The 144,179-nt window shown below is 37.4% G+C and overlaps 1 long non-coding RNA gene across 1 annotated transcript; it reads right to left on the reverse strand.

Annotated features, from left to right (window-relative positions):
• Positions 1-50,694: 50,694 nt before the first annotated feature.
• LOC122428284 lies at positions 50,695-91,801 on the reverse strand. The gene is made up of 3 exons (XR_006265682.1): positions 91,642-91,801; positions 57,012-57,051; positions 50,695-50,756 (listed from the first exon to the last, which is right to left on the reverse strand). It is a non-coding gene; the product is annotated as an uncharacterized LOC122428284 (long non-coding RNA).
• Positions 91,802-144,179: the final 52,378 nt, after the last annotated feature.

Here is a 144,179-nt window from a genome sequence, read left to right on the forward strand (position 1 = left end):
TGACTGATATGGCTACATTCAGCCATCTATGTGTCCTAATTGATACACATCAACTCTCTGATAAGTAGAAGTTATTCAAGCGGTTTTAGGTGTTAAGAATCTCTTGATTGCTAGACAGTTATGAAATGACAGTGATTTTTTTGAGAATTGTGATATCTTAAATTTTAGATTAATCCTGAAATATAAAGGAATCATTTTCAGTTCAAAGATAAGCTGAAAAGAGATTAAATCCTCTGCTCTCAACTGTAAAGTTTAGTATTAGCCTGAAAGCATGAAGATAGGCTAACAGCCTTGAAAATCCTTGTAATCAGTCTTCTTCTAAGATAAAATGCACTGATATTTTGCTAGTTATTGATATTCAGGCCATTTCTTTATTTTACTTCAGCTCTGCCCAGTTTTTTGAAGTGACAGATTTTGAGAAGGGGAGAAAAAAATGAGATGTAAACTTAGAACTTATAACTGAAGGAACTAAAATTGCTCTAAGATTCCAACCAACAAAATCCATACAAAACAAATGCCAGTAACTCTGGTGGAAATCTAGAAATTATATGTTTGTATATGACTAATATGTATAGGAACACACACACAAAAAAAAAGAAACAAAGTCAGTTTCACCTTGGAATATCTCAGGGAAGTTGGACTGTAACATCCAAGTTCAAAAAGTAGAAATCAAATAAAATATTTAGAAAATATATATATAATTAAGAGAAAGGTAATAGCAGAAGACAGGAAAATAATGACAAAGCCTCAAGTTTAAAAGTACTATGCAGGTAAATCACAAAATTGTATAAGTATCACTCATCAGGGTTTACCATAGCCCAGAAAAATATACTTCAAAATTGTGCACTCTATTAGAACGGAGTCCATGATATAACAAACCATCTTTGGATTACCACAACGACTTCTCACATTAAATGAGAGGTGGAGTAATTTGAATAGAAGATAAAAAGCAATCTAGTGATTGGTAATCCCTGTTTCCTATAGCAGTGTAGTGTATTTCCCAGGCCACTGTAGTCCAGGGTGTAAAATGTCGCATATTACTAGTAAATTTCACTTATTCTTATTCTGACCTACAGTGTATCCAATTCTTGACAGAATCTTTTCCTTTTATATGGAGAATGCCTCAACAAGTTTCTTTATGTGCCCGTGAGCAATTCCACTCATACCATGTGAGACCATCATTTGTATGTTATTTGCTTGGATTTGCATATGCCTGGAGTCATGACTAGGGTCACTAACTCCCTCTCTGCTGAAAGGTAAAAAACACTTCACCACTCTCTTAGTTTGTGCTTCATAGAAACAGAGACTGAGTTGAGAATTCTTCTTTGAGTGATATCTTAAGAGAGTGCTTGATAAGAAGCAAGATGTGTGAAGCAGGAAGGAGCAGGAGGAAAAGCTAAGCAAGGCTGTGTCTCAGCTAGGGACTAGGTTTTCTCCAATTCCATGCTGAAGTTCTAAAGTTTAAATGGCACCATTGATGTAGCCCAAACTTAAGGCAAGAAGGGGTCCTTTTAAACACCCACAGTCATTGGATAAGGTCTACTTACAAGAGATTGGAGTCAAGGAGGAGAAAGGCAGAGCAATGGGTTGTTACTAGCCAACATTTAGAACAACAGGAAGAAGGGTGTATGAGATAGAAAAGAAAATCAAGTGAGGCACCAATAACACCCTTCCCTTACATAGCATTGTTGCCATTTTGAGCGCTTGCTCCCACTTCTGCTGTATCACCACTCCCACAAGGTATTGTCTAATCTGTAAAACCTCCATCTCTTCCTCAGGATCCACTCACTCAAACACTGCTGACTTCTCACTAGATACCATAACTTTTTAAGGAATAACTGATTCTTCTGACAAGTACTTCAGTTCCCCACTGCCAGTAGTATTGACATATGGGAGACCTAGAGAACCCAAAGCTCTATCATCTTTAGCTACACAGGAGAAAATGTCTCTTCCCTTTTATGTCATATTTTCATAGAGAAGAAATTAACATAGCCATGATCATCAATGTTTTGCATTATTTACTCAGAGCTCTCTTGACTTAGGACTTTAGACATGAGTTCACAGGCAGGATGGAGGTTAATTTATAGACACTGTTCTCAATCATTCCTCCTATTTGAGAACTAAGGTTGATTTTTCTTCTCTCTTAGGAGTCGTTCTTTCCTAGAAGGCTTCTCTGTTGCTTATACAAATATATTTCTGGAAGCCCCACCTATCTGTCTGATATTTCCAGATATTTCTGAATCCAAAAAGGAAATAGACTTAAACCAAAAGAGAATACACAATAATTTAGTAGATAATTATATATATTTCAATACTTCTAAGTCTAATAGTTTTGCCTGCCTCGCCAAGTCTAATCAGAGAGCCAGTGAAGGCTGAGTTTACACTCTGAACCTTCATGAATCCTCCAAGGTGTGTCCATTCCATGAGATCTTCCTGCAGACTACAATCAAGGTTTCTCCTCAAGGTACTGCAAGTATTTCTCTTTCAATATTTCTTTTTTTTTTTTTTCTCCTAAAACAAATTTGTTTCTTACTCTCCTTTTTTTTCTCTTTCCATTCTGTTCATATGAACTACATTTTTTTCATTTTTATTTGACTTTATAACAGATGCAGATTATAAACAGCAGCAATGATTCAGAAACTCCTGAAAACAAAATATAAAAGGTTGTAAAACACATGCTGCATATGCTGTAAACATTTGTTTCATAATTTTGTCTGTAAGATCTGAAGTGTCTGATCATGCTTAAGTTTGATAGAATTCAATAGTTTCAAAATTGGTTTTTTGCTCTGCTGTCAAATGTTAGATCCCATTGCCTTAACTTTTACATATTTAATTTAATAAAGATTAAAGCAATAATATAAATCAAGTAATAAATACAAATACTCCCAGGAAAACAGGAATAATGTATTTTTAGATGGTCCTAGGGTATAAGACTTCCTGTAATTTGTTTTCAAACGCACAAAGAGTATACTTTGGTAGGCAACAAAAGAAACATATTTTTTCCTATTAAATCTCTGGTTTTTAACCTCATGACATACAGTATTCTTGTGACTGAAAAACTATTAAGTCTATTAAAAAAAAAAAAAGAAAACAAGCTTAAATAATTTGGACTCACATTTCATCTCTCAATAATTCATTTAAAAAATGAGAATGTATTTTTCTATAGAAATTTGTCATGAGTACTCCTGTCTGCAAATAGATGGGAGGATTCAAGCTATTTTAGCATTTGTTTGTAGTCTAGAAACCTGAGTTCTATTTATAACTCTGATTGACATTATCAGCTAAAACCATACATTCCACTGATTCTTCCTGGAGTTTCTATACCAGTACTATCAAATAATAATTAGTGAGCTTAATTAAAAGGATAACAGAATGTTCTTGAAGTACTCTAGCAATGAAGAATGTACCAGCATTTTCAGAGACTGTTTAGCAGCATTGTGGTACCAAGCATATACTGCATAGTCAGACTGCCAACTTTAAATAACAGCAACACCTATACAACTTTGAGTGAGTGAATCATCATTTTTTGGCCACAGTTTCTTCACTTGTAAAATAGGGATAATAATAGCAGTCATCATATAGGTTGGTTCTGAGAATGCAAGCTATCAATATCTATAAAGTTCTCAGAAAAGTAGCTGGCACATAGTAAATGGAATGTTGGTTTAACAAATATTATTCAGGTAACTATCACAAAATTTAGTATTGCTTAATTTGTATACATGTAAGGGAAGGAGTCTAAGATAATAAAGAAACAAATCATGATCACTTAAAATAATACATAAAATGACATTCAGCAAAAGCAGAAAAAAACAAAAAAATGATTTTTGTCTTCTGTTAAGCCATGAAGTATAGTTTTCCTATCTTTACAGTGGAAACAAATGGTGAACGCAAAGATTGTGACATGCCTTAGATTTTTTAAACAGATTAGCTAAAATGATGAAAACCAAATCAATATACCTGCTTCTCAGATTAGCATCTATTTAACTTTAAAAACACCAAAGAAGTCTCAGAACTTCTTAAATAATTTCAAAACAGATAACAGAAAAATTCAGAATTTTAGAGATGGAAAAGTTTGAAATTTCTTTGGCAGCATTGTGTAGAGTGTAAGATTAACTTTCCTGTCCCGCTAGTACCTATGTATGTCAATATGACTTAATTATGACAATTAAAATCTAAGCATCAGTGTTGTATGAGACCTCTAAGATGCCTGCTTAAGGACTCTTTTTTTTTTTTTTTTTTTTTTTTGGCATTTTCTATTTCTAGGAAATAGGGAGCTCCAACAGCCAACTTTGTCAATGAAGCAATCTTAGGAATGGAGGCCATGTGCTGAGGCTGGTAGAAATGAACATTACACTGAAATTGGGGCCCTGATGGCTGTAGAAACACTAAGTCAGTCTTGAAAATCACCTACTTTCTGTCTTTAGATTTGAGAGAGAAATAAAACTTGGCATTAATTAAGTCAGTGTTATTTTTATACTTTCTTTTATATGGAGCTAAAGATGAACTCCCCAGGTCAGTAGGTGCCCAATATGCTACTGGAGACCGGCGGAGAAATAACTTCAGAAAGAATGAAGGGATGGAGCTAAAGCAAAAACAATGCCCAGTTGTGGTAGGAACTGGTGATAGAAGCAAGTTCCGATGCTGTAAAGAGCAATATTGCATAGGAACCTGGAATGTTAGGTCCATTAATCAAAGCAAATTGGAAGTGGTCAAACAGAAGATGGCAAGGGTGAACAGCGACATTCTAGGAATCAGCAAACTAAGATGGACGGGAATGGGGGAATTTAACTCAGATGGCCATTATATCTACTACTGTGGGCAGGAATCCCTAAGAAGAAATGGAGTACCCATCGTAGTCAACAAAAGAGTCTGAAATGCAGTGCTTGGATGCAATCTCAAAAACAACAGAATGATCTCTGCTCGTTTCCAAGGCAAACCATTCAATATCACAGTAATCCAAGTCTATGCCCCAACCAGTAACACTGAAGAAGCTGAAGTTGGATAGTTCTATGAAGACCTACAAGACCTTTTAGAACTAACACCCCCAAAAGATGTCCTTTTCATTATAGGGGACTGGAATGCAAAAGTAGGAAGTCAAGAAACACCGGGAGTAACAGGCAAACTTGGTCTTAGAGTACAGAATGAAGCAGGCAAAGGCTAATAGAGTTTTGCCAAGAGAACGCACTGGTCATAGCAAACACCCTTTTCCAACAACACAAGAGAAGACTCTACACATGGACATCACCAGGTGGTCAACACCAAAATCTAATTGATAATATTCTTTGCAGCCAAAGATGGAGAAGCTCTATTCAGTCAGCAAAAACAAGACCAGGATCTGACTGTGGCTCAGATCATGTACTCCTTATTGCTGAATTCAGACTTGAAGAAAGTGGGGAAAACCACTAGACTATTCAGGTATGACCTAAATCGAATCCCATATATATATATATATATATATATATATATATATATATATATATATATATATAATCATACAGTGCATACAGTGGAAGTGAGAAATAGATTTAAGGGACTAGATCTGATAGAGTGCCTGATGAACTATGGATGGAGGTTCATGACATTTTACAAGAGACAGGGATCAAGACCATCCCCAAGAAAATGTAATGCAAAAAAAGCAAAATGGCTGTCTGAGGAGGTCTTACAAATAGCTGTGAAAAGAAGAGAAGTGAAAAGCAAAGAAGAAAAAGAAAGATACACCCATTTGAATGCAAAGTTCCCAAGAATAGCAAGGAGAGAAAAGAAAGCCTTCCTCAGTGATCAATGCAAAGAAATAGAGGGAAGCAATAGAATGGGAAAGACTAGAGATCTCTTCAAGAAAATTAGAGATAGGAAGGGGACATTTCATGCAAAGATGGGCTCAATAAAAGACAGAAATAGTATGTATCTAACAGAAGCAGAAGATATTAAGAAGAGGTGGCAAGAATACACAGAAGAACTGTACAAAAAAGATCTTCATGACCCAAATAATCACAATGGTGTGATCACTCACCTAGAGCCAGACATCCTGGAATGTGAAGTCAAATGGGCCTTAGGAAGCATCACTACAAACAAAGCTAGTGGAGGTGATGGAATTCCAGTTGAGTTATTTCAAATCCTAAAAGATGATGCTGTGAAAGTGCTGCACTCAATGTCAGGAAATTCAGAAAACTCAGTGGTGGCCACAGGACTGGAAAATGTCAGTTTTCATTCCAATCCCAAAGAAAGGCAATGCCAAAGAATGCTGAGACTACCGCACAATTGCGCTCATGTCACACGGTAGTAAAGTAATGTTCAAAATTCTCCAAGCCAGGCTTCAGCAATACATGAACCATGAACTTCCAGATGTTCAAGCTGGTTTTAGAAAATGCAGAGGAACAAGAGATCAAATTGTCAACATTTGCTGTCAACATTTGTCATTGAAAAAGCAAGATAGTTTCAGAAAAGAAAAAAACATCTAGTTCTGCTTTATTGATTATGCCAAAGCCTTTGACTGTGTGGATCACAACAAACTGTGGAAAATTCTGAAACAGATGGGAATACCAGACCACCCAACCTGTCTCTTGAGAAACCTGTGTGCACGTCAGGAAGCAACAGTTAGAACTGGACATGGAAAAACAGACTGGTTTCAAATAGGAAAAGGAGTATGTCAAGGCTGTATATTGTCACCCTGCTGATTTAACTTATATGCAGAGTACATCATGAGAAACGCTGGGCTCAATGATGCCCAGGCTGGAGTCAAGATTGTTGGGAGAAATATCAATAACCTCAGATATGCAGATGACACCACTCCTATGGCAGAAAGTGAAGAAGAACTAAAAAGCCTCTTGATGAAAGTGAAAGAGAAGAGTGAAAAAGTTGGCTTAAAGCTCAACATTCAGAAAACTAAGATCATGGCATCCTGTCCCATCACTTCATGGCAAATAGATGGGGAAACAGTGGAAACAGTGGGTGACTTTATTTTGGGGGACTCCTAAATCACTGCAGATGGTGATTGTGGCCATGAAATTAAAAGACCCTTGCTCTTTGGAAGGAAAGTTATGACCAACCTAGACAGCACATTAAAAAGCAGAGACATTACTTTGTCAACAAGGGTCCGTCTAGTCAAGGCTATGGTTTTTCCAGTAGTCATGTATGGATGTGAGGGTTGGACTATAAAGAAAGCCGAGCACAGAAGTATTGATGCTTTTGAACTGTGGTGTTGGAGAAGACTCTTGAGAGTCCCTTGGACTGCAAGGAGATCCAACCAGTGCATCCTAAAGGAAATCAGTCCTGGGTGTTCATTGGAAGGACTGATGTTGAAGCTGAAACTCCAGTATTTTGGCCACCTGATGAGAAGAGCTGATTCGTTTGAAAAGATCCTGATGTTGGGAAAGATTTAAGACAGGAGGATAAGGGGATGGCAGAGGATGAGATGGTTGGATGGCATCACCGACTCAATGGACATGAGTTTGGGTAAACTCCAGGACTTGGTGATGGACAGGGAAACGTGGTGTCTGGCAGTTCATGGGGTCCCAAAGAGTCAGACGTGACTGAGTGACTGAACTGAACTGAAATCAAATGTTAAATGAAGTCTGTGTTTTAATTGCTCAGTCATGTCCAAGTCTTTGTGACCCCATGAACTGTAGCTCCCCAGGCTCCTCTTTCCCTAGAATTCTCCAGACAAGAATACTGGATTGGGTAGCCATTCACATCTCCAGGGGATATTCTCAACCCAGGAATTGAACCTGGGTCTCTTGCATTGCAGGCAGATTCTTTACCATCTGAGCCCCAAGAGAAGCCCTAAATGAAGCTTACTCCCACAGAAAGGACAACAACTGCTTTGCCTCTTTATTCAGTGACTTGTGGAAAGATCTGAGACTCATGTTGCTTGGAAGGTATAGACAAAGGAAAATGAAATAAAGCAGGCGTTATCCCATTACTTTGGTATGAATAAAGTGTACCTTGGTAAAAAGAAGTACTCTAGTGATTAGTTGAATTTCCCAAATTCTCCACATTGGAATTACGATAATATCATATTAGAAAACTTTTGGTTTTAATCCGTTTCTTTCTGGGAATGGGTGGCAGGATTTGATAGATCTGGCTTCTAATCCATAAGGTCATTTAATATCCTTGATGCCTCTTTTGCTCTTAGTAACTCACCAGGACTCCTTACCTGAAGCTGATTAGAGCTCTGGCACCTGATGATCAGGGAGTATCTCTAAAGGTGCTCACCAACTAAAGATACTGCAGCCCCTTTATTCATGATGATTGATCAAAAATACTCCTTGAAGATGCCAATCTGTTTTGTGTCATTTGAGAAAACTATTTTTAAGTATATATTTAGAGTGAAGCTTTAAATAATTCAGTTGATCAAAATGTTTGAGGGTACTTGTCTGACTAAACTGTCTTATCTAATTATTATCATGCAAAATAATTTCCACCAAGTGTACTAGTTGAGTTACCAGGGAAGCCCAAGACATGTGGAATATATATGACTTCAACCCCATGGACTATACAGTCCATGGAATTCTCCAGGCCAGAATACTGGAGAAGGTAGCTTTTTCCTTCTCCAGGGGATCTTCCCAACCTAGGGATTGAACCCAGGTCTCCCATATTGCAGGCAGATTCTTTATCGGCTGAGCTACCAGGGAAGCACAGTGCAATTGGTTAGCATTTTTGACTGTTAACTGAAAGGTTGGTGGTTCGTGCCACCCAGGAATGTGCATCACTCATTTTCTTAGGCTTCCCTTGTGTTTCAGCTGGTAAAGAATCCACCTGCAATGTGGGACACCTGGGTTAGATCCTTGGGTTGGGAAGATCCCCTAGAGAAGAAAAAGGGTACCCACTCCAGTATTCTGACCTGGAGAATTCCATGGACTGTATGGGGTCACAAAGAGTCAGACATAGTTAAGTGGCTTTCACTTCACTTCAACTGTATTAGTAATGGACAGAATCTCAAAGAGACAGTGATTATAACAAGGAGTATTTGCTTGTTCAATAACCAGAACTTTACTTATTTTCTCCACTAAACAAGATTCACCTAGAATATGTGTTCCATATAGTTAATCTCCAAAACTTGCATGGGAATGATAGGTCTGTTAGGTAGTTAAAATAGGAAAAAGGAATCAAAATGGTGGTGGCTAAAAGATAAGGAAGGGGAAAGCCTAGGAATATAGAACAAAGGAAGGTCTGAGGACTGGAGTGAGGACTTCAGGTAAAACAAACAACACTCCTGACTAGCCCAGTGTAGATAGGGCAGGCCCAGGAGGAGGAGAAAAAACATAAAAAGAGGAGCCAACAGACTGTTGCAGGAAGAGGGACCCCTTCCAGGGCCCAAAACTGGGCTCTTGTCTAACACTCAGAAATGAATTGTCTGAGGAGACACTTGTGCTGACAAAGCAAGAGATTTTATTGGGAAAGGGCACCCGGGTGGAGAGCAGGAGGGTAAGGGAACCCAGGAGAACCCGCTCTGCCACGTGGCTCACATTCTCTGGTTTTATGGTGATGGGATTAGTTTCTGGGTTGTCCTTAGCCAATCATTCTGACTCAGAGTCCTTCCTGGTGGTGGAAGCCTTGTTCAGCCAAGATGGATGCTAGAGAGAAGGATTCTGGGAGGTGGTCAGACCTGTAGTGTCTACTTTTGACCTTTCCCGAAATCTTCCGGTTGGTGGAGGCTTATTAGTTCCGTTTTCCTTACCAGGACCTCCTGTCGTAAAACAACTTATGCAAATGGTTACTATGGTGCCTAGCAAGGATGGAAGGTTTCAATCAGTGTGCTTCCCTTAACAGGACTGGGGGATCTCTCTTTTTGCGTCTTTTGGGTCAGCATGCCCTAATGCCTTGAGGATGTATTTTCCTTTATTTTCTAAATAAAAATGAACTGTAACATGGAGCTATAACACTGGTCCATAGCTTCAAATTTTTGTTGTGATGAGACAGATCTGAGGAAATTACACACTCCCCCGACAGGTCTAATAAAAATGAACAACAGTATTAGGTAAGAAAATCTGGAACGGATATAGCTTGCCCATTCTCTAAAAACATTGATTTGAAATGTTGCCAATACTGATGCATTTGCTGTACGGTTGGTCAATTCCTTATCAGAAATAGTATTTCTTATAACTTTTGTGGTGACCCAAAGATGAAAGAACACATAAAACCAAGGAGGGTCTTGGAATGCAGGAATGGAAAAACCAGAACCTATCATCCTTCCCTCCCCGATGTTGTAACTATTAATGGATTTCAGGTCCTCCTGAGCAGTATAACCTCCTACCCTACAGGAAGAAGATATTTGCTTTACTCTTCCCCCACCCAGTATATATGCCTCATCTGACCAGCAAATGACCCACAAGACCCCTATCCTACTCCTTGTTCCCTGGATATAAAACTAGACTAAGGACCCCTGCTCAACATCAGTTCTCCCTTGAGCTGACCCACTGTTCTAACAGTGTCTCTCACTTTAATAAACTTTATTTCCTTTTCATTCTGTCTCATATCTGGAAATTCTTTTCTAACCCATGCCTGGACCATGACAGTTTTATTTAGCAATAATTAACACTATGAGATTCAGAAAATCTATCAATGTATGGATCGTCTGTCAGACAAAAGGCTTTCTTTTCCTAAGTGGTGGAAGCTGGAGAAATAATGTTACTTCAAAGGAATGAAAACCTGATAGAGACTGCTATATTCATAGACAGGATAAGACTGAATTAACCACTCAATGTTCATAACCCCGTTGGTTATATAAGAACTCAGTAGGCTTAAAGGGATATAGAAATAACCCAGCCTAAGAAATACTCTGTAAAATGGTGGGTCAAACTTTGGAAGAAACTCAAATTCTAATACAAATGACCAGGAAATAGTCTCAAGGGAGGATAACTTAACTCATTTGCACGTCTAAAGCTGAAAGAAGGTGTTAACTCTAGGGAGGTACCTCATAGGGAGATGGTTTGCAAAGCAAACCTTTCTGAAAAAGGCCAGCCTAAAGAAACAAAAGTTAGTATATTTATGCAAAATTTCACAAGAAAAATGGAAACTAAATCTGATTAGAGAAAAGAATTTATTCTAGTCAATAAAGTCCATGCTCAAAAAAAATTAAAAAGTTTTCATTTTATTTAAAATTCAAAGTCCAAAAAAAATAGCAAGTTAATATTACTAAAAGAAAAAGGTGGGTGGGAGAAAGGCAGCCTTTAATTTAATCTAAAGAACACACTACTACTTAGAATCATCAAGGCTGAGATAACCATCCACATTAAAAGAAACTAAGGGCAAAATAATGACTAAATATATTTTAAAAAAGAGAAGTTTTATAGGCTGAGAGTAAGAAGTATCCAACCAGTAAAAGCAGTGGCTGAAGGTAGAATGTACTATATTTTCCAAACAATTTTATCAGAATCTGTCTTTACCAAATCCCATTTCTCTATCTGGCCTGGATGGGGAGAGGGGGAGAGATGTAATTGAAAGGATTATGAATGGAGTGTTTTATATATAAGAACAGCTTCTCACCCTCAAGCATATTGGGTCTGTTAGGTAGTTAGAAGAGGAAAAAGGAATCAAGAATGGCAGTGGCTAAAAGACAAAAAGGGAGAAGTCCACAAAAATGGAACAAAGGAAGGTCCGAGGACTGGAGTGAGGACCTTAGGTGAAACAAACAGCCCTCCTAGCTAGCCCAGTTTACATAGTGCAGGCACAGGGGGAGGAGGAAAAAGAAAATGTATAAAATGAGGAGCCAAAATTGAGCCTCTGTTCTTTCTTCTCTTCAGGTCTTTTGGGTCAGCCCGTCCTCATGCCTGGAGGATTTTTTTTTTTTTTTTTTTTGCTTGCCAAATAAAATTGAGCTGTAACGCTGGTCCATCCATTGCTTTGAACTTTTGCTGTGGCAAAACAGAACTGAGGAAATTACAAACTCCCCTGACAGGTCCAAATTCATGTATTAGAGTGTTAGAATCTGAGAAACAGAGAATCCATTCCAAATAAATTCTGGGGAATTATTGAGGATAACAGCTCATAGCAAGGGTGGAATTTCCCTCATGCTTATTATGGAAATATATCACTGCTACTTCTGCAGCTTCTCAAGCATTCTGGTAGTGAGATGATGTGTAAGTATTATAATCTTCAGATCTCATTATAAATATCTTAAGTATCATATTAATTGATTGATTAATGTTTAATTATGAGTTTAGGTAGCATGGGATCCACACTAACTGAAAGTCATTGGTGGGCGGAATCTCACTGTATCTTCTGTCGCTAGCTGTGGTAAGAAGAATAGTAGCTGGAACATGTGAACATGTTATCTTACACAGCAAAAGGGACTTCACAGATATGAATATCCTGACTTAAGCAGGTGGACCCAATCAAATTGCATATGGTGTTGGTTTAGTCACTAAGTCATGTCCGACTCTTGTGACCCATATCAGCCTTCTCTATCCATGGGATTCTCCAGGCAAGAACACTGGAGAAGGTTGCCATTTCCTTCTCCAGGGGATGTTCCCAACCCAGGGATTGAACCCAGGTCTCCTGTATTGCAGGCAGGTTCTTTGCCAGCTGAGCTATGAGGGAATTTCACTCATGCAACTAGTTGCATGAGTCCTTAAAAATGGAGAACATTTCCTGACTCTGCAAGATGAGATAGAAGAAAGAAGAGATATTCAAAGAGAGGGATTCAGTCTATCATAGGTGCTTTGAAGATGGAGGAGCCAAAGAATGTGGGAGGACTCTAGAAGCTGAGAATGTCCCTCAGGTGACAACCAGCAATAAAAATGGGAATCTCAGTCCTACAATCACAAGGAGTTACATTCTGTCAACAACTGGAATGAGAAGGGAATATTTTCCCCAAGAGCTGCCAGTAAGGAAGCCACGCCTGCCAACACATTGATTTTAGCCTAGAGAGACCCCTCTCAGGTTTCTGAGCTACAAAAGTGTATGGAAATAAATTTGTGATGCTTTAAATCTCTAAGAGTGTTTTAATTTGCTATGATAGCAACAGAAAAATAATACACCAGCATTTAACTTTTTGTCTGACATATCAGAAGCACACAGCATTTAAATAAATATGAATCATTCTTTCATTAAAAATATAAGAAAATCTACTCAAATCCCTATATCTTCTAAACTTAACCAATATTTACTAAATATTGGTGTTATTCAGAACACTAGAGGCAACAAATATGTCACAGTGATGAGGAGGGTTATAAAATATATCAACAGAGGGACTATATCCCATTTGATGATTCACAGTTTACAATACCATAGTAAAGACTCAAAAAAATCCTAGAAAAATAAAATATTCAATTTTGTGTTTCTCAAACTTATTTGACCTTACAAATTTTTTCCCCAATTTTACTTTTCCTTTTTAATATCCTCTAGAATAAAATAAGGAACTATCATCTTAAGCAAATTGTTGTCATTTGCCTAGTTTGGGTATCATTTACACTACAGGAGAATCAATAAAACTTCTTAGTAGAAAGAATAACAAAATGATCAACATATTTAGCAATTAGGACCAAAAAGGACAATATGGCTACTAATAATGCCACAAGGATAAGGTTCTAAAAGAGTAGACTGTAACATGATGGGGGTCCATTTGTTCTTTTAAGAATTGCAACCCACAAACTTGTTTATCTTTAACCTTTTTTGGGAGACAATTTTCTGTTTTTTTATATATGTGCAGAAATATAATACGAGTAACTTAAACATTGACAAGAATCTAAGTCTTTGATTTCATGATAATCTTTTGTTATCACAGTGTCTAATTTTAAAAGGTGGACAAATTTATACCACTTCAAAAATGACAGTACTTAAACAAAAGCAAAAGAAAATATTTTTATCTTTTTCCATCTCTTCTCATTTCCATCTCTTCCAAGATGCCTAAGGATTTCTGTAAGAAAAGAAGAGTTAAATGAAGCAGATTCAAAAATTTAAACTATTCTTAGCTCATTTCAACTCTAACATTCATTTAATAATGGGGTTTAACTTAAACTAAATGAAACAGTAAACCAATCTGCCCCATCCATTACACTATTACATGCTATTTTTATTTACCAAATAATTTGAAGCCTAATGACTCAACTGGAAATCATAAAAATAAAATTTAGTTTGTCACATGATTTGTTTTTATAGTAGCCTAGCTTTCCTCTAAAGATTAATATAATGAAAAAACAAAACTTCCAACTATGATTTCTTTCTGCCATTGAGCTCACTGGGATTCCTTCTACAATTTTAGATAACAAAGCAGAAAAAACTTTTACTGTTCTTAAACTCAAAATTCAAATAGTATATTATAAATGCTCTATCAAATATTAAATATATAATTTTATTGAAATCACTGTTACCAAAATTCCAGAATTCTAGCATTTTAATGTTATAATAAAAGCATTTAAAAAGAGTATCAAAATGCAATTTCAAATCAAAGACAGTGTATATATTTTACATTCCAACTGAAATGTGATGATATAAAAAGTTTTGCTTTGTAGGTTGAAATTTTTCATCTATGATTGCTTCAGTTTTACCTTAGCCTACAATTTCAGTCCCTCTTCCAATCACATCATTTAAAACCTTGTCTTTACATATGAAATATATGAATTGTGACACAACCAATCCAATGCTTTAGTCAGCCTTATAGCTGATATTCAGCCACTGTTAGTCTGATGTAACCTGCATCAATCACGAAACTGGCTAAAATGGAGGTCTTCCCAGGGCCTGGTGTCATAATCAGCAGCCACTGGAAAACATGGCTCACTGTGGAGACTTGAATGTTCTAAGTACCTACACCTCCAGTCATGTGTTAGCTAAACTTAATTAAATTGTGACTAGTAGTAGATTTGGGTGATCTTGGAGGAATAGTTACTTTAAACACTTCAAAATATAATCCATTTCCTAAAAGATGAGAATGAACTCATGGAAATAATCCTTTTTATAGATAAGAGAATTATTAGTCTAACAATCACCTTTACTTCTTGTCTCTTAGACTTGATAAATTTAAGACTATAGAAAGGTCATCAGGATCAACTTTTAAAAATAAATTACAAGCACACAAATATATTGAGTTACATATTTGACTCAGTCATTAGAAACACTAGAGTTGAGTATGACCGTTACACTTATCTTTTTTTCTTCATACTATCAGCTCTACCTAAACAAGGTATTCAATGAAACCTAGATTAGTAACTTCAGACACTTTTTTGTTTATCTTACTTGCATGTGAAGTAAGGACTAAACTGCCTATCCATCTTTAAGCAGACTCCCAGAGCCCCATAAAAGCTCGCTACAGCTGAGTGCTTAAACCACTCAATCTTAAAATGTGGAGTTGGGCCACCAGGCCACTGGTCCATTCATTAATCCAGAAAACCTGAAATAGGAATCTTGGAACACATCCTTCCTGATCACATCACGGAAGGGTCTAGTGCTCTCCCCCCATGTTAGTGGAATAGGGCTGGAAACAAGGATTTGCCGGTTGTTGATGCTGCCATTGCATCCCAGGTCTTGACCATGAATGCCATGAGAGGAACTAATGATTTCCTAATCATGATATTTAACAGTCCCATGCCCTCAAGTCAGTCTTCTGGCATTGATAGATTCTTTAGCTGTTCTTGAAGGTCAACAGCAGATCATATGGCACTAGTCTCTGTGAGTTTTCCCCCAATAAATTGATTCCAAACTCCTACTCCATGTTTGCTATCTTGTCATTCATCTTGTTCACCTGATTTGCCCTTGCATTCTAAGTATGATGGGCCTGTGTCTATTTCTTGCAAGCCCAAATTGCAGTTCTTAGATACTATTTTACATAGTTCAAAGAGAATAAAAATTCCAGGCATTTTTGATGAAAACACAGCTCTTGCCAAGAAAACAAATACTGGCAACAGAGAAAGAGCTTAATATTTTACTGGCAAAGTTTAATTTTAAGAACCTGAAATTTCTCTGGAGAAATGTTTAATATTTAGGGTCTTTCACAAGAGAATAGTATTTATCCTTTTACAAACTAAGAGGCCAAGAGATATAGTCAAAAGAACCCCAGATTAAAAGTCAATAGACATAGATTGCATGGCTCTGAAAACAAATCAACTGTGTAACCTGAAGCAAGTCAGTTTAATCTTTCTGAAACTGTTGGAAAGAGACTGTAAGAGAAAGAGCAAGAATTGATTCAGCAAATGAGGAATATCTAAGTCAAATGCATTCTGTGGTTTGAAACTTTGAGCAAGTAGAGAGTATGTATTAAAACAGGTCTATATGGTCAAGGCGGGCACCCAGTATTTGTACTTTAAAAGACTTGCCAATTTATGAATATAATGAAAACTGTATACCCAGTGCTGGATGAGATAGTGGATGAGGACTGTAATAACCTTCCCCTGACATATAGAGTATACTCAGAAACTTCACAAAGCACAATTATTTTAAGGGTAAATATAACTAGTACATTTTGCAAAGCATAAAGCCAAAGACAGCAAATAGTCATTACCTCTTCATTTATTACCTAACAAGATTTCAGAAAACATTTAGATGCAAAGAACTTTTAAAATGTGTTCATTCAAAATGTAGTAACACATTGAGCTTGCATGCCATTTTGTTTTTCTAAAGAACTTAAAAGTGCTTTTCAATATCCCATTCATCCATTACAAAGCTTTTATTTTCAATAAAGGAAGAAAGATGTCCAGATATAAAATAGCTGTGATAATAAAAGATGCTAAGCACTGCACAAAGTCAGAATTTTAAGAAGAAAATTCCCTGGCATACCAGTCTTAGTTTGATGATTTTGTTACTGATTTGTATGCTTTTTCACCTGCTCTTTGGTGGATATTTTTATTTTTTTCTTCTCTTTTGAGGAGAAAACTTTTCATCTTATTTATTTTCCAAATCTATTACTTGGAGTTCTCACAAGTTAATGTTTTTTTTTAAGTTTCATAATTAATAATAGCAAATGCTATGTTGTTTTTAAATTAGGAGAGTTTTATTTTTTTATTATTTTCTGATGAATATTGTCATAAACCACTGTCTTCAGAGAAGTATATTAGGACACCCTGTTTTAGTGACACTCTGATTTCCTTATTAACTCTTTTGCTTTTTTTAAACCAAGAATGTAGGAGGTAGAATGCAGATGATGGAAGTGGTGACACCTCTGTGGAATGAGAAGGAATGATGTCAGGTGTATGTGACATATACGTGTGTGCTTGCAAATCTTTGCAGCTGCTAGCTGCCATCTCCTTTCTTCCTCGGTTTTGCTTTATCCAAATGCCACCTCCCCACCCATCCTGGCAAGGTCACAGTTGCTTCACAAACTGAAAAACATTGGGAAATGCTGGTATACAGAAACACTAGTGTGGAAGAAAACAACACACACCAAGGACACCTTGTCTTGTCTTGACAAGATGGCAGCAGCATAAATTGGTTCTGTGTATGTTAAAAGATCAGTTCTATCAGTGTTCCAGAGTAGTGCTTTCTCTCTGCATGGTGTTAGCATATTATTTTGTGACAATACTAATGGTGGTTCTCCTTTGCTGTAGTTAAATGTTAGAAGTTCTAGATCTTTTTACCAAATTACACAATATTCCACAAAATCACAAAACAGTGCAAAATGTATTTTCATATGGATTAAACTGAAATTTCTGATTTCAGAGTTTAAATTGATCTGTCTAGTCTCTTGTATTAGTTAACATTTTGTCTCAATTCAAGACCGATGGTTTTGCATTGTTTTATCTTTAATAGAAAGGATATTTTATCCTAGGAAGACAGCTAAGAGATGAATCATACAGTCTTTTATTTTGGAATATATGACAATCATCCTAAATTCTTAATTCTGTACAAATAAATAGCAGAGTTCTCAGAAACGTATTGGTATCTTTAGAAAGGGATAGATAAACAAACACAATTTTTAAAAAATGTAGAGTGGGTTCAGAACACAATTATTTGTTAAACTGAGAGCCTCTTTTCCCTATTTCTTTTTTTGGCCAATTCATAGTTTCATTATAAGAAATACTAAGAACACTTGTCTATATGAATAACTGTATTAGATGCTAAAAGTAAGAAGCAGACTTTATTTTCGAAAGCTTACTGTCTCCTACACAGAAAGACAACAATACAGAAAACTATTACATAAGATAGAATATGGAAGTAGATACTAAAAATATTTTTAAGTGGTAGAAATGGAGAAGTGATTCCACTTGAATAGAATCATTAGAAACTAACTGAAATGGTTTTGGAAATGTTTCATAGCTATGGTATCTGCGGATAAGTGAGAGACATCATTCCAAACAGAGAACTGAATGAGCAAAATCTCTGAAGCAATAAGGGTTGGATACACACAGTTACTCTTTTGTGGGACAGATATTGGGTTTAGCACTGGCAATACAACAATGAATATTAAGGAGATTGATATAATGGAGTGCACAGTCTGGTAACAATCTAGAAAGAACAAGAAAAGAAACTTTGCCACTAATACCAGTACCACCCAATGGAGTGACAAAGTAAGGATAGTGAAACCTGGAAAAAGGATGTGATTCGGTGAAATGCTGGTATGTGTGTGTTGTGTGCATGTGCGCACACATACACGAAAGCATATGAGTGTGTGGGTACACAGTTTAAGCATGTGAGAAGCATAATCATAACTGTGATTTAGGAAGATTAATTTGGTAGAAATAAATAATACGGAGCTAGGAGAATAGAAGTCATGTGGCCAGGGAAGAGTTTACTTTTGCATAGCAAATGCACTTTTTTTTTTTTAAATAAAATCTTACATTTTATCTCTCTGTCCCCTTCAATCTTCATTTTTGTTTAGGTTTTTGTTTTTTTAAATGGGAGATGGATGAAGGTAGGCAGGGTCTCTTGCCCTTTCCACATTCACCACCTGCTTAGGTTTCTCTTATCATATACCTTACATGCTCTGGCTGCTGCTTCTCACTGTTTATTCCTGCATGCATTGTTGTTGTTTTTGTTTTTTTTTTCCTGTAATCTCCTTTGTCCCTGATGCCAATCCTAAGTACTCAAAAGCTAGTTGAATATATTACTACCTACTTTCAAACTCTGATCTTTAAGTTCTTATACAGATATATGTTCCATTCAGGTTGGCAGTTTGATTTATTATAAGCAGAGCTTATACTGATAGAATCATATATTCAGGTCTTTTCATTTTAAGAAATATAAAAGAAAATAAGCTCTGGAGCCCTGGATAAAAAGGGTGCTCAGTTACTGGGTGGGATAGGACCAGATGTCTGAGTATGGAAGCAAGGGTCAGGAATCATAGTAGATAAGATGACAATGGTTCACTGGTTGGGACTACAGTTAAGAAAGGGAACATGATAGTGTGATACTTGAGTAGGATCATAAAATGTACAAACCATAAGGTACTCAGCATTAATCAGTCCCTACAGATCTGGGCTTAGGAGTGTGATGACAGGGCTTGCCTAAGGCACAATAGCGAGGTAAGTGAATTCTGCTTCAGCAGCTGCTGACCAGCCTCTTCCCCACCCTGCTTATCTCCACTGACATGACCGCTGCCAGGCAGTCAGCACGCAGGGCTTCCACGTGTGGCCCACCACCCTGGCCCTGGCCCACATTCTAGTACCATCCGGCTCTCTGGCTCTCTTTCTACTGTACTTACATTTTGAGATCAGGATCCCAGAGCTCTGATAAACTATTTTGGAGAAAGAAAGTAGTTGTGTTTCAAAGAACAACCCGAAACAATAAGACTTAAACCAGTGTGATGACTTCGTAATTGTGCAACATCAGACTGCATGGCAGGTAGTAAACAGATATGTTAGGATGGAGAGATATGGTAAGGAAGGTTTTATATGCTGTTGTTGTATAAAAAATATCTAAACCAAAGCCACATTATGCATGCAGCTATCTACCATAATACATATATCTGGCATAAAATATTTTAGAATGACTGTAGGTAATTAAAAGGACAAAATAATCAAAATTCATTTAACTCCAAAACATATTGCTCTGCACGTTTTGTCAAATTTAAATTTATTTCTGACAAATTTTTCAAGTTAATAAAAATCATTTTAACTCAGATTGTCCTCTGGAGGTACTGTGTGTGTGAGTGCTAAGTCGCTTCAGTTATGTCCTACTCTATGTGACACTATGGACTATAGCTCCCACACGCCTCTGTCCATGGGAATTCTCCAGGCAAAAATACTGGAGTGGGTTGCCATGCCCTCCTCCATGGGATTTTCCTGACCCAGGAATCCAACCCACTTCTCATGTCTCTTGCATTGGCAGGCGGGTTCTTTACCACTAATGCTACCTGGGAAGCTCCTAGAGGTACTGTACTAGCTAATAATTCTAAATTAAGTTGTCAAGAGCAAACTATATGTATTATAAACACACACACACATATATATATATACATAATCATAAACATATACCTGGTCTTATATGTATATGTATTTATATATTCTCCAGTTTTAAATTCAGGACATTTATTAAATATTTTAAAACATTAAACCTAATTAGAAAGTGCTTGGTCTTACTCACATTTTCTACATTGAAAACTAGTATTATATATATTGAAACTCAAAGCTAAACCTCCTGAATCATTTCTCTACATCTCAGAATACATAAAGTCTTCAGAACTATATTTTGGAAGTTTTGATCAATAGGATGATTCCCAACACATCAAAAGAAAACAACTGAGGAATAAGTTCTTCTAAATCTGTAATTGTTAACATGGGTTTCTGCTTGAAGAAAATCATCATAAACAGTATGCTTTCATTATGTTTTCTTACTAGAGTCAAAATCTGCCCTGTAAACATGCATGGTTATTCATTCAACATTATTTTTCTACATGCCAGTATAAACAAGACAAATAAAGTCTTTGCTTTCATGGAATTTAAATTCTGTTGAAGGAAAACAATGGATAAACAAAATAGCAACTATCAGATGAGCATGTGTGCTTAAAGAAAATAAAATACAGTGACAGGACAGTAAGTGGATGGCACAATGACACTTGAGAGAGAAGGGCAGTGAAGGACATTTGAAAGGCTGATCTTTGAATTGAGACCTGATTGTCAAGGATCTGTCCACTCAAAGATATCAAGGAAGGAAGCATTCCAGGCACAAGGAAAAGCAAACTCCAAGGTCCTGAAGTAGGAAGAACAAACACAGGTCATCGGGAAAATAGAACAACGACTGATGAAGCAGCAGAATAGTGACCCAGGTCATAGAAACGAGGAAGGGCCAAATGATGTGGTGATTTTTATGCCTTGGTAAGAACTCAAGTATTATTCTGAGTCAAAGCAGAAGTTAGCGGAGAATGTTAAAGTGGAAAGTAAAATTTTCTTTTTTTTCTTTTTTCTTTTTAAACATGCTTCCATTTGCAGTGTCAAGAGATAGCAGGAGGACAGGAATGTAGAACAAGGGCCGGTGGGGAGGCCTGCCGTTCTCAGGGTAGTAGTAAATGAGATAGAGAAACATGAAAAATTCATACTATAGTTTAATGGTAGAGCAAGTTGAATTTGTTTTATATTGGGATTGTGATGGGGCACTAATAAAGAAGAATCAAATCCCAGTCAAGCAGTAGACCTTATATATTTCTTTAAAAAAGTTTAAAAAAATAAAAACTAGATGCACATTAAAGTCACTTGTTAAATTAACCCTACTGGACACAAAAACTCCTTTCACTTATAATACAATAAAATTCAACTCAAAAATATGTGTTAAGAAACTGCTATGCATAAAGCACTTTGATAAGTCTTACAGATAACACAAAAGACACCATTCCTGCTCTCAGTAACTACTAAAAATAGAAGACATATAATTAACTAGAGAACCAGTTTTTAGATAATGCTTTCAAATCAAGTAAAACATTTACCGAATGCCTACAATGAGCACAGAGCTGCTAAGAATGAAAAGAGGTTATACACTGATGAACAAACCGTGCCATTGGCAGCAAGTAATTTAAATCTAAACGAAAAACATAATTTCTCCTGGAATTAGCTACCAGAGATTATAAAATATACATCTATCCATTCCATCTTCAATAAGTTGGGAATCATCATTATATCACTTTTAAAATCTATCTCCATACTTAGCAGTGACATCTAGTAGTCATTTTCCTTTCCCTTTTACATCATGGCTCAGCAAAGTGTGCTGAAGGGACTATAGCAATCAGCATGTTGTGTTTTTCTTGTAGGCTTACTTTGCTTGGCTCTTGTTGTTTTAGGTAAAGAAGCTGCACTGCTAAATTAAAAGGCTATAAACTCACAGTGAGTGAGTGCCAATGACCTATATGATTAGAAAGAGAGTGATTTGCTCTGCCATCTGAACTCGGAGAGCACAGAGTAAAGTGATGCACTAGGCATGGGCCTTTTCTGTGCCTTCATGTGCTAGGATTTCCCAGTCTGCATAATTAGTCACTTCATAATAAAACTATTATATAAGAAAGGATGTTAGTGTCTTGCATGTTGCTAACGATGTGTTGCCACTTGCATAAGAGTACTTGAAATGTATCTTTGGAATACACAAGTGTTTCAAGCCAGCAGCCAACATTTTCCAGGCAGGGTGGGAGAATAGTAAAAGAGGATCCGGGTTTTTCAGAATGACTGATTACCTCATCTGGTACTTATAATTCTAGGTGTTAAATAGCAATAGTCTATTTTCATTTTGAAGGGCAGTTTGGTATTATGTCAAAGCCAATGGTATGTTTATATTCATGATATCTGTGGCAAAGTTTGGTAGAAATGCTTAAGGGGTGGAAATTTTACATAAGGAAGCAATTGGAGGGCAACATACAGACACACAGACATGAGATCTCCTCTCGGGGATTCTGAGCACAGCTGACTTCTCCGAGTTCAGATGAGTACCTAGAGGCTGGATCTGGCCCTCAGAGTGACAAAAATAACATGTTCTCACACTGATGATGATAGACACCTGCTATTTAGACAATTTCTACCCACAGCAAAAAAGTAAAAAGCAAAAATCCTCATTGCTAGCACTTCCCTCCTCACAGCTGCTTCCTTTCCATACTAATCACAGCAAAGCAGACACTCATCTCAAAATTGACCAGAGAATGTAAATGGAAATAAAAGTCTTCACTAACACATCTGAATATGATAACTGTCTGGTGAGAGTATTGAAGTAAAGGGGATATTTAAAAAGAAACTGAACTGAAATAGAACCAGAAAGAGATAAAGAAAAACTAACATTTTCCAGTTGGTAAGTCTGGCTTCAGATTAAGGTGTCCTATATGTGTATGAATATAAAGATATCTGAGCAAATATGTATGTCTATCTTTTTCAAGATGATACTACTTTATCCACTTATTTAGAAATGTTGGCTCAGCAGTAAAGCTTCCGCCTGCAATACAGGAAACACAGGAGACACAGGTTCAACCCCTGGGTCAGGAAGATCCCCTGGAGAAGGAAATGAAAACCCACTTCAGTATTCTTGCCTGGGAAATCCCATGGGTATCAGAGCCTGGTGGGCTACAGTCCACGATAGGTCACAAAGAGTCAGCTGCAACTGAGCACACACATGCATCTTGAGAAGAAATTACTTGTTTGTGTTAAATTAGATTGGGCTTTACAAAAATGATGACATTTTTCCTGAGTGTTAAAGAACCAAAATGTTTGTGTAGGAGAAAGATGAAAGATGATAATGTTGATCTAACAGCTCTTTCCATTCTGTGGAAAATTAAAATTGATCCTATTTTGGTGAATGTCTCCACCATACCTGGGAAAGCTGCCTTCTAGATTCAAATTTGGTCCTTTCTGTCAATAAAGCTGATCCAAATCTGACAGCCCTCGGCTGATTCTTCCAGCTGCACGTGCTTCTGAGTTATAGAGGTATGACTTGTGGTTTCGGATTTTGCAACTCAGAATTCCATCTGTATTTTTTTCCTCCCCCTTCCTGAAATTATCCCAACTGAACTTAAAACTAAACAGGTACTCAGATATTCTGCCATATTTCACTTTTTTACATACATCTCATCCAGCATATGGGAATCTCAAACATTAAAAATTATCTGTGTTCTAGGACCAAATTGTTGTGTTCATTGATCTTGTCCTGTCACTTGATGTCCTCCAAAGTGTAAAGAATTTGATGTTACAGAAACACAGGAGGCGAGAGAAAATGACTATCTTTTGTGTACTATGGGTTTACAGGATATTTTTCAAAATAACTTGCAAACTAGATAATGTTATACAAATATTAGAAGAGTTTTTGGAGTATCAGTATCATGTGCTCAGCCTACCAAGGATACACTGACCTTGAGTCAATTCTGTCTCTCATTTTTAGTGATGGTATCGTTAGACGTGCACATATCTTTACATGACGTTCACATGACTCACACCTAAACCCTGCCAGCCATGGTTGCTGCAACTTCTAAGAACAACTGACTCACTGAAAACTAACTAAGGTTATATTTGATATGAACATATATGCTATCTTAACCAGACTACTCTCTAACATCAGTGAAGAGAAAAAGAGCTTTCCATCAGCTCTGATCACAAGCTCACAGAATGTCAAAGGGACCATCTGGCTGACAGGTCCTAACATGCAGCTGCACAAATTTTCTAAAAATTATGAGAGAAATTGGACATTTTCTATAAGATAATACCACACATAGATACAAAAATAAGTTTCTTTTATTTTAATTGAAAGAAAGTGAAAGAGTGTTAGTCACTTAGTGGTGTCCGACTCTTTGCAACCCCATGGACTGTAGCTCACCAGGCTCCTCTGTCCATGGAATTCTCCAGGCAAGAATACTGGAGTGGGTAGCCATTCCCTTCTCCAAGGGATCTTTCCAACCCAGTGATCAAACCCAGGTCTCCTGAATTGCAGGTAGATTTTTTACCATCATCTGAGTCACTAGGGAAGCGCTTGATTTTAATTAGTATTATATAAATGTAACTAAGGAAACAATACTAAATTAACTGTACATTTCATAATCAATTATTAATATAATTTTTAATACAATTTAAGTTACTGATTTTTTTTTAATCTCTGACTTATCTCCTGTCTTGCCCTCCATCTAATCTATTCTCCATGCTACTAACATTATACCACTTCTAACAAGTCAAATCTAATCAAGAGCTTCCTTATTTATCTCTTAAAGATTCTGATTTGCCTAAGGGACAAAGCCCAAAATCCTTATCAGAACATAGAAGACATTCAGTAGCCAAGCCCCAGTCTAGCTCTTCAGCTACAGTTCTCATCCAACTTCTCATTTCCTTCTACCCACTCATCTACCCACAATTCTCAACCTCAAGCCATGCAAAGCTGCATGACTTGCAGGTCCTCAAAAATGCCAGGATATTTCATGCTGCCTGGCCTTTGCATTCACTGCTTCTTCTGCCAGGAGCACTCTTTCCATCTTTGTTTGCCTAGCAGACAAACACCTACTCGTCTTTCAAAATTCAGCTCAAGCATTACCTTTTCTGTAAAGAGTTTTTCCCTCCTGGACGTCTGCCCAAGTAGAATGACCACTCTCCTATTTATGGTGTATACATCATAGTATATTTGGCATAAAGCACCCACACTCATGTACAGTTTTGCTCCTGTGTGCTCACTCCCTTCCCTACCTCCTTTTGTCCACTGCCTGGGTTGTTCTGAGGTCAGGACATGTACCATAATTATCTTTGGCTCCTTAGTACTAGCACTTTGCCATTGACCAGTTGCAGAAAGAAAGAAAACAGCAGAGAGAGGAGGGAAGGAAGCAAAGCCAGAAAGTTCTCTCAACTCAAAAGTATATTTCACATCTACTAATATCTGAGCATCTCTGTTGCTACTACACTCATCCAAATCTCCCTCCTCTGGACTTCTGCAACAGCCTGTTTCTCTGATCTTTTTGCTTTTAATTTTGCCTTGTTTGGGCCATCCTCCGTACAGCTGCCTGAGTAATCTTTCTGAAAAGCACATCTGAGCATATGACTTTTCTGATAAAATCTTCCAAGACTTCACATTGACGAGAGCAACAAGAAAAAAGATCTTCATATGCTGCCTTACATCCTCAATTTCATCTTTTTGAAATATATTTTTTAAGGTTTATTTATTTTAATTTTATTTTTGGCCATGCTGGGTCTTTGCTGCTGTGAAGCCTTTTCTCTAGTTGATGTGTACAAGCTTCTCACTGCGGCGGCTTCTGGTTGCCAAGCACAAGCTCTAGGGACTCAGGCTTCAGTAGTTGTGACATGCGGTCTCCGCAGTTGCAGCTCAGTAGTTGCGGTACGTGGGCTTAGTTGCCCCATGGCATGTGGGATCTTCCCAGATCAGGGGTCCAATTTGTGATTCTTGCATTGGCAGGCGGGCTCTTTATCATTGAGGCACCAGGGAGGCCCCTTCAATCTCATCTTGCACTGAGATTGAATGCAATCTCCTAATTTAGTATCTCCAGCCACACAATTCTTATACCTTTTTCACTATGATAACAGTTTTCCTGTCTCGGGACTTTTGCACTTGATGTGTCAAGAATATTCTTCCTCAGATCTTCGCATGACCGCTGCCTCCACATCATTCAGAGACAAGCTTCAAATATAACTAAAAGAAGTCCTTCCTGACCTCCCTGGGGTAGCCTCAGTGTAGCCTCAATCCCATTCCAAATAATACAATTGTCTAGGTGGAATTTATCACCATCTAAGATATTTTATTTGTTCACTTGTTCATTCTCCACATCCCTCAGTAGTAGAATGAAAAAGAGATCTGTCTTCTTCAACACTATATTCCCAGGACTCAGAACAAATCAAGGTACATACTGCATGCATTAGGCACCTAATACATATTTGCTGAAAGGTGAGGAGAAAAGTCCCATTTCATTTACTCTACTTTTCCTAGATGACTTTTCCACAAATTCTCTGTCCTCAAACTTAGACTTTCCCCCACAAAGTGTTAGTGTCTCCATTTGCTCCCGCCTTTTTGATCTACCCTTCTCTGCTCCTCTGCCCTCTGGAAATTGACCCCTATAAATGCATCACCTAGGGCCCTGCTGATGGCTTCTCAGAATTTAAAGTGGGAATCTTTGAAAGGATATCAAAGGGCAGAAGAAAGAGGCCCATGCTTCCTGCCAGCTGTGGATCAGTCTCTGTACCCTTCGAAATGTTCAGCTTTGGAAGGCAGCTCCTCCTCTTACCACCTTTTCCTTCCCTTTCTCACTTTGGCCTAGAACCGAAAAGGCTTTCTTCTGGTGTTAGTCTCCATGTGATTAATGTTTCCAACTCATTAGTAAGACTCTTGAAACAATTCAGTTTGACTCTGTTTCCTGAGGAGGTCTCATTAATACATTTATCCTAAGCTAGTGCTTTGTACTTTACAGAGAAAATTGGGACATTCAACTGAGAATTCCCAATGGCTGGTCCACCACATATGCCTACCTTTGCATCATGTTTCAATATCCTCTGCCATTCTGCCTGAGAGTCCAGGGTTGCCTAATATTATAGTCACAAGCAACACGTGGCCTTTGAGCATGTGAATGTGGCCAATATCACTGAGAAACAAAATGTTAAATTTTATTTAAATTTGTGCATGCATGCTAAATCCTTTCAGTCGTATCTGACTCTTTCAGACCAATGTACTGTAGTCCACCAGGCTGCTCTGTTCATGGGATTCTCCAGACAAGAATACTGAGGTGGGTTGCCATGCCCTCCTCCAAGGGATCTTCCCCACCCAGGGATTGAACCCATGTCTCTTATGTCTCTTGCATTGGCAGGCAGGTTCTTTACCACTAGCACCACCTTAAACTTTGAATGTACAATTCATTTGTAGGCAAATATTAAATATGTTTGGAATGTTTGTGTTCAGTTCAGTTCAGTTCAGTTGCTCAGTCGAGTCCGCCTCTTTGCGACCCCATGAATTGCAGCACACCAGGCTTCCCTGTCTATCACCAACTCCTAGAGTTTACCCAAACTCATGTCCATTGAGTCAGTGATGCCATCCAACCATCTCCTCCTCTGTTGAACCCTTCTCTTCCTGCCTTCAATCTTTCCCAGCATCAGGGTCTTTTCAATTTGAGAGTCAGCTCTTCACATCAGGTGGCCAAAGTACTGGAGTTTCAGCTTCAGCATCAGTCCTTCCAATGAACACCCAGGACTGATCTCCTGTAGGATGGACTGGTTGGATCTCCTTGCAGATCAAGGGACTCTCAAGAGTCTTCTCCAACACCACAGTACAAAAGCATCAATTCTTCGGCGCTCAGTTTTCTTTATAGTCCAACCCTCACATCCATACATGACTACTGGAAAAACTATAGCTTTGACTAGATGGACTTTGGTTGGCAAAGTAATGTCTCTGCTTTTTAATACGCTGTCTAGGTTGGTCATAACTTTTCTCCCAAGGAGCAAGCATCTTTTAATTTCATGGCTACAGTCACCATCTGCAGTGATTTTGGAGTCCAGAAAAATAAAGTCTGTCACTGTTTCCCCATCTGTTTGCCATGAAATGATGGGACCAGACAGATCCCATGATCTTAGTTTTCTAAGTATTAAGTTTTAAGCCAACTTTTTTACTCTCCTCTTTCACTTTCATTAAGAGACTTTTTAGTTCTTCTTCACTTTCTGCCAAAAGGGTAGTGTCATCTGCATATGTGTATGTAAACCCATATTTTGATCAGTTCATTTTTTAAAGTCTAAATACCAGTTAATTATTTCTCTAGTTATAATTATATCTATATAGTGCTCTATAGATATAAAATACATTATTTTATAGGAATCTGAAGATCTAGTGTAAAATAAAAATTATAAGTGTAAAATTGCTTATTAACAATTGATATTATTGATACATGTTGAAGTGATAATATTTTGAATATACTGGACAAACAAATATAACATAAAGGTAATTCATCTGTTAATTTTACTTTTTAAATGAATTTACTGGAAAAAAGTAAATTACATCTATGGCTCATATCCTCTATTGCACAGCATAGCTCCAAATCCATTCTCTGGGCCCCTAATTTAAGTCAACCTTTCATTTGTATACTAGCTCACATTCCTCTCACCTGCCTGAACATACCACTTGAGCAGTTCTCATCTTGTTCTCCAAAATAATCAATTTCTTCTTTCAATTGTATCCTTTCTATACACACAAACATGCTATTATTTTTCCCCTTCAGAAAAAACATCATCTTCACTCACTTTCAACCACTGTTCTATTACTCCCTTTGGCATCAAAATTCCCTGAAAGTGTTGTTAATATTGATGTTCTCAAATTCTGGTCTTTCCATTCTCTCTTAAACTGCTGAAACTGCTCTTACAAAGACCACGCTGCTAAGACAGTATTACATGGGCCATTTGTCTTCTACATTGTTCACCAGCTAAGTACTGACATTAGTTGATGTAACAAATAGATTAGAAAAAGTTCATTAGCCTCCTCTTTCTTGAAATTTCTTGAGCTTCCCTGGTGGTTCACCTGGTAAAGAATACTCCTGCAATGTGGGAGACCTGGGTGCAATCCCTTCATTGGGAAGATCCCCTGGAGAAGGAAACAGCTACCCACTCCAGTATTCTGGCCTGGAGAATTCCATGGACTATATAGTCCATGGGGTTGCAAACAGTCAGATACCACTAAGCAACTTTCACTTCTTTATATACTTTTTTTTTCCTAGTTTCCAGGACATCATACTCTAAGTTTTCCTCTGGTAATACCAGTTTCTCCTTCTTGGTCTTTTTTATTATTCTTTCTTCTTTTCTCAACCTCTTAATATTGTCATGCTCCAAGATTCAGTCTTTGGTCTTCTTTTTCTCTCTATCTTCATTCCTTCTGTGATTTACATCAAGTCTTGTGGTTTTATCAATCCACTTTGCCAATGATTCTGAAATTTACATCTCCAGACCAGAGATAAGCCTGAATTCCAACTCATATTTCTTACTACCTACTTGACATCTTAAACTTAACTTGTCCAAAACTGAGCTCCAGTCTTTCTGATCTGTATCTTTGGGTTACCTGGGCCAAAAATTTCAGAATCATCCTTGATTTCTTTCTCTATTACACAATAGGACATCAATCAATAAATCCTGCTTGCTCTAGCTCCAAAATATAGAGATTGTGACTAGTTCTCACCACCTCCACTGTCGCATGCTGGTCCAAGTCCCTATCATCTCCTACCTGGATTATTGCAAAAGCTTCCTAATTGTTCTCCCTGCTTCTCCTTTGCCTCCAACAGTCTATTTTACACACAACAGCCAAGAGTAAGCATGGCAACCAAGAAATCAGATCTTGTCTTTGCTCAGGAAAATTCAGTGAGTCACCATTTCATCTGGAGTAAATTCAAACTCTTAACAAGGGCCAACAAACCCTACACAAAATGGCCAAGACAATGCTATGATGACATCTATTATTCTTCAGTTTTCTCACTCCACTTCAGATGCACCAAGCTCCAAGTTCTTTCTAGAGAAATCAGAAAAAGCCTTTACAATGGCTTTTCCCTCTGCCTGGAACAATATCCCTGTAGATTTCTATGTGCTTCTTCCTTCATGCCTTCCAAGTCTTTGCTCAGAATTCACCTTTCCTATGAAGCCTGAGTTGACTTCCTATTTTAAACTGTGATGTTCACCCCAAATATACTATCTCCCTTATCCTAACTTTTGTTATCTCCTGACACTCATTGTCTCCTTACATACTATAAGTTTTACTTATTTTTGTGTCTGTTTGTTTGGTTTTTATTTCCTACTCCACTACTAAGTACACTCTACAAGACAGAGGTTGTTGTCTACTTCTGCCTAAAATAGTGTCTAGCACACAGGAGATGTTCACAAGATATTTGTAGAATGATATGATAGTTCAGCTACTTTATTCAGTCTTAATTATTCCAATGCAATCAAGAGCCTAAGTTCCAGTTTAAGAAAAAATATGATCCAGACTCATCATACTTAGCCTCAGATGTGCTTGAAATCCCTGATACTCAGAGATCATGGTATGGAGATCATGCTTTCTAAATGTATGAGAAAACAGATGATTTGCTGAGGAGCTACAGCCTATCATGAAGCCTGACCAGTCTGCAACAGCAGCTCTTCTTGAAGCTTAATGCTTTCACTCTGCTGCTGGTAACTGCAACTATGAAATCAAAAGATGCTTGCTCCCTGGAAGAAAATCTATGACAACCCTAGACAGCATATTAAAAAGCAGAGACATCACTTTAACCACAAAGGTCTATCTAGTCAAACCTATGGTTTTGCCAGTATTCATGTACGAATGTAAGAGTTATACTATAAAGAAAGCTGAGCGCTAAAGAATTGATTCTTTTGAGTTGTGGTGCTGGAGAAGACTCTGGACAGTCTCTTGGACAGTAGGATCAAACCAGTCAATCCTAAAGGAAATCAGTCCTGAATATTCATTGGAAGGACTGATGCTGAAGCTGAAGCTCCAATACTTTGACCACCTGATGTGAAGAACTGACTCATTGGAAAAGGTCCTGATGCTGGGAAAGATTGAAGGCAGGAAGGGAAGTAGAAAGCAGAGAATGAGATGGTTGCGTGGCCTCATTGGCTGAATGGACATGAATTTGAGCAAATTCCAGGAGATAGTGAAGGACAGGGAAGCCTGGCATACTGCAGTCCATGGGGTTGCAAAGAGTCAGATATGATTTAGCAACTGAACAACAACCACCTGATCAACATTCATAGAAGTACCAAGATGGGAAACAGTGCACAAAGTTTTAATTTATTGTACAAAATATACCAGTGTGCCAGCTTCATCAACAAGAATATCCCCCCAAAAATTTCTGCTGTTTCTCCACAGTAGAGGTGTATTTCATACAATACAGTTGCTAGAGTGGAAAGTACATTATTTCCTTATGGTTGGGAAAGCAGATTTTAATAAGTTTTCTGTAAAGTTATTATTATTGACTGCATAATGGTTATTTGTTTTTATAATTAAGGTTTTAAGGTATTATTTAAATAAATGCTAAAGTTCTGCTTAAACTACTCAATAATATTGAGTATATAAGATACTTATTCTCTACTATTTCCAACTTCATATATGTGATAGGCAAAACATTGCCCACCCCCGGCAAAATACCTCCCCATTCTCATCCCCAGAACATGTGAAATGTTATCTAACTTGGCAAAAGAGACTTTGAGAAGGTGAGTAAAATTAAGGACCTTCAGATGGGAGTTCATCCAAGATATCCAGATGAGCCCAATAAAATCACATGCATCCTTAAATGCTGAGAACTTTTCCCAGCTCCAGTCAGAGAGGGAGATGAGACTAGGGTAAAAGGCTCAGAGAGCTGAGATTAGAATTCAGAGGTTTGACATGGGTCTCCTTGGATTATGCAGTTGACAGGTCTATTATCTTTTCTGGAGGTTCTAGGAGAGAATCGTTTTTTGTTGCCTTTTCCAGCTTCTGGAGGCCACACACATTTCTTGACTGGTGATTCCCTTTCACCATCTTCAAAGCCAGCATTAATGGGTAAAGTCCTTTCTACAGCTCAGCCATCTGACTCTCTTGCCATAGTCTCATCTCTCTCTCTGATTGGAGCTGGGAAAAATTCTCAGCATTTAAGGATGCATGTGATTTTATTGGGCTCACCTGGATATCTTGGATGATCTCCCATCTGAAAGCCCTTAATTTTATTCACCTATGCAAAGTCCCTTGCCAAGTTAGATAACATTTCATATTTCAGGGATGAGAATGGGGACAAATTTTGGTGGGTTTGGGCAATGTCTTGCCTATCAAATATATGAAATTGAAAATAGTGGAAGGACTTTACCCATTAATGCTGTCTTTGAAGATGGTGAAAGGGAACCACCAGTCAAGAAATGTGACCTCTAGAAGCTGGAAAAGGCAACAAAAAAATTCTCCCTTACAGCCTCCAGAAAAGACATTAGCCCTGCCAGCCCCAGAATACAGGGAGACCCATGTCAGACCTCTGAACTATAGGACTATAGGATAATATATCTGTACTGTTTTAAGACACAAAATATGTAGTCAGTTATGGCAGTGATTAAATAAAACAATATTATATTCATTTAGAAATATTTTCTCACTAACTAAAACCGAGATATCAACTAGGATCTCCCTGTCTCTTAATATCAAGATCACAAATGCAAGTTCCCAGTCCATTGACTATAGGAACAATTTTCCCTCAAATTCGAATGGATATGCAAGACTAAGAGTGATTCCAACCATCATCGCCCACTGTATGTTTGTCAAAGTAATTCAGTGTAAAAACCATTCCATCATTTCCCTTATATATTTCCTTTTTATATAGCATAGATAAATCCAGGAGAAGGCCATGGCAACCCACTCCAGTACTCTTGCCTGGAAAATCCCATTGACAGAGGAGCCTGATAGGCTTCAGTCCATGGGGTCACTAAGAGTCGAACATGACTGAGCGCCTTCCCTTTCACGTTTCATTTTCATGCATTGGAGAAGGAAATGGCAACCCACTCCAGTGTTCTTGCCTGGAGAATCCCAGGGACGGAGGAGCCTGGTAGGCTGCCATCTATGGGGTCGCACAGAGTCAGACACGACTGAAGTGACTTAGCAGCAGCAGCAGCAGATAAATCCAAGTGAAATTTAATCCTTGTCCACTACTTCCACCAAATTATTTGTGTGCATAAGATCATAATGAAGACAGGAAATTTATGCAACAGAAAAACAAACCACACAAGCAAATGTTTTTCAAATATTTTCTTTATCTTTTCTTCAATTGAAATTTCAGAATCTAGTCCTGTTTTTCTTCTATTAAATCCTACTGTGAGTAGTCTGAGGCATTTTCTCCTACTGAATTTTACAAGCTTTGAGTTTTGGCTCTCTTCTCCCTACCAAGTGACTTATCAAGGGTTTCCTCCAAGCCAAACATTTCTTCCCTTAAGGGCTGTAACTAAGATAGTTCATTTGTCATGCTCCCACATAAACTTTGACTACTTAACACACCACCTTCTATAATCTGTATAAGAAAATTTTCTCCCTTCCCAACTCTTACACACACATAATAAGACCAAAATTTTATGGCCATAGCACAATCTAGATAACTATTAAAATCTAATGACACCATGACCACATTTCTCAGGAAACAGTGAAAAAGAAATGTCTAACTCTAAACATTTTATTAAATTGATTTCCTACTGAAATGTTATCTATACTAATTCCCAATATAAAAGGATACAGCACTTGATTTCTAAAGCAACTCATTACTGATTTACAGGAAACAAGAAGGAATTTTATTGACTATTAACTATGTATATCACAAGCCAGCACAACACAACTGTTTTCTCATTTATTTTTCAATAAATCCATAAGGTGAGTACTAGTAGTCCCATAATACAGATGAATGTAAGTCATAAAAAGGTTAAGTAATTTTCCCAGTGGCCAAAAACTTGATGAAGCCAAGCTTCATGTTCTGGGATGCTTGGCTCACAGATAATCCTCCTACCCTATGGCTAAAATATTATACAATCAAATTACAGAATAGCAAACCAAAGTTCCAAGAATTCAAACAATTTCCCTAGAGTCCCACAGCTAATGGGCCATGGGCTAGCTTCCCAAGCTCAGTCACATAGCACACCAAAGTTTATGTACTATCCAATGTTCCTATGGTCAGCAAGGGCTAAGCAACTTGCAAGGCTAAGAAGACAAAACTTTGACTGAAAAATAACCACATTAACCCATTTTTTTCCTCTTCAGTTTTGATGCTAAGATATCCATTATATATGATTTAATATATATATTATATATATAATATACATAATTAAATATTACATGTAAGAATATTTTAGAGAGGCATAATTTTATGGAAAGAATAAAAACCTTTTAGTGAAAAAGACTTGATTTCATATTTAACATTTACATACACTCTTTCCAAAAGAGTGCATAAGAAAATAAAAAAAAAAGCTTTGACTCTAAAAAATGCAAGAGTAGCTGAGACATTGAGATAAAATAAGACATTTTTCACTAAATGCATTTTATGGTTGAAGAATTTTCTGTCATACATTAGTACATCATTTACTGAAAAAAATTAAATTTTAAAGATACATTTTAATGTAAAGTACCTAGCATTGTGAATAGCATAGAGTAAGCACTTAATAAGTGGACTTTTTTTTTTTTTTTTTTTAAGAAAAAAATTTTTTTCTGTCAAATTTCTTTCTACTTTCTGTTTAAGAGTCTGTGGAAGAGCAGCTTAAGACCACTCGGTGGTTGTTGCTGCCATTCAGTGGCCCAAGCAGCAGAGATGGGGGCCAATCCTCAAAGGTGGGCTGAGGCTCGTCTGCAGAAGGGAACTGCTAGGTGGGCACATGGGGCACTCAGTAACCAACAGAAGACCCAGATCCAGGAATCTGAGTCAGTGGCAGTGAGGTGAATGAACCTAGAGCCTGTTATACAAAGTGAAGTAAGTCAGAAAGAGAAAAACAAATAGCATATCTTAATGCATACGTATGGAATCTAGAAAAATGGTACTGATGAACCTCTCTGCAGGGAGGGAGTGGAGACACAGACATAGAGGACACACTGGTGGACACAGCAGGGGAAGGAGAGCGTGGGACAAAACTGAGAAGGTAGCATTAACACATAAACACTACCATGTGTAAAACTGATAGCTAGTGGGAACCTGCTGCGTAACAGAGGGAGCCCAGCCGGGTGCTCTGTGATGAACTGGAGGGTTGGAATGGGGGGGGGGGCGTGGGAGTGGGGTACGAGGGAGGCTCTAGAGGGAAGGGATATATATATTGTTATGATTGATTCTGATTTGAGCTATTGTACAGCAGAAACCAACACAGCATTGTAAAGAATTTATCCTCCAATTAAAAAAAATTGTTTAATATTTATAAAGGCTCTCTGGATCTGATCAGTGAAGTTTCCAGAATGAAGTGGCAGCACTAGGAGTGCGCCAGTGGCAGCAGAAAAACCTTAAGCGCAGCTCTCTGGCCAGTATTCCTAAAGGACAGGACACTGACATCAGCCAGGTTTCCAACCATGGCACAAGCTTCTCCCGGTTTCTCTTCAGATTGATGATGTATTGACAGATGTCATTACTGTTCCTTTCTGAGGATATACTGTTCCATTTGGAAGTCAAGGTAGGTGCCACCTAAGTAGGTTTCTGATGCCAGGGCATCCTTCTCCTTCATTTGCAGAACACCAAAGGTTCTGGTGACTCAACGGATATGAGTTGGACCAAGCTTCGGGAGTTGGTGATGGACAGGGAAGCCTGGCATGCTGCAGTCCCTGGGGTCACAAAGAGTCGGACACGACTGAACAACTGAACAACAATAACTGCCTTCTTTATGGTCCAGCTGTCACAACCATACGTGACCACTGGAAAGACCATAGCCTTGACTGAACTGAACTGAAGTGTTCTGGACGTTATAAAAGTTTTCCCTTTAATATGTAATGAAAAGCCCCTCTTTTTATTTAAAAATGAGAAATCTGTACATATCAACAGGATAAAGATTCCTGAGAAAGAATTGCTTTTGAGCCAAATAGTGCCCTCACTCCAAAGATGCTGCTGCTTAATCGAAGTGTGGTCTTCAATAGCTGTCCTCCCATATTTTAAAAAAAAAGCAATTTCTCAGAAATAGAATTTAAAATGTAAAAAATGCACTGAATCTTTAAATCAGAAGCCAGACTAGCTTGACATGTCTTACAAGTACTAGCTTACAAAACTCATGAAACAAGAAATGTTTTAATTGAACACTGATTTAGAACTTCAAGTTTTAAGATATATTAATATATTTAGTCTATAAAATTTTGCAGCTCTTATAAAAAAACACCAACCAAAATAAAACTCAACAAATAAAAATGCAGGTTTAGTATATTCAATTATCACTAGATTTTTCACATGCACAAAATGAAAAATTGAAGTGATTGTCAGGATATTCATGTGAGGCATTTGCTGAGTTGTTTAGTTCTTAGAACAGATTTTCTACAACCTGGTAGGAAAAAATGATGAAGGTTATAAAGCTGGTCAATAGGGTATCATTTGGCTCATTAAAAAGAAAAAACAAAAACAAAACAAACAACAACAAAAAAACACTGTTTGCACTTACCTAAGTTGAGTTGGAGGTACTTTCAAAGAGAAAAGAGCAAAGAGAAAGAGTATGCTTCTTTGAAAAAAAATCAAAGACACTACATGTCGATAAACTCTTTGAAAAAAATAGAATATTGAACACTTTAATATCATTTATTGGTCATATACCATGTGGCCAATCACTCTAATTATGAAAATAACCAGTCCATGTTGATTCATAAAGCAACAGCCTTTTCAAAGACTAAGCATCACCTAGTGCTTTTCCTTATTCAGCAAATGTTTATTGAATGAGTTCTAAGTGTCAGGTATCATGCTAAGTGCTATAAGTAATAGAAAATACTTGCAACTAGTGTGGCAGAGAAGATATGTAAAGTAATTATAATAAAAGTCAGTATTTGGCTGGCAAGAGGGCCTTGTGGGTTGCTGTTTGTGATCAGATCTTTTCTAGACCAAGTTCTTCTTCCCATATACAGAAGATCCTAAAAAGTGCTGAGAAGCAAGAGTCAGAGAAGAGAATAAAAATGCAACAAGAGGTGGTAGAGGTAAGAAAAAAAAAAAGGGAAAAAGGCAGTATTTTAAAAGTGCCTAATAAGTATAACAGATATTCTTCAACAGATACTCAAAAGAAGGATATAGCTAGATGAAAAGAGAAAGCTTATGAAGGACAAGTTATGAATGCATAGCATCAGTCCCACACTTACCTTTATCAGCTATTCCTTCTTGTGATATAATGAAGAAATTAAGCTTCAGAGTATGATCTGATAAGGTCTGAATGCTGGTTCTGTTACCACTACCTAGTAAACTGTGGGTAAATTTCTTATCTTCATTGTTCAGTTCAGTTCAGTCACTCAGTCATGTCCCACTCTTTGTGACCCTATGGAATGCAGCATGCCAGGCTTCCCTGTCCATCACCAACTCCTGGAGCCTACTCAAACTCATGTCCATCAAATCAGTGATGCCATCCAACCATCTCATCCTCTGTCATCCCCTTCTCCTCCTGCCTTCAATCTTTCCCAGTGTCAGGGTCTTCTCCAATGAGTCAGTTCTTCACACCACGTGGCCAAAGTATTGAAGTTTCAGCTTTAGCATCAGTCCTTCATTATAGGGGACTGGAATGCAAAAGTAGGAAGTCAAGGAACACCTGGAATAACAGGCAAATTTGGCCTTGGAATACAAAACAAAGCAGGTCGACGGCTAACAGAGTCTTGCCAAGAGAGCACACTGATCATAGCAAACACCCTCTTCCAACAACACAAGAGAAGACTCTACACATGCACATCACCAGATGGTCAATGCCAAAATCAGATCAATTATATTCTTTGCAGCCAAAGATGGAGACACTCTATACAGTCAGCAAAAGCAAGACCAGGAGCTGACTGTGGCTCAGATCATGAACTCCGTATTGCCAAATTCAGACTTAAATTGAAGAAAGTAGAGGAAACCACTAGATCATTCAGGTATGACCTAAATCAAATCCCTTATGATTATACAGTAGAAGTGACAAATAGATTCAAGGGATTAGATCTGATGGAGCACCTGAAGAACTATGGATGGAAGTTAGTGACACTGTACAGGAGGCAGTGATCAAGACCATCTCCAAGAAAAAGAAATGCCAAAAAGCAAATGGTTGTCTGAGGAGGCCTTACAAATAGCTGAGAAAAGAAGAGAAGCTAAAGGCAAAGGAGAAAAGGAAAGATATACCCATTTGAATTCAGAGTTCCAAAGAATAGCAAGGAGAGATAAGAAAGCTTTCCTCAGGGATCAATGCAAAGAAATAGAGGAAAACAACAGAATGGGAAAGACTAGAGATCTCTTCAAGAAAAGTAGAGATACTAAGGGAATATTTCATGCAAAGATGAGCACAATAAAGGAAAGAAATTATATGGACCTAACAGAAGCAGAAGATATTAAGAGGAGGTGGCAAGAATACATGGAACTATATCCTCATTGTACCTACTTCCATATTTGTAAAGTGTGTATATGCTCAGTTGCTAAGCATATCCGACTCTTTGCGACCCTGTAGACTGTAGCCCACCAGGTTCCTCTGTCCATGGGATTTTCCAGGCAAGAATACTGGAGTGGGTTGCTGTTTCCTCCTCCAGGAGATCTTCCCGACCCAGGGACTGAATCAGACTCTCCTGCATCTCCTGTGTTGGCAGGTAGATTCTTTACCTCTGGAGTAAACAATATCCACATGCCTTTTACATTTTTCTTTTAGAGATTTAACCATTCTTAATTGATCATTCTTAGCCCTTAGCAGTCTAATTTCATCCTACTCCTGATCATTGGAAGCAGCACTGCATCAAGCACCCGTTAACTACCACTTTACTATTATTAAATCCAACTGAAGTCTTTTGACTATTATCTTAATCTTTCTGCTGTCTTGGACTCCCTTTATTAATCACTCCTTGAAACTCTTTCCTCTCAGTCTTAACAACATACACTTGAAGCTACTTTCCTCTGTAGATGTATTTTTCAAGCTGCAGGTCAAAACTCACTAGAGGATACCATTAATGAATCACCACCACAAATTAGATATTTTTTTCATAAAATAGAATTGACTTGAAAATATCACACGCATAATATTAATTATAATAAGCACTGCTTGGTGGCATATTTGTTTCAGGGGTGTGTGTGTGCACATGCATGCACAAATGTGTATGTAAAAATGGGCTACTGAAAATTTATCCATATAACTGGTCAAAATATAAAACGCATATCTCTATTGCAAGTCATGGTGAAAATTATGCAAACCATGGTTCTAGAGTCATTCCTTCCCAGTTTAATTTGTTAGCTCCTAGTCTTAAACCAGGGCTTCCCAGGTGGCCTAGTGGTAAAGAATCTGCCTGCCAATGCAGGAGATGAGATTTTCATCCTTGGGTCAGGAAGATCCCCTGGAGTAGGAAAAGGCAACCCACTCCAGTATTTTTGCCTGGAAAATCTCTTGAGCAGTGAACCCTGGCAGGCTACAGTCCATAGGGTTGCAAAGAGTCAGACTGAGTGACTGAGCATGCACACATGCATTTTTATATCAACCTCTTTGATACTGATTTTCTTCTACTATTTATCAGCTCAGTTCAGTCACTCAGTCGTGTCCAACTCCTTGCCACCGCGTGGACTGCAGCACGCCAGGCCTCCCTGTCCATCACCAACTCCCGGAGTTTACTCAAATTTGTGTCCATTGAGTCCATGATGCCATCCAACCATCTCATCGTCTGTCATCCCCTTCTCCTCCTGCCTTCAATCTTTCCCAGGATCAAGGTGTTTTTCAAATGAGTCAGTTCTTCACATCAGGTGGCCAGAGGATTGGAGCTTCAGCTTCAGCATCAGTCCTTCCAATGAACATCCAGGACTGATCTCCTTTAGGGTGGACTGGTTGGATTTCCTTGCAGTCCAAGGAACTCTCAAGAGTCTTCTCCAACACCACACTACAAAAGCATCAATTCTTCGGCACTCAGCTTTCTTTAGAGTCCAACTCTCACATCCATACATGACTACTGGAAAAACCATAGCCTTGACTAGACAGACCTTTGCTGGCAAAGTAATGTCTCTGCTTTTTAATATGCTGTCTAGGTTGCTCATAACTTTTCTTCCAAGGAGCAAGTGTCTTTTAAGTTCATGGTTGCAGTCACTATCTGCATTGATTTTGGATGGAGCTCCAAAAAATAAAGTCTGTCACTGTTTTCACTGTTTCCCCATCTATTTGCCATGGAGTGATGGGACCGCATGCCATGATCTTAGCTTTCTGAATGTTGAGTTTTAAGCCAACATTTTCACTCTCCTCTTTCACTTTCATCAAGAGGCTCTTTAGTTCTTCACTTTCGGCCATGAGGGTGGTGTCATCTGCATGTCTGAGGTTACTGATATTTCTCCCAGCAATCCTGATTCCAGCTTGTGCTTCTTCCAACCCAGCGTTTCTCATGATGTATTCTTCATATAAGTTAAATAAGGGTGGCAATATACAGCCTTGATGTACTCCTTTTCTATTTGGAACCAATCTGTTGTCCCCTGTTCAGTTCTAACTGTTGCTTACTGACCTGCACACAAATGTCTCAAGAGGCAGGTTAGGTGGTTTGGTATTCCCATCTCTTTTAGAATTTTCCACAGTTTGTTGTGATCCATACAGTCAAAGGCTTTAGTGTAATCAATAAAGCAGAAGTAGATGCTTTTCTGGAACTCTCTTACTTTTTCGATTTTCTATTTACAACCCTTAATTATCTCTTTTCCTGTCCTTCTGAACGTCACAGCTATCTTTTCCATATTACCAGTTGGTTTTCTAATAAATACCTAAGCTCATTATAAATTATTGATCCTTTTAATCAAGTGACATTAAGAAACTTATATGCTCTCACACTTAAGTGACAACAGTGTGATAGGTTTGAAGAAGAGAGACGGGTAGTGGGAAATCAGTCGGAAATATATTGCTGTGATCTGGGTTAGAGTGATTAGAGGAAAAATGTAAGTTAGAAGTCACTATGAGGAAATAATGTTCAATAGCAATTCAGAAATTAAGAAAGCAATTTCTTAATATAGACTGATATTAAAGTGACACATGACCAATTGGATACCAAGTGTAAAATAATAGGAAGTTACAATTACTTCTCCAAAATTGTCAGTCTGAAAATGAAAGCAATATGAATACTAATAATCACCAGTGATAGTAATATTATCTTTATTGCCTTTTAGCTTGTCACTAACACATACTATACCTAAGCAGTTAAAAGGCTAAAGTCTGTCTAGAACTAAGCTCAGCCCATAACTCAGTCCCATAGAAATTTTGGTTTAATAAACAGTATGCATCTATATCTAGGTTCAACCTCACACTGAAAAAATAAATATATATTCAGCAAAACTAACTTCTCTAGCGCTGACTGAACCTTTATACCTTTATTTGTGTCATAAATATACAAACAAATAGTTCATAATTTTTAAATCTCTCCAACAGGTCTTAACTATTCAAGAGAAATTTAAACTATTATTTGGATTTTTCGAGGTCTAGGTTTATGTGTAAAGATTTTTTCCCCCCTGTCTGGATCCCCTTTACTTCACACAAAAGTGTTTCTTGCTCTTTTCCAGAAATGATTTAACTTTCAAATTATGTGTCAACAAAGAAATCTGTGATACTGTTATGTCAGATAATTAATTCCTAATTTTCTCCTCCTCTTCAACTACATTTTATTAAATGCCCTCTAACTCTACTTTAACAGGGTGATCAAGATCTCAGCAAAGAAGAATCATAATGGACTGAAGACAGTTATGGGTTACCGTTTGTTTTGCATCCACCATCCAATGAGTCCATATATATAAAAAGACTATCTAAAAAGTCAATGGGGCTTATAAATTCGTGTTTCTACAATCTTACCAATAAAAGACTCAACGAGATAAAACTGATAAATGCACAGTAACATTCAAACAGAATGGACTTGAAATCAGAAGACCCTTTTTCAGGGGATTCCCTGGCAGTTCAGTGGTTAGTCCTTGGTGCTTTCACTACTGGGATGCGGGTTTGATCCCTGGTCAGGGAATCAGGATCCCATACACTGTGTAGTCCAGGCAAAACATTTTTAAAAGGCCCTTCTCTAGGACTGATTTATTTACTAGTGATCTGGCCTTGGAGAAGTAACATAAATTCCCTGAGGCTCAATATTTTTCATTTATAAATAAAATTAGTGTGTTTTACAATCTAGAAGGCCCTGACACATAAAGCACATAAATAATATTCCTCTAGAATTTATGCTGAATACTCTGTGAAACAAACCTAAAGAAAAGAAGATAAACCAGAAGCTGAACCACCAGTTACACAAAAGAAAGGAAGAGAAAGAAGGTCTAGTTCAGAGAAGTTTATCTGAGGCTGGCTCCTTGCAATAATTTCGAGGGGAATGAAGTCCACACACAGCTGGAAGTATCTGTGTGCCTAGTCCCTCAGTCGTGTCTGACTCTTTGCGACCCCATGAACTGTGGCCCTCCAGGCTCCTCTGTCCATGGGATTCTCCAGGCAAGAGTACTGGAGTGGGTTGCAATGCCCTTTCCAGGGGATCTTCCCAACCCAGGGATCGAACCCAGGTCTCCCACATTGCGGGTAGATTCTTTACCGTCTGAGTCACCAGGGAAGCCCCAGAATACTGGAGTGGGAAGCCTACACCTTCTGAAGGGAATCTTCGTGACCCAGGAATCACACCAGGGTCTCCTGTGTTGTAGGCGGATTCTTTCCCGGCTAAGCTATGACATATACAAGGTCAACAAACAAAACAAGGTTTTTAAAAAAGGAAGGAAAAAGAAGAATGGAGTCCACACAAATCCTTACATTGTAATAATGGCAACCTGCATGCAAAAGTGCATTGCAAGCACATAAGGATATAGCTGGGTTCACAAATAAGGGGTCTTACCAGTGACATTGTTTCAATATGAATATTGACTCTGTGAGCTTAATGGGAATTATTTAATAAAGACATGAGACTGTCAGCCAAAGAGTAGGTAAACAAAAAATAGGAATGCTGTTGCTATGGTTATATACAGAAAAAATGGCATTCAGTTCAGTTCAGTTCAGTCACTCAGTCGTGTCCAACTCTTTGCAACCCCATGAATCGCAGCACGCCAGGCCTCCCTGTCCATCACCAATTCCCAGAGTTTACTCAAACTCATACCCATCGAGTCGGTGATGTCATCCAGCCATCTCATCCTCTGTCGTCCCCTTCTCCTCCTGCCCCCAATCCCTCCCAGCATCAGGGTCTTTTCAAATGAGTCAACTCTTCACATCAGGTGGCCAAAGTATTGGGGTGTCTGCTTCAACATCAGTCTTTCCAATGAACACCCGGGACTGATCTCCTTTAGGATAGACTGGTTGGACCTCCTTGCAGTTCAAGGAACTCTCAAGAGTCTTCTCCAACACCATAGTTCAAAAGCATCAATTATTCAGCACTCAGCTTTCTTCACAGTCCAACTCTCACATCCATACATGACCACTGGAAAAACCATAGCCTTGACCAGACAGACCTTTATTGGCAACAGTAATGCTAATAGAACATTATTTTTAAAAGCCATACAAATTGTCTTCATTGCTTGCTTTCTTATACTCCACGTATATATGAAACTAAAGCCTGTTATACAGGGTGAAATCAGAAAGAGAAAATCAAGCACCCTATGAAAGTAAAAGTGTTAGTCGCTCAGTCATGTCTGACTCTTTGCTATCCTTTGAACTTTAGCCTACCAAGCTCCTCTCTCCATGGAATTCTCCAGGCAAGAATAATGGAGTGGGCAGCCATTCCCTTCTGCAGGGGATCTCCCCAATCCATGGTTCAAACCCTGCTCTCATGCATTTCAGGCAGATTCTTTACCATCTGAGCCACCAAGGAAGGCTGAAATATTATATATTAATGCATATATATAGAATCTAGAAAAACTGTATTAATGAACCTATTAACAGGGAAGGAATGGAGATGCAGCTATAGAGAATGGAGTTGTGGACACAGTGGGGAAAAGAGAGAGTGGGACAAATGGAGAAAGTAGAATCAACATGTATACAGTACCTTGTATAAAATAGATAGCTGGCGAGAAGTTGCTATATAGCACAGGGAGCCCAGTCAGGTGCTCTGTGATGCTCTTGAAGGGTGGGATGGGAGGAGTGAAGGGAGTCTCAAGAGGGAGTTGATATCTGTTTAATTATGATTTTCCTTGGTGGCTCGGATGGTTAAGAATCCATCTGCAATGCAGGAGACCCAGGTTTGATTCCTGGACTGGGAAGATCTCCTGGAGAAGGGAAGGGCTACTGAGTCCAGTATTCTTGCCTAGGAAGTCTCATGAACAGGAACGCTTGGCAGGCTGCAGTCCATGGGGTCACAGAGTCAGCCATGACTGAGTGACTCACAAGGCTGATTGGCATTATTGTACAGCAGAGACCAACACAACCTGGTAAAACAAGTGTCCTTAAATTGAAAACTATACAAATACTATAAATAATTAAAATTAAGTATTAATTGGATTTTGTAAGTTAGAAAGTTAAATAATGAAAAAAATTAACAAATCGGGACCATTTCTGACTTATGAGCCCATAACACTGAAACTTTAAGTTAGCTGGATCCCCTTGCACTATCAAATTGTTGGTCTCTAAAGGAGTGTATCATTGTGATTGTGGTCATCTCTCTGGATCCTTCTTACTTTAATGTTCTTTCCCCCAATTCTTATTCCTGCTTTGTTTTACTTATCTTATTTCTACTGGCTGAAACTTTGGAATTTGGTCTCTACATCTTGAACCTTGGCTTATCTTCAAGGATTTCAACAAAGATTCTCACTCCATTCCTTCCCACCTCTCAAGGATCACTCAGATACATTAAATCATCCTTGTTATGAATATCTGTGTCTCCCCATAATTCATATTTTGAAACCGTAATATCCAGTATGGTTGTATTTGGAATAAGGAAGTAGTTATATTTAAATGAGGTTATAAGAGTGGAGTCTTGATCCAATAGGGTTAGTGTCCTTTTAAGAAGAGTCAGAAGAGAGCTCACACATGCTCTGCCTCTCTACCCACACTGAGGAAAGGACAAAGTAGACATCAGCAAGTCAGGAAGAGAGCCCTCACCAGAACTGACCCTGCCAGACCTTGATCTGGGACCCCTATCCTCCAGAATCATGAGAAAACTGGTGATTAAACCATCCAGTCTGTGGTATTTTGTTATGGCAGCCTGACCTACTAGGTCCTAGATTTGAAACCATAGACATAGACTCTTTATTCCTATCACACCACAATTTCCCCAATATGCCTCTCTTAAGCAGAAGTTGGGGGGAGTGTATCCACAAACCAATTGAAACTCATAAATCAGAAGCCATCAAATTACATCTATTTTCTCTATTATTGTAGCATGCCAGATTCAGTGGGGAAAGCAATGCAAGGATTGACAGTTAAAAAGTGAGAGTTTGCCTTCTTTTAACATTGCAGTAACATTCTAAAGGAAATCAATCCTGACTATTCATCGGAAGGACTGATGCTGAAACTGAAGCTCCAATACTTTGGCCACCTAATGTGAAGAGCGGACTCTGAGAAAAGACCCTGATGCTCAAAAAGATTGAAAGCAGGAGGAGAAGGAGGACAGAGGACGAGATGATTGGATGGCATCAGCGACTCAATGGACATGAATTTGAGCAAACTCCAGAAGTTGGTGAAGGACAGGGAAACCTGGAGTTCTGGCAGTTCATGGGTCACAAAGAGTTGGACACGACTGAGCAACTGAACAATCAACAACATTGCAGTAAGTGATCGTTACCTTTCTAGACATATTTTCAAAATCAAAAATTAAGTTGACTTTAATAGTTTTCTAATTCTTGCATTTATAAGCATTGTCAGAGGTGCTATTTTACAATGTAGATAGTTGTCATTCACCTTCAGAAATTTTGATTCAGTATACCTGGGGTGTGATGTAGGAATTTACATTTTAAGCATCCAAGTAATTCTGACAACATAGTCCAAGACCATATTTGGTTAAGAATTAGTTTGAATATTCTAGCTATTTAATCTGTGTTTTTATCAATATTACCACATATCATAATATTCAGTTACATGATTTTTTTACCATTTCTCAAAAATGTATTTAGTTTTATGACTCTTTCATACTATATTATTTGTGTAGGTCTCTAAACATTTATGTTTTCCCTCAGAGAAACAGAAAATGATATTTTAATTGAGTTGTGAACTTGGATGAAGCCCTACTAGAGCTCATAGAAAAAAGTATTCCTCTTTTATTTTCCTCTTTATTAGTTTATAGTCACTGATTACTCATTAATTCCTACATTTTATGATTGAACTAATTTGATTCTATCATCTCAAGGCATTCATAAAGACAGAGAGATTAGGCAGAAAAAAAGGTGAAAAGATGACCAAATGTGATTTTTTTCTCATCTGATGAAATTTAAACTAGAGCTACTGAAGTTAACTGTAAACTGCAAATGATAAAGAAATAACCCACTAGAAATTAATTTTACTGATGAGGAATAGACAAATAAGAAACACTGTGCTCCCTTAACATTTTTAAAGCAATTAAAATGTAGTCCATTAAAGACTACAGGTGATTTGTAATGTGAGTTGGACAGTGTTGTCATTGAGGTTAGTCAAGATAGATTTTCATTCAATTATCTACGCATCTTACCTCCCCAAGGATACTTGAAGGAGTCATCTAGACCAAAATCCTCAGTGATTTTTTTTTAACTTGAAGTTCATTAGCTCAATGGCAGATTGATGTATTGCACTTAAAATACACTGAAATGTCATCGTTTTAAATATCTACTAACACAGTCTTACACTATAGAGTTAAATTCATTCAATTTAGCTTTCGTTCTTTGGAGAGATTACTTTCTTTTATCAAATTCAAGCGGCAAGCCTGCCAGAAAAAGGTGTTAATCATGTCATTTGCTCCCATTGATGAAAGCTTTGTGTTTATTCAGTGTATTGCTCAACTTCCTTCTGCAGAGCCCTCCACTACCTAAGAGCAACATATATGCATTAGGAGGCATATTAAATAATCAATGTGTATTGAATACTTACCATGTACCTGAAAGAAGACCTGCGCCCTTTACAAGGAATTTATCATCTTATTGGGAAAAGATGATTGGCATACATGAAATGTTTAAATGGCCATGAAATAGTTAAAATAAAAGGATTTTATATTTTAGAATTACATGCTATACAAGTTCAATGATAGGAAGGAAACCAGAGGATTCAAGGTGGGTTCAAAGGAATGAGCAAGGTTTTGGAAGAAGAAGAGAAAAATGAAAGCCACAGCAAATGGCAGAAAATGGTATGAGTGCAGAATGGGGTTCAGAAACAGAAAGTGTGGCTAGTGTGAAACTGGAGGTTGGGTCAGCCAGCCTGCTTAGACTGGAAGTTTCACATTGGGAAACAGTAGGAGATAAAATAGATTGACTACAACAAGAATAACATTTACTAGACTGTCCGGCTGTAAAACAAACAGAAGATCAAATACTATCTCCAATCTTTAAAGTTTATACTCTTAGGAAAAAATAATATTCTAAGACAAGTATTGCATCCTTGCTTCTTTCAGTTGTTCACCTACAGACTGTTTTCTGCACTTAAATCTGATTCATTTTCCATCATTAATTGATTTGGATACCAGAGAAGAGTTTAAACTCAACTTTATTGAAGCCTGAAAGTGAAAGTTTTAGTTGCTCAGTTGTGTCCGACTCTTTGTGAACCCATGGACTGTAGCCCACCAGGGTCCTGTGTCCACGGAATTCTCCAGGTAAGAATACTGAAGTGAATTGCCATTCCCTTCTCCAGGGTATATTCCCTACCCAGAGATCAAACCCAGGTCTCCCACATTGCTGGCAAATTCTTTATTGTCTGAGCCACAAGGGAAGCCTTGTTTAAGCCTATCTCCTCTTTTTTCTTTATCTCTTAGGAGGTAATGGATTTAACTCAATATAATTAATTGATGACTGGACATTATTATAAACCAGACATTTGTTAGGGCCCAGATCCTACATTGTTTTAAATATAGAATAATTCTCTGTGAGAATTATAAATTGTGAACTATAACAAAGGGGAACTTGAGAATATCATAATCATACCTGAAATGAATTTACCAGGCAAAAATTATAATATTTAAGTTTGGATTTGACCATCAATTCCTTTTTGCCTAGGACACTGGAAAATCTCTTGCCTTCAATTTTTTTCAGTCATTTTTTTTTTTAAAGTAAGGGCTGATTTATTATTCTTTGTTTCTCTGCTTTTCTGTTTTTATTTTCCTTGGTGCCATGGAGGGGATTTGCCTAGACGCTTGAAAGTGATTCATAGTTTAGTTCCTCAAGAAACTGGGGCTATGTGACCTCCCTAAGAATCCCAGTAACCCCCATCCCCAATGTCCTTCACACTGTCTCTTGTATTGTTCTCATTATGTGTACGTAAGTGTTTGGTAAAAGTTTTGGTTGCCAATTTAAACTATTTATTGTCTTCTCTGCTTCAGCTGCTGCTGGATTTCTGAACTTAATCTGCCAATAACTTCCATGTAACACATGCTCATGGCAGTTTTCATTGCGGCTGCCAGTTGCTGAACTCTTTGTACACATTTGCAATTCATTGTGTTACCCCCTCGGTGCTGTTTCTGGCATCTGCCCTAACGGCTGGATTTTCAGGGACAGAAAGATTCAGCAATTCTCTTTACAAACTCTCTACCCAGTGGGAGGTGCTATTATTTTACTTTATTCAGAGAAATTGGCTATGCCCCTAGGAAATCAAACAAAACCCCTTTCTTTTACACTTCCTCATTTTCTTATTTCAACTAAAGTCAAAAAAGGTATTCCACCCATGAATACTTTTTTTGTTTGTTTATTTTATTTTAAACTAGACTTTCCACTAAATGTGGGCATAAAATCCAACCGCACAGAGTTAAGAGCTAGCTGGTAACTCATAATGCCTGAGCACCCAAGTACCAAATTGTTTCCTAATTATTCACATGATTTATTTCAATTAATTTCTACAAAAAACTTAGGAAATGGGTACCATTAAGTAAGCTAAAGTCTACGAAGTTAAAGAAATTTCCCAAGTTAACAAAACCTTTCATTTGATATAGGTAGGTATAAGTAGTAAAGTGGAGATAAAAATGGCAACCTACTTTAGTATCCTTGCCGGGAGAATCCCATGGGCAGAGAAGCCTGGTGGGCTACAGTCCATGGGGTTGCAAAGAATAGGACACAACTGAGTAACTGAGCATAGGTAGTAAAGAAATTAGCAGATGCCAATTTCTTCACTTCTACAGTATATTGCATCTCAGACCACCAAGAAAGGGATCACTGAGAAAGGGACCAGTTTACAGTGAGACTATAACTTACTGTCCATGACTATTATTTTTTCCAAAAGACAGGCAGTGTTATGAGAGCCTAGGATAAGAAGAAAATAATGCAGTTTCCCTTATGCATATGTATTAATAAGATTTGATATAAATAGAACCAAGTTATCATTACAAATAGAACCAAGCCTAGCTCAAACATAATAGAGATTCATTACTCATTCAAGTAACAGTCTAGGGTGAAGAATAGGTCAGCAGAGTTATTCTCCTTTATGTTATTGTTCAGGCACCCAGACTGACATGTCTGGGTCATTTATAACATATGGTGTCCCTAACTCACCTTTGATTATCACTATTCCAGTCTGAAGTGTTCCAACTACTACACAATTGCACTTATTTCACATGCTAGCAAGGTCATCTTCAAAATCCTCCAAGCTAGGCTTCAACAGTATGTGAACCAAGAACTTCTGGATGTACAAGCTGAATTTTAAAAAGGCAGAGGAACCTAAATCAAATCCCTTATGATTATACAGTGGAAGTGACAAATAGATTCAAGGGATTAGATCTGATAGACAGAGTGCCTGAAGAACTATGGACAGAGGTTCATGACATTATGTAGAAGACAGGGATCAAGACCATCCCCAAGAAAAAGAAATGCAAAAAGGCAAAACGGTTGCCTGAGGAGGCCTTACAAATAGCTGAGAAGAAAATAGAACCTAAAGGCAAATGAGAAAGGGAAAAATATACCCATTTGAATGCAGAGTTCCAAAAAATTGCAAGGAGAGATAAGAAATCCTTCCTCAGTGATCAATGCCAGGAAACAGAGGAAAACAATAGAATGGGAAAGACTAGAGATCTATTGAAGAAAATTAGAGATACCAAGGGAACATGTCATGCAAGTTCTGTTCAGTTCAGTCGCTCAGTCGTGTCCAACTCTGTGCGACCCCATGAACCGCAGCACGCCAGGCCTCCCTGTCCATCACCAACCCCCGGAGTCCACCCAAACCCATGTCCATTGAGTTGGTGATGCCATCCAACCATCTCATCCTCTGTCGTCCCCTTATCCTCCTGCCCTCAATCTTTCCCAGCATCAGGGTCTTTTTAAATGAGGCAGCTCTTCGCATCAGGTGGCCAAAGTACTAGAGTTTCAGCTTCAACATCAGTCCTTCTAATGAACACCCAGTACTGATTTCTTTTAGGATGCATGGTAGGATCTCCTTGCAGTCCAAGGGACTCTCAAGAGTCTTCTCCAACACCACAGTTCAAAAGCATCAATTCTTCGGTGCTCAGCTTTCTTCACAGTCCAACTCTCACATCTATATATGACCAGTGGAAAAACCATAGCCTTGACTAGACAGAACTTTGTTGGCAAAGTAATGTCCCTGATATTTAATATGCTATCTAGGTTGGTCATAACTTTCCTTCCAAGGAGTAAGCGTCTTTTAATGTCACAGCTGCAATCACCATCTGTAGTGATTTTGGAGCCCAGAAAAATTAAGTCAGCCACTGTTTCCACTGTTTCCCCATCTATTTGCCATGAAGTGATGGGACCGGATGCCATGATCTTAGTTTTCTGAATGTTGAGCTTTAAGCCAACTCTTTCACTCTCCTCTTTCACTTTCATCAAGAGGCTTTTTAGTTCCTCTTCACTTTCTGCCATAAGGGTGGTGTCATCTGCATATCTGAGGTATTGATATTTCTCCCGACAATCTTGATTTCAGCTTGTGCTTCCTCCAGCTCAGCATTTCTCATGATGCACTCTGCATGTAAGTTAAATAAGTAGGGTGACAATATACAGACTTGATGTACTCCTTTTCCTACTTTGAACCAGTTTATTGTTCCATGTCCAGTTCTAACTGTTGCTTCCTGACGTGCATACAGATTTCATGCAAAAATGGGCACAATAAAGGACAGAAATGGTATGGACCTAACAGAAGCAGAAGATATCAAGAAAAGGTGGCAAGAATACACAGAAGATTTATACAAGAAAGATCTCCATGACCCAGGTAACCACAATTGTGTGATCACCCATCTAAAGTCAGACATCCTGGAATGTGAAGTCAAGTGGGCCTTAGGAAGCATCACTATGAACAAAGCTAGTAGAGGCAATGGAATTCCAGTTGAGCTATTTCAAATCCTAAGGGATGCTGCTGCTAAAGTGCTGCACTAAGTATACCAGCAAATTTGGAAAACTCAGAATGGCCACAGGCCTGGAAAAGGTCAGGTTTCATTCCAATCCCAAAGAACGGCAATGCCAAAGAATGCTCAAACTACCTCACAATTGCACTTACCTCACACGCTGGCAATGTAATGCTTGAAACTCCAAGCCAGGCTTCAACAGTTCGTGAAACATGAAATTCCAGGTGTTCAAGCCAGTTCTTTCAAGACGTGAAGAGCCTCTTGGTGAAGTTGAAAGAGGAGAGTGAAAAGGCTGGCTAAAAACTCAACATTCAGAAAACTAAGATCATGGCATCCAGTCCCATCACTTCATGACATGTAGATGGGGAAACAGTGGAAGCTGTGACAGACTTTATTTTCTTGCACTCCAACTTCACTGTGGATGGTGACTGCCACCATTAAATTAAAAAAAAAAAAAAAAACTTGCTCCTTGGAAGAAAAGCTATGAAAAACCTAGACAGCGTGTTAAAAATCAGAGACATTGCTTTGCCAACAAAGATCCATATGGTCAAAACTATGGTTTTTCCATTAGTCATGTATGGATGTGAGAGTTGGACCATAAAGAAAGCTGAGTGCCAAAGAATTGATGCTTTCTAATTGTGGTGCTGGAAAAACTCTTGAGAGTCCCTTAGCCTGCAATGAGATCAAACCAGTCAATCCTGGAGGAAATCAACCCTTAATATTCATTGGAAGGACTGATGTTGAACCTTCAATACTTTGGTCACCTGATTCATAGAGCCAACTCATTTAGCAAAGACACTGATGCTGGGAATGATAGAGGGCAGGAGGATAACGGGGCAGCAGAGGAATGAGATGGTTGGATGGCATCAATGACTCAATGGACAAGAGTTTGAGCAAACTCTGGGAGATGGTGAAAGACAGGGAAGCCTGGAATGCTGCAGCTCATGGGGTTGCAAAAATTTGGACACGACTGAACAACAACAAGAAGCCCAACGTCAGAGAGAACATGAGGAGGCATGTCAAGGAGTTTTAATAATTAACCTCAGAAGTGGCACATATTACCTTTGCTTATATAGGAGAACAATGGACCCACTGGAAGAGCAATCACATTACTCCATGTAAATGAAAGGGAAGCTGGGAAATATGGCAGAGATGGCTAGACACATGTCCAACCCTACAATTACAATGGAAGATAGGAGGAGACGTTTCTGGGGGACAAATGGCCATCTCCACCCCAGTCTACCTTTCTAGCCATCAAATACTGCAAGTAGATAAAATAGACTCATTCCCTCCCCAGAGAGACAATTCAAAGTCTTACCCATTTGCTGCAACCAGTCCCAAGTCCGGTATCTCTGGAATGTGAAAATTTTCCTCCAAGGCTAGATGTTTCATTTTAATTTGTATTTAGTTTAGTGGTATCAAGGCTAATACCAAAGATTATCTGCCCTCACCTAAGTCAATATATGTTGATACAGCAGGATAACCACAATAAAAATGCCAGGTAAAATGCAGGAGAATGTGTAGAGAAATAGAAATTCTCTTTTATTACTGGTATGAATGTAAATAAATTCAGTCAACTTTGGAAGACAGTTTGACAGTTTCTTACAGAAGCAAACATATTCTTAACATAGGATCCAGCAACCGCGCTGCTTGGTATACACCCAAAAGAGCTGAAAACTTATGAAAACCTACAAATGGATAATTCATAATTGCCATAACCTAGAAGCAACAAAGATGTCCTTCAAGAGGTAAATGGCTAAACAAACTGTGGTATATGCATACAATAGAATATTATCCAGTGATTTTAAAAAAAGAACTATCAAAACATGATAGACACGGATAAACCTAAAAGGCAGGATGAAGAAAGAAGCTGAACCGTAAAGTCTTCATACTGTGTGACTACAACTATATGACATTCTGAAAAAGACAAAACTATGATGACAGTCAAAAAAAAATTAGTGGCAGGGGTGGCCGTGGTTGTTAGGCTTGAGGAGTGAGGGTGAGATAAACAGATGCAGCTGGGAGAATCTTTAGGGCAGTGAAACTATTTTGTATGATATAAAAATGGTAGATATGTGTCATTCTATTTACATTCCTCAAAACCCATAGGACATACAAGACAAAGAGTTAGCCCCAATGTAAATCATGGAATTCAATTTATAATGTATTAATATTGATTCATCAATAGTAACAAATGTACCATAATAATGGACAATGTTAACAGTAGGGAAAACCAGCAGATGAACAGTGAGGGAATACATAGGAATTCTCTGTATGTTCCAGTCACTTTTCCTGTAACCTAATACTGCTTACTAAAGAAAAAAACGTATGGTTGAGGGAAATGGCGAAGGCAGAGTTCACCAAAACAATGCCCTGCCACCAGGGAAGCACTAGATAAGACCTTGGCTGGTATGGAAAGGATCCCCACGTTAACTGTGATTCTGCCCTCTGGGAGAAGCTCCCTTTTCCATGATCCTCAGAGGCTCCTGAATTTGCCTTCTAGGAGCTTCCTCCTCCTCCGCCGTCTTCCATGGCACATCTATGATGAGGAAAGAGTGTGAGCCCTCTGAACAGGTCAGAGAATCAAAAACTTTCTCAGATTCTTTGATAGTGCAATTCTCTCAAAAACTAAATAGGTTTTCGATCTATTTATTTCCTGTCCCTTCTAAGCGGCAGTGGCAACACCCCCCACATTCCTTAGATGTAATTTTTCATTTGTTTTTAACTTCCCTGTTTTTAACAGTGTGTGTGTATGTGTGTGCCTGTGTGTCTGCAGGTGTGAACTTAATGATAGCTACCTTCAGAACATCTACAACAGTTGGGTGGGAAGTTATCACTCTGTATCTGATTTTTGCTACAAGGCTAAGTACCTTAATTCAACTTAGACATCTTACTGGGCCTTTGCATTTGAGATCTTTTTAAGTCTTATTTCTTCTTTGGGTTTCAGAAGCAGTTAACTTTTCCATGAGGCTCTTCATCTGAATTCTCTCCCCTTCAATCTCTGAGCTTAAAAAGGTCAATTCATGTAATACCTTACTTGAAGCAATGAATAGCAGCCAATACATATAAATATTCCAGCTCTTTCCAACCACTATACCTAAAACTATATGAACATGTGGTTTGTATTCCAAGTTATAGTTGGAGATAGCTTTTTTTTTTTTAATAAATGTCAATGTTTTGCCATGATATCATGTATTTCTCCAACTTTTCAGGCTGTGACACCACGGCCCAAATTGAATTGGTTACAACAGGGAAATTGATTGAATCAAACACCAATAATTCAGTGGTTTATATATATATGTATATACACATACATATATGTCTTTCTCACATAAAAGGGTAGAAGTTTCAGGGCAACCCTGGCTTTTCTCCGTGTAGCCTTTCAAGGGTTAGTCTGATGGCTACTTTACCATTTTCAGCACAAATAAGTTCCAAGATCTCTCTGGTTATTGTCATGTTGGTTAGGCAGAAGGAGAAAAGAGCACTGCAAGGGGCTCAGGAGGCAAGAAGCCAGGTGTGCAAATGGAAAACATCACTTCTACTCATATTCTGCTGGAGACAACTCTTGCAAGCCAATACCTAACTGCCAAGAAAGCTGGGGGTGCAATGTGTGCATGTTCAGTCATGTCCAACTCTTTGCAACCCCATCCACTGTAGCCCACCAGGCTCCTCTGTCCATGGAATTTTCCAGGCAAGAATACTGGAGTGGGTAGCCATTTCCTCCTCCAGGGATCTTCCAGACCCAGGGATTGAACCTACATCTCCTGTGTCTCCTGCATTGACAGGCATATTTTTTACCACTGAGCCAGTGGGGAAGCCAGGGATGCTGTACGGCTTACTAGTCATTTGCCAAACACTTCCACTCCAGTGGGAAAATGGAGACTACATTTTAATCAGCAGCAAGAGTACCCAAGTCACAAGAGGCCTTAGTCGCAGCCCAAGTTAATGGAATAGTGACTGATGTTTCTGCCACACCACACAAAAGGATCCCAACTCACCTCCAAGTATAGACACCCGTAGAGTCATTTAGTCAGAGCAAAAAAATAATTCCTCTTCCACCTCACTTAAAAGCTCACCTTTTAATTTTCTGTGCCAGAATCTTCCTCTATTCACAATCACTGTGAGTGGGAAAGTTAATTCAAGAAAAACTCTTTTTCAGAAATAGGCAAACATGGCCGAGCATAGCAGTACATGTGACTGTCTCTATCTGAATTAGTCATGTGCAGGATCGACAGCTGTTTCCGTGAGGCTGTCTTCTGTACTTTGTCTGTGGTCCTTCTGCAAGAGGAAGGGTCCGCCTTGGAGTTCACTCTATGGTCTTCTGCCCAAAGTGTCACATCTCCAGAAAGTACAAAAATTTACTAGCAATGTGCAATCTCACTTCAGACAAAGAAGTGAAGTATTTATTTCTTTTAAAAAATAGTGATAGTCTCAGAAACATGTTCATCACGAATATTAAGCCGCTGACTAGATGTATGTTCAGTTGCTACGGCCTTGTCTGACTCTTTGCAACCCTGTGGACTACAGCCCACCAGGCTCCTCTGTCTATGGGGTTATCCCCGCAAGAATTCTATAGAGGGTTGCGTTTTCTTCCTCCAGAGGATCTTGCCAACCCAGGGATCAAACTCGTGTCTCCTGTATCTCCTTCATTGCAGGCAGATTCTTTCCCGCTGAGCCACTGGGGAACCCCGCTGACTAGATATGAGATTCCCTTTTTAAAAGTTTACTTATATTACTTTATCTTCCCAAATATTATTGTCCCCACTTTACTGAGGAAGAAAACTGAGATTGGTAGGGGTTCCCTAACTTGCATAAGCAGAAGCAAAGTCACGCATTAGCAAACAGCTTACTTAGCCTCACAGTCCAAAATGCTTTCATTCGGGTGAACAATTACATCACATCTTTCTCCCAGAGCAATGCATAATTCATAAGTGATTCTTGCTGTACATTTGTGCAATTAAAGGCCCAATCAGGAGGCTTTCCCTGAGTGAAGGAACAATCAGCTCCTGAGGAGTTTTCAAGTCTTTACCCATTAAAGAATCTACCTGTAGCTTTTATGTGACAGTTTTTATGGCTTCTACCTATCAAGATATCAGAACACACTGTTAGAAAACCATGCAAGTGTAAAAAAAGACTTGCTCAGGAACAATCTTAGCCTCATCCCACTTAAGATTTGAGTTATCTAAAGCTACTTGTTCTAATTTCACACTTACCAAGCAAGCTTCTGATTAGGAATTGGCTTCTCATGTGGTTCTGTAACAGAAAGAACATGCTGATCAAAAGGATTTTAGAGTATTTATGCTTTCTGTGACAATACTTTCTTATGGCAAAGTGGCTATAATTTAATAAGTGACTTGGATTATAATGTGACTTCCCATACTATTTACCAAGAAAAGAAACTGCAATGATCATGCAAACTCAGGTGTTCTCAAGTATGCAATAATTAAATTTGTCATTAAAAATTAACATGTTGATATTATGGGACCAAGGAAAAGGACTGAACACAGAAACCAGAAACCTCACTGGCCACTTTGGTTCAAAGACACTAGGCCAATAATAAAAGATGAAAAGACTGAAAATTCAATTGTGTGAAATTCAAATCTGAAACAGATGTTGACAAGGAGAAACTATAAGATTTTAAGGATGATGTTTAGAAATTGATTCACTTAAGCCAAGAGTACATTTGATAATTTTATACCACAAAGAAAACTTTTAGAAAATAATCCATAAGAAATTAATTTGAAATTACTTACATGATATTATTCAGACTCAGGCACTAAGAATAAAGAAATTGAATTCAACTGAAATCACTGCAGGGAGAGAAACTTAAGATGCAAAGGCTAATATAAGATTTCATGTTTGAGAGCTGTGGGAAATGGGTGTGCTTCAAAAAGTGATGAAAAAGTCAAAATGGAAATAAATAGATTTTGTTTTCTGAAGTTTTATCTCTCTCTTTTCCGATTATGATGGAATTGATTCTGACAGATGTCTGTCTTTTGAACACCTGTGTGAGTCCAGTGCTATACTAGGTACTGGATAAAATGTAAGAGAGAAATGAAAATGGTTCCAGTCAATATGCAGCTTTAAATGCTATTGAATACACAAAGTAAATATGCATATATTTCAAAACAAGGCTGTAAAAATGAAAACAATTGATATAAATTGCAAGTTCATTATATATTCAGAATAGAGAGACATAAACTAGAATTAGAAAAAACTTCTTGAAGGAGACAGCATTGGATATCATTACTTCATGGATGTTTTTAGGCATCAGCATCATGAGACACAAAAAGATAGCTAAGTCATGTAGAAATTGCAGAAGAAACTTTGGAATAATTATAGCCTACTCTCCTTCCTCGCTCCAAAAATAACATATATGTAACTCTTCACAAAATCATTGTGAATTGAAAAGTTCTGTGACTAAGAAGTGACTGGAGACTTTGTTAGGCATGCTCTGGTGACCCTTAACGATCAAAAGTTTGAGGATAGTTACACTAGCTTCCAAATTTACTAAAGTATGCACACACACACACACACACACTCAGAAAATCAGATGAAAATTCTAGCCACCTCTGGAGTTGCATTTATTTTGCTCACTGGCTGCAGCTACTGTGGAAGTAACTTTCAGTTAGAAGAATGTGCCATGAAAATATCAACTAGATTCAAATGCTCTTCATATTAGAGTATTCCTTTTTAATTATCATCTTGTTACATTTGGGGTTACAGAAAATCCTCAGCTTACAACAGTTCCATGACCCAAGTCTGATGATCCTTCTGGAATTAATTACATTCAAAGCATTTGATTAAGACTCATTTCTCTAACATATTAGAAATATTCTACTTTAAGGATAAAGAAGACTGAAAATGATGGGTTATTATTGCTGTTGCTCAGTCACTAAATCCTGTTCCATTCTTTGTGACCCCATGGACTGCAGCATACCAGGTTCCTCTGTCCTCCACTATCTTCGGAAATTCACTCAAATTCATGCCCATTGAGTTGGTGATACTGTCTAACCATCTTATCCTCTGCTGCCTCTTTCTCATTTTTCCTTCAATCTTTCCCAGCATCAGGGTCTTTCCTAGTGAATCGGCTCTTCACATCAGGTGGCCAAAGTATTGGAGCCTCAGTTTCAGCATCAGTCCTCCCAATAAATATTCAGGACTGATTTTCTTTAGGATTTACTGTTTTGATCTCCTTGAAGTCTAGGGGACTCTCAAGAGTCTTCTCCAGTACCACAACTCAAAAGCATCAATTCTTTGTCACTCAACCTTCTTTATGGTCCAGTTCTCACATCTATACATGACTACTGGAAAAAAACATAGCTTTGATGAAGTGGACCTTTGTCGGCAAAACAATGTCTCTGCTTTTTAATACAAAGTCTAGATTTGTCAGAGCTTTCCTTCCAAGGAGCAGCATCTTTTAATTTCATGGCGGCAGATACTGTTCAAAGTGATTTGGGAGCCCCAAAATTAAAATTTGCCACTGTTTCCATCCCTCCCCATCTATTTGCCATGAAGTGATGGGACTGGATGTCAAGATCTTAGTTTTTTGAATGTTGAGTTTCAAGTCACCTTTTCTTCTCCTTTTTCAACTTCATCAAGAGGCTCTTTAGTGCCTCTTCACTTTCTGCCATTAGAGTGGTATCATTTGCATATCTGAGGTTGTTCATATTTTTCCTGGCAATCTTGATTCCAGCTTGTGATTTGTCCAGCCTGGCATTTGGCATGATGTACGCTGCATATAGGTCTTCCCAGGTGACTCAGTGATAAAGAATCCACCTGCAGTACAGGAGACAGAAGTTCTATCCCTGGATTGGGAATAGACCCTGGAGAAGGAAATGGCAACACATTTCAGTATTTTTGCCTGGAAAATCCCATGGACAGCAGAGCCTGGTGGGCTACAGTCTATCAGGTTGCAAGATTTGGACAGAGTGACTAAACAACAACATCTCTGCATGTAAGTTAAATAAGCAGGATGATAACATACAACCTTGTCATACTCCTTTCCCAATATTGAGCCAATCAGTTGTTGCACGTTTGGTTCTGGCTGTTACTTATTGACCCACATATAGGTTTCTCAGGAGACAGGTAAAGTGGTCTGGTCCCCACATCTCTTAAGAATTTTTCCACAGTTTATTGTGATCCTCCCAGTCAAAGGCTTTAGCTTAGTCAATGAAACAGAAGTAGATGCTTTCCTGGAAACTAATGGGTACTCAGGTCAAAATGACAATATCTTAGAATTTTGCTCCATTTGTTGATAAAAGTTTTAATGTCTGTAATGAACTTCAACAGCATATAAGGTAGTAAATAAGAGTAAAACGTCACAAAATAGCGTAATTTACAACACATTAGAAATCACATAAAACTTCCATTTTATTTAGTTAAAAAGAAAGATCTATATATTTTATCATTAAGAAAATTGGATCAAGGGTAGATAAAAATTTGAATAATCTAAACACCTTAAATTCCTGCCCCAAAATGTTAATATTCTGACTAGAAATGAAACCAAGATTAAAACACAAAGCCAAACACAACTTGAACGTTCTTGGAGGAAGGTAAAATGCCTTTTGAAATTTGAATTTGCACACTAAGACAGGCAATCATCTACAATATTGGAAAAATCAAAGCTATCAAGCAAGAAATGTTTTCCATTTAGAAATAATACTTGAGAATGTAACCGACTTTAAAAGAACAATTTAAACGTTGTTAGGCCATTTTTGTGTCCTCTCTCATGAGTTATTATATTATGAGACCCTTTTCCAAAGGAATACAGATATTTTATTCCCAATTTATTTATCCTCTCGTAGGAGAAAACCAGAGGGAAGAAAACTCAAATTGTCCTACATTTTTTTACAGAAACACACCATCACCCTTACTGTCTAATTCCTCTTTCCAATAGGAAGATCTAGCAAGTAAGTTGATATTCTTATTAATCTAAAGGCATTCTGCATGGTGTTTCTTGCAGCAAAACTGAATTAGATTCAGGAAGCTCTGAGTGGTAAAAGGAATTATCAGGGCACTTTTAAAACTTAAGTAATCTATTTGTTGTGCTTTGGTATATTTTTGGTCAATGTCAATAACAAGACCACACATTTCTATATGTTAATGATAAATTGGATATAAGTCCAAGAGAGAATATCTTTACTAAATAAAAATACAACATCTTCAGGTTTGGTTAGCCTGAGCTTCTGTATATAAGCCAAATGTAAAACATTTGCATGAGAGAAACAAAGAAATAATATTCCTATTAGAGATGGGAGAACTCAATTCAGACTCAGAAACCATTCTAGTGCTGGTCCAGGCTCAGCTGCTTACTGTTTAAAATACTTGAAACCCAGATGTCTAACTCCCAAAATGAAAGATTCTTATACAATTCTTAATTTATATGATAATATTATAATAGATTTTGTTGGACCTTTTTTATATTTAAAATTAATTAGAAAAATGGAAATTATGTTTAACTAAAAAGAGAACCTATTTTATTGGAAAACTTCATAAAGGTATGTTTGTAGTTATATGTATTTGAGGGTAAAAAGAAATTTCCCTTGAGAATATAGTAAGTAAATCTTTAAGCATAGGACATGGTTTTATTCTGTTTTTGTTTTTATTTTACTATAAACATTTAGTATATGTTCAGCTATTCTGACAATGGACCAATTAATTACATCTTTCTGTTGCAAGATTCACAAATACAGCTTTGTGGCCCACAGTGAGCTGGTGGAAATCGCTCAGTCATGTCCAACTGGAATTCTCCAGGCCAGAGTACTGGAGTGGGTAGTCTTTGCCTTCTCCAGTATCTTCCCAACCCAGGGAATGAACCCAGGTCTCTTGCCTTGCAGGGAGATTCTTTACCAGCTGAGCCATAGGGAAGCCCGATAATACTGGAGTAGGTAACCTATCCCTTCTCCAGCGGATCTTCCTGACTCAGGAATGGAAGCGGGGTCTCCTGCATCTCAGGTGAATTTTTTTACCAACTGAGCTATCAGGGAAGCCCTACTATACTATGTATAGTATGTGGCCCATATTACTCAGATATTCTTGGTTATTTAAATTTCCTTTTTTATAAATGAAAATACATCAGAAAATAACAAGTTTTTTTTTTTCTTTCAAAAATGCTGATATACCAAATAGCTGTGTCCTACAAACCCAACAACAAAAAATTTACTCAATCACATAAATATTGGCAAAATTATGTGTTTTACACAGGGAGAAAAATAGTCATTTTATAATGTGAGGAAATCAGAGCTATATGTCGTTCATTTTGACAGTGCAGCAAGATTAGTCCTTTGTGAAATCTACACTGGTTTAGGACTGATTATCCCTTTTCTTCTTTCAGCAAACAATTTGGTCCAGTCGACCAGCACAGAGCTTCTTATCAAGTCGCTGTTAAAATAAGTCCCTTTGTATGTACTGTAAAGCCTTCCTGGTGGCTCAGTGGTAAAGAATCTGCCTACCAATGCAGGAGACTTGGGTTCGATCCCTGGATCAGGACAATCCCCTAGAGAAGGAAATGGCAACCCACTCCAGTATTCTTGCCTGGGAAATCCCATGAACAGGGGAGCCTGGTAGGCTGGAATCCATGGGGTAGCAATAGAGTCAGACAGGATTTAATGACTAAAAAACAACAATATATCTACTGTAACATTCAACCTCCAAGAAAGCCCCCCAAAATTATCACTCCCTAGTGTTTCTGGCCTTGTATAACTCCCATCACATTAAATAGAGCTGATATATGTATCTAATGGAGCATTAAGAATATGACAGAGTGTATTCTGAGACTAAGTAATAAAAGACAGCGTTTTTTGTCTTACACTTTCTCTTGAACTGCTTTCTGTGTGAGAAGTTAGCTATGATATATAGATGATACATTGATGCATTCATACCAATAAAAATGCCCAAATGGAGAAAAGTAAAGCATCCTGCCAACAGCCAATGAAGAACTAAGACCTTCTCCAGACAGCAGTGATGTTGAATGAACTATCTTGGAAGAGAATCCTCCAGTCTTTGTCAAGTCTTCAAATGAATGCAATCCTAGCCAACCTCTTAATTGCAGACTTCTAAGAGTTCCATCATCAGAACCACCCAACTAAACTGCACCTAGATTCCTGACCCTCTGAAATAATAAATGTTTATAGCTTTAATTAGCTAATTTAGGGAGTGATTCATTATACAATAATAGATAACTAGTACTATTAAAATTTTTGATTTTTTATTGTTTAAAAAGTTTTTTGTCAACATCACTTCATCATACAAACACATATACACATGCATTCACATGTGCTTCTACATATGGATATGAAAAGCATATTCTAAAAGTTATTTTTTTAGAGAATTCCTTGGCAGTCCAGTGGCTAAGACTTCACCTTCCAATGCAGGGGGTGTGGGTCCAATCCCTGGTCAGGCAGCTAAGATCACACATGACTCGTGGCCAAAAACCCAAAGCATAAAACAGAGGTAATAGTGCAACAAATTCAATAAAGACTTTAAAAATAGTCCATATCAAAAAAAAAAGTCTTTATGATAAAAACTCTTCAGAAATCAGCATAGAAAGAACCTATCTTAGCATATTAAAGACTATATACAACAAACCCACAGAAAACACTAGTCTCAATGGTGAAAATCTGAAAGCATTTCCTCTAAGATCAGGAACAGGATAAGGGTGCCCACTCTCACCATTATTATTCAATATAGTTTTGAAAGTCTTAGCCACAGCAATCAGAGAAGAAAAAGAAATAAAAGGAATTCAGATTGGAAAAGAAGTAAAACTCTCACTGTGTGCTGATGACTTGATACTACACACAGAAAACCCTAAAGCTGCCACCAAAAAATACTGGAGCTAATCAATGAATTTAGTAAAGTCAGAGGATATAAAATTAATACAGAGAAATCCATTGCATCCCTATACACTAACAATGAAATTTCAAAAAGAGAAATTAAGGAAACAATCTCATTCATCACTTGAATAATAAAAAAAAAATAATAATAAAATACCTAAGAATAAACCTACCTAAAGAGACAAAAGAACTATATGCAGAAAACTGTAAGACACTAATGAAAGAAATCAAAGGCAACACAAATGGATGGAGAGGTATACCATATTCTTGGACTGGAAGAATCAGTATTGTCAAAATGACTATATTACCTAAAGCAATCAACAAATTCAATGATATACCTGTTAAGCTATCAATGGCATTTTTCATAGAACTAGAACAAAAAAAAAAAATTCACAATTTGTTTAGAAACACAAAAGACCCCAAAGAGCCAAAGCAATCTTGAGAAAGAAAAATGGTGCTCAAGGTTTCAACTTCCCTGACTTCAGACTATTCTACAAAGCTACAGTCATCAATACAGTATGGTACTGGTACAACAACAGAAATGTAGATGAAAGGAACCAGATAGAAAGCCCAGATATAAACCCATGCACACATGAGCACATTATCTTTGATTAAGGAGGCAAGAATACACAATGGAGAAAAGACAGCTTCTTCAATAAGCGGTACTGGAAAAACCGAGCAGCTATGTGCAAAAAAACAAATGAAATTAGAACACTTCCTAACACCACACATAAAACAAACTCAAAATGCATTAAAGACCTAAACGTAAGGTCAGAAACTACAGAGCTCTTAGAGGAAAACAGAGGCAGTACACTCTGACGTAATCTCAGCAATTTGCTCTGTGACCCATCTTCTAGACTAATGGAAATAAAAACAAAAATAAACAAATGAGACATAATGAACCTTAAAAGCTTTTGCACAGCAAAGGAAACTATAAACAAGATGAAACGACAACCCACATAATGGGAGAAAATGACAAATGAAGCAACTGACAAAGGATCTCCAAAATATATAAGCAACTCATACAGCTCAATATCAGAAAAACAACCCAATCAAAAAATGGCAGAAGACCTAAACAGACATTTCTTTAAAGAAGACATACAGATTGCCAACAAACACATGAAAAGATGCTCAACATTACTCATTATTACAGAAATGCAAATCAAAACTAAATGAGGTATTACCTCACATCAGTCAGAATGAACACCATCAAAAAATCTGCAAAAAATAAATACTGGAGAGGATGTGGAGAACAGGGAGCCCTCCTGCACTGTTGGTGGAAATGTAAACTGATATAGCCATTATGGAAGACAGTATGGAGATTCCTTTAAATACAAGGAATAAATCTACCATATAACATAGCAATCCCACTACTGGGCATATATCCTGAGAAAAACCACAATTCTAAAAGACACGTGTACCCCAATGTTCATTATAGCAATAGTTACAATAGGCAGGACATGGAAGCAACCTAGATGTCCATCAACAGATGAATGGCTAAAGATGTGCTACACATATAAAATGGAATATTATTCAGCCATAAGATGTAACAGATATGAGTCAGCCGTATTAAAGTGGATGAACCTAGAGTCTGTTATATAAAGTGAAGTAAGTCAGAAAGAGAAAAATAAGTATCATATATTAACACATACATGTGGAATCCAGAAAAAATGTACTGATGAACCTAGTAGAGAATGGACTAGTGGACTACGGGAAGGTGAAGGCGGGATGAACTGAGAAAGTAGCATTGACATATATGTAATATAATCTGTAAAATAGATAATGTGAAGTTCTTATATAACAGAGGGAGCTCAGCCTGGCACTCTGTGATGACCTCAAGTGGGTGGGATGTAGGGAGGAGAGGGAGACTCAAGCTTGATTTGTGTTGTTGTATAACAGAAACCAACATAACATTGTTAAAACAGTTTCCTACCAGTTAAAAAATAAAAACAAAAATCTTTTAAAATTAAATAAAAATAAAAAGAATTTTTTTACTGTACATGCACTCAGAAAATGTTCACCTTCTCTAAATAATTCCCTCAAAGTTACTTTCCATGTGGCGCTAGTGGTAAAGAACCCACTTGTCAATGCAGGAGATGTAAGAGACACAGTTCAATCCCTGGGTCAGGAAGATCCCCTGGAGAAAGGCCTGGCAACCCATTTTGGTATTCTTGCCTGGAGAATCCCATGGACAGAGGAGTCTGCCAGGCTACAGTTCATAGGTTCGCACAGAGTCAGACACAACTGAAGCGACTTAGCACAGTTGTTTTCATTACACATTAAAAATTACTGTAATTTTAAGATATTTAAAAATTATAGCACCTAAATGTCAGGAATTGATTTTTTTTAACATTTGTATATTGAAAATAAATTTAATAGTTTGCTGCTGCTTACAAAGAATAAGCCCAACTCTATTACATAAGTATGTCGTTAAAAAATAAACCACTTTCACTCTCTCAGACATTTGGTGTTCCCATGAGTCAGTTTATGTTACCAATAGGACTTCTTATTTTGACACGCAGAAAGGTAGCCTCAAGAACCACAGAAAACTTTGCACCTAACACTAAACGTGTAAGTGAGTTTGCCATCAACACACAATGCTTGGCTAAGGTCTTTACCACAATACACAAGAAATTCATAAGTGTTGACTGTTGCCGCTTCAGCTAGTTTGCCTGCTTACCCCAAAGAATTCTGAAGTGGAACATCTTGAAGACATTCCTATATTTAACACCACAGGAAACCACTTTTGCACTCCCAATTTGTTGTGATTTTTTTTTCAAGTAGGGGCACTACAGTTTGGAAAAGCACGCAAGGGTTGTTTGTTTCCTACACACTGGCCATCTTGCTGTGAGAAAAGGGAAGCGCCCATCACAAGCTTCTGCATAAATGGCCCTGATTGGCACTCTGCTGACTCGCTGATGTTAAGCACAGCCAGCAGAAGCCTGATTGTAATTATTCTTGTTCCTGCTCTCTGTGTATACATCAGGTGCAGCGGGGCTCTCAGGGATGTGCTGCTTAGTATCAAAACCCAACAGAGTTGGAGAGTTACCCTCACTCATTCACTGGTAGGCAAGGAAACACATTTAACATGGCTAAGTTGTTTGCAAGCCAAGTCAAACATAGCAGGACTCATGATTGGCACCTCGCCAAGTGCTCGTAGTGGGTGGTCAATGCACATTTGTCTAATTTAATTGAATCATCACAGAGAGCTGTAAACTAAACTAGAGCTTTAAAAAGTTTCCATTATAGGCGCCAGCTTTTAACACTAAAATATGGTGGCAGATTCATATTCTCAGAATGTGATTGCCAAGGCCTTTCTGGAAACTTCCTGTAGTGTAGGCTAGAATTAGTATATGTGACCAGAGTCACATCCACAATGGAAGCTTCGGCTATAATTTTCTAGCCCTCCTAAAGAGGTAATGAATTATCTAGTATCCTTTTAAAGAATCATTCTCTTTTTCAAATATCCAGAGCTATTTTCTATTTCTCATAGCTGAGAATCTTGACAATACAAGGGTCCTGTATATATTTCAGAATTTGAAGCTTTTAGGCAAATAAATAGAGAAAATACAAACTTACAGAATCAACATAGAACTTACAAACACATTAAAACATTAAGATATGCCGTTGCAACATAATATTATTTTGAAATGACATCATAACACTAAAAAAGCAAGACAAATATAATTTTTTTAATTTAAAAGTCACTTAGATTTATTATATTTAGCTTCATGGGAAATATAACCATTTTTCACAGTAGAAAGAGTGCTCCACAAGCAGTTTGAAGTCAGTGCTCTAGAACATTCTGCTGAATGTATATTTCTAACCACCCTTCACACCATGCCTCATAAACTACCGTTTTATGTTATCTTTTGTACCCCCCATTTGTCTCCTTTCTTTCCTATGTCATGACATTGAAATAGATTTAAATAATTTATCAGTCTGCAGGATAAGCTAGGTTGGAAAAAGTGGCTTAAAAAGATGTAAAACCGAAAATTGATCTATACAGGAAACAAAATCTCTATCAAAACCCCAAATGGCTTCTTTTGCATAAATTAACAAGCTAAATATAAAATTTATAAGGAAATGCAAGAAACCCAGAACAACCCCAAAAACTGACAAAAAATTAAAGTTGGAGAATTTCTATTTCCTGATTTCAAAACTTACTAGAAAGCTATAGTAAACAATACCTTGTGATGTTAAAATAAGCATATGCATATTAGATAAATAAAATAAAATTGACAATTCAGAAATCAACCCAAACCTTAAAGGTCAATTGATTATTTACAAGGCAATTCAATGAGGAAAGAAGAGTTTTTTCAATAAATAGTGGTGAGATAATTTTTGTGTTCAGCTCAGATCGGTGTCTCATTCGTGTCCAACTCTTTGCGGCCCCATGAACCGCAGCATGTCAGGCCTCCTTGTCCACCACCAATTCCCGGGGTTTACGCAAACTTATGTCCAGTGAGTAGATGATGCCATCCAACCATCTCATCCTCTGTCATCCCCTTCTCCTCCTGCCTTCAATCTTTCCCAGCATCAGGGTCTTTTCTAATGAGTCAACTCTTTGCATTAGGTGGCCAAAGTATTGGAGTTTCAGCTTCAACATCAGTCCTTCCAATGAACACCCAGGACTGGTCTCCTTTAGGATGAACTGGTTAGATCTCTTTGCAGTCTGAGGGATTCTCAAGAGTCTTCTCAAACACCACAGTTCAAAAGCAGCAGTTCTTCACTGTTCAGCTTTCCTTATAGTCCAACTGTCACATCCATACATGACTACTAGAAAAACCATAGCCTTGACTAGATGGCCCTTTGTTGACAAAGTAATGTCTTTGCTTTTTAATATGCTGTCTAACTTTCCTTCCAAGGACTAAGCATCTTTTAATTTGATGGCTGCAAACACCATCTGCAGTGATTTTGGAGCCCAGAAAAATAAAGTCACCCACTGTTTCCACTGGTTCCCATCTATCTGCCATGAAGTGATGGGGCCGGGTGCCATGATCTTAGTTTTCTGAATGTTGAGCTTTAAGCCAACTTTTTCACTCTCCTCTTTCACTTTCATCAAGAGGCTCTTTAGTTCTTCTTCACTTCCTGCCATAAGGGTGGTGTCATCTGCATATCTGAGGTTATTGATGTTTCTCCCAGCAAACTTGATTCCAGCTTGTGCTTCTTCCAGCCCAGGTTTTCTCATGATGTACTCTGCAAATAAGTTAAACAAGCAGGGTGACAATATACAGCCTCCTTTTCCTATTTGGAACCAGTCTGTTGTTCCATGTCTGGTTCTAACTGTTTCTTCCTGACCTGCATACAGGTCTCAAGAGGCAGGTCAGGTGGTCTGGTATTCCCATCTCTTTCAGGATTCTCCACAGTTTATTGTGATCCACACAGTCAAAGGCTTTGGCATAGTCAATAAAGCAGAAATAGATGTTGTTCTGGAACTCTCTTGCTTTTTCGATGATCCAGTGGATGTTGGCAATTTGATCTCTGGTTCTTCTGCCTTTTCTAAAACCAGCTTGAAAGTCTGGAAGTTCTTGGTTCACGTATTGCTGAAGCCTGGCTTGGAGAATTTTGAGCATTATTTGCTAACGTGTGAGATGAGTGCAATTGTGTGGTAGTTTGAGCCTTCTTTGGCATTGCCTTTCTTTGGGATTGGAATGAAAACTGACCTTTTCCAGTCTTGTGGTCACTGCTGAGTTTTCCAAATTTGCTGGCACATTGAGTGAAGCCCTTTCACAGGATCATCTTTTAGGATTTGAAATAGCTCAACTGGAATTCCATCACCTCCACTAGCTTTGTTTGTAGTGATGCTTCTTAAGGCCCACTTGACTTCACATTCCAGGATGTCTGGCTCTAGTTCAGTGATCTCACCATTGTGATTATCTGGGTCATAAAGATATTTTTTTACAGGTCTTCTGTGTATTCTTGTCACCTATCCTTAATATCTTCTGCTTCTGTTAGGTCAATATCATTTCTGTCCTTTATTGAGCCCATCTTTGAAATGTTCCCTTGGTATCTTAATTTTTTTGAAGACATCTCTCGTCTTACCCATTCAATTGTTTCCCTTTATTTCTTTGCATTGATCAGTGAGGAAGGCTTTCTTATATCTCCTTGCTATTTTTTGGAACTCTGCATTCAAATGGGTATATCTTTCCTTTTCTCCTTTGTCTTCACTTCTCTTCTTTTCTCAGCTATTTGTAAGGCCTCCTCAGACAGCCATTTTGCTTTTTTGCATTTATTTTTCTTGGGGGTGGTCTTGATCCTTGTCTCCTGTACAATGTCACGGACCTCAGTCCATAGTTCATCAGGCACTCTGTCTATCCAATCTAGTCCCTTAAATCTATTTCTCACTTTCACTGTATAATCATAAGGGATTCGATTTAGGTCATACCTGAATGGTCTAGTGATTTTCCCTACTTTCTTCAATTTAAATCTGAATTTGGCAGTAAGGAGTTCATGATCTGAGCCACAGTCAGCTCCCAGTCTTGTTTTTGCTAACTGTATAAAGCTTCTCCATCTTTGGCTGCAAAGAATATAATCAATCGGATTTTGGTGTTGACCATCTGGTGAGGTCCATGTGTAGAGTCTTCTCTTGTGTTGTTGGAAAAGGGTGTTTGCCATGACCAATACTTTCTCTTGCCAAAACTCCATGAGTCTTTGCCCTGCTTCATTCTGTACTCCAAGGCCAAATTTGCCTGTTACTGTAGGTGTTTCTTGACTTCCTACTTTTGCTTTCCAGTCCCCTATAATGAAAAGGACATCTTTTTGGGGTGTTAGTTCTAAAAGGTCTTGAAGGTCTTCATAGAACTGTTCAACTTCAGCTTCTTCAATGTTACTGGTTGGGGCATAGGCTTGGATTACCATGTTATTGAATGGTTTGCCTTGGAAATGAACAGAGATCATTCTGTCATTTTTGAGATTGCATCCAAGTACTGCATTTCAGACCCATTTGTTGACCATGATGGCCACTCCATTTCTTCTAAGGGATCCTGCCCACAGTAGTAGATATAATGGTCATCTGAGTTAAATTCACCCATTCCAGTCCATTTTAGTTCTCTGATTCCTAGAATGTCGATGTTCACTCTTGCCATCTCCTGTTTGAGAGTGAAAGTGAAAGTGAAGTCGCTCAGTTGTGTCCGACTCTGCGATCCCATGAACTGTAGCCTACCACGTTCCTCCGTTCATGGGATTTTCCAGGCACGAGTACTGTAGTGGGTTGCCATTTCCTTCTCCAGAGGATCTTCCTGACCCAGGCATCGAACCCAGGTCTCCCACATTGTAAGCAGACGCTTTACCATCTGAGCCACCTGGGAAGTCCCTGTTTGACCACTTTCAATTTGCCTTGATTCACGGACCTAACATTCCAGGTTCCTATGAAATATTGCTCTTTACAGCATCAGAACTTGCTTCTATCACCAGTCCCATCCACAACTGGGTACTGTTTTTGCTTTGGCTCCATCTCTTCATTCTTTCTGTAGTTATTTCTCCACTGACCTCCAGTAGCATATTGGCTACCTACCGACCTGGGGAGTTCCTCCTTCTGTATTCTATCATTTTGCCTTTTCATACTGTTCTTGGGGTTCTCAAGGCAAGAATACTGAAGTGGTATTCCCTTCTCCAGGGTATTGCCATTCCCTTCTTCAGTGGACCACATTCTGTCAGACCTCTCCACCATGACCCATCCGTTGGGCGGCCCCACACACCATGGCTTAGTTTCATTGAGTTAGACAAGGCTGTGGTCCATGTGATCAGATTGGCTGGTTATCTGTGGTTGTGGTTTCAGTCTGCCCTCTGATGCCCTCTCTCAGTTCCTACTGTCTTGCTTGGGTAGATACATTTTTTTGCAGAGATACATTCAAAAGAATGAAGTTGTGGGCTCCCTTGGTGGCTCAGTGGTAAAGAATCTTCCTACCAATACAGGAGACAGGGGTTCCATTTCTGAACAGGGAGGTTTCCATATGCTGCAGAACAACTAAGCCCTGTTCCACAACTATGAGCCTGTGCTCTGGAGGGCAGGAGCTCACACGCCCTAGGCCTGTGCTCAGCTGTGATAGAAACCATCACAAGGAGAAGCCACACACCACTGCACGTGGAGACTAGCCCCTGCTTACCCAAAAATAAATAAAGTTTTTTAAAAAGAATGAAGTTGGATACACATCTCAGAGCATATACAAAAATTAACTCAAAATGGATGAAATATCTAACTGTAAGAGCTAAAGTTATAAAACTCTTTTTTTTTTTTTTTTTGGGGGGGGGGGCGCCCGCCGCCGCCGCCATGCTGCCCGGCCAGCGCGCGCACAGCGGGCGGGGGCGGGGCCCTTAAAACTCTTTAAAAATATATATAGATGTAAAACTTTGGACCTTTGGATTAGGCAATTATATTCTAAGGCATCACACTAAACTACAGAAAAAAACAGATAAACTTGGTTTCAAAATTTAAAACTTCTGAACTTAAAAAGACACTACAAAAGGTGAAAAGACAACACAGAGAATTGGAGAAAACTTTTGCAAATTATATATACGATGAGGGTCTATTATCCAGAACATCTAAAACTACTATAATTCAATAATAAAAGGTCCAATAACCAATTTAAAAATTGCACAAAGGAACTGAACAAACATGTCTTCAAAGAAGACATGCAGATGGTCAATATAAATATGAAAAAGAGACTCAGTCATTTGGAAATTAAAAATCAAAACTAAAGTGAGATACCACTTCACACCCACTAGAATAACTATAATCAAAATGACAGAAAATAAAAATGTTAGTGGAATGTGGAAAAATTGGGATCTACATTCACTGCTAGTGAGAATGTAAAATGATGTGGACACTTTGAAAAACAGTTGACCAGTGGCACAAACGACCCATTCTGGAAAAGGTTAGATCTTCAGGGGTAGAAGACAAATCAGTGATACCGGAGGTTTAGAGTAGAGGGAGCGGTTTCCTGCAAAGGGTCCATGGGAGAAAATTTTATGGTGATGAAATTTTCCTATTTTTCACATAGGACTAGGGTAGTAGATGCATGACTATGCATATGTCAAGACACACAGAATTATACACAACAAAGACTGAACTTCCCTGGATGCAGATTAGAAAAAAGAGAGAGAGAAAACAATCAGCAAGTCAAGAGATTTCAGGATGGATTGTAGATTGTGACCAAAAAAATGTCATCACATTATAAATATGTTACATAACTTCACTGAAGGGGGTAAAAAACTGACCTAAATAACCTGAAAACAATGTTCTGTCTGGTTGCTATAGGCTCAAGACAAAATAAATTATATACAACCACTATTGTCTTGTTGGTAAATTTGTCTTTCATAGAGGTATGGATTAGAAATTCTGAACGCATTTTATATATAGCATATAAATGTACGATACATATATATATACACACATATAATTAAATAAATTATAATTAAACATATAATCAAATAAATTGCACCCAGTTTCTCACTTCCAGAGAACATACTTACAAATAAGCAAAGCAAAATGTCTACAGTAAGCCCCATGGTGCTGGGTTAAATTCAGAAATATATCTGTGAACTTGTTTTTATCTTAATGTGCATATCGATAAATAGGTTCAGTGAAACATATCTGTGCATACATGGATTGGTGATCATACATGTATTTGCTAGTTTTGTCAGTTAAGAATGTAAAAGGTGACACCCAGGAGTAATATAGCACACCCCACCACCAGATCATGATTTCTAAATGCCTGACTCCAAAAAGATTTCAGGGCTTTCCTGGTGGCTCAGTGGTAAAGAATCCACCTGCAATGCAAAAGACTCAGGTTCGATCCCTGGGTAGGAAAAATCCCCTGGAGGAGGAAATGGCAACCACTCCAGTATTCTTGCCTGGAAAATTCCATGGACAGAGGAACCAGACAGGTTACAGTCCATAGGGTCACAAAGAGTCAGACATTACTGAACCACTAACGTGAAAAGATTTCACTTTAAGAAATGATTTATTCTAACACTATAACTGAGAAACACAAGATGAATCTGCTGCATCATACACTATGATAGAGAAAATAAGGACTTGAGAAAGGCAGAATACATAACGGTCCTTGTCAGAGAGAAAGAGACAAAAAAAGCTCCCAATGTCTAAGACCAGAATAATTTTTACAATACAATACAATGTGATACAATAAAATACAATTACAATACAACAAAGACCATAGTGAATTATATGCCCAAAGAATAATAAATATTCTTTAATCCATACAGAGGATAAGATGGTTGTATGGCATCACCGACTCGATGGACATGAGTTTGAGCAAGCTCTGGGAGTTGGGATGGATAGGGAAGCCTGGCATGCTGCAGCCCATGGGGTAGCAAAGAGTGAGCGACTGAACAGAACTGAATCCGTGATAATATAAATCATTGATTAAAAAACAAATGGAGAGTTGGAAAAAAATCTCATTATAGAAGAATTCAATGAAGAATTGAGGGAACTAGAATATTACCTTAGTAGGTGCTGTGAGCAAAGTTCACTGATATATGCTAAAACTAGTAAAACCGTTAAGAGAAACAGAATGCTTACAAATCTTCAAAGTATCTCCCCCATAGTAAATAATTACAGTGATTTTTACCATGTGTCCACAAATTTGTTGCTATTCTTCCCTCCAGATTGTGAAGTTTAACTCCTCTCCCCTTGTGTCTAAGTTGAATTGGGTGACTTGCATTTAACAAGGGAACTTCAGTAATCATACAATAGAGAAATTTGACAGACACCACCTTAAGTATATCTCAGTTTTATAAGATTTTAGTAACAAACTACCACAAACTCTGGTGTAAAACAACAGAACTATATTTTTCTGACAGTGTGGGAAACTAACAATCTAAGATCAAGTTGTTGGTAGGGCCATGCTTCCTCTTGAGGGTCTAGAAAAGAATAAATTTTTTCCTCTTCTTTCTTCTAATGATTACTGCCAATGCTTGTCATTCCTTGGCTTCACTCCAGTATCTTCCTTTGTCTCTCTATGGCCTTTTTCCCTGCTTGTCTGTGTTATATTTCCAAATTTCCCTCTTAAGTTCACAATAGTCATTGGATTTAGGGTCCAATCTAATCTAGTATGATGGCATCTAAACTTGATTACATCTGCACAGACCTTATTTACAAAAAAGGTCACACTTTCATGTTCCAGGGGGACATGAATTCTGTGAGATAGTCTTAATACAAGTGATCAGGTCAATACCAAAGTAAAAGTCACATTGATACCATCTCCCCACTGATTTTACAACAGCCGATTGATTGTGTTTGTAAACAATTCTATCATCTTTGGGTTGGAACCTGTTAATCATCTTTTCCATGTGCGTTATGATTTTCCTGATTCTTTCTGTGCTGAGTAATTTTGGATTTTTACTCTAGACATTTTGAACACTCTGCTATGAGGCTTTGTATCTTTTACAAGTACTATGTTGATGTCTTTGTTTTGGCAGGTATTCAATCCCAGTGGGTACAGGTTTCAAGACCTGACCAATGTTCCATAGCTTGTTCTATTTTTAATGGCTTTATCGTGCTTTTTAGACACATCCTGTGTATTTGTCACTTATTGGTTTGATCAGCCTGGGACTAGATTGGGAATCACTCCCATGGTTCATCACTCAAAGCTGTTTGTATGCTATTTAGAACTTCCCACGTGGTGCTAGTGGTAAAGAACCTGCCTGCCAAGGCAGGAGATACAAGAGATGTGGGTTTGATCCCCTGAAGGAAGCATGGCAATCCTCTCCAGTATTTTTGCCTGGAAAATTTCATGGACAGAGAAGCCTGGCTGACTACACTCCATGGGATCCCAAAGAGTCACACATGACTGAGCACAATAGCACACATGCTCTTTAGGGTCACATCTGTGCATATACATCTGACGGGTGATCCCAAGAGTTTATATCAAATTTATATGGGGTAGGTTTTCAAGCTGCTTCCTCTCTATGATTCCCTGAGTAACTTTCAGTTCATCAAGGCTCCCCTTTAGTCTTCCATGCAGAAAGCAGCGGCTCTGTTAGCCTCACTGTACCACACGCTTCCTGGCAAGGAATAGCTTAGGATGTGCTGTGTGTGCTTAATTGTTCAGTTGTGTCCAACTCTTTGTGACCCCATGGACTGTAGCTCTCCAGGCTCCTCTGTGCATGAGGATTCTCCAGGCAAGAATTCTGGAGTGCATTGCCATGCCCTCCTCCAGGGGATCTCCCCAATCGAACCCAGGTCTCCTGCATTGCAGGTGGATTCTTTACCATCTGAGTCACCTCGGAGTCACCACTCCAAGAATACTGGAGTGGATAGCCTATGCCTTCTCCAGGGGATCTTCTTGACCCAGGAATCTAACCAGGGTCTCTTGCACGGCACGCAGATTATTTACCAATTGAGCTACCAGGGAAGCCCCTAGGGTAGGATGGAGAGAGACAAGGCTTTATTCCACCCCCTTGAGAGCACAGTTCCTCTGATTAGAGAGGAAGTTTCTCTTCCCTCGTAATTTTAGGCACTAGTGGGCCTATGCTGTCACCACTATTGCTAACGGATCTCTTCCCTGCTCATCAGTCATGAAATGGAGAACTTCTCCTGGAGCTGTGTCTGTCTTTGTTAATGTCCACTTGTGAGTTTCAGACTGCCTTGAGTCCAGGATAGGAAATAAGGGGCGGGGCAGAGGGGGGGATGATAAACTCACTAGCAGTCTAATGACATTAAAATTTGGGGGCTTCTTTTGTTTCTATTTAATTTTTAGAGTCCTCAGATCACTGCTTCATACATTTTGTCTAAGTTTTAAAGATCATTTAGTAGAACAGACAGGATGAAATATGCTTATTCCTTTTACCTGGAGCAAGAATCACCAAAAAGGAGATGAACTGGAAATAAATAACAGAAAGATATTAGGAAAACCTCCATATATTTGGAAGTTAAAATATATTCTAAATAAACACTGTGTATCAGGAATATTAGAATTTATTTTATACTATTGAAAATAAAACTACAACATCAAAATCTGATGAAAAAATCTGAAACAGTGCTTAGAATAAAAACTTTGCCATTGGAGATTCATACAAGAACAGAAGATAGGAAAATCTGTAAACCAAGCTTTAAAGGGTAGCAGAATGTACCTCTCCAAAATATGTCCACTTTGGCAGATTGCTTATTTTTAACTATAAACACGTCAGTTTAGTTCAGTCACTCAGTCATGTCTGACACTTTGCGATCCCAATGGACTGCAAAACGCCAGGCTTCCCTGTCCATCACCAACTTCCGGAGTTGCTCAAATTCGTGTCCATCGAGTCAATGATGCCATCCAACCATCTCATCCTCTGTTGTCTCCTTCTCCTACATTCAATCTTTCCCCGCATCAGGGAATTTTCTAATAAGTCAGCTCTTCACATCAGGTGGCCAAAGTATTGCAGTTTCAGCTTCAGCATCAGTTCTTCCAATGAATACTCAGGATTGATTTCCTTTAGGATGGACTGGTTGGATCTACTTGCAGTCCAAAGGTCTCTCAAGAGACTTCTCCAACATCACATTTCAAAAACATCAATTCTTTGGCGCTCAGCTTTCTTTATAGTACAACTCTCACTTCCATACAAGATCACTGGAAAAACCATAGCTTTGACTAGACAGACCTTTGTTGGCAAAGCAACATCTCTGCTTTTTAATATGCTGTCTAGGTTGGTCATAACATTCCCTCCAAGGACCAACTGTCTTTTTTTTTTTTTTCATTTATTTTTATTAGTGGGAGGCTAATTACTTTATAATATTGTAGTGATTTTTGCCATACATTGACATGAATCAGTCATGGATTTACATGTGTTCCCCATCCCGATCCCCCCTCCCCCTTCCCACCTGCCTCTCTACCCGATCCCTCTGGGTCTTCCCAGTGCACCAGCCCTGAGCACTTGTCTCATGCATCCAACCTGGGCTGGTGATCTGTTTCACCCTTGATAGTATACTTGTTTCAATGCTATTCTCTCAGAACATCCCACCCTCACCTTCTCCCACAGAGTCCAAAAGTCTGTTCTGTACATCTCTGTCTCTTTTTCTGTTTTGCATATAGGGTTATCGCTACCATCTTTTTAAATTCCATATATATGTGTTAGCATACTGTATTGGTCTTTATCTTTCTGGCTTACTTCACTCTGTATAATGGGCTCCAGTTTCATCCAACTCATTAGAACTGATTCAAATGAAGTCATTTTAATGGCTGAGTAATATTCCATAGTGTATATGTACCACAGCTTCCTTATCCATTCGTCTGCTGATGAGTATCTAGGTTGCCTCCATGTCCCGGCTATTATAAACAGTGCTGCAATGAACATTGGGGTGCACGTGTCTCTTTCAGATCTGGTTTCCTCGGTGTGTATGCCCAGGAGTGGGATTGCTGGGTCATATGGCAGTTCTATTTCCAGTTTTTCAAGGAATCTCCACACTGTTCTCCATAGTGGCTGTACTAGTTTACATTCCCACCAACAGTGTAAGAGGGTTCCCTTTTCTCCACACCCTCTCCAGCATTTATTGCTTGTAGACTTTTGGATAGCAGCCATCCTGACTGGCGTGTAATGGTACCTCATTGTGGTTTTGATTTGCATTTCTCTGATAATGAGTGATGTTGAGCATCTTTTCATGTGTTTGTTAGCTATCTGTATGTCTTCTTTGGAGAAATGTCTGTTTAGTTCTTTGGCCCATTTTTTGATTGGGTCATTTATTTTTCTGGAATTGAGCTGCAGGAGTTGCTTGTATATTTTTGAAATTAATCCTTTGTCTGTTGCTTCGTTTGCTATTATTTTCTCCCATTCTGAAGGCTTTCTTTTCACCTTGCTTAGAGTTTCCTTTGTTGTGCAAAAGCTTTTAGTTTAATTAGTTCCCATTTGTTTATTTTTGCTTTTGTTTCCAATATTCTGGGAGGTGGGTCATAGAGGATCCTGCTGAGATTTATGTCAGAGAGTGTTTTGCCTATGTTCTCCTCTAGGAGTTTTATAGTTTCTGGTCTTACATTTAGATCTTTAATCCATTTTGAGTTTATTTTTGTGTATGGTGTTAGAAAGTGTTCTAGTCTCATTCTTTCATAAGGGGTTGACCAGTTTTCCCAGCACCACTTGTTAAAGAGGTTGTCTTTTTTCCATTGTATATCCTTGCCTCCTTTGTTGAAGATAAGGTGTCCATAGGTTCGTGGATTTATCTCTGGGCTTTCTATTCTGTTCCTTTGATCTATATTTCTGTCTTTGTGCCAGTACCATACTGTCTTGATGACTGTAGCTTTGTAGTAGAGCCTGAAGTCAGGCAGGTTGATTCCTCCAGCTCCATTCTTCTTTCTCAAGATTGCTTTGGCTATTCGAGGTTTTTTGTATTTCCATACCCAAGTGTCTTTAATTTCATGGCTGCAGTTACCATCTGTAGTGATTGGAGCCCAAAAAAATAAAGTCTCTAATTGTTTCCATTGTTTCTCCATCCATTTGCATAAAGTGGTGGGACTGGATGCCATGATCTTGCTTTTTTCAATGTTGAGTTTTAAGCCAGATTTTTCACTCTCCTCTTTCAACTTCATCAAGAGGCTCTTTAGTTCTTCACTTTCTGCCCTAAAGGTAGTGTCATCTGCATGTCTGAGGTTCTTGATATTTCTCCTGGAAATCTTGATTCCAGCTTGTGTTTCATCCAGCCTGCCATTTCTGATGATGTGCTCTGCACAAAAGTTAAATTAGCAGGGTGACAATATACAGCCTTGACATACTCCTTTTCCAGTTTGGAACCAGCCTGTTGTCCCACGTGCAATTCTAACAGTTGCTACTTGATGTGCAAACAGGTTTCTCAGGAGGCAGGTAAGGTGGTCTGGATATTCCCATCTCTTTAAGAATTTTCCACAGTTTGTTGATCCACACAGTCAAAGGATTTGGCATAGTCAGTAAAGCAGAAGTAGATGTTTTTCTGGAATTCGCTTACTTTTTCAATGATCCAATGGATGCTGGCAATTTGATTTCTGGTTCATCTGCCTTTTTTAATCCAGCTTCAACATCTGGAAGGTCTTGGTTCGTGTGGTGCTGAAGCCTGGCTTGGAGAACCTTGAGAATTACTTTGCCAGAGTTTGAGGTAGTTGGAATTGTGCAGTCATTTGAACATTCTTTGGCATTGCCTTCCCTTGGGATTGGAATGAAAACTGAACTTTTCCAGTCCTGTGGCCACTGCTGAGTTTTCCAAATTTGCTGGCATATTGAGTGCAGCATGTTCACAGCATCATCTTTTAGGATTTGAAATAGCTCAACTGGAATTCCATCACTTCCTCTAACTTTGTTCATCATGTTGCTTCCTAAGGCCCACTTGACTTCAGACTTCAGGATGTCTGGCTCTAGGGGAGTGATCAGACCATCGTGGTTATCTGAGTCTTTAAGATCTTTTCTGTATAATTCTCCTGTATATTCTTGCACCTCTTCTTAATATCTTCTGCTTCTGTTAGGTCCATACCATTTCTACCCTTTCTTGTGCCCACCTTTGCCTGAAATATTCCCTTGGTATCTCTAATTTTCTTAAAGAGATCTCTAATCTTTCCCATTCTATTGTTTCCTCTATTTCTTTGCACTGATCACTTAGTAGGGCTTTCTTATCTCTTCTTGCTATTCTTCAGAACTCTGTATTCAGATGGATATATCTTTTCTTTTCTCCTTTGCCTTTAGCTTCCCTTCTTTTCTCAGCTATTTGGAAGACCTCCTCAGGCAACCATTTTGGCTTTTTACATTTCATTTTCTTGGGGATGATTTTGATCACGGACTCCTGTATAATGTTATGAACCTCTGTCCATAGTTCTTCTAGTACTCTGTCTATCAAATCTAATCCCTTGAATTTGTCATGTCCACTGTATAATCATAGGGAATTTTATTTACATCATACGTGAATGGTCTACTGGTTTTCCCTACTTTCTTCAATTAAGCCTGAATTTTGCAATAAGGAGTTCATGATCTGAGCCACAGTCAGCTCTTGGTCTTGTTTTTGCTGACTATATAGAGCTTCTCCATCTTTGGCTGCAGAGAATATAATCAATCTGATTTCGGTATTGACCATCTGGTGATGCCCATGTGTAGAGTCACTTGAGATATAGCACTTGAAATATAGCAAATTGAGGGAGAAGCCCTTTCTGAATTTTTCATATATACTTAGTGACAGACCTTCTAAAAGTGACTGAGTTGTCATAAACCGCCTCCCCAGGAGTTTCATCACTGGGGAAAATTGACGTTATCTTAGAAGATGAGACTAGAAATTGACACCACACCAGAAAAACTGTCTCCGAATATCATACTTCCCATGTCTTCTAAGGGCCCATTCATCTTTCCAAAATGTCGTCTACTCTCCCCTAGGAAACCTACAAGCCCCTACCCTTTTCCTCCTGAGATGATACTTATGGCTGAATTCTAAGCTACTTCTTTGAGTTAGATTCATTTTTCCCTAGGTGTCTCAAATGAGGTACACATGTTAAATTTTTTTTTTTTTTTTTGCTAATTTGTCTTTTATTACAGGGATCTTAGCTAACACTCAGAAATTAAAAAGTAAATGTGTTAGTCCCTTAGTCATATCCAACTCTTTGTGCCCCCATGGACTGTAGCTCACCAAACTCCTTTGTCCATGAAATCCTCCAGCAAGAATACTGGAATGGACAGCCATTCCCTTCTCCAGGGGATCTTCCTGACCCAGGGATCGAACCTTGGTCTCCCACATTGCCAGCAGATTCTTTACCGTTTGAGCCACCAGGAAAGCACAAGATATAGAAAGGTAGAAGAAAAATTGTTTTTTCTCCTCAACAGTTTCTGCCTTCAGAAACTGGATAAATGAGAAATATATAAGCCCAAAGCAAGGGGAAGGAAGGAGATAATAAAGGCAAAAGCAGAAATCAGTACAATTTAAAACAGAAAAGAAACAATAAAGAAAATTAAGGAAACCCAATGTTGTTCTTTGAAAAGATACATAAGTCAACCTACTTGTTGCTTGGATCAAGATGATGATCGAGTAGACATGGTGAGAAGTAGTTAGATTCTGGATATATTTTGATGGTAGAGCCTTGAGGATGTTTTACATACTAGCAGAAGACTGTGAGGAAAAGAATGAAAGATTTCTTCAAGGGCTTGGGCCTAAACAACTAGATAAAACATTTGCCATGCAAAAGAAGGACTAAAGAATGAGCAGTTTTCAAAGGCTGGGGTTTGTTTTTTTCTACACCTAACAGAGGAACCCATTATATATTAGTCAAATTTAAACCCATGTAAGATTATTCATATCTCATGTAAAACAATATTTAGGGAGATTCGAGTTCCCATATTTATGTTCTGCTTCTGGCACACGTTTTCCATCCTCAATGTCACCTATTGATGTCCAGATGAGACCTAACCCAGCAAACACAAGCAAACTTGAGTTAGAATAAAAAAGTCAAGTTCTTGTGAAAGGAGCCCTTTCAATTGTCAGCTCTCTTTAAGTAGCTACACGAAACGTCCCATGTAACAGTTTCATGTGTATTACATTAGTTATAATTAGTTGCATGACCACCCCTTTTACAAAGAAAACTAAACAATGCATTATCTTATACTGGGCATTGATTTTTCCAACTAAAATTAGGGGTCACAGTGTAAGACTTTGTCTGATGAAGAGATGGAGATTAAGAGATATACAGAGCTACATGGAAATGAAATTTGGCAATGAGAAAATCTTAGAAATTTTGTGATTGATGTGATACAGTACGCAATGGCATGGAACCAGCATGAGAAATGCTAACCATTCATAGTATGTGAAATAGATGAAGGTGATATAAAGGCAGCATTCTAGAGATCTGATCTACTCAAGAACTCAGTTAGATGGACATAAGTATTCTAAAAGAGAAAATTCAGGTGTTACTGAACAAGATAGAAATGAGGAAAAAATGGTGAAAAAAATGAAAGACTAAATATTGTCAATGCTATTGATAGACAGCTGCAAATCCAATTTCAATTATTGAACAGTTACTCTACAAGGTCCCAGTACAAATGGAATGGTGTCACATCTTTATCATTAATTATCAGTAATTATCTATTATTGGTAATATTGGTAATTATTAAATGCATTTTGCTGAGTAATTTAGCAAAAGAAAAATCACTACATTTACTTTCTCTAGATGGCTTTGAGTCTGAAGATTTATTTTTAGCCACCAATTTAGGAGGGAAAAAAATCATTTTAGGTCACTTTGCTTAAATGGAAATACTATTTATATGTTAATAATTATAAAGCAATGACAACGGTTTGTGAAGGCTATGCTTTTATTAATTAATATAGTATAACAAGTAAGATGAACAGACTGTTATATGTGTGAGTGGTGTTTTGTTGGCTCAATATATTTTTGTTTAGTATATGAGACAAAAGAGGATTAACATTTTATATTTGTATCACTATAAAATTACCTCTTTGAAGGGTAGCTCATTTCATTATCCATATCAGTGATGAGGAAATGTCTAAGAGGAAATCCATATGGAAGTATTTAGAAGAATATAGGAGATAACAGGGCAATCTTTTTCATGATTAGTTCCTACTATTATTTAAATCTACCCATAAAATAGTTGTAAAAAAAACTCTATTTCTTTTTTCTTTTTCTTGTTTAAGACTCTTAGCCCATAAGAAAGAAACCCAAAATATTTTTCTTGGGACTACATAACTTAACCCAACTCTATAGAAATACCTAAGTTTTCATTAATAGCTTCCTTTACCTTCTATTAAAAGTAAGTTGCTAGAGGAATTGCTTAATGTAGGTTTGAAAATGATTGCAAATATCAACAATTGATTCAGTAACTACTAAAATAGTTTTTGACTTAAATATATAGTATGTTACAGGTTCTAAATGAATCTAAGGTTGCAACAGTTTTATAAGAACAGGGACTTTAAAAGATAATACTTTCACATTCCACATTGATAGCATCACTGACTCAATGGATATAAATTTGAGCAAATGCCAGGGTGCAGTTAAAAGGACAGGGAAGCCAGCATGCTGCAGTCCATGGGGTTGTGAAGAGTCAGACACAACTTAGCAACTCAACAACAACAACCTCATTCTCATGGCCTAAAAATTCTCTGGAAGAACTCTCCAACAGAAGTATTTCATTCCATGGTTATATGCCACTTTCTATAAATGAAGAACTGAAACTTCATAATATAAACAAAAGGGAAACATGTAATAAAACTTGAGCAATGTATTAAAAGGGAAACTGCCCTTTAGAGATAATGGATCTATTCTCTACTCCATGCATGAATGCAACTCTCATTAACGTTAATGGAAGTTATGCGTAAGCATCAAGAAAATATACCTGGTATAATGGATTTCCAGAATGGGTAATGGCATCTAATGTATTCCTGGCATAGCTGTGTCTTTATGCAGCCAAATAAGAGTATGCCTAAAATTTGGGGATAGAGATAAGAATTTAAGAGAAGAATTTTAAAGTAGTAAGAAAGTCTGAGAATACAATAATATCTTTGCATTTTTCTTCTCTCTTAAAAAAACTCCTTCCAGTCACTGGTAATTTCTCTCCTGCAATTGTGCGGATTTTAAGAGTCTAGTTTCAAAGCAATGATGTCACCTAATCAATTAACTGATCTCCAGTAGCATATTGGGCACCTACTGGCTTGGGGAGTTTATCTTTCAGTGTCCTATCTTTTTGCCTTTTCATACTTTCATGGGGTTCTCAGGCAAGTGTATGAAGTGGCTTTCCATTCCCTTCTCCAGTGGACCATAATTGCTGGAAGAAATATCAATAACCTCAGATATGCAGATGACATCACGCTTATGACAGAAAGTGAAGAAGAACTAAAGAGCCTCTTGATGAAAGTGAAAGAGGAGAATCAAAAAGTTGGCTTAAAATTCAACATTCAGAAAACTAAGATCATGGCATCTGGTCCCATCACTTCAAGGCAAATAGATGGGGAAACAGTGGAAACAGTGGCTGACTTTATTTTGGGGGGCTGCAAAATCACTACAGATGGTGACTGCAGCCAGGAAATTAAAAGATGCTTGCTCCTTAGAAGAAAAGTTATCACCAACCTAGAAAGCATATTAATAAGCAGAGACATTATTTTGCCAACAAAGGTCCATCTAGTCAAAGCTATGGTATTTCCAATAGTCATGTATGGATGTGAGAGTTGGACTATAAAGAAAACAGCATCGAAGAAATGATGCTTTTGAACTGTGGTGTTGGAGAAGACTCCAGAGAGTCCCCTGTACAGCAAGGAGATCCAACCAGTCCATCCTAAAGAAAATCAGTCCTGAATATTCACTGGAAGGACTGATGTAGAAGCTGAAACTCCAATACTTTGGCCACCTGATGCAAAGAACTGACTCATTGGAAAAGACCCTGATGCTGGGATAGATTGAAAGCAGGAGAAAAGGGACTATAGAGGATGAGATGGTTGGATGTCATCACCGACTCGATGGACATCAGTTTGAGAAAGCTCTGGGAGTTGGTAACAGACAGGGAAGCCTGGCGTGCAGCGGTCCACGGGGTCACAAAGAGTCAGACATGACTGAGCAACTGAACTGAACTGAATCAGTTAACTAAGGTAACTTATAACCACAATGCCTGACAAAAAGTTAATGCACATAAAAGTTTAGTTGCTTTCCCGATCTTACTTGGATATTACATATAAAAACTCTCACAGTAGTAGCTATCAGTAATCCAGAAATCTTTTTTTCTCTAAATTCAAAGGTTCTTGATTATAGATTATCTGTTGATGTTTTGGTAGCTTAGTTAGCTGCCCAAAGCTTTTTTTTTTTTTAAACTGTGGAATTTTTAAAAATCAGATTGTCACAACAGTCAAGCAAATATAAAATTTTATTAAGCAAATTATAATTTACCTAATTCCCTTGTGGCTCAGCTGGTAAGGAATCTGCCTGCAATGTGGGCAAGCTGGGTTGAATCCCTGGGTTAGGAAGATTCCCCTGGAGAAAGGAAAGTCTACCCACTCCAGTATTCTGGCCTGGAGAATTCCATGGACTCTTTAGACCATGGGGTCACAAAGAGTCAGTCATGGCTGAGTAACTTTCACTTCACTTTCACTTAATTTATTGAACAGTCAAGTTAGATACTAGTATGATGCTCAAAATGTAAACCAGGGCAGTTTTATTAACCCTTCACCTAAATATCTTCCACAATTTCTGGAAGAGACATTATGTGAGCTGAACGTAGTGATTATGTTCAGAAACTCTTCAGAACAGCCTCTCTATACAACTAATCTACATTCAATCATATGACAGAGAATAGCTAACTATTTTGAAATAAACTATTTCACGGTTCTTGGTCTTGGTTTTTATTTACGTCACTAATTACTCAGTTTATCTAAGGAAGAGTTCTTATCTGTTTCACACTGATATATTAGCTTTTTCTCAACTTTGCTCTGCAATTTTTTCCTATTCAAATCCTTGGGAGCTTCCCAATCACATATCTTGCTTCTTCTTCAATAATGGAGACTCAACTGGTCTCCCCTTTCTTCCTCCCTCCCTCCCTTTTGCCTTTTGCTTTCCTTTCTGTCAACTCTACATAGGGTGTAAGCATTTATTCTCCCTTTCTCCCATCTAAAAGGGTGGGACAAGTCTATTGAAGTTTTGAAGAATAGTGAATAGAGGCAAAACTGACTTAACACTCATGTAAACATTGTTATGTTTTCCTTGACAGTCACTTGTATAAGTATACTACTGAAAATTTTTTTCTTTTGGTTTATATATATATATATTTTTTTTCATTTATTTGGGATGTGATGGGGAGGGAGGTGGGAGGGGAGTTCAAGATGGGGAACACATGTAAATCCATGGCTGATTCATGTCAATGCATGGCAAAAACCGAAATGTTATGAGAAAGATTGAAGCCATGCCTTTTGAGATCTACAATTTGAGAAAGAAGGAAAAATGCAAATTCTGGCCAAGAGTCTGGAAATAGGATAAACCAAACAAGGTGTAAAGGGAGCTGACAAGAATAGAACTAGTGTGATTAGAAATTTCTTGTATGCCTGACATTTTGAGTATTAAGTAGCATTGCCATACATTTACTGATGATATTACCAAGTAGTATCATCCAGAGAGACTGAAGCTCAGAGGGATTTAGAAAATTTCCCAAAGACAGACACATGGTAAGTGTGTGTGTGTGTGTGTGTGTGTGTGTGTGTGTAGTTTGACTCCTGAACTTTCCACAGCTAGGAAAGACTGCCTCATTAATAAAATGGAATTTTATTGGTTACATTCTCTGTCCCCTGAGTAGGTCATCTAAGCCATCAAATTAGAGTTTTTGGTCTCCTACCAAACTTCCAACTATTCATACTCTACACCACATAGTCTGTACACTAGAAAATAACATTTTCCAATTTTCAAAAGTCTCTAGTGGGCAAATTATTTCATATTTCTTAATAAATGTACACCATTCTTAATCCCATATATAATATCTTTTCAAGGGCATGTTACTCCATTATGATTCAGAAGAACATATTTGTCCACAACTTCCTCATGCAAAACGAGGAAACCTGCCCTTCATTCTCATACAATTGTTGAAGGGCAAAATTTATGCAAACTAAACATGTTTGTTGGTGAGAGCTATTTTGTAACTTTTCTTTTCTAGGACCTAAAATAATACTTTGTGCATAATTCTAAGTAAACGTTGAATGGGTGACCTTTGACTTCTTAGTTCCACATATAGCTCCAAAGAAGAAATACCATGGAAACCATTACCTATTGTATTACAATGAAAAGAATCTGTTTTTAGTGTCCTAAGTACGTTCGGACAGGTAAGTACTCTACCATTCTCATTACATCTGTCAATTTTGAATTTAAAGAAGTACTGTGGCATAATAGAAAAAGCATGGGAAATCCTAAAAAACCATTTGTTCAAGTCCCCTAAAATACTTATTATGTAGTTTATAATCTTTACTAAAGGTTAAATAATTTGTTTGTGCTTCAGTATCCACAGCCACAAAATTGGAACTGAATATTTACCCCATTGATTTGTTAAGATGAAAAGACAATGTACCTGTTCCATATTATGCAGAAAATAAATTATTACTATTGTTATGATAGTAATCATCATCACTACCAACAGTATTCAAGTCAATACAATGAGGCTAGAAAGAATTACTTCATAATCTAGCATTTATATGCACATTTTACTAAAATGTGTTTTTTAGGTCGTGAACAATACTGCTAATTGATGGGCATTGAGTTAATTAGGGTACACAAAGCACTAATTGCAGAGAACAAAAAAGATTCCCTAACATGAATATCTCACAATTTAGAGCACATTTGTAATACCATCTATTATAGGGTATGGGTTCTATCAGCACAGCACTATACTATATTTCCCTGCAAAATCTAAATTTGTATACCCAAATAATAAATCTGTGGTCCTGGAAACTTAAAATAACCAAAACATTCCCTTTCTTTATTTCTCTTTCTTCATTTCCAGAAATTTAGAGTTTGTTTAGTATTCCAAGCAAATAAAATAATTTGCTGATTTTCTCCACTTATTTTGTTGTTTTCTTCTTTCGTCCCATTCCCCAAACTCTATCACTGAGTTCCTTTACTTGTCTCAAAAATTCATTTACTCTATAATATAAAATAGAAAGAAATGCACTGGAGAAGGAAATGGCAACCCACTCCAGTGTTCTTGCCTGGAGAATCCCAGGGATGGGAGCCTGGTGGGCTGCCGTCTATGGGGTCGCACAGAGTTGGACACGACTGACGTGACTTAGCAGTAACAGATTAAAATTACAGTATTATTTGTGGAAAGAAAAAGGGTGTTATTTAACATTTAGTAATCAAAGTACCAGATCATCTAATGTGCATGCTCAGTCACTCAGTTGTGTCTGACTCTTTGCAACCCCATGGATTATAGCCTGCCAGACTCCTCTGTCCAGGGAACTTCCCAGACAAGAATATTGGATGGGTAAATCATCTAATTAGCACGTGAAAATTTGGTCACCAAAAATCTGACCAGTTTCTGAATGGCCTCTTTGCTGAATTTTCATAGCTGCATTTTTATAAACATCCTAAATATTGTCTCAACACTTAGAGAAAAATATAACTGCCAGATTCAAAACAGAAGCACAAAATGCACAGAAAATCAGCTATCTAATCTAAAAACCATACATTATGATTTTATCCCAAATTTTTTATCAGTTTAAAACACTTAATATTAATAATAGACAAAAATGCTGAGAATACTAACTTGTGGAAAGACCTACCACAACCATATCCAAGTTACTGATAACCCTTTTCCAACATTTTCTCCTTGTTCAAGCTATACATAGTCTCCTAAAAATAAGAACACCAGCTATACTTGCTTAGGAGTCAGAAGGAAAATACTCATCTTTCCTTTTTGACCCATATATACCAATGTATTATACCTTCATGTTTACTTACCCAACAATATTCCAGTCAACATCTTGGCCATATGCCTCCAATCTTTGCTTAGTGTAATGGATTCTGAATATACCTTATAGAATTGCTCTCTGGTCTATTCTAAACTCACTTTACACTATACCATGTTTCTTTTCGGGTCTGAATAGTAAATCCTTATATTTGATGGATTAAAGCAATGCTTTTTTATTAAGAACACATACCGAGAAAAATAAACTTAAGGAAGCATGAAGACTGACTCTGTAAGTTGGAACATATGAAGCTCAAAGCACAAAAGAGAGGAGTTCCATTAAAATAAGTGTAATTTAAAAGTCAAATTTAAATATATGCAGAAAGCATATGAAATTGTGTGTATTTTAGCCATCAGGAGCAGACAATATTACTTGCCTCAAAATTTTTAAGTTCTTTAATGAAATAATATGATGTTTAAAATATGGGGAAAACCAGTATAAAAACTCAGTAGTGTTACTATGACAACAGAAAACCATTCAACAGTCTTAGACTAAGAAAAGTGAAAATAGATTCTTGCTTCATGAGAAATAATATTAAATTGGAATGTGCAATATTCTAGTTCTGCTTTTGACTTAATAAATATTCCGTAATATTTTAAAGCACATTTCTTATAGAAACACGTATACTGAGTCTTTGGAAATAATGTTTTTAAAAATTAAGGGAACATGACTCTAAATCTGAAGAAACATATGATGTCTTTTGGGATAAAGATGGTACATCAATTTATTTCATTTTTTGCTTCATTTAACATATATTTATTAGGCTTCTACTATGCTCCAGCACTGTGATAGGTACTGTGGAAAAAAATGATGAACAAACAACACAATCCTTATTATCTTGGAGAGAAAATGAAGTAGGATAAAAAGACATTAATCATTTAATCATAACTATAAGATCACTGAATATACTATTTCTCCTGGTGGAAAGGGGATAGGGCAGAATTTCTGATACAGAGAGAATGTATGGTGAATTCTAAAAACTGTTAAAAAAAAAAAAATCCAGTATAGGCCCAATCATACAGGATTTTGTAAACAAGTTAAGACTTTGATTTTTAGTCTAAAGGCATTAGAAAACTATTGAAGTGCTTATCAGTTCAGATAAATGATATTTTTATCTCAGAGAAAATTAAATTTCAGACTGTATTACTGACTTTTGTTGTAGAAACTAATATCAAAAGCTTATAAAACAACAAAAGGTTTGTATATGAATAGTGCCGGTCAGTTGTAGCTCAGTTCTGGTTGTCAGGATACACTTTTACTCCCCTCCCCAAGATTTTTTCATTTTCAGGTCAGGCTGAGAGATTAGCTCCTATCTGGCACACCTCTTCTTATAGCACATCAAAAACATCCCTCAGCAGTGCATAATATTCTAAAAGCCTCCATCTCAAAGTGAAAAGATCTCTTTTGCTCTGATTTCCTTGTCTCTCACAAGTCACAGAGCCAAGACTGACCAAGCGGTCAGAAAGTATTTAAACAAATGAGAGGGTTGGCAAGCCACCTGGCAAGGAGATAGAAAGGGAAATATGTAATTCTTCATTAGAGACAGGAGAGAAGAGTTAGGGAAAGTAAAATAATCTACAAGTGTTTAAATGTACTTTTGTGACTAATGAATAAAAGTGTAAGATAATATAGTAAAGTCATAGCATTCTTAAAATCACCTTGCTTGTTACTTAGATATGAGGAAACAAGTTGGTCGACATATCATGAATGAAACGTTTAGAGGAGGTATTCAAGGATGACTACTTCAGTAATAATTTGAAAGCATGTGCAACTTCATGAAATATGTATCCCCCAATAGAAAAGAAAACAAAATTAAAAGTCATCTTTGCTAATAGATTTCAAGAATTGCATTTGTAACCCATATGTACTTATTGTTTTATCTACAGAAAATAATTTAATCTCAAAGATTTCATAACCAGAACATTAGGGCTTGTGTTTAGTTATTTGTGCCCATGCAAATCAAAAGTATACACAGTACTATTTCATGTAGATAAGCATTAAAACTTAGCCAACCATTTCCTGTAAAAAAAATGTAGTTAATTCTTGAACATAGTGAGAGTAATGGTTTGGCACTTAAAATATGAATCATATTTTATTTGAGAATTCATAGTTTAACTTCATCATATATAAGCAAAACCTGTGTACTAAGGTAATATTATATTCATTTTGTACTTTTTAATGAGGGAATTTCTAAAGCAACAAACAATTATCCCTCATCATCAAAAAATTTGCCTAGTGATGACCTCCTGGGAGTTTCACCAGTCTGTCTAGAAATTTAAATACCTCCTGTCTGATCAAAGTGTCCACAAGCACAGGATTTTTTAAAGTATCATATTCATACTAGCAAATACTAATTTTTGTAAGTATTATTCCATGAAAAGTTTTTTCATTAAATACTATGCCATTTAAAAAATGACCCATTTGTAGTATATTAGGCTTTCTATTGCTATATGACAAATTACTCAAATTTAGCTATTTACAACCACACTAACGTATCATACAAATTTCCTTGGGTCAAGAATGTAAGTACGGGTTAGATGGCTCCCATGCTCAGAATCTCACCAGACTGAAATCAAGGTGTTAGCCAGAACTGCAATCTCATTCTAGTCTCAGGTCATCTTTCAAACTTACTGGTTGTTGGAAGAATTCAGTCCCTGTTGCTGTAGAGAAGGAAGTCTCCCTTTTCTTGCTAGCCGCAAAATGGAATACTCTCAACTCTTAGAGGCTACCCTCAGGACCCCGCCAAAGGTCCCAATCCAATAGGCAGTTCAGGATGTGGTAGCTGGCTTCCTCAAGGACAGCAGGAAAGTCTGCTGTTTGACTCTCTGACTTCTTTTAAGGACTCAAATTATTACATCAGGCTCACATAGTAAAATCTCTCTTTTGATTAGTTCAAAGTCAACTGATGGGGGATTTTTTCATATCTACAACAGCTCTTCTACCATATAAAGTCACACAATCGCGACAATGATACGCCATTATATTCACAGGTCCAAACCACCCAGACCCAAGGGAGGGAATGGAATCTTCAAGGCCATCTGAGAATTCTGTCTACTACACAGGGTTACTTTTTTTTTTTTCCCCCAAATGGCCCTGATGACTCAACAATCTAAAATGTAGAAATATAAATTCAACTCCACACAATCAATTATAAGCGCTACTTGACAAGTAACATGCCTGGAAAATCTTTCAGGGGAAAAAAATGTTTGCAATATATCCCATGTTGAGAAACCTTCTCTAAAAAACTCAGTTCATATAAACATACATTTAAACTTAAAATAATTTTATTATAAACAATGAGTGAACCAGAGAGGCCCAAAAGGAAACTAAGGTGAGTTTTTTAATCTCTCTACTCCCACACATTCCTCCAACTCAATCTTTTCCTTTTTCTTATTCCCTTTACTCTGTGGATGATCCTGCATGGGAAATCTCTACTTGGACCCTCAAAAGATATGGAATTAGTAAAAACCATCATCCTGCTATAATCTGAGTTCCTGAAAAGAGTGATCTAAGTTTCCAGTAAACAAGCAAACAAGCCAATGAGAGAGACTGTGTGTGTGAGAGAAAGACAGAATATTGGCTGGCAACCCTAATCTTACCCCCAACCAATGTAAGTCCTAAAGTTTGTGTTTCAAATTGAATGCTCAGACCTGAAGACTCATGTCCCCCTAAAATCCTCTGTGCAAACCTAACAGCTTTATTCACTGGAAACAAGGCAAAAGTGCCTCAACAAGTGTCTGATAAACAAAACTTGTACCTACACACAACAGAACATGACTCAGCAACACAAAGGACAAGCTGCCAAGTCATGTAACAGCAAGGATAAACTTTAATGAATTTTTCTAAATGAAAGCGACCAGAACCAAAAGAGTTCATTCTGTAAGATTTTATGTATACAACATTCTGGCAAAACTACTGCATCAGTGGTTTCCAGGAGTCAAGGGTAGAAGGAATATTAACTGAGGGGGCTACACAGGGACAGTTAAGGTACCATTGAACACAAATCTCCTGGAAAATGGCAGATCAAGATGACAAAGTGTTAACAGATGATTTTCCCATTGGAAAAAATTTGAATGTTCAGCAAATTCCAAAATTTACATTTATTTTTCTTAGTTTTAAACTCTTTTTTTTTTAATTTCCATTTATTTTTATTAGTTGGAGGCTATTTGCTTTACAATATTGTAGTGATTTTTGCCATACATTGACATGAATCAGCCATGGATTTACATGTGTTCTCCATCCCGATCCCCCCTCCCACCTCCCTCCCCATCCCATCCCTCCGGGTCTTCCCAGTGCACCAGGCCTGGGCACTTGTCTCATGCATCCAACCTGGGCTGGTGATCTGTTTCACACTTGATAGTATACTTGTTTCAACGTTATTCTCTCAGAACATCCCACCCTCGCCTTCTCCCACAGAGTCCAAAAGTCTGTTCTGTACTTCTGTGTCTCTTTTTCTGTTTTGCATATAGGGTTATCGTTACCATCTTTCTAAATTCCATATATATGTGTTAGTATACTCTATAGGTCTTTATCTTTCTGGCTTACTTCATTCTGCATAATGGGCTCCAGTTTCATCCAACTCATTAGAACTGATTCAAAGTATTCTTCTTAATGGCTGAGTAATATTCCATGGTGTATATGTACCACAGCTTTCTTATCCATTCGTCTGCTGATGGGCATCTAGGTTGCTTCCATGTCCTGGCTATTATAAACAGTGTTGCGATGAACATTGGGGTACACGTGTCTCTTTCAGATCTGGTTTCCTCGGTGTGTATGCCCAGGAGTGGGGTTGCTGGGTCATATGGCAGTTCTATTTCCAGTTTTTTAAGGAATCTCCACGCTGTTCTCCATAGTGGCTGTACTGGTTTGCATTCCCACCAACAGTGTAAGAGGGTTCCCTTTTCTCCACACCCTCTCCAGCATTTATTGCTTGTAGACTTTTGGATAGCAGCCATTCTGACTGGCGTGTAACGGTACCTCATATTTTTCTTAGTTTTAAATTCTTAAAGCAGCCTTATACATTAAAAAATGTGTGTATGTTTCTGAACCAATTTTTTCTTTCATTAAGAGTTTGTAACAAACTGAATATCTGAGGGTGAAAATTGATAAATATTAAATGGTGAAAGAAATCATTACCTTTTACTATAAGTAGAAAAGTTCTAAGGCTAATAAGGGATAAACACCTAGACTATTGAATTGCCATTTATTCCTGAAAAATCATCTAATTTCAGCATAATCACAGTATAAATATTTAATTGTTTATCAAAAATATTCAAGGGAGAGATGAGCTTTTAGCTCCTACCATGTAGCTACCTACATTCTGCAGGTAGGTATAAGGAAGTGCTAAACTTTTCAATTCAATTAGAACTTGAAAGCTGCCCACTTTGAGATTCGCTGTCAGTTTGAATTGATTGACATTCACTGTTTTATATTTCTGTGATGTTTTTGTTGTTGTTTATAAGGTTCTTTCACTTTTACTATTTTATTCTATTATAAAATACATGGTTCAGATTCAAAAATATGAAGATACAAGCTATAGCTATAGTTTTACAACAATAAAGAGACGAACCTAGATATATAAGAAGAAAGATTAAAACCTAACTTTAAATTGTAAGAAATGTCTGTCCTTCACACTTGCAAAAATATGAAAAATGGATGGCAAAATATACTGAATTCTCACTGTAATACTTTAATACTAAGAGAAATTCAGCAGAAAGAAGCTTATCTGTCATTTTACCTGAGATGTTTGGAAGGTGAAAATAGAGAAAGGATCTAGGTGATCGCTTGTGCTGATCTCTTGCGGATTGCATTATAGAAAGATTTCACAGTATCCCTTCATTCATCAATAAAATGATTAGATATTTAAATATTCAGAAATGTATTAATAATCCCAAAAATATTTTATCAGTTTTTCCTACAAACCGTTTAAATATCATTCTAGCATTTAAGATAAGAGCAAATAATTGAGACAGTACTAAAAATCAGATAATCTTTTAAAACTTTTTTTCCTTTGTAAATTTACTTGAGTAAAATTGACCTTTTTTGGTGTTCATTAAAGAAATTGTAACACATCCTTGTAACCACCACAACAAGCAGGGTCCAGCAAAGTTTATCAACCCCCCCAGAAACTGCTTAAGTCTATCCCTTATAGTTACAGCATGCTCCAACCCCTGACAAATACTGATTTGTTCTCTTTACTATAGCCTTGCCTTTTCTAGAATGTCATATAAATGAAAAATGCAGTATGTGACCTTTACACGTGGATGTTATATATGGGATATACAAACAAGAGTAATTAAAAAAAAAAAAAACCTTAATAAAATCATGTAGAGCTCATTAAAATAACTATGGAAACATGCCCACAGACTTGGAACTGAAGATAAAATCAGTTTTATAATATATAAGGTCAGAACAAAAGGCTAGAAATGGTACCTTCTTTCAAAAGACTAAAGTGTAAAGCTGTCCCCAAATTCACCTCTCATAAGCATTTATCTTTTAGATATGTTCTACAACTTGACAATTCTTATAAACTGGCTATTCCCATTTCCCCCTTTGGAATATGGGGCCACACAGTTTCCACCTGTTAAGGTCAATTAATTTGTGAAAGAGCTCCAACAGCTTTGAGCAAAAGCTCTTTTCCTTTTATTAAGGAATCAGAATTGCCATATGTTAATTGCTAATCCATTTCTCACCTAGAATAGTGAGACAACACAAAGGCATTATTTACACAGCATATTAAATTACTGCTTTTTAAAAATATAAATGGATATTTCTATAACAATAATGATAAGCTTTCCCACAAGAATTTAACTTTTATTTGTGAATTTATTTTCTCTAGTCCAAATTTAGGAAGAAAACATTGATAGAGGAGAAAAATTCTTTCAAATGATTTTTGATTCATCTTTATAAATGAACTGAAGATTATGGGTATAATAATTTATAATAAAGAACAACTCCATAAATATTAGTTTATTATAGAAAATGCATAACTTTATATCAATTAGGAGATTGTTTTGTTAGCTGGACCTCTCAGAGAGCATAGTGATGGGATAGACAACACTAAATAAAGTTTCTACAACTTCCTAGGGCTGGCATATCTAGAAAGTGATAAAGAAGGTCCCATTTCTTACTTGAATTTATGGTACTTTATTTGTTGTATAGTTTGAATGACAACTGTGAATGTCTAAATATAAGAAAGGTTAAGAAGAAAACTTCCAGACTGCTTGATGGAGCTAAGAATTCTTATCCATTACACAGGTTTGTTAAGGAAAAAAAAAAAAAAATCAGGGTTGGAGAAAAGGAATCAGTATCTCAATTTATGTTTCCTATTATCTGTCATTTTCTCTTTCTTATTATAATAATATAGAATTTCAAACTCTATCAGCCATCTAGCCATCATAGTATTTGGAAACTGGTGAGAATATACAGTTTCACATATACTTCACTACCCTGGAAGTTTGCAGAACACTAACAATGAAATTTGCTCTCATAAATAATAGAATAGCAAAGCTTTGTCTTGAAATACTATGCTTCAATCTTTGCAGATTAGAGAGCTATCACACAAGATGATAAAGGCTAAAATCTCACCCACAATCTGTGAGTCCTTGGAACATGTCTATTTTCCAAATAAATCTCAAAATAATATTTTTATTTCATTCATGTGCAATACAATCTCATGCTACAGCTGATTCATTTCTCCACTAAAGACAATTAGTTCATGTATTTTCCTATACTGGTTATTCTTTTCCATAAACAACTTAAGAAGTCATTAGCCTTGCTTATAACAATAAATGGATATTGAGCCTTATGTGTCAGGTGCTTTATTAGTCAGGTTTTTACAAGAAAAGAGTTATTCAAAAGGGAATCCATTTAGTTTCCCTACTTCCAATCTTCTGAAGACTACGTCTATCCAGGCTTTTGGAGCATTCATTCACATGAAACAATCTAAAACTGCCCAGCTGATGAATTTAATGCTTCTACAAATATGACAAATAGAAGACTCAGCCTTGCATCTGGGGAGCAGCTGAGGATTAGCAATCTGGATGGGCATTCCAGGAGAGGTCAGGAGTAAGGACTCTGGCTATGAGTTTTCAGAAAGGGAACACTGAAATGGAATGGGAATACACCAAAGGAGGGCTTAGAGAGGAAAGAAGAATCTGGAGAGGAAAGAAGAATCAATTCTATGCAAAAGCAAGAAGCAGCATATATCTAGTGTCTGCACTCAACTTCACATTGTCTTTGGCCCCATGGAAAAAATAGGCCTTTTTTTCTTAACTCAGGTAATTAGTGTTCACCCACTAAGTAAATTTGTTCTTTTTAAAAACTGTATTTATTTTACCTGGAGAATATTTTCTTTACAATATTGTGTTGGTTTCTGTCATAGATCAACAAGAATCAGCCATAGGTATGCCCCCTCCCTCTTGAACCTCTGTCTCACCTTCCACCCCATCCCACCTCTCTAGGTTATCACACAGCAGGGGTTTGAGCTCCAGGCCTCACGCAGCAATTTCCCACTGGCTATCTGTTTTTTTTACATATGGTAATTTATATTGTCTATGTTTCCAGGCTACTCTCTCAATTTATCCCACCCTCTCCTTGCCCCACTGTGTGCTGATGAACTGATTTGCAAGTCAGCAAAAGAAAATTTGTTTTTGAAAAGGGTATAGCTTCCTTCACTTTAAGATGTGAAACACAAATCTTCAAATTCTACCCCATTTGTCATGCACTGGAGAGTAGAGAGTCAGGCCAAAAGTAAGACAATATGTTTGTCATATGCTTCCCAGGTGGTGCTAGTGGTAACGAATCTGCCTGCCAATGCAGGAGACATAAGAGACACGGGTTCAATCCCTGGGTCAGGAAGATCCGCTGGAGGAGCGCGTAGCAAGCTACTCCAGTACTCCTGCCTGGAGAAACCCCATGGACAGAGGAGCCTGGCAGGCTATAGTCCATGGGGTCACGAAGAGTCTGACCTGACTGAAGCAACTTGGCCCAGCACACTTGTTCTGCAAATAGCATCTACTGATCCTGCCGCCTGGAGGTACGCCTTTGCCCTTCCTTTAACCTAACTTTGGTTAGGCAGTTCTCCTTTTGCAGATTTGGAATTACGGAATGAGGATAAAAGCAAGAGTCAAGAGAAAAACAGGAAAGAGAGAAACCTCAGATGTTTAATTATTTAATTATATTAATTGATTAACATAAATTGCCTCTGGTTATTTCAGTTTTACACCTGACTTATTTGGGGGCTTGGGCCCTGATAAGCTGACTTTGCACCTAGACCCAGAAAGCTCAGAACAAATCACTGATGACAGCTAGGCAGTGATTCAGAAATTGCATCCGTCTCTAAACCCACACTCTGGCCTGTCTAATCTCACTTTGCTCTTGGTTCCAAATTTGTGATTCCTTACGGTAACTTCACACTTCCCTTAAAACTTCACTTTGCTTCCTCTGCTTTGCTGCTAAGAGACTCTAGCATTTGGACACTAGTTTTTAGTGTCATCTGTGGGCAGCAAAGTGTTAACTCAGCAGACCTAAGTTTCCCAAAAATAATCTCAGAATCCATACCCCAACGCCCTCCCCCACTCAAAATAAAAAAAAAAAAGAAGAGGTGATCTTGGTAAAATAAGTGTGATGAGCAGACCAAAAGTGAACGTCCATATATTTAAGTAGAATTGATGGCTTTTAAAATCAAATCTATGCCTAGATTTTGTGTTGTCTCCCCCTACTCCTTGCTCTCCACTCGACTGTGTGTCTGTCTTTAGTTATAAAAGCTTCCACACTATTGTACTATTATATGCTTCCTTGCCTCTGTGTCTCTGGTCATGCTATTGTCTGTGTTTGGAAGATCTTTCCCCTCTTCTCTATCTTTTGAAATTTTATTTATCCTTCAAGGCTCAGTTCAGATATAACATCTTTGGTAACGCTTGTTATTTGCTGTTGTTGTTCAGTCACTGAGTCATATCTTTGCAACTGCATGGACTGTAGCACACCAGGCATCCCTGTCCTTCACTGTCTCTTGGAGTTTACTCAAACTCATGTCCCTTGAATCAGTGATGCCTTCCAACCATCCCATCCTCTGTCGCCCCCTTCTCCTGCCCTCAATCTTTTCCTAGCATCAGGGTTTTTTTTCTAATGAGTCGGCTATGTGCATCAGGTGGCCAAAGGATTGGAGCTTCAGCTTCAGCATCAGTCCTTCCAGTGCATATTCAGTTTTGATTCCCTTTAGGATTAATTGGTTTGATCTTTTTGCTGTCCAAGGGACTCTTAAGAGTCTTCTCCAGCACCACAATGCAAAAGCATCAATTCTTCAGTGCTCAGCCTTCTTTATGGTCCAACTCTCAAATCCATACATGACTACTGGAAAAACCATAACGTTGACTGTACATACCTTTGTCAGTATAATAATGTCTCTTCTTTTGAACACACTGTCTAGTTTTGTCATAACTTTTCTTCCAAAGAGCAAGCGTCTTTTAATTTCATGGCTGCAGTTACCGTCCACCATGATTTTTGAGCCTCTCACTGTTTCCATTTCACCAGTTAGAATCAATTGTTTACTCTCTGCTAATTTAGGCATTCAGGTTACACTTTATTGGGAAAGCACAGTCTTAGAGTTTGTTGTGTTTATCTTCAGCCATCAGAAGATTAAAGAACAGGAAAAAAAAGTGTCTTAATTATTTTATATCCTCTAATTTGTGGTGATACCCATAATCAACTAGGTTTGTTGCCCCCCTGCCCCTGTATGATTTTTTTTTCTCTGCTTTCCATTCCCAACTCTTAAATTATAATCAAAGTAAAAAGCATAACTGTTATGGAAAAAGTATCAAGACAAGTCTTCTAGCCATACCTTTTCACCAGATTGCAACCAATAAACAACCCATATGAATATTCTGGAATCACTTCTAATCCTAATGCTTTGATCCTAATAAACAGTTAAGTATATGAATTGAATTTGATTAAAGTAAAAAGCTACCCAGTCTCTCTTAAAATATTCTCACTGGCCCACAACTAATCATCTTACTAGTTAGATGACAACTTGATGAAAATTAAGGTTTTTAAGTAACAAATGTTTAAACTAGATTGTAGGATGAAGGTATAAAAGTGGATTTAATTCGGAAACATTATATAAAATATAGAATTATTTTACATGTATATCTAAATATCAGAAAGAATTAATCATTTATCATGAATAAATGGATTGTATATCATACACAAAGAAATTAAAAAGGTCAATTTTTTAAAAATAGCACATTCGCAATCAATATAATTAGTTCTGTGACCATACCACTGCTGTCTTTTTACAGAACTATGACTACTGGATCATAACCAAGTTCGTCAGCTGAATTCCAGCTGCAGAATTCATGTCTCTCATAACTATATGAGAGGGAGAAGAGGACTGCCTCATTTTCAAGCCATAAGTTGAGACCACAGTGTCATCTGGAATATGATAAAGTTTGTGAATGAGTTCATTTTATTTGGAAATCACTTAGAAAAAACAAATATGAAACCAGTGATAATGTATTTTCTGATACGTTTCAGATTTAAGCCACAATTAGAAAGGGTAGCTGTAATGCTATATAAAATAATTTTCCTGCCTATGTCAGACAGTTCATTAAGCTGTCAAAAATAATCCCACTAGACCTATATATAAATATATATAATATATATATATATATATATATACACACATATGTACATAGTGGGATTATTTTAAATTTTTATTTTATTTTATTATTTTAATTATTTTATTATATATATATACACATATATATATATATATATCATCCAGTTACAGATTCTTATAGTATAAGGATTCCATAAAAAGGAAAGAGATTATCACAGCATAATTTTAAATTTAATGATTTAAATCATCTTTTTCCTTTTTGGCCTTTATTTGCATATGATTTTTCTAAAAACTGTAATTTAGCCTATGGAATAGGAAGAAACAACAGTCTCCAGTAAATGTACAGTTGGGATATTTTAGTTAGTCGTTTTTTTTTTAACTTCTAGGTTCATTCCTAGAATTGAAGACATTTTTTCATATTATATATTTTTTCATTGTTTTTTATCTTCAGGTTTTTTTTTTTAAAGCCAAACAATAATAATACTTGATGTTTAGGCATGTAGATGCAAAACATGGTATTTAAGGTCTTCAATGTATGTGCCTACCTTACCTTATTAGCTAAACTTTCTTCTACCATTGTACCATAACAAGATGATACAGTTATACTAACCTTTTCAGATTGCTGAATTGTCCAATAACAATATCTTTCATTTAGTGATATCATGTATAAGTCACAGAACCAAAGACAGTTTGTACTGTAACAAAAATCAGCATAGAATAGTTTAGACTTGCAGATATTTGGGTTCAAATACCTGTCCAATCCTGTAGTACTTATGCAACCAAGGCAAGTTACTCAAATCCTTGTGCCTCATTTACTTCATGTGTGAATTAATGATAATAATAGTACTTAACTCAGAATTTTTTGAACAAAAATTAGTTAATATTTGAAAAGCTCTAAACAAATTGTAAGTGCTCAATAATTGTTAATTGGTATTTTAGCCCTAGCATTGTCACTAAAATCATGTGGAACATCAGGCAAGTCATTTAGCTTGTCAAGTGAAGATAATATACATTCCTTAATTAGTTATTAAGCTTGTTGTAAGTGCAAAGTTTAAAATTTTTAGTATTTTTAGTATTTATGTATTAACTTAAAAGGATTTTTGCAAAAGGAGTGATCTTAAAGGAAATGGAGTAGAGTTAAGGATGTACCAAAAGTATGGACAGAGAAGAAAGAAAGAATAAACCAAAATATTGACTTTTCAATATTGAGCTAAGAATTCTGCAAACACTGAATAGAATGTGTGACACACACAGACCAAAACTAATGATGTTTATAAGACACAGAAACCTGAAAAATATCATAAACTTACAATAGGGCAATTGATTTATAAAATGCATTATGTAAATACTCAACAAATACTCATTATTATAAATACATATCTTCAGAACAATCTTACCATGTGTGTATAGTTTTATTTCCAGTTTACTAGTTGGAGACCAAAAGTTAAGAAAACTTAACTAAATTACCCAAGATCCATAACACAACTAAAATAAAGCAGCACTGAGATGCAAATTGAAGTCTTTTGCAGATAAAGCCTGCGATCCTTCAATAAACTACCTCTCAATTCCAGGAAATGACATCATGTAAGTCTGTCTGAAGCAATGGTGGAAAACTAGGCTTAAACAGCTAACACATTTCACCAAACACTTTTAAAAGATTATGCTTCTTTTCCATTAAAAAGAAATAGAACATATGGTTCAGGTGGCCAGACAAATAAGTGGTAATTGTTTCATCAATATCCTAAAGGAGGAAGTTGAATAATTAATTGAAACTAGAAAAACATTAACAATTCAAGAGTGAGAAGAATTGACATTATCTACTGTTGGTTTGTATAAGGTCAAGTATGTTTTATATTGTACCATATTGGATATGTAGAATTGAATAGGGAATTTCAAGGATTGTTTCGCCACTTGCTTTAACTTTTCACATAGGTTTTAGAAACTAACATTACACTTTACATACACTGGTGAGAAGCAAATTTAATCTACTCTCCCTATATGACACTTTTCTATTTCTACTTTTTTCCTTTGTCTTATGCCCTGCTGCTTCCGCATGTGGACTCTTAGTTTCCCAACCAGGGATAGAACCAGGGCCCCCTGAATTGGAAGCGTAGAGTTTTAACCTGTGGACCAGTAGGGAAATCCTTAACATCCTTCTTATATCCCCTACATTAGTGAAGGTAGTCTAATGACTGCAATCCACAAATGTCAAGATTTCAGTAGCTTACCACAGTAAAGTTTTGTTTCTCATTCAAAACTCCCTCAAATGAGTTTCCCTAATCAGAGTGTAGCTCTCTTTCCAATGTGATTCAGGGAGCTAGGCCTCTTTCATACTGTGAATGTGATCTCTCATCTTCCTCAATTGGTTTCTAAGATTTAGGGACCATTTCAACAGACAGAATAGCAGGTGAAAAATTACACATGGGAGGTCTTATAAGCCTGACCTGGAAGTCTGCAGACTTTATATCATTTCTACTGAATACTCATTGTATATTATGTGTATTGTAATGTATATACTAGTATACATTTCTTTGGCTAGAACTCAGTCACATGGTTATGTAACTGAGGTCACTCATCAGTTAGATCCATTAGACTATGTCTTGCTTAATAAATAATAAACTGTAACCTACCTTCATTGATCAAGCTCACTTTGTTTTCACAAAAACTGGACATACTCCAAGCCTCAAGTAGCCTACATAATAATACGTACACCCAAGTTGTTTTTCAGGAACTCAGGGTCAGTTGTGTCCAGCTTGAGCTCCAGTCATTTAAGACTGATCTGGATAACTGACCCTCAACTTGTCATACACAAGTGTCTGGTCAGTGACCTTTTGACGTCAGAGGGCCAATAACTCCACCCTCGCAACACATCTATGTCGCCTTTTGCTGAACACGCACCCTGTGAAGAGGGCTGTGACTTAGCTGCACCTGCACCGGACAAAAATTACATCACCTTTTTCTTATTTCTAATCGCGTTTCCTTACATTCCTCATGCCTCACACCACCTGCTTCTTTATTTCATAAATATCCAGCCCCTTACCTTCCGTGAGGCAGACTTGAGACTTTTCTCCTGTTTTCTTGCTTGGCTGTTTTGTGAACAAACCCTTTCTCTGCTATAAGCCTCAGTGTCTCGGTATTTGGCTTGCTACACAATGGGCAAAGGAACCTAATTCGGCAACAGTTAGGCCTGTCTACAGGGGAGGATGAGAAAGACAGCCTCACTTTGTGTGTGGGAAGAAGACTTGGTGACAAACTAGCAGGTCTGAGACACAGTCTCGCTACCTGAAAACCATGTCTCATTTTAGAGTTCCACATGTCCAAATACATCAAGGACTGCTCTAGATGCAGTCTTCTTAAGTTTCCTGAGTTATTACCGCATAAGTGTGTTTTTTGCCATAGGTGAGCCCTTAAACAAGTTTGTAGGCTTTTGTTTTGTTTTCATTTTACATTGCTCTTAAGGAGCTTACTCTAAAGGCAAAACAGATTAAGAGTGGGATTCAAGGGACTTTCCTGGTGATCCAGTGGTTACGACTCTGCACTTCCACTGCAGAGGCCACAGATTCAATCCCTGGTCAGAGAATTAAAACCCCACAAGCCATTAGGTGTGACAAAAAAAAGAAAAGAGTTTGATTCAAGAGAAAACATCACAAGTTCAAATGCCATCATGTTTGAGAAGTTGCTTTAACTCTGACTTCATTTTCACATCCATAAAATAATACTCAAAGTATGGTTAAAAAGTCCAACTGGTATAATATATGTAAAGCTCTTAGAAGAGTGCCTGGCACATAGTGAATCCTCAATAAATTTTATCAATTATTTTAAATCTGCCACTTATTATCCATTTGCTTATCTCATTACTTTTATGAAACCAAAACTTCCTAAGGACCATGATCATGTATTTCCTTCAGGATCCTATGCATTCTTAGGCAATGCTCACCTTACACATTCTTAGGCAATGGTACCTTAGGCAATGATAAGTCATTCAATCATGTCTGACCGTTTGCAACCCTTTTAACTATAGCCCACCAGGCTCCTCAGTTCGTGGGATTTTTCAGCCAAGAATACTGGAGCAGGTTGCCATTTCCTTCTCCAGAGGATCTTCCCAACCCAGGGATTGAACCCTCATCTCATGTGTCTCCTGCATTGCAGGTCGATTCTTTACCCTCTGAGCCATTGGGGAAGCACCTTAGGAATATCAGGCAATCAAGTATTTGTTGGATAAAGCAAAGGATTTCTTTCTTAGTTTTTCATAAATATTCTATATGCACTGCCATTATGTATGGTTGAAAAGATAATACATTGGAACAAAATACATAGTGGTGCTTCATATTCAGTTGCAAAATACTAAAATATATTCATAATTTTCCCCATTACTTCACACAGTTTAGTACATAAACGCTCACTTAAATGTATAGGATGATATTTATGATTGAGTTTTACCCTAAGTGCCCTTTATATTAATGTAAACTCTTGAGCAGTAACCAAAAATCATTACAGCTTGATGTCTTTTCAGTGGCCCAAATGAAATGAATTGGTCTCAGTCCAATTCCTAGTGGACAAGTGTCTAAATCAAAAAACACCACCACAATTAGCACTACTTTAGTTAATAGTTTTAACCACTGAGGTCAAGGATAAAATGAATAATAAAATTTGAACTAACCTTGTAATGCAAGTTGTAACTCCTTCCAAAATAGAGGTTGCATAAGTGATATCTGATAACTAGTTAATTTGCAGAATAAAAGGAAGAAAGGAACAGCAATGAGACTGACTAGGAATTTATGTAATTTTATGAAACCGAATTTTCTGTAATAGTCATTCCTTTCCAAAAAATAGCCACTAAAAGTTTGCTTCATGAAAAAATAAGTGTCTAACAAAGCTAACAATTTTCCAAATAAAGATGAGGATTTACTTACAAATATATCTATCTCATTTCCAAGTCACCATATAGAAGACTCTGCTTCTCTCTGAATGTCCACTCCCTTCACTTCCTGCAGACCTCCCCTTCTCTTGTCAGGCCTGGGATTGACAAAGCCTCTCCATGGTTTGTAGTTAATACATATCCCATTTTCAACTAGCTGAAGATACTTACTCAATTCAGTTCAGTCACTCACTTGTGTTCGACTCTTTGTGACCCCATGAATTGTAGCACGCCAGGGCTCCCCGTCCATCACCAACTCCCGGAGTCTACTCAAACTCAAGTCCATTGAGTCGGTGATGCTATCTAACCATCTCATCCTCTGTCATCCCCTTCTCCTCCTGCCCTCAATCTTTCCCAGCATCAGGGTTTTTTCAAATGAGTCAACTCTTCACATCAGGTGGCCAAAGTATTGAAGTTTCAGCTTCAACTTCAGTCCTTCCAATGAACACCCAGGACTGATCTCCTTTAGGATGGACTGGTTGGCTCTCCTTGCAGTCCAAGGGACTCTCAAGAGTCTTCTCCAACACCGCAGTTCAAAAGCATCAATTCTTCTGGGCTCAGCTTTCTTTAGAGTCCAACTTTCTCATCCATACATGACCACTGGAAAAACCATAGCCTTGAGCAGACAGACCTTTGTTGACAAAGTAATGTCTCTGCTTTTTAATATGCTGTCTAAGTTGGTTATAACTTTCCTTCCAAGGAGTAAGAGTCTTTTAATTTCAAGGCTGCAACCACCATCTGCAGTGATTTTGGAGCCCAAAAAAATAAAGTCTGTCTGACACTGTTTCCACTGTTTCCCCATCTATTTCCCATGAAGTGATGGGACCAGATGCCATGATCTTAGTTTTCTGAATGTTGAGCTTTAAGCCAACTTGTTCACTCACCTCTTTCACTTTCATCAAGAGGCTCTTTAGTTCTTCTTCACTTTCCACCATAAGGTTGGTGTCATCTGCATATCTGAAGAGATACTTACTAGCCACTCCTGAATGCCAATTCCAAATTCCTTGGAGAGAAAGACCTACTGGTCCAGGTAAGACAAAGATCTAGGATCACATAGAATAAGAACAACTGCCTTTCTCTTTGAAAGGGCAAGAACTTTCTCTGTGGGAGAATGATGAGGTTTTGTGAGTTAAGTAAATTCCTCCAGAATAGTTTATAACAGACAGTAAAAGCTTCCTCTTCAGCTATTAGATATCACATTTTTTTTACAAACTATTTTAGTTCTTTTTCCATGCTTACACTTTCCTCATCAAAATTTATAAATATTCTTGAAACTACTCTGAGCATTTCTTCTTTGGCATGGAAGGGTAGAAAGGGCACAAAGGAGAGGGAGTCCTAAAAATTAGGTGAAATCTTACATTTCACAGTACATAGCCTCATGTTCTTGAGCATGCTACTTTATACTTCTCAACTGGAAAAAGCATGTAACAAAGCTCTTATCACACTACATGTAATTGCTTATTTATTCAAATCCCTACCCACTTATGCAAAATTCATTTTTTAGAAAAAATTTACTACTTTCTCAACTTAGGCCAAGCACTCTGATAAAACAGGGTATCCAAAGGAAGAGTGGGAGTGAGGAGGGGATCTGACACATTATCTGTACTTACAAATTACTGTAGATTGATGTTTGCACATCCCCATTCATACGTTGAAACCCTAAATCCCTAGGGATGGTATTAGACGGTGGGGATCTTTGAGAGTTGAACTCTTATGAGTGGGATTTGTACCCTCATCAAAGAAATCAGGAAACCTCCCTCACCCCTTTCATCACATGTCACTTGAGATTAAAGTGAAAAGAGAGTTATCAACAAGACGTGGGCTCTCATTAGACACCAGTTCTCTCAGCACCACGATCTTGGACTTCCAGCTCGTAGAAGAGTGAGAAATAACTATTTCCTTTTATAAGCCACCCAGTCATGGTATTTTTCATTATAGCAGCAGACTAAGGCAGAAATTATTATTTGCAACTTAAAATTCCAATCTGCTTTATGAAAAGCTTTACTTATCTTGGTAAAGTTTGAAACAAGGTCCTCCTATGAAAGCGAAGCAGAGAAAATGGAGTTAGAAACTATAAGTTTCTAAAGGACAGAAACTGAATCGTGCTACCTCCAATATTCAGGATTTGATTGGCAACCAATATACTGGAGTTGGTTACCATTTTCTCAAGAGGACATTCGAAACCCAGGGATCAAACCCATATCTCCTGCATCTCCTGCATTGCAGGTGGATTCTTTAAAACTGAGCTACCAGGGAAGCTCCTTCACATGTTTTAAAAAGAACTAAAATTTTGTAGAACATGTGCCCCATTCTCATATCTTGCATCTCTAAGCAACTCTCAAGTGGGAAATTTTCAGGTGAGCTGGATAACAGGGTGACTCCAAGAAAGACTAGTGAGGAATAAACCAACATGAAGATAAGACTATGAGGTAAGTATGAAGTAAAAGCATTCCACTTGTCACATACTCATTGTATCACAGAATCTTTTAAATTTCAAAAGATGTTTAATCTCCTTTAACCTCTATATAGATTACCCAAAAATTCACATAGAATGATGGTTTTGTTTTACTTTACTTCTAATTTCAGACTCTAAACTCAACATTCATATCTCCCAAATGTAAGCAATCCATGAATAGCTACACAATTTAGGGTTATTAATTAGAATAAAGTTGGCAGTTTGACTGCAGAGTTCAGCCTGTTTTCTTGTGATTCTTTAATGCGGTTGACTGCCTGCAAACATTTAAATGATTCCCCTGCCACTTGTCTATGTATTTAAGCAAATAGACTATTGCAAGAACAAAGACCTACTTGGTTTTTCTAATTTGACAGACGATAAAAGAAGGCTTTTGCAGCTTTGTTTTATTTCTAAACTCATTTAGCACCAAGAGCATATCCACTTCGACTTTTTTTGGAACTGGTTCATTATGAAAATGGTCCAATAAGGAGTAGTTGGACCTAGAGTTTTTATCCAGCGTTGAATGAGCCCAAGCTTGTTTCCCCTTTCTTTGTTTTATAATTATATTCTCTTTCAACCCATTCTGTGGTATCCTCCTAAACATACTCTCTTTTGTACTGTTTCCTTTGATTGTGAATACTTCATTATATGTAGCAATTTCTATTATAGGTATACAAAATAAATTCATCAACTGATCTCTAGCTGTCTATTTTTCTAAAATAACCCATTGACAATTTATAATATAGGTGCTTGCTCAAAATCTTATTACTGCATATTAGAGAAATACAAGTAAATGAGCCATTAAATAAATCAGAATAGAAAATATAAATGTTTTGTAACTCTGAGGTTGAGCTATGCCCAAGCCAAAGGCTTGCATGCAGATGGTTTTTGGGATTGTGATCCCAAGAAGCAGATGGTTAGGGGAGGGCAAGGACAGGGAAACATGGAAGGAGAGAAAGTAATGTAAGATTGTAGAATATTAAAAACTAATCATCAGTACACAGCATTTTAACTTCTCTGTAGGCGGGACATTTTTTGTGGTGTCCTGCAATTGTTTTGAATGTGTTTCCAAGTGCTATTTGTTAATTTTCAGAAATACTGATAGGTGATTTTCAAATCATTGGCAATTTGAAAATGGTGGTATTTATACCACATAAATAAGCAAACATTCCCCATCAGAACATGTATATTTTTCCATAGGAACACCATTCATGGATACTTTTATCTGTTCTATCAGGGTCCACAGATTACATTTTTGTCAATAAGTTTTATTGACTCACAGCACCACCCATTAATTTATGTATTACCTTTGCTTTTGCACTAAAGCCAGATTTGGGTAGCTGAGACCCAGATCATACGGCCTACAAACCCTGAAATATTTACTATAAGGCTCATGACAGAAAAATGTTGGTCAGTTGCTGTGTTGAACTATGCTGAGTGAATCATCTGCCTTGGTAAAACAGAGCCCTGCTGCAAGGTTATTACATTTACCACTTTGCCTTTCTTTATTGAGATGATAAGGAGTCTATTCTCACATTTCCCCCAGTAGAGTTCATGTTTATCTGTCCCAGTCCTAGTGCGTTGCTCCCTATATGTAGGTATATTTCGTGATGCCCTAAATACATCTGGCAGCTACAGAAACATTTTAAACAGCAGCAGATTTTAAACTCCTTAGACCCTTGTATAACAATACCCTAAAAAACAGTGCAACAAGATTATCCTTTTTGTGGATTTTAACTCTTTTACCTTTAGCACTATATATGTGAATCCATCATTTGTGTTCAGTTCAGTTCAGTTCAGTTCAGTTTATCCGTCATGTCCAACTCTTTGTGACCCCATGGACCACAACATGCCAGGCCTCCCTGTCCATCACCAACTCATTTACCTAAACTCAGGTGCATTGAGTTGGTGATGCCATCCAACCATCTCATCCTCTGTCGAACCCTTCTCCCCCCATCGTCAATCTTTCCCAGCATCAGGGTCTTTTCACATGAGTCAGCCCTTTGCATCAAGTGGCCAAAGTATTGGAGTTTCAGCTTCAACATCAGTCCTTCCAAAGAATATTCAGGACTGATTTCCTTTAGGGTGGACTGGTTAGATCTCCTTGTAGTCCAAGGGACTCTCAAGAGTCTTCTCCAACACCACAGTTCAAAAGCATCAATTCTTTGGCCCTTAGCTTTCTTTAGAGTCCAACTCTCACATCCATAATAACTACTGGAAAAGCCATAGCCTTGACTGGATGGGCCTTTGTTGGCAAAGTAATGTCTCTGCTTTTTAATTCGTGTTTAGAAGCAAACCCCGTTCCCACCAGAGACGCTCAAACAGCTCAAAAAAACCTTGTGCACACCAGGACCCAGAGACCCCACAGAGACTGAGACAGAACTGTGTTTGAGCATCTCCTGTGGAGGTTCAGGCAGGGGCTCTGGGTGCAGCAGACATGGGTATGGCATTAGCCCTCTTGGAGGAGGTCACGATTAACCCCACCATAGAGCTGCCAGAACTTACACAGGACTGGAAAATAGATTCTTGGAGGGCATAAACAGAACCTTGTTCCCACCAGGACCCAGGAGAAAGAAGCAGTGACCCCACAAGAGACTGACTCAGACTTGCCCAGGTGTGGCCAGGAGTTTCCAGTGCAGACATGGGTCAGTGGTGGCCTGCTGCAGGGTTGGGGTCACTGAGGGTAGCAGTACAGGTATGGGACCTTTTGAAGGAGATCACAATTATCTTTATTACCTCCACCACAGTTTGGCCCCAGGTAAATAACAGGGAGGGAACAAATTTCCTCCAATCAACAGAAAATTGGATTAAAGATTTACTGAGCATGGCCCACAGAAGATACAAAGAACTGTACAAAAAAGATCTTCACAACCCAGATGCTCATGATGGTGTAATCACTCATCTAGAGCCAGAATCCTAGAATGTGAAGTCAAGTGGGCCTTAGGAAGTGTCACTACAAACAAATCTAGTGGAGGTGATGGAATTCCAATTTAGCTATTTCAAATCTTAAAAGATGATGCTGTGAAAGTGCTGCACTCAATATGCCATCAAATTTGGAAAACACAGCAATGGCCACAAGACTGGAAAAGTCAGGTTTCATTCCAATCCCAAAGAGAGGCAATGCCAAACATTGCTCAAACTACCACACAATTGCACTCATCTCACATGCTAGTAAAGTAATGCTCAAAATTCTCCAAGCCAGGCTTCAACAATTCATGAACCATGAACTACCAGATGTTCAAGCTGGGTTTAGGAAAGGCAGAAGAACCAAAGGTCAAATTGCCAACATCAGCTGGATCATTGAAAAAGCAAGAGTTCCAGAAAAACATCTAGTTCTGCTTTATTGACTATGCCAAACCCTTTGACTGTGTGGATCACAATAAACTGTGGAAAATTCTGAAAGAGATACCAGACCACCTGAAGTGCCTCTTGAGAAACCTGTATGCAGGTCAGGAAGCAACAGTTAGAACTGGACATGGAACAACAGATTGGTTCCAAGTAGGAAAAGGAGTATGTTAGGGTTGTCACTCTGACATACTGTCACTCTACTTAACTTATATGCAGAGTACATCATGAGAAAGGCTGAGCTGGATAAAGCACAAGCTGGAATCAAGATTGCTGGGAGAAATATCAATAACCCCAGATATGCAGATGACACCACCCTTATGGCAGAAAGTGAAGAGGAACTAAAGAGCCTCTTGATGAAAGTGAAAGAGGAGAGTGAAAAAGTTGGCTTAAGGCTCAACATTCAGAAAACTAAGATCATGGCATCTTGTCCCATCACTTCATGGCAAATAGATGGGGAAACAATGGAAACAGTGACAGATTTTATTTTTTTTAGCTCTGAAATCACTGCAGATGGTGACTGCAGACATGAAATTAAAAGACACTTGCTCCTTGGCAGGAAAGTTAAGACCAATCTTGACAGCTTATTAAAAAGCAGAGACATTACTTTGCCAACAAAGGTCCATCTAGTCAAGGCTATGATTTCTCCAGTGGTCATGTATGGATGTGAGAGTTGGACTCTAAAGAAAGCTGAGTGCTGAAGAATTGATGCTTTTGAACTGTGGTATTGGAGAAGACTCTTGAGAGCCTCTTGGACTGCAAGGAGATCCAACCAGTCCATCCTGAAGGAGATCAGTCCTGAGTGTTCATTGGAAGAACTGATGTTGAAGTTGAAACTCCAATACTTTGGCCACCTGATATGAAGAGCTGACTTATTTGAAAAGACCCTGATACTGGAAAAGATTGAAGGTGGGAGGAGAAGGGTTCAACAGAGGATGAGATTGTTGGATGGCATCACCGGCTCAATGGATATGAGTTTATGTAAACTCCAGGAGTTGGTGATGGACAGGGAGGCCTGACATGCTGCAGTCCATGGGGTCACAAAGAGTCGGACATGACTGAGTGACTGAACTGAACTGAGCATGGCCTTGCCCATCAGACCAAGACTCAGTTTCCCCCTCAGTCAGTCTCCCATCAGGAAGCTTCCATAAGCCTCTTATCCTTTTCCATCAGAGGGCAGACAGACTGAAAATCACAATCACAGAAAACTAACCAATCTGATCACGTGGACCACAGCCTGGTATAACTCAATGAAACTATGAACCATGTTGTGTAGGGCCACCCAAGACAGACGGGTCATGGTGGAAAGTTCTGACAAAATGTGGTCCACTGGAGAAGGGGATGGCAAACCACTTCAGTATTCTTGCCTTGAGAACCCTATGAACAGTATGTAAAGTATTATTTGTGTAGGTACTTGCTTAGTGTATGTCTCCATCTTAGCCCTCAATTTTGCAAGACCAAGGTCTCCATTGAGGGCTTCCCAGGTGGCTCAGTGGTAAAGAGTCCCCCTACTAATACAGGAGATACCAGAGACATGGGTTCAAACTTTAGGTCAGGAAGATTCCCTGGAGTAGGAAATGGCAACCCACTCCAGTAGTCTTGTCTGGAAGAGTCCATGGAATCTCAAAGAGTCTGACAGGACTGAGTGCCCACACACATACACAGATTGTCCCTATTATTCCATCCAATGACTTCAGTTTGTCTCTGACCCCAGAGAGCCATGGAGCAACTTTGATGTTCATAGAGTGATCTTAAGACTCTGTTTCTCTACGTGTTTACTAGGTCTTTGTTGGATTCCATTTTCTCCTCTCCTGTTTCTTACTCCCATTATCCCACCTCTAAAATAAAATGTGCTTAGCTCATACATTGCTAAAGCAATATACAAAGCTTCTCCTTGATTCTTGGGCTTTTACTATATTTCACTATTCTCATGGAATTTTAGAATGTTATTTAATTCAATATTTACATAACTATATTTATTTTTAAAGCACAGCTGCTCTTTCCCATATTTGACTATTTCACTTATTAACTGTTAATCCCATTACTAACCATAATATTAATAGCTGATCAGAATGTAATAAAATTTAAAAACATGGGAAAGCCTTTTTAAAGAACTGGATGCCAAATATAATTCTTGCTTTGATTAAAATTCATTCTATTTTTTCAAATATATTTTGAAATTATCTTAATCTAAAATGCAACCATAAATACCAAAACTAAAAACGTACCATGTTTTAACTTCCTTTTCTAAGATTCTAAATATTAGACAAGTGCCACATTTTTATAATTACCAAGAAAAGAAAAAGAGTTGAGTTAGTTCGCCCCCTTTCATCATCAAAACACGTTTTAGATGTTCTATTTATCAAGAATCTTGCCATGGATGAAATCCAGCTAGAACTAAATTAAGCAAAATGCAAATAGACTCAGGGGTGAAAGTTGGATGTATTTGGCTAGCTCCATGAGATCCTCTCTGTTTCTCTCTGTCTCTCTAGGGCTTCCTCAATAGTTCAGTTGGTAAAGAATCTGCCTGCAATGCAGGGGATCCCCGTTCGATTTCTGGGTTGGGAAGATCCACTGGAGAAGGGATAAGCTACCCACTCCAGTATTCTTGGGCTTCCCTGGTGGCTCAGCTGGTAAAGAATCTGCCTGCAATATGGGAGACCTGGGTTCCATCCCTGGGTTGGGAAGATCCCCTGGAGAAGGGAAAGGCTACCCACTCCGGTATTCTAGCCTGGAGAATTCAATGGACTGTAGAGTCCATGGGGTCGCAAAGAGTTGGACACGACTGAGCAACTTTCACTTCACTTTTCTGTCTCTCTCTCACTCTGTCTCTTGTTTTTACTTCACCCTCTGTTGGCTTTATTCTGAGGCTGATTGTATACATGTAACAAAGCAATGTCCTAAAACAGCTTTAGCTTGCATATTACCAGATAGACACCAAAGAGAAAAAGAGCCTATTTACCAGTAGCTCAAGAAAATGTGTCCTGGTGATTTTGATAGTCCATACCAGTAGGAACACATTTATCTTTTCCTAACTCAATCAGTGTGTCTGGGGAAAGTGATATACTGTGATTGACCAGGGATGGATCACATGCTCTCACTGTGGTATTTGAAGCATAGCCACTTAAAAGCCTCAAACAATAATGAGTTCTTAAAAAAAAAAAATTAAACAGTGGAGGGAGAGAAAAGAGGGTCATTGTGCCTACCATTGTCTTTTCTATCGATGATAAATAGCTGCTTGTTCCTAAAGTGAAAATTCACACTATGATCAAAGTGTATACTAACATGAAATATAAATAAAAACTGAATACTATTGCTCTTCTCTGAAAGGGTTTGCTCCACCTCAGATGAAAGAATAATGAATAAATGGATGAATGAATGAATGAGTGAGTCATGAAGCTTGGACTTACCTTCTCTGTCCAGGGTAATTCTCACATTCAAGAACTTCAAATTCAAACCAACTACTTTTCAATTCCTAAAGAAGTAATATCAACCAGGGGTTGAAGTCATCACCTGTCCAGTATGTATTTGCATTCTTGAAACAGGCCCAAAACCAGAGAAGCTAACAGAGACAATTTAGGCCTGGGGAAATAGTCAAGTTTCAAAGCAAAGTTCTAGTTCTCAAAAACATGAATATTAAAGTCTTTCTTCACATATCTCTTTTAAGACAAGGAAGTTATAATCTAATAGCTCTCTTGAAACTAGATTTTGTAAATGGTCTCACTTTTCAATGACCTAAAATTCCAATCACTATAGACATTAAACAATAAAATTTGGATTATTTAACCATCAGCAAAGAGCTTTCAATAACTTATTCATTTGTGCAATTTTTGCCATGTTGCTTTGAGTAAGTCACAAGTCACTTCTTTTTTGAAATACTCTCCATTCTTCCTCCCAATGCTTAGTCCCTTACCTTTCCTATCTTTTCCTTATCCTTTCCAAATTCCATACTAAACACTCCAGATTGAATGAATCTATTTGCTTGGTAAACATAGCATTTGATTTTACCATTTATTTTATCAATTGGTAATAATGAGTGTGTGTGGGTGTGTGTGCATTTTCTCTATAAGATGGTAAATATGTTGAGAACATAGTGCTATTAATAATTATATCTCTAGTTTCAAGTCTAGTGGAATACTAGTGATTATCCAGTAAAATAGTTAATTTCCAATTTTCAAATGGAATTACCTGTCTATGGTGTTTGGGAAAAAAATCAAATCTAATTTTGAAAGAATAGGAAGCCTTCATGTGGATTCTGATTTCAATTTCTTGGCACTTTTAAGAGTCCTAGACATTACTTGTTATGATTTCAAATTCAAAACATAAGACTTGTTTCCTTGATATGTGCAATGAGCCATATTTTTTCTCTTTTTCTGTTTAAAAGCAAGGAAAATAGTATATTTTGTGGATAAAGGCACAAATGAAGCTAGTGTAGAGACTGAGACAGAAGCTTAAATGGTCACGTGCAAATATATTACATTTGATGGATGTTTACATATTTTCACTTTGGAGTCAGTTTGATCTTGTATGAAGCAAGAAGGAAAGATACTTTTACTTTTACTTAATGAATCAGTAACTGGAAAATTAGAAAATTAAGGAACTAGGGCAAATTCATGAATCAAGTTAGTTCAGGAGTTCAGCATGTAAAATGGAGTAGGATTATAATTACGGTAACATGTTTCTATGTCCTTTACTTATTATTACATTACATTTGACCAGAAAATCACTCCTTTTAGTATCTTTTTTTTTTTTTTTTCACATTTTGAAACAGAGGTTAAATAGCCCTCACCTTATAAAGTCCTGGTGAGGAGAAGGAAAGAATGCGTGGAAAGCACTGTTTAATAGGAAGTAGTGCTTTGCAGCCACTTCAGCAACTTTCTCTGATGTTATCCTGCCAACCTGCCTCATTTAAGAAAATGTTTGCTTAGAAAAGACAGAGCAAAGTGCAAAATAACCGTATGTTGAATGTGCTGACCATATTAAATTCAACCGTATGTTGAATGTAAGGAGAAAAAGAGACGTAAGAGACACAGGTTCCATCCCTGGTTTGGGAAGATCCCCTGGAAGAAGGCACAGCAACCCACTCCAGTATTCTTGCCAGGACCTTGGTGGGCTACTGTCTGTAGGGTTGTGAAGAGTCAGACAGGACTGAAGAAACTCAGCACAAGAAGAAAAGCAGTAAAAAAAAAACAAAAACCAAAAAAACTCTAGTCTGACATTCATTCTGCAGACCAAAAAGAAGTGTTATTGGTTGAAAATGGATTAAATGTCATGGGAGAAATGGCTTATGGCTGAAGGTGGTGAAGGAATCTTAGTGTACCAGCAGCAGGAAGAGAATGTATAAGAACCAAACATCAATCCCCATGATATACTTGAAGAGAGGATAGTTGAAAAATTAGCTAAGACCTATCCCAGACAATGGGCTTCCCAGATGACACTAGTTTAAGTAAAGAACCCGTCTGCCAATGCAGGAGACATAAGAGACATGGGTTCCATCCCTGGGTTGAGAAGATCCTCTGTAGGAGGGCAAGGCAACCCAATCCCCTTGCCTAGAGAATTCCATGGGCAAAGGAGACTGGTGGGATACAACCCATAGAGTCGCAAAGAGTCAGACACAACTGAAGCAACTTAGCACACACACATACTAGCCAATGCAAGAAAATTTTGCAGCCTTATAGCAGTTTTCTACATCAAAGTACCAGTTTCAAGGACTAAGACACCCAAGTATAAATTTAAGGGAAAATGTGCCAGTATTAATGGTGCACCTTTTCATATGCAAGGTAATTGGTATTTACTGACTTCTAATCAGTTGAGTTCAGTCGCTCAGTCGTATCCGACTCTTTGGGACCCATGAACCGAAACACGCCAGGCCTCCCTGTCCATCACCAACTCCTGGAGTTCACCCAAACCATGTCCGTTGAGTGAGTGATGCCATCCAACCATCTCATCCTGTCGCCCCCTACTAGTTCTGCCTTCAATCTTTCCCAGCATCAGAGTCTTTTCAAACGAGTCAGCTCTTCGCATCAGGTGGCCAAAGGATTGGTGTTTCAGCTTCAACATCAGTCCTTCCAATGAACACCCAGGACTGATCTCCTTTAGGATGGACTGGTTGGATCTCCTTGCAGTCCAAGGGACTCTCAAGAATCTTTTCCAACACCACAGTTCAAAAGCATCAATCCTTTGGCATTCAGCTTTCTTTACAGTTCAACTCTCACATCCATACATGACCACTGGAAAAGCCATAGCCTTGACTAGACAGACTTTTGTTGGTAAAGTAATGTCTGTGCTTTTTAATATGCTGTCTAGGTTGGTCATAACTTTTCTTCCAAGGAGTAAGCTTCTTTTAATTTCATGTCTGCAATCACCATCTGCAGTGATTTTGGAGCCCAGAAAAATAAAGTCACCCACTGTTTCCCCTTATATTTGCCATGAAGTAATGGGACTGGATGTCATGACCTTAGTTTTCTGAATTTTGAGCCTTAAGCCAACTTTTTCACTCCCCTCTTTCACTTTCATCACGAGGCTCTTTAGTTCTTCTTCACTCTCTACCATAAGGGTGGTGTCATCTGCATATCTGAGGTTATTGATATTTCTCCAGGCAATCTTGATTCCAGCTTGTGTGTCATTGAGCCCAGCTTTTCTGATGATGTACTCTGCCTATAAGTTAAATAAGCAGGGTGACAATATACAGCTTTGATGTACTCCTTTCCTGATTTGGAACCAGTCTGTTGTTCCATGCCCAGTTCTAACTGTTGCTTCCTGACCTGCATACAGGTTTCTCAAGAGACAGGTCAGGTGGTCTGGTATTCCCATCTCTTTCAGAATTTTCCACAGTTCATTGTGATCCACACAGTCAAAGGCTTTGGCATAGTCAATAAAGCAGAACTAGATGGTTTTCTGGAACTCTCTTGCTTTTTCAATGATCCATCAGATGTTGGCAATTTGATCTCTGGTTCCTCTGCCTTTTCTGAAACCAGCTTGAACATCTGGAAGGTCATAGTTCACATATTGCTGAAGCCTGGCTTAGAGAATTTTGAGCATTACTTTACTAGCATATGAGATGAGTGCAATTGTGTGGTAGTTTGAGCAATCTTTGGGATTGCCTCTCTTTGGGATTGGAATGAAAACTGACCTTTTCCAGTCCTGTGGCCACTGCTGTGTTTTCCAAATTTGATGGCATATTGAGTGCAGTACTTTCACAGCACCATCTTTCAGGATTTGAAATAGCTCAACTGGAATTCCATCACCTCCACTAGCTTTGTTTGTAGTGATGCTTCTTAAGTCCCACTTGACTTCACATTCCAGGATGCCTGGCTCTAGGTGAGTGAGAGTGATCACACCATCGTGAATATCTGGGTCATGAAGATCTCTTTTGTACAGTTTTTCTGTGTATTCTTGCCACTTCTTCTTAATATCTTCTGCCTCTGTTAGGTCCCTACCATTTCTGTCCTTTATTGAGCCCATTTTTTCATGAAATGTTCCCTTGGTATCTCTTATTTTCTTGACTTACTTCTAATATTTGAAACCAAAAAGTTACTGCAGACATTTATATTAAGTGTGAGGGAAACTGTGTGTAAACTGGGTATTGTAAGGTCTGAGTTAGCAATTAAGCCACTTTGTAAGAGTTCTTCCGAGCTGTAAATGTTACAACTTTCTATTTCATTTAATACTCAATGAATACTAACTTTAGATTCATTCTAATTCTCATGAATAAATTCTTCCATTTTAGTAATACAGTTACAGATAATACAGATATTTTAAATGTCTCTCTAAGAGTTTATTCACATGATGTTCTTGCTCTACCTGGAAAAAAGTTAATATAATAAAATAATGATCCTCTTAATACTTTCATTTTGATAGTTATTTACCTGAAATAAGAGTGTATACCTCTGAAATGAGAGGTAAAATGTAGTTCCTTAGAATGGGCCCTAAATTCAAAGAGTTCTTTAGGAAGAAAATATAATTGAAGAACAAAAACAGATATCACTGATATCTATTTTTTATTCTAGTTACTGCTATTGTTACATGAAAAACTGCTGACATAGGTACAGAAATCAAAAGAGATACATTTGGGTAGCTTATATAAGATTTTGAAATAATCCTGAGATAAAAATCGGAACTGCTAGGTTTTAAAATAATAACATAATCAAGTCTCTCTGAATTAGGAACTCAAAGAACCATTATGAAGATGACAATATGATGAAGTCAAGGGCTCAAAGTTAAGAAAAATACCTATTTAGAAATGGATTTACCAACCATAGATCCAAACAAATGGGACCCTGCAAATGGATTCACTACGTTGAGGAAACAGAAAATATTCCCTTAAAAAGTGTTGAATTAGAATATAGATTTTTCCCATCCACTGACTTGCATATCCACACAGCCCCATATTTAGCTTCTTAAGAAACTGGTGCCTTTATTAGAAGAAGAGTTCCAAGTTCACCTTGCATGGATAAGTGAGTACTTTCTTTCCATTTCTCCACAGTCAATACAAGATCTTTGAAAGGTGTGGTACTAACAAGGGACTTTAAATTTTTTTAAAAAATTGAACTATCTATGCATATTATTTGTCAAAAGAACTTGGAAAATAAGCGAGAAAAAATATTACACAAAGTGAATAAAATTTTGAGCCATAACTAGAATATACTACAGACATCGAATAGAAATGTAAAAGATTACAGGGAGAAAAGAGCCACTGTTTTTAACTAATCTTCAAGCCAGTGTTCATTGTGACTTAAAGCTATTAAAAATAGCATATATATAAAAAGGACTCACTCAGTGCCCTAGAACAGTATAGGTAAACAATGTCTTAGAGGCCAAGTCCAGCCTGCTACATGTTTGGTGTGCGTTGTTTTTGTTTGTTTTTTAACCACTAATGGGAATGGGTGTTATTTTTAATAATGTTTATAGTAGTGTTTAATAATGGTTTAATAGTGGTTATAAAAACAATATCAAGAGAAGAATTATACTTGGTGGTTATAAATTATACATGGTGGTTAATAGTGGTTATAAAAACAATATCAATAGAAGAATTATACTTGGTGACATGTGAAAATTATTTAAAATTTAAATTTCAGAATCCAAGATTTTACTGTGACACAGTCACACTCATTCATTTACATATTTTCTATGGCTGCTTTCACACTGCAAGATCAGAGTGGAAATGTTGGGGGCAGAGACCATATAACAGCCGTACCACCTAAAAATTTTGTTAGCTGACCCTTTATAGAAAAAGTTTGCCAACCATTGTACTGGAATAAGAATATAATAGAAGAGAAGACATCTCTGTCTCAGCCACTTTCATAAATGTACATAGAGCTGGGGAAATATATTTTGTTCCCTGGTTAGGCTGTTCTAACTCTAGTAGATAGTTTCACAACGGCCAGGAGAACAAGACATGGATGCTCAGAAATGAGTTGAAATAGAAGTGATTTGGAGTAAAGAATTCATACCTTCTATTGAAACCCATTGTTCTTTCAAAATCTCCCAAACTTTCATTGTTGGTGAAGCACAGGAAAATGAGGACAGATTAGAAAGTACCAGAAAATCTGGATCAAATTCAAACTGAAGCATCGGGACGAATCTGATAAAACAGAAGGGATAAAAATGTCTCTGCCTTTAAAAGATGAAAGATCCCAGGGGGCTGAAATAAATATTTTCCTTTCTTAATCAATGGACTCCACTAGTTACAGGTTAGGACTGGACCTAAGAAGAATTATTGTGCTTGCATTCAGAACTCAGTCAGGATAGAATTGGTTACACATTTGCTCTAATTTTGGCCAAAAAAAAACAACTTTTCTTGGTAAATACCTATTAATATTATAAAGTACGCACAATCTATTTTTCAAACTACTGTTCAATGACACCTAGAAAGAACAGGAAATAAATGGTGAATGCCCTTCCCCCAGTCTAAAGTACAGAAAAGAGACTGTAATAAACCCAACAAGGCCCTGCTTGGCAGTGTTTCTAGAGTTTTTCCAGATAATTACTCAACGCTCACCAAGCCCTCCTTCTCTGCTCCCAAAAACAGAATTAAAAGAAAGTTAGGGTGTGATCAATTGCCAATAAAAGGATTGTCTGAAAGTCCAATTTAAATATTGCCTTTGAAGGCATTCTGTGAAGGCTGACCAGGGTAAATGTGTTAAAAGGGTAAAATTTTTAAATTATAAATTCCTCAGTTCTTTCTACCTGTTAACTAAATAGAATGTACTCTCCCTATTTAGTTTCTCCTTGATGAAGTGTGTCTTTGTTAGAATATTATGATATAGACTCAGATAATAGTCAGAAAGAAGAAAGAAGTAGGTGGAGTAAGGAAAGCCTTTTTGTGAGATACATAGCAAAAGTAAAGACTGGGAAATAAATCAGAAAGAAAAACCTGCATTAATTGAGACACTGAAAAATGAGTTCTGTTATCACTTATTTACACTGATATATTTCGAGGTATTGGCTTTAGAGAAAGACAGACTCCAAAGCAATATAGAGTAGAAGAGAATTAGAGAAAAGAGAATATGAATAGAGTCCCGAAATTTGGATAGCAGAAGTATCACTGCATTTAGTTTTCTGCATACTTATTTGCATATGAGAGTGATATCAGTTCTAGGATTCAAAAAGTTTGTAATATACTTTTATCATGTAGAGCACATATTCAGTAAATGATTGCTGCATAGACCTTTTATTTGGAATAGTACTTTATTCATAGGAAGTGAATCGGATTCATAACCTGGGTGACCAGCCATAGAATTTCACTGCACCCTAAAGACTGTTGGTTGACCTGTTTTAGGCATGCCATCTTGGACATCCCTTTGCCCTCATATTAGTGTTAATAAATCATTTTTTTAATAACCTTTCCCCATAATTTGTAAGCAGTTAGCCATAAATCCTAATTTTTGAGATGATATGATACTATTTACTTTTCTAGGAAGACAATAGAATCTCAATATTTCTCTACTCTTGAGAATATCTTGACAGCTTATTTCCCTCTTATGCTCTAAAAGGAAAATAAGTATAATCAATGCACAGTGAAATATTTATGTGCATAACTTCCTTTCTAATGCATTATCAAAATATCTGTTAGCACCACTTAAACAAAAATTTAGAACATTGTGTTTCTCTAATCAGATAATGTCACAAAATCTTTAAAATGTAATGGACTAGCACACTTTTGGTGGCATTTTGATGTGCTGAAACAGAAATCTGGCAAAATTGTCTCCAATCAGACCTCCCCCCAAATGTGAGGAGATAACTTATACTCAAAGACTGAACACTTTTTTTTTTCAACCTGGAGAATACTGTTTTTAAAAGTGTCTATTAGAGATATTCTGCAACTGAATAGGAAGGTGAATATAAGTGAAAAGCAAACATATTCAAGAGAATGACTTTTGATGAACGGCAAATACTTCACTGAAGAGAAATATCTGTCAAAGAATCAGTAAAACATATGCACTCATTCAATCAGTTCAACAATAATTTATTATCTTCTTCATGAAGGCAATGAATTAGGTGTTCGGGTATAAAGATGAGAAAACCAGAGTAACATGAAATAAATATTCCAGTTTCCCCGCTCTAATGCCAAATGTGCTAGAGAGTCACAGTGTACTATTGGGGAGAGAGAGGAATTATGCTGACTGTGGGACTGAGGATGACTTCATGTCACATGTGGGTTTAAGCTGGGACTTCAAGGATTATAACTAGTTGTGACAATATGGGGGAATGTAGAAAAAAAAAAACTGAACAAAGTAGAAAAATTCACAGGGAATGAGGTAGGGAGGAGAGGTGTGAGTGAATACAATACAGGAATTAATTCCAAAAACACATCAGAGATGGAATTAATAGGGCATAATGGCATAAGATTAGGATAAGAGAGCCAAGGTTGGAAAGTTTTCATTTGGAGCATCTTCCTGCAAAGTTAGCTTCCTAAGTGATTCTGAAAATTCAGGATAAAATGTAAATTTTCAGGATAACTAAATTCATTCAGTTTTGAGCATATTATACTTGAGTTGACTATAGGACTTTGAACTAGAAATAACCAGTAAGCAGTTAAAATCTTTGTTTCTGGGCCACAGGAGGAGCTTCAGTCAATTATTCATTCAGTCAGTAAATATTAAGTATAATGTGCTAGGCACTGTGGTGGAAAAGAAAGTATAAAAATTAATTAATATGATCCCCCTCTTTAGAGGCTTCCAAATTAATGGTAGAGCTAAACCTGTAAACACACAACTAGAAATCAATGTGAAATGTGTCCTACTCAAAAAAAAGGAATTACATACAAAAGGTCATAGAAGGAAAATGGGAGACATACAACTCCATCTGAGAAGGGAAAGTTGGCTTCAAGGCAGGGATATTTCTAGGCAAGTTGGACCTTGTCATCTGACTCATTTTGGCTAGAACTCCTCCTTATGGGGCTTCCCAGGTGACTCAGGGATAAAGAATCTGCCTGCCAAAGCAGGAGCCGCAGAAGTGGGTTTGATCCCTGAATTGGGAATTTCCTCTGGAGAAGGAAATGGCAATCCATTCCAGTGTTCTTCTGAGATCCCATGAACAGAGGAGCCTGGCGAGCTATAGTCCATGGGGTCACAAAGATTCAGACATGGCTGAGCAACTGACAAATAGATGGGGAAACAGTGGAAACAGTGGCTGACTATTTTTCTGGGCTCCAAAATCACTGCAGATGGTGATTGAAGCCGTGAAATTAAAAGACGCCTGCTCCTTGGAAGGAAAGTTATGACCAACCTAAACGGCATATTAAAAAGCAGAGACATTACTTTGTCAACAAAGGTCCGTCTAGTCAAGGCTATGGTTTTTCCAGTGGTCATGTATGGATGTGAGAGTTGGACTCTGAAGAAAGCTGAGCGCAGAAGAATTAATGCTTTTGAACTGTGGTGTTGGAGAAGACTCTTGAGAGTCCCTTGGACTGCAAGGAGATCCAACCAGTCCATCCTAAAGGAGATCAGACCTGAGTGTTCATTGGAAGGACTGAAGTAGAAGCTGAAATTCCAATACTTTGGCCACCTGATCCAGAGAGCTGACTCATTTGAAAAGACCCTGATGCTGGGAAAGATTGAGGGCAGGAGGAGAAGTGGATGACAGAGCATGAGATGGTTGGGTGGCATCACCGACACAATGGACATGGGTTTGGGTAGACTCCAGGAGTTGGTGATGGACAGGGAAGCCTGGCGTGCTGCAGTTCATGGGGTCACAAAGAGTCTGACACAACTGAGCGACTGAACTGAACTGAACTGAACTGAGCGACTGACTCTTTATGGACCTGGGTTTCATCCCACTGAGAACCTGCATAGTGGTACCACTCTAAGGTAATGCATTTAACATATCTCTGTACCCATCCTTACGGCTGCACCTGCCACTTGAAATGCAGTTTTCTCATAAGTCTAATAAAGTAGGTAATAGGATATTAAAGATACATAGTATTTCCAATATAGGGGCTTCCCCTCCTTGAGCTCAAAACATGTACATATTACTGTCTGTTATCTTTACTTGATTGCAAACTTACAATAGTCAGAACAAATGTGTTGATAAACCTTCTAACTTCTCACTCTGTAACCATTTGCTTCTCTCTCAAGATTCCTCATCTCAGCAAATGGCACCTTTGTTCTGGTTGCTCAGTCAAAAAACTGAAAGCTGTTTCTCTCACATTCTCACATCTGAATGGTGTCTCTGATTCTGCCCTGCCTCTCAGGACAGCATTTAGAGTGATTTGAAAGAAAAAAAAAAAACTGATCTAGCTATTCTTCAGTTTGGGCTTTCCAACCTTCTCTGAGGAAAAGGGAAAATCCTCAGTATAATCAAGAGGGCCCTAAACAACATTTCTGATTTCCTATCTTGAGTCACTCCAGGCATTCACACTTCCCTGTTATTTCTCAGATACAACAGGGATATTCCCATCTCGAGGCCTTTGCTATTTCCTCTGAACCAAACATTCCTTCCTAGTCATCCCTAGGCTTACTGTCTCCCCTCAATCAAGACTTAACTTAATTTTCTTGTTTTTAGCAGACAAAACCTGCTGTGATCATGTTATATAAAAGTTTAACCTCATTCCTCATACATACACACATGCAATACGCTTCCTCTACTTTGTCGTTGTTTTACTATTTAATACTTTCCACTAGAATGTAACTTCCATGAGGTCAGAGAATTGTTCATTTTTTTTTCCACTGTTATAGCCTCTGTACCTAAAACAGTGCCAGAAACATAAGGGGTGACCAATAAATAAGTCAAATTAATACTTTAAAGCTAATGAATTATAATCCTTGTTGTTGTTCAGTGTCTCAGTCTTGTCTGACTCTTTGTGACCCCATGGACTGCAGGCTTCCCTGTCCTTCACTATCTCCCAGAGTTTACTCAAACTCATGTCCATTGAATCAATGATGCCATTCAGCCACCTCATCCTCTGTCACCACCTTCTCCTCCTGCCCTCAATAATCCTTGAATAATTGCTAAACACGGTACTTTAATAGAAAGGAAGGAAGGGAGGGATGGAGAGAGGGAGGAAAGAAAGATAGTAAGACATGAAGTTAGAAAAGAAAGGAGAGATGAAGGGAGATGAAGATGGAAGGAAGGCAGAAAATTAGGAAAGAAAGGAGTGATGAAGGGAAGGAAGGCAAGAGGGAAGGTGGGATGGGATAAGGGAAAGAGGAAGAGGAAAAAAGGAGAAGAACAAAGAGAAGGAAAATGGGCATTTTCCAAGACAATTTACCACGTTTCCATGCAAGATACTTGCCCATAGTAGAAGAGGCTCACTTCTAGATCTCGCTGCTACAGCTAAAACTGAATGGAGAACCAAATTATCCAAGATGTCAGCATTAAAGAAAGAATGCATATATGATAAAGAACGAATCCAAGAAGCAAATTCTGCTTTGTATCAGTTAGTTCCCCTGTTAACACTGGACTTTTCCCAATTACCAAAGTAGAAGTCATCACTCAATTTTTAAATTTTACTTAACATTGTTTTGTGTATAAGCCTCTGATGGTACTACTGGCAGCCAGAATAACTGATTTCATATTTTAATTGCTTCCACCTGATTGTGAAATAAAGAGGGTTATGGTAGCATTTCATTTCTCTTTGATCCCCAATCTAGCATACTACCTGTCATATAATAAGTCTTCAGTAAATTGGCTGAATTTAATTGTGCAGGCAATAAAGAAATATAAAGAGCAAACTTAGAATTACAAGTTTTTTCAAATTTAACTTTAAGAGACACCTCTACCCCTCCTTCCCCATCCTGTCCTTCAGTATGGTCAGATTTGAATGAGTTATAAAATGAACACTCATACACACACATACACAACACATTTATTTTTTCCTATGTAGCCATGCCCCTAAAGTTCTCAGTCTTTCAGGTCACCCTTCAACCTATCTTTAAATGTAAAGGTTATTTACCTAGAGCCGATACCTTGCAGACTATGAGAAATCCAGTGCCTTCCCCCAGGACTTTGGTATTTGCAGTTTATTTCCTCTGGCCAGGTGACCTAGATGGTGGGAGGAGGCCGGTGGGAAGTCCGTCCCAGGCAAAGCCGTATATGTACACATAAGGTCGATTGACTTCCTTGTACAGCAGCGCGTGCTAAGTCGCTTCGGTCATGTCTGGTTCTTTGAGACCCTGCGGACTGTAGCCCGCTAGGCTTCTCTGTCCGTGGGATTCTCCAGGCAAGAAAACTGGAGTGTGTTGCCAGGCTCTCCTCCAGGGGATCTTCCTGATACAGGGATCGAACCCGTTTCTCTCACGTCTCCTGCATTGGCAGGTAGGTTCTTTACCATGAGCCTAAATCCCAAAGAAAAAAGAAAAAGTTATGGGTTTTTTTTACTCACTTCCATTACCAAATGCACAAACCAACTTCTCCTTCTGTCTTATAAATTATCACTCATCTGAGATCTTTGAATTGAATGTTGTATTTAAAAATAACATAATAAAAATTAAAATTAACCATTAGGTCTGAAAGATTTCCCTTTACTCCATGTCCCTAGTGTTTGCCCTTTCCCTTCACCTAGATTGTTAGTCCTAGGACCCACCGCTTAAACTAGAGACCTCTTCTTAAATTCTCTCTTTATAAAGTCTCTGAACTCCATATCTGGCCTGAGTCCTCAGATAACATAATAATTATCTATACAAAAATATCCCTACTTAATTCCGGGTCAGAAAAATCCCCTGGAGAAGGAAATGGCAACCCACTCCAGTATTTTTGCCTGAGAAATCTCATGGACAGAGGAGCTTGGCAGGCTACAGTCCATGGGGTTACATAGAGCCAGGCACAACTTAAAGACTAAACAACAAACACCAACAATAGAAAAATAAAATTATATGTTTGGTATTTACCTAAAATCTGCATGACTATAGTCTTTAAAATGTTAGCTTCTAGAAATAAGGAAGAGTCCACCAACAAAAATATATGGCTTCTATCCTTAGAAATATTATAGATCAACCTCAAAACAATGTATTAAATAGATCAATGTAAACAAAGAAATTAAAATTATGGTTGTATAAAGTGAGAGTTGAGTGCTTTACAACTTAGTGCCAAGGAAAGAGGAACCACATGTATAAATATCCTCAGACATTCAGAAACTTATTCTGGGTCCTGGAATTATTGTAATAAGATACCAAAAACAATTTTTGATACTAAATTTTTCTGAGTGCTTATAAGGGTTTAACCCTGATTGCCCAATGAATGATGATTTTAATTCTGAACTGAAGTTGCTTTCTTAAAATTCGTATTTACTAAAATGTTGCATTAAATAATAATTGTTTTGGGTTACATTTTGAGAACTGTATGGTCATATCTTTTAGTCAGTTGCATTGCTTAAATGTACTTGAATCTTCACAGCCCTTCAAGGTGGGAATTTTCCTTTCTTTTCTTCAGGTAAACACAGATAAAATAGATTTAATGGCTTTATAGCTCATGTTTTCAGTCCACTGTACTACACTTGCTCCAAAGAGAGTGAATAAAATAAACCATTTATTTCTCTGCTCCTTGTGATATTGAAGAATCCCATGAAGTTAAGAATAAGACAAAGGATAGCCTGAAGATAATCCTTGTAGTACAAACACATTATGACAATGAGACATTTTTTACTCATCAATATTTCTCTTATCTTTAAAATTGTGCTTATAGGCAACTGAATGCTTAAATTTTCTTCTAACCACACTCTGTCATCTGAATGATCTCTTGCCTATTCTTTCAAAACACATTTATAAATATGTTTTTACATTAGCAGAACACATTATATATACTTTTTACTTGAATAAATTTAAAACATAATCTGTATTCATGAGAATAGTTCTTATTTCATCCTTACTAAAAGCAAAGAAAGTCTCATTATTTCTGCAAGATTTTTGTAGGGGTGGATGGGGTGAGGGAAAAGGGATGGGATAATTTGACAATTTTTTCATTACAGGCATTATTCACAGAGCAAAGGTTAGGAACCTCTGTAAAACAAAATTCATAATGAAATCTTTCTTGAATTCAAAGCTAAGAAAATATTGTCTTAAGACTACATTATCTAAAATACTTAACACACTAGTATACACAGGTGCTACTTAATAAAAACTATTTTAATACCATGATTTGTAATGAAGTCAAATAAGACTTATGCCTTAAGATTTACAAAGCCTCTTTAAAAAATGATTGGGGTGTGTAAGTGTTGCTTTTAAAGTGTGTTCAAGTTCTAACAGTATTAAATAATTAATTTATTGTGTTATTTTAATTGCCCAACTGCCAGTAGGCATTTAGCATATATTTCTATCAATAGTTAATGTGGTACAAAAAATCAGATACTTGTATATAATGTACCTAATTCAACTAAGCTGGAAGAAGAATTTAATTTTTTCCAATTTCTTCTCAAATTAATCATATGTGTTTTAAAATGAAATAGTGTGTCAACTTGGTTAGGGCAAACTACTTAAAAACTTTAACAAGCTCAAAGGATTCTAAATTTTAGTTAATATACGTTACAGGCTGCAATAGAAATATTAAAGCTTCCTCCCACAAAATCTAGAGGAATGCAAGAATTAGTGTTTTCTTAGTGTACCAGAGATCAAATTGCCAACATCTGTTGGATCATTGAAAAAGCAAGAGAGTTCCAGAAAAATACCTACTTTTGCTTTATTGACTAAGTGAAAGCCTCTGACTGTGTGGATCACAACAAACTGTGGAAAATTCTGAAAGAGATGGGAATTTCAGACCACCTGACCTGCCTCCTGAGAAATCGATATGCAGATCAAGTGGCAACAGTTAGAACTGGACATGGAACAACAGACTGGTTCCAAATCAGGAAAGGAGTACATCAAGGCTGTATATTGTCACCCTGCTTATTTAACTTACAGGCAGAGTACATCATGTGAAATGCCAGGCTGGATGAAGCACAAGCTGGAATCAAGATTCCTGGGAGAAATATCAATAACCTCAGATATGCAGATGACACCACCTTTATGGCAGAAAGCCATAAGGAACTGAAGAACCTCTTGATGAGAGTGAAAAAGGTGGCTTAAAATTCAACATTCAAAAAACTAAGATCATGGCATCCAGTCCCATAGTTTCATGGCAAATAGATGGGGAAACAATGGAAGCAGTGACAGACTATTTTCTTGGGCTCCAAAACCACTGCAGATGGTGACTGCAGCCATGAAATTAAAAGACACTTGCTCCTTGGAAGAAAAGCTATGACCAACCTAGCCAGCATATTAAAAAGCAGAGACATTACTTTACCAACAAAAGTCTGTCTAGTTCAAGCTATGGTTTTTCCAGTAGTCATGTATGGATGTGAGAGTTGGACTATAAAGAAAGCTGAGCACCAAAGAATTGAACTGTGGTATTGGAGAAGACTCTTGAGAGTCCCTTGGACTGCAAGGAAATCCAACCAGTTCATCCTAAAGGAAATCAGTCCTGAATATTCATTGGAAGGACTGATGCTAAAGCTGAAAGTCCGATACTTTGGCCACCTGATGAGAAGAACCAACTCATTAGAAAAGACTCTGATGCGGGGAATATGGAAGGTGGGAGGAGAAGGGGACGACAGAGAATGAGATGGTTGGATGGTATCTCTGATGCGATGGAGATGAGTTCGAGTAGGCTTAGGGAGTTGGCGATAGACAGGGAGGCCTGGCATGCTGAAGTCCATGGGGGTCTCAAAGAGTCAGACACAACTGAGCTACTGAACTGAACTGAAGTAGTGTATTATGACTGCAGAATTTTGCACATTTTCTAAAAGTATATTAATGATCCCATTGTCTGAGTTTGTTCAGAGAATTCATTTATCCTAGTAGTTAACCATCTTTTTTTTTAACATAATTGCCTGTATTTAAATATAATTAGAAATATTTTTATTAAAAGAAGCTTTGATTTAGTTTGCCAAAATTGAAAACTTTTCAAAATCTCAGTCTCAAAATGCCACCATCATGTTATGCATATATATTCATGACTATAAGTACTCATTTTTAAAATATCATAAATCTCTATATAAATAAATGATTTAAAACCCAGCATAACCATATCCAACGAAACTAGCATTCTGATGTGACAAGTTATACAGTGCAAATTGTCAAGAGATGTCTTTGTGAAATCACTTGTAAACAATTAAATGGTTGCTCACTATTATCATTGCAATTAGGCATTTGGAATTCTAAGAATTCACAAACTTAATAGCAATGTCTGCTTTCAAGTGGAATGGAGCAGCTTACAACAGATCAGTTCTTCACCTAGAACAATCAGAAAAGTTGGATAAATGGAATATTCAAAGAGGTGCTTAGACAATGATTATTAAAAGAGTTAAAACTCCAGAAAGGAAACCTTTGAAAAGTTAGGTTTATTTTTACAGCCATTTTTACCCTGGAGGATTTGCAATTATAAGAGTGGGAGGGACTTTGAATAGGGTAGAGAGCACTTCTGTGATTAGGTTATGTTGACTAAGGAAAACATTGCTCTTTAAGGGCTAGGTCATTCCTGGTGAGAGATTCCAAATGTGACTGGTACTGAAGGAGTTTCTCCTTTGCTGTGTTTGAAAATGGAAGGGGGCACATGGAAGGTCACAGCAGGCAATGTCCAAGGGCTGAGAGTAACCCCTGGCCAACACACAGCAAAAAGATGGGGACTTCAGTCCTACAACTCCAAGGAACTGGATTTTCCCAACAGCTTGAATGAGCTTGAAACCTGATCCTTCCTTAGTCAGCTCTTCACATGAGCACACAACCTACTTGTCTCAATGTCAGCCAGTAAAACTGTAAGCAGGGAACTCGGTCATGCCATGCCCAGAAATCTGTCCTACAGCAATATAACCTGATAACGGGGTGCTGTTTTAAGATACTAATTTTGTGGTAATTCATTATGCAGAAATTGTAAGCAAAGTAGAAGGCTGAGAGTCTTCTATTTATACTGGTGAAGAACCATTGCAAAGAGAAACCAGAAAAGCTTTTGGTGGAGATTCCCAGGAGCCTCAGATTTGTGACCACTTCCTGTGTGAGACAGGAAACTGAAATCTTAAGTGGAAAGCCTCTGAAATGCAGATCCAATTTTTCAGGAGGTGTGTTAGACAGCTAAGGTCCGAGAAAACTCACTAGATTCTCAGTTGAAAATCCCAGAGGGACGGGTGGATCACAAACAGACTGAACCTTATCAGGGCTACAACCAGCCTCCACTCAATAAAATCCCTGAGGGATTAAAGTGCCACTCTCTTCAACTAATGCAAAGGGTAAACTCCAGGAAAGATAACATCATCTACAATATCCAGCATTCACTCAAACATAGCTAGTCATGCCAAAAGTCAGGACCATGTAGTTGAAAACAACAGAAAATAACAGACAATAAAAATAGATCCACCAGTGATCCAGATGTTATTTATTTAATTTAAAAACCTTAACATAAGTTATTGAAATGTTCTAGAAAGTATGAAAACTGTGACAAAAAGTGAAGAATTTCACCAGATAATAGAACTATGAAAAAAATAAATCATATAGAAGTTTTGAACTGAAAAAAAAAAATGCAATACCTAAAATAAAGCATTAAGAAAGCTTCATAGGTGGTCTTCTATTATCTGCAAGCAAATTCATGTCAGAGTTCTATGAAATGAAAAAAAATATTCATTACTCAGCTAGGCTTGTGTTGCTTTTAATTTAAAAGTATAACGTGATGTTTTACAAAATAACACTTAAGAACCAATATCTAAATTCTTTACAGCAAAAGGATCAACAGTGGCTGTTGTTTAGATGATGCATGTTCAGCTATATACTTGAAAAGAATTTAAATATTTGTTCTTCACATGTGGAAAATAAAATATCAGTTAACTGAGGGATTATCCAACCTTTAACAAGCAAGTTACTGAAAATCTGGAGGCACAAGAATTGAAATATTGGTAAAGATTAGGAAGTCCCATAAGTCTAAAGCTAAACTTCTCTGAGGGCTTCAGGTTGAGAAAGAAAAAAAAAGATCAAAAGTTTTTTTGAAAGATACTCCTAATTACTGCTTTTTACATTCATAAAGTATTGTCATAAGTATTCTGTTATGAAATGTCTTTAATTTGATTTCCTTCAGAAATGTGAGAAACTAAAAAGAAATTAACCTAAAGATTAATCATACTTCTTAATTGCTAGTCATAACCAGTCATAAGGGAAGTCAAAACGCTTAACAATAAATAAGCAATTCCATGCATATCATAGTCTGTTTGATCCGAGGAAACACATATTTAACTTACCAAGATATTGATTCCATTTATATATGAATTTATTTTGTTTTGTTCTTAAATATAACATTGAAGATATTTATTGAACATGTGCACTAGCTAAATGCTTTACATAAAGAATTCAGAAACAATCATACATTAAACTTTAATTTCATTTATATTTCAGAAAATTTTACTGCTTCAAAATGATGTTAACTTTCTCTTGAGAGATTGATTTTTATTGGAAAAATCTTCTTGTTACAGGATTATTAAAATAGTACACTAATAATGAATATTAACTATTATTATTAATGGCCACATAAAAAGAAAAAATATTAATCAAAATTCCCCATTCTGGTTAAAAGAAATTTATTAACACATAAAAATTAATAATAATTAATTAGAGGACTATAATCTTGTTTTTCTCATAAACCAAAATGTTTTGTGACCATAGTTAACTCTATTCCACAGAATTTTTAAATATACTTTACATAAAATGGTAAAATATACTTTACATAAACATATCAGAGTAATCAAGTTAAAATCAAAGATAAATCATTTTGGAAATCATAACAAATTTAAGCTTCTAATATGTCAGCTTATAGTAAATTATTATGAAATAATTAGATTCTAGATTTATTTGTATATATAAATTAAAAGCCTTTTACACTTAAAAACACAATATTCTCTTATTCTATACCCATTACTGAGTATTATAGACAAGTCTCCTAAAATGGGATAAAATGAACTCTTATTTTTCTAGTAGTCATTAAAATGAAACCAACCTGTAAAATATTTCAGATCTGAGTTTAGACAACACTACATTTTCTGAATTTTGGATTTTTTCTATAATTCAACTTTTGTATTTATTTCAAGCTTAGTTAGTATAAAATTTCACATTCTATGTGAATGGGTTTTATTTCTGGTCTAGGTCTGAAACTACACTACAGGTGTATGCTAAAAATGACTTAGTAAAGCAAATAATATTAAGCCTTCCTGCTTCCCAGATTTTAATTGCTAGATTAAAGAATGACTAATAAACACTAAATAAATAAGAAAAGATCCAAGAAATATATTACACACATTTATCATGATTAAATATGGTTTATGGCTTATGCTTATGTAACCCATATCTGAGATGCCTCAGGCTTGCAGTCTACTTTATTTTACAGTAGGCAAGGCAAAGAAACAAATGACATTTTGGTTGCCCTAAGCCCCCATTTAACTCTTAGGAAAAAATATTTCCTTGGATTTAACTTTATAAGGATAAAAGAGAATGAACTTTGAAGTTGACAAATCTTTGTTCCAATTCTGCTCCTTTCCCTTGTTCAGACAGATTAACAGAAGGAAAAGAAACAAATTTTAATTCATGCCCACAGAGGTCACATAGAAATGGGACCTAAGAAGTGGCCAAACCAGACAGCTTTTATACATTTTAGACAAACAATAAATTTGTGAGTAATTGACATGGTAAAGAACCTTGGGTTTGGGGGTACTCAATTAGTGAAGAATATCTATACAGAGTCTGGGCTTCAGGCAGTAATTAAGGAAGTAACAAGATTTGTTTATACAGACTTTTCAGCTCTGGATTCCCAGTCTCGGGTGATAAGGGTGTCCTACCTCCAGAGACAGGGAGGCCATCTTTCTCATGAGAGATTTATTTCCCATTTTCAAGGGGACAGGGGAGGATCAGAGTTTCCTTCTTAGGTCTGCAGCTTCTCAAGCAACTTCAATTCAAAATAATGAATGCGGCATTGTGGCTCATGTTGGGGTGACCTGCCTGAACCCCAACAGATTATGAATATGTATTTAAAACTCTTAGCCCTTGGTGGACATTCAGTAGATGGTAGATATTCTTGAATGCCATGACCCTCTACTGGCCAGTATTCTATCCAGTGGTTCAAAAGAGTTAATTAACAGAAAACAATGTTAATTAAATCTGAGGTATGTGTAAAATGACTCAAAGTAAAATTCATGATTGGAATCAGATCCCACAATGAACGTTTTTCATCCAACTAATACACAAGAATTCCGATGAATTTCTCAACAATTGCTTTCCTAGTGAGCCTTGCCAAGTATTGTCTTGAATGTGACCTCTGAGGCACCCAAGACACTTTTGCTTGGAGCACATTTCATTCTTAGATGAAGGAAATCTCTCTAGCTATTTGTAATATTACTAGATCCTTTGCTTTGCTCTTTCTAAAGCAATTCTTGTTCGGGTAAACTAGAAAGTATGATGCATGTGTAAGTGTATTTCTCCTTCCCAGTCTCCTCTATCACAGACACCAGTCCTACCTTCCTTTTTCAAGGGAAATTCTTATTTTCCTCAATGCTTTTTCAGTGTATGCTTTGAGATATATGTGACTTTATCTCTCTCTTATTCTTTATACCCTGTTTGAAGCTCATTTTCCAGATTGAGCATTCACACAAAAGAACTACACAATTTCTAAGGAATATCATAAATGCACTAATTGAAATTATGTAAGATTTTTTGTGTTATTGCAAAATCTGACTCACTGACATTCAGTTAAAAGGTCAATCCCACCATTAAAGTTTCCCTCATCAGCTCAACCTTCCTCAGAACTCCAATTGCAATTTATAACTCTTCAGTTCATATCATTCTTGGGCTTATATTACAGTTTTGTAGGTACATGGCTTCCTGTTTTTTAAGCATATGGGAGCAGCATGAGGAATCAGAAAGAGCATGGACTTTGGATATTAATCAAACTCACAGGTTGAAATTCCGGCCTCACAATGACTGGCTGTGTGGCCTTAAACATTACTTTCATCTTGACTCAGTTGCTTACTTACTGTTTGACATTTAATCTCTCTGTATCCCAATCATCTATAAAATGTGGATAATAATAGTATTTAGGTAATATGCAACTATTGTGATGACTAAATCAGATATTTCATGTGAAGTGTTTAGTACAGTTACTGGTACATGGTAAGTGCATTAAAATATTAACTTTTATAATAGTAAAAATTGTTATATTGTAAAATTATCATTATTATCAAACTCTCTAAATTTTAATTTGCATAATATGTGTAATTATATTTTCTTTTCAGGGATGTTGTATGATTTAAATATGATATTTTATGAAAAGAATACCTAGAATATTTTCTGACAACTAATGTGTATTTTGTAAATTAATCTATCTTCTATTTCAAAGTCTAATTTTCTTCACAACAATAAAATGTTTCACTCATTTTTGAAACTCTCAAATATTTTTGTACATAATTGAATCCAATAAATGTTTGTTGAATTAATTAAATCATAGAGTCAAATAGAATTGAAATAAACAGCATCCTACCAAATAAATTTTTGTTTGTAAGGCTAGATCTCATGAGCATTTATGATTCTGAGAATTTGCAGATTCTGACAAATAGTATTAAAATTTGCTATTCACTTGTAAATAAATATCCCTTTCTTTCTCCAGACATCTGGAGAAATCTGTCTCATTTTTATATCCAAAGAAAGCAATTTGTTGAAATCAGAGAATTTAAATGGAAAATATTCTATATATTTTACATCAAAATTGAGAAATACCTAAAAGAAAAGTAAAAAGTTTGTTTCACTATCAAATGAAGAAACTTTAACTCATTTAATAAGCAATTGTTAAATACATACTATGTTTACTTCAGGGATAGACATGGCTGGCCACAAGGACATTTAAGAAAAAATCATCCTATATTTTTAATAGGTAGCACTATTTTAAGTGGATTAGGCATGCAAATGAATGAATATAATATGAAAAACATGGTGATTTGCATGGCAACATGGAACAAAATATGTCTTGAACTCTGAAAATGAGTATTTCTAGCTGAAAAAGTGGGAAAAGACTGAAACAATGTAGTATCTGAGTAAAGTCTTACAGTATGAATGTGTTGATGAGTCAAGATGGAGAAAAGAGTACAATCAGACTTTAATAGAGTGAAGATAGTCTTCGTGGCTTTAATAATGTCCTGAAAAAGATAGGTTCAAGCCTTAACCTATGGTCCCTATAAATGTGACCGTATTTGGAAATAGGATTTTTGCATTTGTAATCAAGTTGAAGTCACACTGGATTAGAATGAACCCTATATCCAATGGTTTCTTACCTTATAAGGAGACAACGATTTGGAGAAACCCAGGAAGATACCCTGGAGGAGAGCATGGAAACCCACGCCAGTATTCTTGCCTGGAGAATCCCAAGGAGAGAGGAGCCTGGCGGGCTGCAGTCCATAGTGTCACAAAGAGTCTAACATGACTGAAGCAACTTAGCACACACACACACACACACACACACACAATCAAGCTAAGCTGAAGTCCTACTGGATTAGTTCAGTTCAGTCGCTCAGTCATGTCCGCCTCTTTTTGACCCCATGAACCACAGCACGCCAGGCCTCCCTGTCCATCACCAACTCCCGGAGTCCACCCAAACCCATGTCCATTGAGTCGGTGATACCATCCAACCATCTCATCCTCTGTCGTCCCCTTCTCCTCCTGCCCTCAATCTTTCCCACCATCGGGGTCTTTTCAAATGAGTCAGCTCTTCGCATCAGGTGGCCAAAGTGTTGGAATTTCAAATTCCACATCAGTCCTACTGGATTAGGATGGGCCCTAAATCCAATGGTTGGTCTCCTCTAAGGAGACAAAGATTGGGAGACATTCAGACACACAGAGGAAATAAAGCCATATGACTATGGAGGCAGAGATTTTAGTGATGCCCCTACAAGCCAAGGAACACCAAGGATGGCCTGCCTTCACCAGAAGCAAAGAAGAAGCAAGAAAAGACTTCCCTAGAGCCTTCAGAGGGAGCCTGAATCTACAAAAAGTTTGATTTCAATCCTCAGAACTGTAAGAGAAATCTGTTGTTTAAGCCACCAAGCTGTGGTAATTTGTTATGGAAGTTCTAAGAAACTAATACAATGGTCAAAAAGATGTTTTCCACAGTTTACCTCTTCTGTTGGAGTGGGCTTTAATAAAAACAATTGGAGATTTAATCAAAATTAAAATCTTGTCTGTGTCATTTTTACTAGATGTGGAGCTTTGAGTAAATTAATTACTTTCTCCTAGCATCAGCCTCGCTACAAAAAGAATATGAAGATTACCTACAAGTTCTTCAGATTTTTTTGTGAATCAATTGAGATGAAGTATATATGTCATCAGATACATAGCAGATATTCAGTCAGCATTGACAGTAATAATGTTATAGTGCTCACCCGCTTTCATTCCTGGGTGGGGAGAGGGGGGAGATCTGCTGGAGAAAGGATAAGCAACCCACTCCAGTATTCTTGGGTTTCCCTTGTGGTTCAGCTGGTAAAGAATCCTCCTGTAAGGCGGGAGACCTGGGTTTTATCCCTAGGTTGGGGAGATCCCCTGGAGAAGGGGAAGGCTACCCATTCCAGTATCCTGGCCTAGAGAATTCCATGGATTGTATAATCCATGGGGTCGCAGAGTCAGACACGACTGAGCAACTTTCACTTCCACTGTTGATTGCAGTTACCAAGACCTCTGGTGTTGGCATGAAAATAAACAGATAACCTCATACTTTAAATTATACCTCACATAAGTTTACTAAAGATTTTGAAGATCTAAGATGTACCTGAGACTTTTGAAATCTTGAAAAGTCAAGATTTTATTTGAAAATAGATAAAGGAATACAAAGGATCATAAGAGAATACTACCAGCAGCTATATGCCAATAAAATGGACAACTTGGAAGAAATGGACAAATTCTTAGAAAAGTATAACTTTCCAAAACTGAGCCAGGAAGAAATAGAAGATATTAACAGACCCATCACAAGCACAGAAATCAAAGTTGTAATCAGAAATCTTCCAGCAAACAAAAGCCCAGGACCAGATGGCTTCACAGCTGAATTCTACCAAAAATTTAGAGAAGAGCTAACACGTATCTTACTCAAATGCTTCCAGAAAATTGCACAAGAAGGTAAACTTCCAAACTCATTTTATGAGGCCACCATCACCCTAATACCAAAACCAGACAAAGATGCCACAAAAAAAGAAAACTACAGGCCAATATCACTGATGAACATAGATGCAAAAAATCCTTAACAAAATTCTAGCAAACAGAATAAAATAGCGTATTAAAAAGATCATACATCATGACCAAGTGGGCTTTATCCCAGGAATGCAAGGATTCTTTAATATCTGCAAATCAATCAATGTAATACACCACATTAACAAATTGAAAGATAAAAACCATTAGATTTTCTCAATAGATGCAGAAAAAGCCTTTGACAAAATTCAACATCCATTTATGATAAAAAACTCTCCAGAAAGCAGGAATAGAAGGAACATACCTCAACATAATAAAAGCTATATATGACAAACCCACAGCAAGCATTACCCTCAATGGTGAAAAATTGAAAGCATTTCCCCTAAAATCAGGAACAAGACAAGGGTGCCCACTCTCACCACTACTATTCAACATAGTGTTGGAAGTGTTGGCCACAGCAATCAGAGCAGAAAAAGAAGTAAAAGGAATCCAGATAGGAAAAGAAGAATTGAAACTCTCACTGTTTGCAGATGACATGATCCTCTACATAGAAAACCCTAAAAACTCTACCAGAAAATTACTAGGGCTAATCAATGAATATAGTAAAGTTACAGGATATAAAATTAGCACACAGAAATCCCTTGCATTCCTATATACTAACAATGAGAAAACAGAAAGAGAAATTAAGGAAACAATACCATTCACCATTGCAACAAAAAGAATAAAATACTTAGGAGTATATCTACCTAAAGAAAGAAAAGGCCTATATATAGAAAACTATAAAACACTGATGAAAGAAATCAAAGGGGACACAAACAGATGGAGAAATATACCATGTTCATGGATTGGAAGAATCAATATTGTGAAAATGAGTATATGACCCAAAGCAATCTATAGATTCAATGCAATCCCTATCAAGCTACCAACAGTATTCTTCACAGAACTAGAACAAATAATTTCACAATTTGTATGGAAATACAAAAAACCTCGAATAGCCAAAGCAAACTTGAGAAAGAAGAATGCAGCTGGAGGAATCAACCTGCCTGACTTCAGGCTCTACTACAAAGCCACAGTCATCAAGACACTATGGTACTGGCACAAAGACAGAAATGTAGATCAATGGAACAAAATAGAAAGCCCAGAGATAAATACACGTACCTATGCACACCTTATCTTCAACAAAGGAGTCAAGAATATACAATGGAAGGAAGACAACCTCTTTAACAAGTGGTGCTGGGAAAACTGGTCAACCACTTGTGAAAGAATGAAACTAGATCACTTTCTAACACCATACACAAAAATAAACTCAAAATGGATTAAAGATCTAAATGTAAGACCAGAAACTATAAAGCTCCTAGAGGAGAACATAGGCAAAACACTCTCCGACATAAATCACAGCAAGATCCTCTATGACCCACCTCCCAGAATACTGGAAATAAAAGCAAAAATAAAGAAATGGGACCTAATGAAACTTAAAAGCTTTTGCACAACGAGGGAAACTCTAAGCAAGGTGAAAAGAAAGCCTTCAGAATGGGAGAAAATAATAGCAAACAAAGCAACAGACAAAGGATTAATTTCAAAAATATACAAGCAACTCCTGCAGCTCAATTCCAGAAAAATAAATGACCCAATCAAAAAATGGGCCAAAGAACTAAACAGACATTTCTCCAAAGAAGACATATAGATGGCTAACAAACACATGAAAGATGCTCAACATCACTTATTATCAGAGAAATGCAAATCAAAACCTCAATGAGGTACCATTACACGCCAGTCAGGATGGCTGCTATCCAAAAGTCTACAAGCAATAAATGCTGGAGAGGGTGTGGAGAAAAGGGAACCCTCTTACACTGTTGGTGGGAATGCAGACTAGTACAGCCACTATGGAGAACAGTGTGGAGATTTCTTAAAAAACTGGAAATAGTACTGCCATATGACCCAGCAATCCCACTTCTGGGCATACACACTGAGGAAACCAGATCTGAAAGAGACACGTGCACCCCAATGTTCATCACAGCACTGTTTATAATAGCCAGGACATGGAAGCAACCTAGATACCCATCAGCAGAAGAATGGATAAGAAAGCTGTGGTACATATACACTATGGAATATTACTCAGTCATTAAAAAGAATACATTTGAATCAGTTCTAATGAGTTGGATGAAACTGGAGCCCATTATACAGAGTGAAGTAAGCCAGAAAGATAAACACCAATACAATATATTAACACATATATATGGAATTTAAAAAGATGGTAACGATAATCCTCTATGCAGGACAGAAAAAGAGACACAGATGTATAGAACAGACTTTTGGACTCTGTGGGAGAAGGCAAGGGTGGGATGATCTGAGAGAACAGCATTGAAACATGTATATTATCTATGGTGAAACAGATCGCCAGCCCAGGTGGGATGCATGAGACAAGTGCTCGGGCCTGGTGCACTGGGAAGACCCAGAGGGATGGGATGGGGAAGGAGGTGGGAAGGGGGATCAGGATGGGGAACACATGTAAATCCATGGCTGATGCATGTCAATGTATGGCAAAATCCACTACAATATTGTAAAGTAATTAGCCTCCAACTAATAAAAATAAATGAAAAAAAATAAAACCTATAAAAAGAAAATAGATAAAGGAGTTACTAGTTACACCATTTTTTTCTCTTATTTGCATAATTACAATAGATACACCTGACTCTTAAGCACCATGTTTGATTGACATTGCTTGTAGTCAGATGATACAATCAAATAACAAATGTTACAAACTGTTATTTTGTAACTGGATCAACAATATGTTGGCATTATATTCAATAGCATTAGATACAGTTTTAAATATGGACATATTTCTTGGTAGTATGTATAATTGCATAACTTGAGGAATCACATAGTCCTAGCTTTGTTCTTTTCTGATAAATAGAAGATAAACAGTGCCATATGCTTTAATGATGCTTCTCAAAATGAGATTTAGAAGGTGTGTGTAGCACTGTGCTAGGTAATGCTTAGTAACTTCACTAGTAAACAGTGCATACCTTCCTATAGGTTAAATTTTAGAGAGAGTAAAAAGGGAATTAAATGTGTAATATCAAAGCAAGCACACCAGTGAACAATAGTTAACACTGCTGATTCCAAATAGCCTTGGTTCATTTTCTTGGGTCAATCATTATCTTTGTGAACTTCGGGTATGTTTCTTAACCTCTGTGTGCCTCAATTTCCCTCATCTATAAAGTGGGGATAATCATTACTATGACATTTAATATGTTCATTAATTGTGCTAATAATATATATAAGCCACTTAAAATTAGAGTGCCTGACACTAGAGTTGGATTTACCATGAAGCTGTAAACCTTAGCATCAGGTTTTTATTTTTCCTTTGCATTTCTCATTTTAAGCCTTGGGAGGCACCCTTGCAATGTTTTCATAGGCTCACATCTTTTTATAAATATGCAAATATAAAACATTTATCCATAATCACTTAAGACAACTGTCTCTCTCCATTTTGATTCCCACTGCATCAGCTTCCTTTCATGTCAAACGAGTTGAAGTGGCCCTGGGCATTCTGAACTGGCTGCGGGTAAGCTGAACTGGGGAGTAATTGAGTTTAGGTTCAATAGAGTAATTTGCATACATAGTTAAGGTACTACTGACTGTCTTGGTGAAGGAATGCATTCCAGGACTACTCCTAGCATACTGTGCTGATGTGCCCAGTGCCATAATATGAAAGTATAGGACCAGAGGATAAACTCATCCTTTAGCAAGTTGAACTTAACCTGTGGCACTGGCAGTGGAAGCAGGAGTGTAGTTGAGAAGAAACAAGGTTTGAAATGTATATAGCCAGAAATTAATTTCTAGAAAATTCATCCAAGTCTTGCAAAATATATATGAAATAAAGTTGATAAAGATTTCCTCAAATTTAAAAACAGTCCAAAAAATTTACATGGTATTAAACATAATGAATTGTGATGCTGAAAGAAGTTTTTCTAAAGTTGATATTAGTTTTAAAAAATGGTAACCAATCAGTTATGTGAAAGAAGACTAAATTATCTTTCTATTCTCTCTATAGGAAATGATATGTTATGATTCTTCCCACAAAAAGGCAAGGAAAGGTATGAAAACAAAAGAAAAAGAAAAGATAGTACAGAGATATGTTATACATTTAATTACTAAAGATGTTTTATTTCTTTTTTTATTTTATGATCCTGGTGATATTTGCTATGATTTCCCTTCTGAATAAATGATCACTTACATACTTATAATAATTTTATATACATAATTTTCTATTCATTTTCTTAATGAGCCAGCAAAATTTTATAAGCTTTAGCATCTATAAAATCTGGACAGGGTTTATATTAAGTATTAAAAACAATCAAAAAGTCATTAAAATATGTGAGATTATATATATGAATGTATATGAATACATATATGAATGTATAATTATAGATAATATATATGAATGTCTTAAATGCCCAATTTTAAAATGTAACCTTGAGAATCCAAAGAAATTTACAGCTCACAGAGGTCAAACTACCATCATCATATATAAGTCTAAGAGGTATTGTTTCATTGAAACCATTCAGCAGAGATATATTGAGCTTCCACTAAGTGTTGACGGGAATACAAATTGAACACTTAACTGTCTCTGTCTTCAAGGCACAGAGTATCTAGAGGGACAGAGAGTTGCTATAAGACAAATAAATGAGAGTGATAGGAAAGAAGGAAGGAAAGAAAAGGCAGGAAAAGAAGGGAAAAGAGAGGAGGGAGAACAGAAGTAGAAAGAAAATGTGGCGACATTTCTACTTCATTTTGTTTACTTGAGACCAAATAAATGAGAGTGATAGGAAAGAAGGAAGGAAAGAAAAGGCAGGAAAAGAAGGGAAAAGAGAGGAGGGAGAACAGAAGTAGAAAGAAAGTGTGGCGACATTTCTACTTCATTTTGTTTACTTGAGACCTTGGATTTTGTGATACCTCTTGTTGTTTTCTGAGTATTCAGTTTAGTTCAGTTCAGTCGCTCAGTCGTGTCCGACTCATTGCGACCCCATGAATCGCAGCACGCCAGGCCTCCCTGACCATCATAAACTCCCGGAGTTTACTCAAACTCATGTGCATCGAGTCAGTGATGCCATCCAGCCATCTCATCCTCTGTCGTCCCCTCCTGCTCCTGCCCCCAATCCCTCCCTGCAT

This window comes from Cervus canadensis, chromosome 26, assembly GCF_019320065.1.
Source record: "Cervus canadensis isolate Bull #8, Minnesota chromosome 26, ASM1932006v1, whole genome shotgun sequence".
NCBI lineage: Eukaryota > Metazoa > Chordata > Mammalia > Artiodactyla > Cervidae > Cervus > Cervus canadensis.